The sequence below is a fragment of the Oratosquilla oratoria genome, chromosome 7 (genome assembly GCF_046742065.1).
Source record: "Oratosquilla oratoria isolate Oo_2021 chromosome 7, ASM4674206v1, whole genome shotgun sequence".
Classification (NCBI taxonomy): domain Eukaryota; kingdom Metazoa; phylum Arthropoda; class Malacostraca; order Stomatopoda; family Squillidae; genus Oratosquilla; species Oratosquilla oratoria.
This window is the reverse complement of record NC_134783.1, coordinates 82,383,479-82,514,777: the sequence shown is the minus strand read 5'-3', so window position 1 is coordinate 82,514,777 and position 131,299 is coordinate 82,383,479. Positions and strand designations below refer to the sequence as shown.

Here is a 131,299-nt window from a genome sequence, read left to right as displayed (position 1 = left end):
CAGCATTAAGGAGTGTTGCTATACTGTTTGCTGTGCCAGTGCCCTTGCAGTAAGCATGGATATGCTCATGCATTGGGCCCAGTTTCCACAGCAGCCTGTTTAGCACCATCCTCTCCGCTGTCTTCCCCATGCAGCTTGTCAGGCTGATGGGACGATAAGCACTAGGTTCCTTTGGCTTTGGAATTGACGTTATGATTGCCGTCTTCCAGGCTGTTGGTAGCTTGCCAGTCCTCCAAGACGCGTTTATCACCCTTAGAAGTGCCTCGTCACCCGCTGGCACAAGGTGGGTCAGCATGGAATAGGTGATGAGGTCCTCTCCAGGTGCCGTGTCTGAGCTGGTCCTGTGCGTGACCCGTAGCCCCCGAAGCGTAAAGCTAGCGTCAGTATCATCCGATCGACTCATCATGTCCCCAACACTATGACACCTCACTCCTTGGAGGTCCTGCAGTGTGCCTTGAACACACTGCGGGAGTGAGGTACTGCTGGAGCGAGAGACAAACTCCTGCACCAGCCGCTGCGCCTCAGCATCAGGGGCATGATGAGTGCGTCGCGGTTGAGTCCTGCCAGTAGCTTTACGGAGCTTAGACCACAGCTCTGCTAGGGAGGTGTGAGCGTTAAAGCCCTCACACCATTAAAGAAATTTAGCTCTTCTGGCATCTGCATCTATGACGTGAGCGTCATGAACTGCAGCGCGCAAGTTGGCCAAATTGGTCTGAGTTCGGCGCCGTCAGAAAACACGCCTGAGAATGTTCACCCGATGGTTGGCTTCTCTCACCTCGGGGGTGTAATACCAGCTGTTCTTATGTTCTCTGGGGGACTGGCGAGTCTTTGGGATGGCTCTGTTGGCAGCCACCTGAAGGGCTGCAGAAAAGTCAGCTTCTAACGTTTCCACGTCCTGTGGTGGAACGTAGGACGCTGCCCATTCTTCAACAGACCTCTCAAATACTGGCCAGTTTACCAAAGCTGTCTTCCACCTGGGAACAGGTAATACAGCTGGTATGGGTGGTGCATCCCGTATGTGCACAGAGACACCGAAGTGATCGCTAATGACAATAGGATGTACCTCCCAGGTTACCCTAGGGAGGAGAGTGGCCGTCGCCAAGGCCAGATCAAGTCGTCCACCTTGCATGTGCGTAGGATTTCCATCATTCAACAACGCAATGTCAGGGCATTCATCTAATACGTAATTTAAGTGGCGCCCAGCGACATTGGGACCTTGGGGCGACATCAAAATATCATGATGGGCGTTGAAGTCCCCTCTTATGATGAGGAGCCTGTCCGCAGCAAGAGCACACACTTCTCCAAGGTCCAGTTCCGCTCTCTGGCCCCTGTATATGTTATAGATGGTGTACGTTTCATGGGCTCGGTGGAGTCGAACCGCAAGAACTTCCACTCCATCCCCACATGATACAGGGTCCGTGATCTCATTGCAGGGGATGGATAATTTGACTAAGATCATGCACCCACTAGCAGTGAGTGAGCGAGGGAGGGAGAAGATGCGATATCCCGGAAATCACACCTCGTCGCTCACCAATGTTTCCTGGAGAAGCATGATATCGCAATCATGCTCTTGCGCAAGCGCAAGGAGATACGAGCTTTTGCTGCGGAACCCGTTTATGTTCCACTGTAGCAACCTTAAGTGATTATTGACCAGGGCGATCGTCTTCCCTATCAGTTTCCATTACGGTCTCATCTTGTCCTCCCCGTTCAGACGACAAGATGGGTTGCGACTTTATAACAGTGGGAGCATTTTCCTCCTCATCAGAAGAGGAGTCTTCAAGCCTGAGTGCAAATTGACGTTGGGGCCTAGCAGAAGACACTTTCCTAGTCTTTGAAGATGTGGGTGTAGCTTTCCCAATGGTAAAAGTGGGAGTGGCAGGCTTGGGGGGAGTGGAAGGGGAGGGGGAGGAGGAGGAGGAAGAGGCGGGGGAGGAGGCAGGAGAGGAGGAGGTAGAGGGGGAGGGAGTCCTCTCCTTTCGCCTAGGGTTCCTCTTCTCTTTTAGGAGTTTGAGCACGTTCTTGACGGCCCTATCCACCATGACTAGCATCTTCTCCGGGTCGCTTTCCCCTAGGGTAGTAGCGACTGCAGAAACGACACCAGTCACAATCAGGTCGATATCATCCTCCCTAAGGGGGATGACATCAGACGGATATTGAGGTGGAGGGGACCGTCGGTCCTGTGCTCGTGGGGTTGGTACAGGGGGCGTGGCTCTCGAGCTAGGCTTATATACTGGTCATAGTTGGCAAGCGTAGTCAGCAAGGACGTCCGTGCTCATGGCAAACCGGCCAATCAGAAGCTCGGAAAACTCGCCGGAGACCGGCCGGCATACGACTCGAGCTAGGCCTATGTACCCGCTATAGTTGGCAAGCATAGTTGGCAAGCGTAGTTAGCAAAGACGTCCACGCTCAAACTAAACTGGCCAATCAGGAGCTTGGAAATTTCGCCGGGTTCCTCACCAGGCTCCTTTATAAGGAGGGGAACCTAGCCGAGACGGGCAGTTCTCTCCAGACACGGTCCTGATGTCATTTGTTTGACTTCGATAGGTGATCCAGCCTCCGACTCTCTTCCCAAGATTCAAGGCTTCAACACTTGGAGTCGGGGTCTTGCTTTGCACTCGGGCGTCTGTATTTTAGCCAGGAAGTCCCTTCAGGCAACTATACTTGATAAATTTCACTATGAGCAGATGCTCGCGATCAAGTTGAGCACCATTCGCGGTTCCATCCTCCTTTGTACCCTCTATCGCCCTCCCCGTATCCCCTTCCTCCCCTTTGTTGACATTGCCAAGGTGATGTCATACAAAGTCCCAATCTTCTTCATTGGCGACTTCAACTGCAGGCATGCTGCTTGGAGCCCTGGGACGCACAACAGCAGCTCAGTGAGTCGGCAACTGCACTCTCTTACTACACTTCACCGGCTGAAGTTCCTAGGTCCGGGCTTTCCCACATTCATAGGTCATGAATTGCAGGGTAAGCCCGACCTGGTGTTCTCCAACAGCCGAACTTTCTTCCTCAACTCTACTATCTCACCCGGTGCCCCCACCCTCTCAGACCACATACCCTTAATCCTTCGCATCTCCACCTCACCCATCCTTATCCCCAGTGAGCCTCGATTACGTTACAGTCAACACCAACACAAACGTGAACAACGCTCCACATGCAGCGATAGAGCAGGAATGGCGCTCACTTACAAAGTTTGTCAAAAACGCTGTAAAAAAACACATTCCTAGTACAAAGCACCGAAAGGTTGCCACGTTCACCGCCTCTATGCGCACTAACAGACTACGCATTGCACTACAGAACTATTACAAGCACCCCTAGAGGCCCGTGTCGCCATCCTACGAGACATGCACTGGCTACAGAGTAGCCTGAGGAAGTCCCTCTACATCGATTCACATCGTGAGGAGGAGCAACTGATGGCCTCGCTCTCCGGCGCCTGTGAGACGGACCCTTCCAAGTTCTGGAGGACCCTCAAACGTCAGCTGGAGGAGTGCTCTGTGCCTCCACCCAAGGTCATCAACCATCTTAACCACTCTGCACACTCCCCCCAACACCAAGCTGACCTTCTGGCGTCAGCATGGAGTGAGGTCTTTAAACCCCATCCTGTGCAAGGACCACATTGCTTTAGCACCTTGCACAGTGTTAACTCTTTCTTGAACAGATGTAGTGACCTCATTCCCGACGAGACTGTTGATCTCTCTCAGTTAGATGAAGATGATCCCCTTATCTGCCCCATCGTTTTGGAGGAGGTAAAGGGGGTTATCTCGGCTTTAAAACTAAAATCTCCTGGCCCCTCAGGCATCGATGCACACATACTCAAACGTATGCTAGACAACATAATCTCACACATGACGACACTATACAATAGCTCACTAGCCTCTGGGTATTTCCCACAACTATTCAAGGCCTCCCACACCATCTTCATTCCTAAACCCCAGAAACCCGCCTCCGGCCCCCTTTCATACCGGCCGATCTCCCTTCAGGAGTACTTTGATAAGGTGTTTGAGCACGTCCTGACCGTGTACCTAGAGACGGAGAATGTGCTGAGGGATTGCCAATTTGTTTTACGGCTGGGGCGCGGTGCAGACGACGTAATATCCATGATCACTCAATGGGTTCAAAGACCGCCAGACGGTCGCCCTGGTAAGGCCATTTTGGTCTGTAAGGATGTGGAGAAGGCATTCGATACTGTCTGGCATAAAGGCCTTAAGTACAAATTGTACCACAATTTCGACTTTGCCCTGCCGTTCATAAGGTTGCCCTGCAACTACCTGGACGACAGGACAATAAGAATAAAGTGGCGGGGCTGTCTGTCTCAACCTTTTGTGCCGAAGGCTGGAGTACCGCAAGGGTCAGTCCTTGCCCCCACTCTGTACAATCTATATACGAATGACCTGCCAGAGCCAGCTTATCCACGCAACCAGGCTCTAACTCTTTCGTATGCGGACGACACTAACCAAATCAGCAGACACAACACGCTGCAGGGAGCGTTACACGTAATGCAAAACATCCTAGACGGGGCACACGCGTGGGAGCAACAGTGGCGCATTAAGACCAACGCGTCGAAATGCAATGCTGTATATTTCTGCTGCATTCGAACCAACAGAACAATCACAAACACTCCTCTTAAAATAAACAACACAAACATCCTGGTGAAGGACCATACCTGTGTGCTGGGTAGCACACTTGATAGTGGCCTTACCTGGACCCCACACTTCCGCACACAGGGAGCGAAGGCTAGGGCTGTGCTGGGAAAGCTAAAACGCTTCAAACCTGCAACACTGACCACCAAACGTCGATTGTACCTAGCCCTCGTCAGACCAATTCTGTGCCAGTCCCCGGGACTAAGCCAGCTGACATGTCCCACTAATAACTAAGAGCATCAGAAGGTTCAGAATGCCGCTGTCAAGTTCATTACGGGTTCGCGATGGAGCGACTTCAGAACTACTGAGTCTCTACACCGAATTTCCAACATCCGTCCACTCAACCAACACAAACACAAACTTCACTCAAGACACCTAGAAAAACTGCACGAGACACAAACACCTGATACAACACATTACACCTAGACCACACCGTGCAGACTATCTGTCAGCTGCGCCCGTCCCACGTGCGGCGTACACGATAAGACGTGTATAACCGTACCTATTAACAATACACCCCTTCACCAGATTTGACTGGTGATAGCAATAATAATGAAATAATAATAATACGAAATGAACATCGCTGAGAAATCCAAAGAGAATCCCAAAGAATTCTATAGTTACATTAGAGATAAAAAGGTTGTTAGGAATCACATTGGTCCACTATTATCTGCTGACGGTCAACTTGAATATTCAAATGAAGGAATGTGTAATCTCTTAAACAATTATTTTAGCTCGGTATTCGTAAACGAAACACCTCAAAGTGAATTCCAAACTGAAACCTGTGAAAAGTCTGGGGTAAACTTACTCACTACGGTAAATATAACAAAAGAAACAATTAAAAGGTGTATAGACAAACTCAAAGTTAATAAAACACCAGGGCCTGACGGTTGGCATCCAAGAATCTTAAAGGAAATGAAAAATGAGATTGTTGTTCCATTAGAAATTATTTTCAAGAAATCCATCATATCCGGAGATGTCCCAAGAGAATGGAAGCTAGCTAACGTTACTCCCATATTCAAAAAAGGTGACAAAAAGAAACCAAATAACTATAGGCCTATTAGTTTGACTTCGATCGTAGGAAAAATAATGGAAACTATCATCAGAGATGCTATCGAATATCATTTAGAAAGTAACCGTTTGATAAATGATAGCCAACATGGTTTCAGACGGAAACGTTCTTGCGTGACTAACTTACTCGAATTCTACAACACAGTTGTCTCGAATTATGACAAAAGAAACAATATAGATTTAATATATCTAGACTTTGCAAAAGCTTTTGATACCGTCCCACACGAAAGACTACTTACTAAATTAGCTTTGCATGGAATAAGTGGTAGCCTATTAGGTTGGACTAGTAATTGGTTGAAAGGTCGAAAACAGAGAGTTGTTTTAAATGGAAAAACTTCTGGATGGAAAAGTGTTGCAAGTGGAGTTCCTCAGGGTTCCGTTCTTGGGCCACTTCTATTCATAGTATATATAAATGATATAGACCATGGACTAAAATCTACTGTTTCCAAATTTGCTGATGATACAAAACTGTGCGGAGTGGCAAATGATCACTCAAACCAATTAGATATTCAAGAAGATTTAGACAAATTACAGCAATGGTCTGAAAAGTGGCTAATGAAATTTAACACAAGTAAATGCAAGGTAATGCACATAGGTAAAAATAACAGCAAGTACGATTACAAGTTATTTGGAAATTCGTTAACAAAAGTGGATAGTGAAAAAGATCTCGGCGTAATTATCAGTAACGACCTCAAATCATCCAAGCAGTGTATTTCAGCCTCTGAGAAAGCAAATAAGATTCTGGGATTGATTGCGCGATCTTTTGATTTCAAAAGTCCATCACTCATTAACAAGCTATATAAATCGTTAGTTCGTCCACATTTGGAATATGCTGTTTCCGTATGGTCACCGAATCTCATTAAAGACATTGACAGACTGGAAAAAGTACAACGGCGAGCCACAAAACTGATTCCAAATATCAAAAATAAATCAAATCGACTAAAGCACATTTTTGTTTTGTTATAAGTATTTATTATCATTTACTATTTACCTGTTTGTTTGTTATTCAACTATACCAATGCATTTATTTATGTATTTTAATTGTTACTTACATTGTTATAGTTTTAATTTATTATTAATATGATTTTTTTTTTTTTTTTTTTTTTTTTTTTTTGCAACCGACCTAGATATGGATCAAAAGGTCTCCTGTCGGCATGCTTTGCCTTTGTAATCCATTGTAATAATAATATTGCATGTAGCCCATTAATTGACAGGCTACAAGCATACACAAACAACTCAAACCCAACCTGGGGAAAAGCAGGAACAGCTCAGGCCTTACCTGGGGCTAATCAGGAACGCGCTCTACACGCGGGAAGTGAACTCTACTCACTTCCCGTAAGATACATACACACACCTCTCACGAACATAGCCACGACCCACGCACAAACATCTGCACTTTTTCTTTGACTAAAATTCGCTTCCTTTCGAACTTTCTCTTATACTACATCTTCTCATTTCAGTTTACCTCCCACTAAAGATTTTTCCGTTTTTCCACCTTTCTCTACTACTACGCCTCCTACCATTTTCTGAACTTTTGGTGATTGTAATCTGCTTTTAATCCCGGCGTCGGCGCCGCCGTCCAAGCTCCCAGTCCATTTCTCCCGTGCCACGACCACCAACAGCCCCTAATCGCTCGCTAAATCGCCCGGTGGCAATAGCCCTCTTTTATACACTACTATCTTTTCATTTTCTTACAGACATTCTTCCCCTCCCACAAAAACCGATCCCGCGCAAGCGGGTGGTCTTTCCTAGGAATTCAGAATGCAGTTCTCTCCAGGACACGACATCTTCAAGCAGCTCTCCTTTCCAAGCAGTACTCCTCTTCAAGCACCTCTCTTCTCCAAGCAGTACTCCTCATCAAGCAGCTCTCCCCTCCAAGCAGTGCTCCGCTTCAAGCAGCACTCCTCTCCAAGCAACAGTCCTCTACAGGCTTCAAGTTCCCCTTCGCTCTTAAGTTTTTTCTTACGAGTTTAGAGTTCATTAAAGGTCCGACTGCGTAGTGTTATTGTGAGTTTCATTTCCCTGTCCTGTCCGAACCATATCACAATAGAAGCATGGCATGTGCCCACCCTTCATCCATTTGTTTCCCTTTTATCTTAGTTCCTTGTAGACAGTGTTTGAAAAGATGTCCCGAAATCCCTGGACAGTGGAAGAAGGAAAGAGGTTGACTAGTATGAGAATTTCTCACATATTGGGAAATTAGGGAAGGGGGTTAGCTGCAGTAGGGAGCCAAGATCCAGGAACTTTGGAAACAAGCCGTGACCGCGTTTGCCCTTTCCCCTGCAAGCGCGTAGTTTCGAATGACCAGAGAAGGAATACGTCTCAGAGAAAAGGAGGGGGGATAAAGAAACTCACGAAGTAAAACACAGCCCTAATCTATTATTTGGACCTTAAACGAGTAAAACTCGCGTTACAAATATTTGCGAATTCTTGTTTCACTGAAAGAAGGTCCACAACAAACATTTAAATTGGTTTCAATCATTTATTGCAATTGCAGTGTCTCCACAAAATGATTTATTGGCGCAACATAATCAATTGGGAATTTTTCCACAAACATATGTGTTTCAATAAATTGGTAATAAATTATAAATTCACAATGGTGTACACATGCATGGTTGGACTCATCCTCAACTGACCCTGCGCCCTCTAGTCCCTACAGCTAAATTAGAAAGGGCACCTCACTTTTCTATCCATCCTGATAATGTACTGCTGACTTGGTATAACCTCAATGGAGAAGGAAGAGACGGATGCTCCCGGATTGGGTTGATCCCTTTGTCCGGAATGGAGGAACCTAAGCGACGCCCCTCGTGGCCCCGGATTTCACGCGGGAGAAATTTCACATATATTAAACACGATTCGCAAATTTCCAGTCCGTCCACACAATATGTGTATTTTAAGAGTCCCTTAACATGTACACACAGGTATGATCTCTTGATGGTGATGGTGTGACGGATAATCACAGATTTGATTGACCCCATTGTACGGAATGGAGGGACCCAAGCTACGCCCCTCGTGGCCCCGGATTTCACGCTGGGGGAATTTCACATATATCATACACGATTCTCAATTTTCTAGTCTGCCCACACATTATGTGTACTTTAGAAGTTCCTTAACTTGCACACACAGGTATGATCTCTTGATGGTGAAGGATGTGACGAATAATCACGGACTTGGTTGATCCCATTGTACGGAATGGAGGGACCCAAGCGACGCCCCTAGTGGTCCCGGATTTCACGCGGGAACATTTTCACATATATTAAACACGATTCACAATTTTCCAGTCCGCCCATACATTATATATACTTTTAGGAATCCCTTAACATGGACACGTGTTCCACGACACAAATTCACTGAGCCACGTCTTGTGACGACCGGCAGTTTGAACACTCCATCCGTGGTACTGTTTGCAAGCGGCTCGGGAGCCTACTGCAGAAGCCAAGCTCGGCACAGTATCAACAGAGTGGGATGCATTTTTTTTTTTTTTTTTTTTGCGCACGAATTGTCCCATTGTTAATTTGCTTGAGGAATGTAGTACGACATCGGGACAGGACTTGGGACAATTTTAGGAGTCTTGTGAGGTAGTTACTAGTCATAGGAAAGGGACACATGGTCCTAAATAACCTAACTTAAACTAACTAAAAATAAGAAGTGGCAAGCGCGCAGAGGTATGGTATGTAACGGACTCCAATAAAACAATAAAGATTAAAATTTGGTGATACATAAGCAAAAAGTTATCAACATTAACACAAGTATACAAGGACACAAAAACGTAATATGGTGAATTAACTAAAGTTAATTAATAAGTTGAGACATTTCTAGTTTTAACATTATAGCACTTTTGACTGGTGACTTCGAGCATGGCTTACGAAGACATCTTGGGGTGGCGTGGCGAGAAGAATCCTGACTAAATCAAGGATACTTAGATTCAATGAGGCACTGTCAACCAATTAGTGCTAAACTCTCATAACAAAATGCGTTGGAGAAGAAAGACTCGTAAAACTTTAACTCGCTTGAAAAGGGAGCAAAAATACAAAGAAGTAATCACTGGATATTTTAAAACTTCCAACGCTTTCACAGAGTGAAGGAAATCATAATAGCCAAAGGGTAAAAAAAGAAACAAAAATTTTGAAAACACTAAGTAGTGTACCACAACGCCAAAGTTGTGACAGAGTATGGTGGGTTACGAGATTGGGATGGACTTGAGGGGAAAACCGAGAATGTGATGGATGGAGTGAAGGTGGCCTTGGAATGAAGGAAAATGTCTCCTGAACAGGGGAGTAAAGGACAGGTGTCCAAAGTGATGGTGGACTCTAGACACCACCATACGCACAATTCGATGGCAGTTCATGCAGACATCGCTAGACATGAACAAAGCTGAGGATGATCTAGCTTACTGTCCCATAGCATGGGCAAGAGGGCAAGAAATTTCACGGAAGCAGCATTCACACAAACGACAACCATCATGAACCAGAGATTTGCCCAAACAACTTGTATAGGTTGCACGCTTTCTGGCGATGGAAAGTTATGTTCTAACAAGGCCCGCCTGAGAATGTTTCATATATTCTTGAAGGAGGGAGGGAAAAAATCCTAATAGAAAGAATATTAAATGCGTCCTCATGTTAGTTACAAAATTATTAACGTTTACATTTTTCACCAATAACATTGTGGAGTTCTTTAAATAAGATTAATAGACAGCAAAGAAACCAAAAAACAGCGCATCATTTCCTATCTACACTACCTCAGGCGTCACGTCGGGCAGTACCCACCCTGCCGGCAAAAGAAACATCCTCAGAGGATGTACTCGTTGAGACTATATGAACACGACAATTGTTCAAAAATTGAATCGAAGATCCAACTATCGACTATTACGAATAATTTTGATGAGTTGGTGTGACGAAGTTTGTGTTTGGAACGATTTGGACATCGACGCAGTGTTAATTCTGTGAATGAAAAAGTATGAAACTACGAGGATCCAGCCGCTGATCATTGCCAGCTACGCGTGGATGAATCAACGTGGTCGGCCCACACGCAATCCTGGGCAAAGGATTGTCTATCATCGTGTATCTTCAACATCCCATACGTCTGAGTGTGTTTCCCTATCAAATGATATTACAAACTTAGTGCAGCACTGCTGAGATGAACGGAAATGTGTACGATAAGTATTGATGTTATTTTAGCTTTAGGTATTAGAGTGCGCCATCTCCAACCCTGTGTATGTACATTATCTTGGATTCACAATTGATTATATTGTTTCTATGTTTGAATTGTGGAGACTCCTTAAAATACAATAAATGTCAAGTGATAGATTAGGCCTGTGGTTTACACCCCCTTTTATGAGAAACACATTCCTCTAGTCTTACAGTGGGAATGCGAACGGACCCAAGAATATGCAAGGGAGAATCTTATACAGAATGCAAATTATTACAAAAATAAATAAATAAATAAATAAATAAATAAATAAATAAATAAATAAGTAAATAAGTAAAATAAAGGGATATTATACAAATCCCGGAGAGCATAAGATTTCTACTTATTAGACTACATTCTGCACCAGTATCTACAGTGACCGAAATAGGTGTATTTTCTGTAAGAATTTGGAGGGTGAGTAACTGAGAAGACTCAGTAGCCACCAAGGGGATAATCTGGGACCGAACATTACTGGTCAAACCTTTGGGTTGTGAAACGGGCGCTGGTGAAAATGGGACGGAGATTGTCAAGGCTGGTGAGAAGTCTCAGCTCAAAGTTTCAAAACCTTGAAACACTGATCAGTCGAGTGTTAATAATGACCATGGGTATGATAGTAGCTACACTTATCCTGCGACTCTACTCTAGAGGTCATGCGTCACATTAGAAGAAACATCCGATAAATTCTTGTGGACAGGGGACGGCCTTGACTTGTAAACATGACGCTTACGGCGAAAACAAAAAACACTCGAATGACCTGACTTGTTACAATAGGTGCATGTGAGTACAGGAGGGGTAAATGTAGACAAAGGGGAGCTGTGAGTAGGAAGTGAAGACTGAGGGGGTGGAGAAGGAGAAGTAGGAACATTGGCATGTTGCTGAGTATTGCTAATACACAAGGAACCAGAAGGCACTTCCCTAAGTTTACATGAAAGCCTTGTTGCAAAAGAAAAGAGGGTCTCATCTGTCTTATAGCTGAGAAAAGAAGCAGCTCTTCTCTCAAAAGGCGTTAAGCAAATGATGTATAAAAGAAACTCCAAAATAAGGTGGAACCTATCTAAAGTGATAGTGCCCTTATCTACCTACTCTGAAGGGGAGAGTGAATCTAAGGCTTCAACCACAATTTTGCTGGCCTGGGCCTGAGCACGTCTATAGTCAAGAGTGCCCAATCTGGATGTAAGAACATCAGCCAGCTTAAAACACCATTGGAATGAATTGTCTACAGGAGTAACAGAAAATAGTTAAATTAGACCAAAATATATCATAATTGTAATCCAAAGACTTGGAGTCGAGACAGGAAGCAGATAACATCTCAGAAGCCAATGAATTAGTCACAAACTGTGACCTCACGAAAGAGCATTTCCCAGACTACGTTGAAACATTAGTATTTACAATAAAATCTTCGCAATGGTGAATAAAATCACTAACTTTATAAGGGGGATCATCACCAGAAAATTTAAGAACAGAAGTATCCTCATGTAAAAATGTGAAAATATGTGCCTTTGTGGTAGATGGATTTGGGGAATGAAAAAAGTACAGCACCTTCTGTTTAGACATATTAAAAGAGGGATAAAACAACAACAACCCACTTCGTAATAATATCAAAATCAAAACAAAGAAAATGCATACAGTTAATAATGTCGAATCAGAAGAATTACCTGAAAAACGTAAACAATAATATTCGCTCTGATACACAAAGCAAGAACGTTATTAATACAAACTATCCACAATCAAGACACGTAAATACGCTCCTCTTTGAATCACAATTCCAATATATACAATGATAGAATTATAGGAAAACATACTTTTAGTAACCAAACAAAGAAAACGTGACCGTAAATGAAATGACGTCACACGGAAACAAACACGACCGCCAAGACAATACGCCAGGCCAGAAAAGTAATTATATACTAATTAATTCATTACAACCAGAAAAACAATATGGCATTGCATACATAAAAAACACAAGCCTGAGTACAATGAAAAACACTATAAAGGGCCGGTCACTGGAGAAGGCAGTGAACGCAATTCAATGTTCGATAGGATTACGTAGATATAATATTGTTCAGAAATCCTGTTTATCCGGGCTCCAGATTTACAGTCGACGTACTCAGGAACAAGAGGCGATCTAGTGACGAACGGAGATGGCTATGGTAGAAAAGTTCATACAGCCGATGCTAATGCTTAAGTAAAAATCGCATGGTAATATTAGAATAATCACTTAGCTCGTCCAAAGAAAACTATTCCTGCGCTTAAGTACGCGAAATTTTGTTTCAGGTCACAGGTATGAATTGTTCCAGTGGCACTGAATAAAATCACCTGCCTGATAAAAGGAAGAAAAGGGGGAGAGAAAACACAAACATACGATACCATGAACTGGCTAGCCAGTGATCTCAAATGTTCACAGTTCAAAGTAGCTTTCCGAAATAAGAATGCACAAAAGAAACGTTCACAATATTGTTTAATACGCCGCCACCATATTTACGCGGGTGTCTAATAAAAGAATATTACAGGGGAAAACAGCGTATTAATTTACACAATTTAAAGCACTACAACAAAAACGTACATGCACATTGAAGGCGTAATAGACACTGACGCCACTTGGGTTGGCGGCAGGGTTGCCGCGTTTTCTACACTGCCGTGTAGAATGGGAGAGTGTTGCCATACCGGAGCATACATTTTCTTCGGGTGTGTGCCGACTTTCATAGCAATATATATATTTGAAAAAGCATACCTCCGAAACTAGTCAGGGATAAACTTAGACTAAGACTCCTGTGTTTCCTACTCCACTTATGACAACCAGCATACCTCCGAAACTAGTCAGGGATAAACTCAGACTAAGACTCCTGTGTCTCACACTCCACTTATGACAACCAGCACGGCTTCAGAAAAGGAAGATCCTGCTTATCAAAGCTCCTAACTCATCATGATTGGGTCCTACACAACCTAGCTGAGGGGAAGAACGTAAATGTAGTGTTCCTTGATTTTGGAAAGGCCTTTGATAAAGTGGACCATGGAATTCTGTTACACAAACTCGGGGACCTCGGCATCACAGGGAAACTGGGCGTGTGGATCCATGCATTTCTCGCAGGACGCCTACAGACAGTCTCGGTAGGAGGGTCCCGATCACAAAAAGCACAGGTAATCAGCGGCGTACCCCAAAGCTCTGTATTGGGCCCACTCCTATTCCTGATCTACATGGGAGACATAAATGAGGGAGTGAATGGCTCTAGCCTCTCCTCATTTGCCGACGACACCACCTACCAATCACCAGTACTGAAGATGTACCTAACCTCCAGAGAAATCTAGATACTGTATATGCCTGGGCCTCAAGAAATAACATGGTCTTCAATGAAGAAAATACTGCGACATGGCCAACATCAAGAAATAAAAACTGAAACAATCCTACTTACAGAAGGGTCCATGAAATTAGCGCACTTCAGACCGCTAAATGCCTGGGGGAACATCTGAGAGAAGACTGCACCTTTCACCACCACATAGCCGAAACTGTGAGAAGAGCGAGAGGGATGGCAGGCTAGGTACTCAGAACCTTCTATACCAGATAACCCAAAATAATGTTGACCTTTTGGAACACCATGATACAGCCACTCTTAGACTACTGTAGCCAGCTGTGGTCCCCCCACAGAAAAAGGGAAATTCAGCAATTAGAGGCTGTCCAACGCTCTTATACCAGGCAAATCAGAGGAATGAGGGATCTAAGCTACTGAGGACGTCTCAAAAAGTTGGGGCTCTACTCTCAACAACGAAGAAGAGAACGGTATCGTGCAATCTATGTATGGAAAATAATTGAAGGAAAGGTACCTAACCCAGCACCCCATTCACTGCAGCCTTACAACACTGAACGCGCAGGGAGGAAAATAATAAGAAAAACAATACCAACCAGTGCTCCGGAAATGATCAAGACCCTACTAGTGAATAGCCTGAGCCATGAGGGTCCAAAGATCTCTAATGCCCTCCCGAGAGATATAAGAGATATCACCGGCTGTACAGTGGACAGACTGAAGGCTGGACTGGATAAATTCCTATCATCAGTACCAGACGAACCACCTGTACCAGGCTACACTGCTGGATGCCGGTCGACAAACACCATACCATACCAGGTGACCTTAAAGAAGTTGGACACCAGGAATGGTAACAGTGGCGGATCACCGTGGCTGTGAAGAGGTCTTCTAGACATATCCAAGTAAATCCAAGTAAGTATATATATAGATATATATATATATATATATATATATATATATATATATATATATATATATATATATATATATATATATACATATTACTCTGTTGGTGTTCAGGCCGCTTGCAGACCCCTCACCACCGATACTATATGCCTCCACTGTCGTATTCTTCATCCCAGCACTTCTTATGTCTTGTTTGATGTTATCTATCCATCTGTGGCGACGCGCCACAAGTCTAAACCAGACTGGTCGTGACGCATTCCGATCTATAGTGGGCAAGCATAGCCAGCAAGGACGTCCAAACGCAAGGCAGCTCACCAATCAGAAGCCCGGAAAACTCGCCGGAGACCGGTCGACAGACACTCGACTTAGGCCTACGTACCCCGCTTGTCATAGTTGGCAAGCGTAGTGAACAAGAGCGTCCACACCAATATCAAACGGGCCAATCAGGAGCCAGCACAAGTTGCCTGGGTCCACACCAGCCTCCTTTATAAGGAGGGGGACCAAGCCGAGAGATCAGTTCACTGAGAATCAACTCAGCGCTCCTAGAGGTCGGACGTCTCTCCACTCCAGCTCACTCAACAAGCGCCCAACAATCTTCGCCGGCCGGTGATGGTGAGGAGATATATCTCCTTTGCTGCTGCCGGTCTGCCACAGGCCGACCTCTTCATTGACGTCGGCAGGCGGGTTTACACCAAAGACATATACACACATTTCCCAAGTCACGTAATTCTCTGTTTTCAGAGTAGTGCTTGGAAGAAAAGAGGCACACGCACACTTGCTCGCTGGCTTAGCAGAGGCCCAACCCAACTCTTAATCAGAACCCTTATGTAATCGCCGGCTGGTCGACGGAGAGGAATTGGGGAGCCTCTCTGTCCAACCGGCCCGCACCAACGCGCTGGCCTCTTCGCTGACGCTGGCGAGTGGGTTTACACTTCTGACATTTACACACAATTCCCAATCACTTAATTCTCTGCTTTCAGAGTTGTGATTGGAAGGAGAAAGATAATACAACACCCGCCCGCCTGCCCCCCTTCGGACCGCCACTGCATCACCTCTACAGACTCTCAAACCCAACCTGGGGAAAAGCAGGAATAGCTCAGGCCTTACCTGGGGCTAATCAGGAACGCGCTCTACACGCGGGAAGTGAACTCTACTCACTTCCCGTAAGATACATACACACACTTCTCACGAACATAGCCAAGACCCACGCACAAACATCTACACTTACTTTTTCTTTGACTAAAATTCGCTTCCTTTCGAACTTTCTCTTATACTACATCTTCTCATTTCAGTTTACCTCCCACTAAAGATTTTTCCGTTTTTCCACCTTTCTCTACTACTACGCCTCCTACCATTTTCTGAACTTTTGGTGATTGTAATCCCGGCGTCGGCGCCGCCGTCCGAGTTCCCAGTCCATTTCTCCTGAGCCACGACCACCAACAGCCCCTAATCGCTCGCTTAATCGCCCGGTGGCAATAGCCCTCTTTTATACACTACTATCTTTTCATTTTCTTACAGACATTCTTCCCCTCCCACAAAAACCGATCCCGCGCAAGCGGGTGGTCTTACCTTGCAAGTCGCAAGTTCACTCCAGGACACGACATATTCAAGCAGTACCCTTCTCCAAGCAACAGTTGTCTCCAAGCAACAGTCATCTCCAAGCAACAGTCATCTCCAAGCAACAGTCATCTCCACACGTCAAGTTTTCCCTTTACGCGTTTAGAGTTAAGTAAAGCCGAGTACATAGAGTTATTGTAAGTTTCATTCCCCTGGCGTGTCTGAACCTAACTACAACACATCTTCTTCTGGGTCTTCTTACTGATCTTCCTCCACCGATAATTATTTCTGTCATGACCTTTCTTGGAATTCTGTCTATTTCCATTCGGGCGACATGACCAGCCTATTGCATTCGTCTTGCCTTTATTGTACTTACGATGCTTCCTTGATTTGCCAACTCTCTCAGTTCATAGTTGTGTCGCCGTCTCTATGCTTGTTCATAGCTACATCATACACTGGGCCAAATATCTTCCTAAGGACTTTATTTTCAAAGACAGATAAAGAGTGTTCTATTCTCTTTGTGAGATTCCATGTTTCACATCCATACCATACAGCAAAACTGGTTAAATAATGGTGTTGTAGATATTCAATTTTGTCTTTATAGATATGTTCGCTCATATATAAATATTGTCTTTAGTTGAGATGTTGTAGGAACTCTGTTACCAGCGACATTTCACGGTGATCGCAAGAACTTACCAAAAGTTGTCAATTAGTATTTTCTATATTAACTTAACCAGCCTTCCAGTCTACCATAAATCATAAAATTTCGTGAATTGTAAGCCTGTATAAAAATGTTATTTCTGTATTTACACGAATAATGTTTCGTATAACAACAAATGAAAGCTTGCCAAGAAGCGATAAGGTGGCGACGTATTGTAACTAAAGATTTGTTTGAGTAAATAACAGGTAATGGAGTGACAATGTTACAATAGGTTAGTGTCATTTAGATATATAATTCATTCGTATTAATGGTATACAATCAATGTATGTTACACAAATTGGTGTCTTTCATATGTAGACCAATCGCACAATATGTTAAACGCAGCAGTGGATTACCAGCTTTAGCTTAGGTATGAGCACAACAAATCCAAGTTTGGTTTAACCCTTAATATTCTTGTTGCATATGAAAGACCATTTCATTAGATTAGAAAGTTAGAAATAAAATACTTTTAATTTTTCTTTAAATAGCTTGAAAAATAAGGGAGATGAATTTGTTTAATTTTTTAAATAGCTTGAATAATAACTAATAAGCCTAAGGGAGATGAATTTGTTGTCTTTTCTATTCCGAATTTTGTGTATAATTAACTTAAAACAAAAGTGAGAATTAAGTAAACAAACACAGGTAACTAAAATAAAGATTTTGGGAAAGAAATACACATAAAACTAAACCACTGGTCCAATTTTAATGAAATTTGGAATTCCTGGGTTTTATGGGTCAACAAATCACCTGGGCATGTCAAAAACAATGTGGGACATCTGCATCATACCAAATTTGCATTTCCATGGCAATGAATAAGTTGTCAATATACTCCATAAAATCCAAACCGCTGGTCCAATTTAAGGTAGAATTTTAGTTGTGCACACATGCGCGATATAGCAATAGAAAATTAATGATTAATTTTGTAAATTATAAGATCAATGTAATATGCGATTTTCTTGGCAGAAATAGCTAGGTCAAACACCACCAGAGGCGCCACTGTCGATGACGACTACAATAGCGCGTCATATTAAGCGCACGCCATTCAAACGGCCAAATTTACATACTGAGGGAAATTTAATGAATAGAAATGTTGTGAGTGTATTTTAGGGTGGCACTGAAAAAATTATTTTCGATTTTTCTTGCTGGCTTTAACCAAGTTGTTTGTATAGTTGAAAAAATATTTCTTGCAAAATTTGAGTGAAATCGGTTAATATTTAGAACTGCCGCATCGATGTTGAAGTTTCAAGAATTGGTTATAAGGAAAGAAAAAGAGAAAACATCGGATAGAAAATTTGAACTAACTGAAACGGTCAATTTCTCTTCAAAAACAGAACAAATACAGAACAAAAAACAGAAGAAAGTCTCATCATTGATCAATCAGCACTTCACTTGGAGGGATTTTCCTTCCGATGTTGCTCAACTACTTGAAGGATGAACTGATGCTGAGACTCATCTCTGGTCAACTGCAAATTGAAATCCTGCATCAAAGCGACACCTCACTCGGCACGATCATTGATGACTCCAAGAGCTTTGGCACGTCGTTGACCAAGAAGGTATTGCGTATCATTTTTCCAGTCTTCCACCGGGAGTTCCAGGAACTTTCGACCACATCCAAGTCGATCGAGAAGAAGGGAACTCGCAGGCATTGCAAAGTCTGAGAGCCTCTTGGACGTTGCTCCAGAAGGGTTCAACTTGATTCGTTTAGGGGGTTGCTTTCCTCCTTCCCCACCAACTTCCTTCATGGCTTTCGCAAGTTCTTCAAGAACCGTCTCTGGCGTTTCAAAATCAAAGAGAGCCAGGCCCACAAGGTGCTCGCTGAGGTACCAAAGGTGCCTTCCAAAGGTTCCAACAACGGCTTTTGAAAGCCCTTTGTCAACATCCTCATACTTCACGAGAGACTGGTAAAATCGAAGGTCTCTTGCTGGAGCTGCCGTAGCCTCTACAGCCGAGTACCATGCTGGCACATACAGAAACAGCACGAAGTTGATGAATCTTTTTAGTCCTTTTCTTTCTGAACTAGTGAGCTGGAACTGGTCCCTCAGAACCCAAATCTTCATTCCGTAGATCAGCGTCGCCATCCATCTGGCTCGGTGTAACGCTCCAGGGTGACGAAGATGTACCCCTCAAGGAGGCAAGCCTCCCAAAGTGATGATAGAGAGTTCCAGCAGTTCCTTGTAGTCATCACGCGGTTGACTTTTGGTGAGATGTCGACCAAAGAGCTCCAGAAATTCCTTTCGCTTTTCGAGAAGAGGGGCAACAATCTCCTCGTCGAGAAGAGGGCGAACGTCTTCTGATGTCGTTGCCAGGAACATCCATTGGTTCTTGAATCTTGAGAATAGAACTATCTCAGGTCCCGTCGACGGTCCCATACATTCTGTGAAGGCTTTCATTGCAACGAGTTCATGCATGTGATGTCGGCACGCAAGATTGAGAAGCTGTCGTCCAAGCGCTTGCTCTAGAAGGATGCACGTTCCTCCAATGATCCCCGTGTTCGAAGCCGTGGTATCGAAGCCGAGCCCAATTACACGGTCTTCAAGGCCCCAGTCCTGTAAAGCTTCCATCACAGCGTCAGCCTGGGCTTTTCCGGTTCCAGACGGGAGCATAGGTACACCAAGAAGCTTGTCCACTCCATCTCCCGAGACCAAGATGGCTAAGCGATCCACAACTCCGCCAGTGACATGTGGAACGATTTTTCCGTCCCAGTGGACAATCAATGGAGTGTCTGGAGAGAAGTTCTTTTTTATCTCTTCTGCCAACAAAGCTCGATGAGACCTTCGGGATCGACGGATAGACTCTCGATTCAGTGCGAGTGTTGCTTTATCATGTCCCAGACTGGAGACAGTTGCTTCTACCAGATGAACAGCACCCCGATTGCTTGTTTTCGTCCGGTCGAGGGTTGCCACCAGTTCTGGGCTCATATACGAAGTTGAAGGACGAGGACCTGTTCGCCGTTGTTTTGGAGTAGACATTCCACCTTTGCTGTCTTCGTCGGGGCTTGTCGACGTCGAGGAAGAGGATGATGCTAGTTCGACCGTTGCATCCCGTTTCTCTGCTTGGTGTTTTTCCACTTCCTGCCTTTGGAGATCCTCCTTTTGTCGCGTCGCCTTTCTCTTCTCTGCATTCGCGAGGTTCTTGTCGACACCAAGCATGGATCCTTGTCTTCCTGGCTCTCGTTGGGCGATGAGGAACTCCTTGTCCTCGGTTAAATAAAACTAGTGTTAACATAGATAAATCTGCTGAACGGACGTCGAACATCTTGCAAAAACGTGACCTCAGAAACTGACCTCAAGCGCATCCGCAGAAGCAATGTCGAACAAGTTGTTCAGTTTCTCCGAGAACTCTTGCTCCTTCTTCTCCTGCGGTGGTCCCTTTCTCTTTGCTGACTTCTGAATTACCCTCCATTCCTCTTTGAGTGCGAGAACTTTCCTCGTAGCACTCTTAGCTGTAATCGTGGGAATCCTGGCACGATTCCAGAATTCTTGTACACGAAAAATCACAGCTTGTGCCGAACTAAGGTCTGCTTTCTTCAGCGTCTTGTGGTGGTACATAAAATGACGCAGAATATCGCCATTTGATGGAAGTTTGGAGCCGAGAATTTCTTCTATCGGACTGCCAATCAGAGGCAACACACTTTCGCTTCGTTTTTTAGCCATGTCAACCTGTGAAAAAACGATAGAGATGGATGGATTAGTACAGTTGATTACTGAATGTAAATAACATTTATTAAGGCATGGCCTTTTGGTGGTACCGGTATTAAAATCCCGAAAGCAGAAATAAAGGATGAAAGGAGGGAAGAGACTCAAACGGAACATTAGTCGTGCAAACATGACCGATGTGGCAGTTCTTAATATGCACCGATTAAGCTGAAAATTTACGTAACTTATTTTCGTATGAATACCTATGATCCCACAAAGGGCCGTATGAAAATTCCAACTTTTAAAAATTACCCCCATGTTCAGTGCCACCCTAGTGTATTTATTACGATCATAGTAAATTTCAACCAGTCACATCATCAGTAATATGTTGGTACATAAAAACATAAGATAAACATGGCAGCCTACATTCAGCAACAAATAAAAAAAATGTATGTTTCAGCATGAAAAATTTGTTAAAAAATCCACTAAATTGGCCTCACCAAAATAAATGAAAACTACTAGTCTCACGGATTATTCTAATACCAAAACAAAGGCAGGGTGTTATGGAAGAGCAGCTGAGAAATCGGCAGTACTAATTAGTTTTTTTTTTCTATCGGGTCGAATTATCGGATAACAACGTCAAACGCATTGCGACATTTCAACCACCGATGCAGACGTGTATTGGTACTCTAACCTAGTGTAAGGTAGTATAATCCAGTTATATCTTACATTCTTACGTAGTTGGTGTTTCTCGGCCATATTCCGCCGCTTACACGGCGCTCATTACAGCCGTCCTCATACAAACTAACACTTGTATTCTTGTTTCATAGTCATATCATCCAGATCATAATACTCAGTAAACAAGTATGTCTTCAGTCTTTTCTTGAATATTTCAACATTTTCGGCCATCTTGAGGTTCAAAGGTAATTTGTTATAGAGTCTTGGAGCACAATTTTCAAAGGCTCTAAATCCAATTTCCAAATTATACCGTGGCTCATGTAATCTATGTGGCATCACACTGTGTCTTAACAACATATCTGAGTCTATATGAAAGTCCTCAAGGAGATCACGTATATATTTGGGTCTACCAGAATTTAATGCCTGATAGGCCATCACACATTTTTTATACTCAAGTCTGGCCTTAATTGGTAACCAATGCAGGTCAATTAAAGTTGGTGTTATTCTCTCACGTGAAGATAACCCTTTAATTAACCTTGCGGCTCTATTCATGACAAGTTGCAGCTTTCTCAGTAGATACTTAGGGAGGCTTATATGTCATTCCTGGGGCCGTATAGTGAGAAGTTTGGCATAAAGGATGCAAACTTCCTGAAAGATTGCAATCAGCCCACCATCTTATCTATGATCACTGGTGGTATGGATCAAACTTCACTATTAAGTTTCTTACTATTATGTAATTAGTGTAATAGACTTATAGTTGAATTATTTGAACTATTTTCTTTAAAATGTGTGATTTTCATGTAATTTGATCAAAGAGAAGTTACGTTTTTATCCTCTGTAAAATTACGGACCACAGCTATGATTTGTCCAGCCCGCCATCTATGATCACTTTTGGTATGGATCAAACTACACTATTAAGTTTTACTATTGTGTTATTAGTGTAATAGATTGCATATAATTGAATTATTTCAACTATTTTCTTGAAAATGTGTGATTTTCATGTAATTTGACGGTATTTGTAGCTGTGGTCGGTAATTTTGCAGAGGATAAAAACGTAACTTCTCTTTGATCAAATTACATGAAAATCACACATTTTAAAGAAAATAGTTCAAATAATGCAACCATATGCTAATTTGTTATGGTATTCATAGCTGTGGTCGGTCATTTTGCAGAGGCTAAAACATAACTTCTCTTTGATCAAATTACATGAAAATCACACATTTAAAAGAAAATACTTAAAATAATTGAACTATATGCAATCTATTACACTAATAACACAATAGTAAGAAACTTAATAGAGTGAAGTTTGATCTATACCACCAGTGATCATAGATGGCGGGGTGGATGAATTGTAGCTGTGGTCCAAAATTTTGTAGAGGATAAAAACGTAACATCTCTTTGATCAAATTACATGAAAATCACACATTTTAAAGAAAATAGGTAGAATAATGCAACCATATGCTAATTTTTTATATAAAATTGTGCATTTCAGCAAAAACCGTCCTTGTTTGGGTTTGGTCGGCGTTGGTCGGCTATTAGTGAGTCGGACGGTATTCATAGCTGTGGTCGGTAATTTTGCAGAGGATAAAAACGTAACTTCTCTTTGATCAAATTATATGGAAATCACAAATTTTAAAGAAAATAGGTCAAATAATACAACCATATGCTAATTTTTGATATAAAATCGTGCATTTCAGCAAAAACCGTTCTTGTTCGGGTTTGGTCGGCTATTAGTGATTCGGACAGTATTTGTAGCTGTGGTCGGTAATTTTGCAGAGGATAAAAACATAACTTCTCTTTGATCGAATTACATAGAAATCACACATTTTAAAGAAAATAGGTCAAATAATGCAACCATATGCTAAATGTTTATATAAAATTGTGCATTTGAGTAAAAACTGTCATTGTTTGGATTTGGTCGGTGATTAGTGAGACAGCACGTTTTGGCCCGATTTCCGGGAACATAATAGGCCTGATTTAATACCCTTTAAAAATGCAATATCTCGGGAACTAGGACAGCTAGATGGATAATTCAAATTGCATTGTACTCGTAGCGACTTTCTGCACCCCATGAGAACTACTTCAGTTCAAATATCTGGAATTCCATTTTCATGTTGACCTAGCTAGCAGAAATAAATAATAAAAAAGTCGCTGAAATGTATTTTCCAATGAAAGAAGTTGCAGTGGTTGAATGATACACCATGTTTGCTTTGATAGGTGCCGATGTCTAAGAAATGAAAGGATGATAAATTAATCTATTTTAACCTAACCTACCTATAGGTATGGACACAAAATTTTCAAAAATGTTTTATCACTTAAATTCTTGTTGCATATGAAAGACAATTGCATTAGAAACAAAATACTTTTAATTTTTTTGAAATAGCTTAAAAAATAAGGGAGATATGATTTTTTTTTTTTTTTTTTTTTTTTTTATACTAGACTTTGCCATAACAAATGGTTAGAATCAAGGGTGGCAATTTGTAAAGATTTTGGTGAAGAAATACACATAAGCTCTAAACCACTGGTCCAATTTTATTGAAATTTGGAATACTTGGGCTTCATGTAACAGCTCTTATTAACATCACCTGGAGTTGGAGAACACTCAGTCCACAATGTTAAAGCCGTTGTCTGATAGTGCTTCTGACACAAAGCAGTGGGTGACATGCAGGGATGACCTGTCATCCAGGAGCCAAGAAAAGAGGGAGAGAGGGGTGGTGAATGGGAGTGGAGTATGTGGGGATGAAATGGGTGGAAGTGGATTTATGTCTTAACTTTGGCTACCTCCCTTGTAAGGGGGAAAAAGCAACTTGATATATGTATGTATGTGTGTATCTAGGTTAGACTTCTTGTCTTACTTGTTGGAAGTTTTGGTAGAATCACCACAGCCAACTTGATAGCCCCACTGCCTCCACACATTTTTTGCATCTTCATATACTGCAGCTCGTCAGTTGTGCTGTTTGATGCTGCAGTCCTTGGGCTTAGGCTGTGTGGAATAGGAAGTTCAACTGGTATATTTTCCAGAAAATGGTTGAGTCTCCATTTGAATACTTCTGTGCTGCATTATGTTGTGTCTCTTATTTCTTTTGGCAGACACTTAAACAGCCTAGGACCAAAATTGTTGAAGTGTTCTGCCTCTTTTTTTTTTTTTTTTTTTTTTTTTTTTTCATTGTGAGACAGAAGTGAGTTTTTGTTTTGCAAGTTCTGCCAAACCTGGGATGGGTTTGGCTCTTGATGACATCTTCATGTAGAGATGGAAAGGGTATCACCCCTAAGATCTTCTAGGTGTATATTATGCAGTAGTGCTTTCATCTTCTTTGTAAGGAGTACAGTCTCAGTTTTTTCAGCTGGTCCTAGTAACTCAGAGATTTGCATACCTTTCTGGTGAACACCCTCTGTACCTGTTCCAGCTCCTGGATGTCCTCTACTCTGTGAGAACACCACAGCTGGCCCACTTCCATTTTTGAGACAACCAGAGACTTCAACAGATGATCTGGATCTGTGGATAGAAAGGTGCAAAGAATCCATCCTACCATCTGCTTGGCTGTTTTGTGATTTTCTCCACATGCTCACTGAAAGAGCACTCTTTGTTCATCCATACTCCCAGATCTTTGAGGCAGTCCTTTTCTTCAATGATATCCTCACCTTCAGTATATTTTCCTGCAGGATTGTGTCCTTTCCATACCAGATGAGTTCAAATTTATCACTGTTAAATGTCATATTATTAGCTGATACCCAAGTACATATCTTTTCTAAATCACTTTGTAGATTCTTCACAACTTCTGTTCAAATGACATTTGCAGATATTGTCTGCAAATGATGTGACCCTGGAATATGTAACCTCTTTGTTTATGTCCCCTATCATAACCAGGAACAAGAGATATCCAAGTACCAATCCCTGGGGCACAATATATATATATATTTCTAAACAGAAATGTAGTAGCACATTTGTAAATGACACACAGGTACTTTCCTGAAGAGGGCTACAGTTGATAGCCGAAATATAGGATTCTTCTTTATTTGAAGTTTATTCTTTCTCCGACTGTGGGTTCCTGTGTGTCATATATATATATATATATGTATATATGTATATATATATATAAACACACACACCATGGATCCAGGTTCCAATCTTCCCTCTGATGCCAGTTTTCTTCTTTAATTTATTAAGTAGAACTCCATGATCAACCTTGTCAAATGCCTTTGCAAAATCCAAGTAGATCACATCAACATTTATCCCATTTTTCACCTCCAAAGCATTTGTACAGTGATCCAGGAGCTGAGAGAGACAGGACCTCCCCCTCTTGAATCCATGCTGTCCAGAGTTTAGGTGGTTCTTCTCCTCGAGGTGGTATAGCAACCTTTTACTTAGGATTAGTTTAGACTAGGTTAGGTTAAGCTAGAGAAGAGCTAAGCCTTATGAGGCAGTTTACTGCAAAAGGAGAGGAAGGCATTTTTTAACTTTTCCCCCATTTTGGATACTATGAATTTTTGGTGTGAAAGTTAATTTTTCACAAATGGTTTAAATTTTCTGTCTTGATCTAGTTGTAACAGTTTATAGTCTGCTTTATCTTTTATTCTTTGTATGATCTATGCTTTGTCTGCACTATCTCAATCCAAACATCTTATCCTTATGCCTCCACTCAGTAACATTTAATCTAGTTTTGTTATTTTGATGCAAAAAAAAACAAAAAAAAAGGTGAGCCAAAAATGGCAGTTGTTACATTTGAGAGATGTGTATGCATATATGATGGGACTTGAACATTTGGGGTTTGTGCATGCCTCGGTTAGTTGCTGGCTGTCAAATGAAAGAGGGCAGGTACCTCTGTGACTCACCTAGTATTCTTCTTAACAAGAAAAAATTATGGTAGAAAATAGAAGGAAGAAGGTAAGCAGCAGGAACCACTGGATTGGCCCATAAGTCATTCAAATAAAGAATATTATCTTGTCAGGGTATGGCTAGGTGGGACAGTGTAAGTTGAGGTGCCTGGTGAGGATGGCTTTTTTTTCCAATATCTTCTCTAGGTATTCTCTTGTTTTCTGGAGTTGTGGGTTTGAAACTTGTTTTACAGAAGCATTTTTAAGGGTACTGCACTGCTGTTTTAGTGATGGAATTTTTCTTTAGTTGCTCTAACTGCTTTATATTGGGTTCATATTTGAGTTTTTATTTATATTTATTTATTTATTTTTTTAAGTTTTCACATTTTTTGTTATTTGTTTTTCCATATGATTTGGTCAAGGACTGAAAATGTTTACTGATCTGCTGAATACAGCTTTATTAGGGTAGTATTTTTTCACAAAACTTTAAATTCCCTTGGCTAAATTTGGGTTGGTCAGTAACAAATATTTTCGTCAGCTACCACAGCAAAAAATTCTAATTTTTTTTGTAGAGAACTGATTTGCTTGACTTGAGACATTCGAGAATCAATGTTCTACTGCTTTATTTGTGTTTTTTCTAGTTTTATTTTTTTCTTGTTAAATAAAACTAACAGAATAATCAAAGATATCCACAAAATTATAAATTACAACAAAATGTAGAAAATAAATTTAAAAATAATTGACAGATATAACTCAGTATCCATTCATAGATAAATCTACAAAAAATTATAACCATCCTATTAAAATTGAGTAAGAAGCACAACCCAAGAGGCTCCATAAAGAACCCAGCAAACTAAATTTCATACCTGGAACAACATACAAGAAGCTGAGAAATCATAGAGGGGAAGACCAGAAAGAATGAACCTGATTGCTGTCTTCAGAACTGAAAGGAGTGGACAAAGTTGACAGGGGAGATCTCTTAGCTTGGGATAGAAAAATAGCAAAAGGAAAAAAATGGGAAAATTTTAAGGTGTTTGAAAGCTATGATGATATAGTTTTCCATACATATGAATTGGTTTGTGAAATGCCTTGGTTAAAGAAATGTTACAGTCAGACATGATCAAGTTTGATCATTGAGACAGGCAGGACTCCACAAGTGTAGCTCTTCTCTTGTACATTACAATTAGGTAACTATAACAGACAGCCATCCAAACTTTTTCCCAAAAGGTGCTTGGGAGGTCACAAGGCCCACTTGTAGTTACTGTAATGCTGTAGGTTTTCTAGATAAACATGTGGAAACTTTTTCATCAATAAACATGAGGAAACTTCATCAGTGATGATAAATATACACTTATTATTGTTTGAATTCAATTGATTTTATGTCATGAATATAAGAATAACTGATGGAACCAGCACAAATAAGAAAGCCATTATCTTTGTTCAGATACATAGATGTTCATCTATCTATCTATATACCAAAGGCTTTTTCCTCCTTATCAGGGAGATAGCCAAAGCAAAAGGCACATACTCCCAACCATTCCATTCCCATCCACCACCCTTTCCTCCCTCTCATGTCAGCTCCTCGTGGATGATAGGTCATCCAAGTATCCCGCCCACTGCCCTATCAATTAAGATAGTTCATGGTTAGATATATGTGTGAAGTAGACATTGTACTAAAGGAAAACTTATTTGCAGAAAGAAGTAGGATGAAGTCCTCATTTACAACCATTGATGTAATTGCTGTTGTAGCTGAATTAAAAAACAAGTAAGTATTTCTTTCTCTTGTTTAGATTGTAACTGGAACCAACAAAAGATACATGCATGTGTAGTATTGTGAGGTAGCCATTGTAAAGAATTTTCATTCTGGATATTGGACATTTCTGAATTCCAATGGAGAAAATTATCTGATATGTTAGAGACCATAGTTTACTATTTTTCTTTCTTTTTTAGTGTATCTAACAAATAATGTATTCACAGGATTGTTGGGCTACGTGTTGTCCAGGTATATGACATTGATCATAAGACATATTTAGTGAAGCTGCAAAAACCAGAACAAAAATGTGTATTACTCCTTGAATCAGCCGCCAGAATACACACCACTGATTATGAATGGCCCAAAAACCCAGCACCCTCAAGTTTTGCAATGAAGGTAAGTAAAAAAAGAAGCTTTTGTATATTTCTGATGTGTATCTGAAGTAGATTTTCTTATCTGTATTGCCAGATTTATGATGCTGTGCTCTAATATTTCTTTCTTTGATAGTTGCGGAAGCATGTACGGAACAAACGAATTGAGAATATAGAGCAACTTGGAATTGATCGTGTAGTGGACATCACATTTGGTTCTGGAGAAATTGCAAACCACATCATTATTGAGCTGTATGATAGAGGGAACATTGTGTTAACTGATCACAACTACGTAATACTTAATGTCCTTAGACCACGAAAGGAGGGAGAGGATGTTCGGTAAGGATTTTCCTTATTGTGTTACAATTAATTTAATTTAAAATTAATATTATCTATACTTGGGGTCTAATCAAAAAGTGTCTTTTTTATATACATAGAGGAAGGTTGTGAGAACTTGAATATAATCTCTCTCCTTATCTCTCTCTCTGTTTTCATCTCTGTCTTTGTCTTTCTCTGTGTCTTTATCTCTCCTCTCACTGTCTTTGTCTCTTCTCTCTATTTTTCTCTCTTCCCCCTGTCTTTGTCTTTGTTCTCTCTGTCTTTGTCTTTCATCTCTCTATGTCTCTCCTCTCTGTGTTAGTCTCTCCTGTCTTTGTCTCTCCTCTCTGTATTTGTCTCTCCTCCGTCTGTCTTTGTCTCTCCTCTGTCTCTCTTTGTCTCTACTCTGTCTCTCTTTGTCTCTACTCTCTCTGTCATTGTCTCTACTCTCTCTGTCATTGTCTCTCCTCTCTCTGTCATTGTCTCTCCTCTCTCTGTCAGTCTCTCTTCTCTCTGTCAGTCTCTCTTCTCTCTGTCAGTCTCTCCTCTCTCTGTCAGTCTCTCCTCTCTCTCTCAGTCTCTCCTCTCTCTCTCAGTCTCTCCTCTCTCTCTCAGTCTCTCCTCTCTCTCTCTCTCTCTCTCTCTCTCTCTCTCTCTCTCTCTCTCTCTCTCTCTCTCTCTCTCTCTCTCTCTCTCTCTCTCTCTCTCTCTCTCTCTCTCTCTCTCTCTCTCTCTCTCTCCCTCTCCTCTCTCTCCCTCTCTCTCTCTCCCCCTCTCCTCTCTCTCCCATTCCCTCTCTCCCATTCCCTCTCTCTCTCTCTCTCTCTCTCTCTCTCTCTCTCTCTCTTCTCTCTTTCCTCTCTCTCTCTCTCTCTCTCTCTCTCTCTCTCTCTCTCTCTCTCTCTCCTCTTTCCCCCTCTCTCTCTCTCTCTCTCTCTCTCTCTCTCTCTCTCTCTCTCTCTCTCTCTCTCTCTCTCTCTCTCTCTCTCTCTCTCTCTCTCTCTCCTCTTTCCCTCTCTCCCTCTCTCCCTCCTCTCTCTCTCCCCTCTCTCTCTCTCTCCTCTCTCTCTCTTTCTTTCTCTCTTTATCCCCCTCCTCCCTCTCTCTCCCCCTCCTCTCTCTCTCTCTCTCCCTCTCTCTCTTTCCCTCTCCCTCTCTCTCCCTCCCTCCCCTCCTCTTCTCTCTCTGTCTCCCTTCATCTCTCTCTCTTCCCCCCGCTCCCCGCCTTTCCCTCATCTCCCTACCTATCTCTCTCTCCCTCTCCCCTCTCTCTCCCTCTCCCCTCTCTCTCTTCCCTCTCTTTCTCTCTTCCCTCTCTTTCTCTCTTCCCTCTCTTTCTCTCTTCCCTCTCTTTCTCTCTCCTCTCTCTATCTCTCTCTTTCTTGCTCTTTCCTTGTGTCTCTGTTTCTTACATCTCAGTATCCCTTCTTTTGGAATTTTTTTGTTAGTATTTTGGTTGCAGGGCAGACATGGGTACTGAAAATGGGGTTTATTTAAATTGAAGTTAGGCACCAATAGTAATATGACTTGCTCTGGGTGTGAGGAAGAGGGAAGACAGCGAGAGAGGTGACAACTATGTTTCAAGTTGTGTCCCAAGGCGGTCTGCTAGCAAGGGATGGGGGGAGGAGGAGATGGCAACAGAGGCAGCGAGCTAGGCTCACATGGTGATGCTCCGAGGCAATCTTAGTCTTCTGTGATTCTGTCCAGCTTATATTACTGGGTCAGGTCATGACTTGGGCTCTTAATTAGCATGAGGGCAAAGTGTGGATGCCTGGGAAACTAGACACAATATGTTCTCAGGCCGCTGATCCAACCAGGACGGAATGTAAGGTTGGTACTACGCATGTGTTCCTAAAAGAACTGATGTCCATCTTGATGCAGCTGGCTGAGGTGTAGCTGTTCCCTTGGGACATTGTAGAACCTGACAGGGTACATTCTCAGCCTGGTGAACTAGTGAGAACAGAATGTAGATGGAGCCAGGTACTGCATGTGCATTTCCTCAAAGAACTATTTGTGCAACTCACTTGGCCACCTGGGACATCATGCAGGTCAAGGGGTCATGAGAAGAGATGAGGACAACTTTTTTATCGCCTTTCTTTATATTTACAACTTGGGAATGAACACAAAATGTGCCAAGGATTCATGGAATGGAGAAGCAGAAACAATACTGGTTTGATAAAAGGTGTTAGCTAAATCGCCAGGGACATGGCTTGGGGGAAAATGTAGAAATCGAATGGGTCTCTAGATTGGTTCAAGTTACAGGTTTGTAGAAAGTAAAGAACAAATAGAGCAAAGGAGGCATAGTATCATTGACCAGTACAATAGTAGACTGTGATTAGAGTTTCCTTCTGCTGATCCAAACCCTTGCTTGCTACTGATCTTAGTATGTTTGTTTTCTTGTTGGTTTTCACTGTTAGGAGTTAGGTTCTTAATGTGTGCCACATACTAACAATCACCAGACAACAATACAATATCCCTATTCTAAGTGACTTATGGTCCTGCCCAAAAGATGTTGGTTTCCTGAACCCTATGGGTCTTCTAAAGAGTCCTGGGGCAACAGATTGACACCTCCTTGCTTATCAGTTCTGTTTTTTGCCCAGTGGTTATAAACCATGTCCCACTATGCTTGTTAATAGCGGTCCTTTCAGATTTGTCTCTGCTATGCCCATGATGTCAGGTTTTTATGTTTCTAGATAGTCATTTAGTTCGTTGATTCCAGAGATCATACCATCAATGTTTGTGTATGCCACTTTTATTTTCATATTTTCTTTTCTTTTTTGGTTTAGGTTTCCATTTTTTTGATATACCATTTTTTAGTCTCAAATCCAGCACTCTCCAAAAAAACTCATTTTTTCCCGTCTCTGTTCTCTTTTCATTCCTATCACTTGGTTCAATTCTGAGTGCTCTGTCTTTCTCTTTTTCCTCATCATTCATTTCCTTTTGTATTCTTATATTTTTTAATTTCTCGCTATTTACCTCCCTTGCAAGGAGGAAAAAGCCTTGGTATGTGTATGTATATGTATGCTATTTGCCAGTTTGATCGCTTTTGATAATACTTCCCCTGCCATCATTTCTGTTCTTAGTTTTATTTTTAGAGGTCTGTGGTGTTTTTCTTTTGAGGTGCATACACTTGATATATAAAGTATCTTTTACCTTTGATGTTCAGTACACAGTACACAAGTCTCATTTATCAAATTTACATTTTGAACATGTGGTGAGAGTGGTGGTCCTATTATAATTGCTACTCCATGTTTTCTTCTTCCTGTTTCAACTGCACTATACATCAAAACAAATCCACCACTTAAATCTTTTCCTCTTTCATTTCCAAATTGTCTTGTCTCTGCCATACCAAATAAGTCTTTTTTTTTTTTTTTTTTTTTTTTCTCTGTATCATTTCAATGACTTCTTCTTCTTTGTCCTTTTATGTGTTAATGTTTTAAGTTGCACATCCTATTTTTGGCATAGTTCAAGCTATGGTCCATAAACGTTTCCTATTTCATCTTTGATTGATCCGTCCTGGTTCTGAGGCTGTCCCTTGAGTTTCTTGAGCAAATAGGTCTTTTTACGTCACTGGCTTGCTAGGCCTGTCATGACAACCCTCCTCTTTTATCCAGGCTTGGGACCGGCATAGGATTAAAATGTCATTCCCCATGGCAGAGTTTATATATATATATACCTGAGATACAGGTAAAATTTTAGAATTAATTAATAGGTGACCCTAGCTGCAATGTAGCATTCACTATAACAACATGTTGATACAGCTGTAGAGTAATGTAGTATATCATTAATGATACTACTCTGATATGGGACTCACTCATACTGTTTTTGTTACCATTTAACATTATTTTGTTGTTCCTTTGCTTATGCAATGTTCCTTATTGTGATGGTGCTCAATTTTTGGTCTCAATATCCTATGTGTTACGAACATTTTAGTAATATTAGCAAAACTATAACCATGTTTATTTATCATATGTGTACTGACTGGTATTACTCATGATTGTCTCTGGTCCCCTTAACCCCCTATGTATATTGTCTGTGTAACTTAGTGTAGAATAACAATCTAATGAGGACCACAATGGAAATAAGCGTACATGCTTTTTTGTGTTATCCTCGGCAATTTGCAATTATTATTTCGAACTATGTGTTCTTGTCATTATCTGCACTTTATGTATATTGATTCTTTGCCAAATAAATTTATTATTATTATTATTATATGTATATATACATTTGTATAATATATATATATATATATATATATATATATATATATATATATATATATATATATATATATATATATATATATATAGGTATATATATATATTTTTTTCTTTCTTTTTTCATTCTTTTTTCCCTTCCGACCTCAGGAGAAGGATCCATGGTGCCTGTACTCAATCAATAAAAAAAAGTCTGCGCTAACTTTTTTAATGTATATCCAGTGTTTCTGTCATATTTTATGTTGTCAGTAAATGCTTGTCTTATGTATATATAAATATATATATATATAAATATATATATATATATATATATACTTATATATATATATATGTATATTCATGTATTGGTGTAGCCAGGTAGGATATTCTCTTGAAGACAAACGAGGTTGAAGGCTAAAGAGGATTCACTGTTGATTATTTTATTATGTGTAGCTTCGATAAAAAGTACAATCTTTTTTTATTCAAAATTGTAGAAAAAAAAAATGTACGTTGTATCGAAGCTACACGTAATAAAATAATCAACAGTGAATCCTCTTTAGCCCTCGACTTCGTTTGTTTACAAGAGAATATATATATATATATATATATATATATATACATATATATGTATATATATATATATATATATAGATATATATATATATATATACATATATATCCAATTCAAACAAATATATCCGACCAAAAGATTCTTTTGTTTTTACAGATTTGCTTCTAGTGTATATCCAGTGTGTCTGTCATATTTTATGTTGTCAGTAAATGCTTGTCTTATATATATATATATATATTATATATATATATATATTTTCTTTCTTTCTTTCTTTCTTCCAATTCAAACAAATATATCTGACCAAAAGATTCTTTTGTTTTTACAGACTTGCTTCTAGTGAAAAGTACCCACTGGAGAAGGTGCGTAAAGCTAAAGATGCACCTAGCAGAGATTTAATCAAAGAAACAATAGAGGCAGCAAAACCAAATGCACCTCTAAAAAAGATATTGAATCCCTTATTAGGTGAGTTGATAATATTAATTTCTTTTTCTATTGTAAGTTGTTGTTGTTGTTGTTGTTGTCGTTCCCTAGACTGTCTGTCCGAGCAGTCCCGTCTCCCCAAGGAATGCCATAGCCGAAACTGGGTTTTCCCACAAATCCTTTATAGAGCGTATGTTGTGTTGTTTGCGTGCATGATTGTGTATAATGCATTCTTCCATTATGTGTTGTATGGTATGGGGTGAAGTGTTGCATCCTGGGCAGCTGTTCACAATGCGGTCATCCAGCCTCTTCTGGTAGCTTAGAAGTGCTGGGTGGTGACCGCACCGCAGTCTGGCCAAGTGGACTCTGTCCTTTCGTGGGAGAGAGGATTCAGAAGGGTGGATATCAGGGGGTCTGGCATGCAGCAGTGTGTTGTCTTTCAGTGTGTTAATGGATCGGTGAGTGATATGATTATGAATATGTTTCCGGAGGCTGGTATTTGGTGGTTGTGGAGGAAGAGAAGAGAGTATCTGTGCATGATAAAGGTCTTTGGGTGTTGTTTTAATGTTTCTTGGTGTGTGTGGGTGTTCTGCTATGTAGTGTAGTGGGTGTAATGTGTTTGTGGTGGCTGCGGCAAGTGTTTGTGTGCCTCTCATGTCGAGGTGGTCCTTGACTTTGAGGACTTTTGTTTCATGGTGTAAATGGTCTGTAGGTGTTGTATTTGTGCAGCCTGTAATTGTTTTTAGGGCTTTGTTTTGTATGATTTGAAGGGTGTTGTGGTGTGTCTCACTGAGATTAGGAGCCCATGCAGGACTCGCATAATTCAACACTGAGCGTATGCATTGTTTGTATATTGTTATATTGGTTTCTTTGTTTTGTCCAAATGTTGTTCCAGTGATTGACTTAAGTGCGTTAAGTCTAGGTGTGCATTTGTTTTTTATGTTTGTGATGTGTTGTTTGAAAGACATGGATGTATCGTATGTTACACCAAGAATTTTTGGTGTGTTTGTGTGTGGTATTAGTGTTGTTGATGTAGAGATGAGGTATGTATTTGTGTTCTTTTGTCCAGTTGGTGAGAAGTGTTAATGTAGATTTGGTTGGAGCTATTTTGAATCTCAGGCCGCATTACATATCTTTACATATGAGCATCATTTAGCAGTGAAATGGTTTAAATAATTTGTATTAAAAAAAAACAAAAAAAAAAAACAAAAAAGTATGCTATCTATACCAAGGACTTTTCCCCTCTTATAAGGGAGGTAGCCAAGTCAACAAGCATGTACCTAATCCCATCTGGCTGATTCATAAAAACACTAGCTGGATACTACTCTAACATCTACAACCTCCAACCTACACTAAAAAAAGTTGTCCTCATCTCTTCTCATGACCCCTTGACCTGCATGATGTCCCAGGTGGCCAAGTGAGTTGCACAAATGGTTCTTTGAGGAAATGTTTATTAGTGCTATAGTTGAGTCTGATTTCACAGCATCCAAGGTCAGGACTAAGCCCTAGTCCACACCACCCAAGTTAAAGTCTTGAGTCCAGGTCTGAATCTGAGTTTGAGTTGAACTTTAGGATTTATTGTCTGAAATTGTCTTCAGTTGATACCTTATGTACAAAGTTTAGGATCTATATCAGTCACTTAATCAGTCCATTGCCCCAGGTCTGTCTTGCATGACCCACAGCTCCCAAGTAATCAATAACAGCCATTGAGTATGGCTAGGGTAGGGCAGTATAATGTAAATTGTTCTGTGACTTTTATGTGATGGTTGTATTTGGGGCAGTTTGTTTCTGTGGGCAGGCCTGTTCTGTGTTGGTATCGTGTTAGTGCTGGATAGTGACCTGATCATAGTTGTGCAACTGTGATTATTACTTCTCTTGGGAGAGATTTTTCTGTGGGACTAAAGTCTGAAGAGGTTCATTGGAAGAGGGAGTTAGGTGCTCAGTCTTGGAGTGCTTGTTTTACATAAGTCTGTTTTTGTATGGATTTCTTGTATAGTGTAGGTTGGAGGTTGTAGATGTTAGAGTAGTATCCAGCTAGTGTTTTTATGAATCAGCCAGATGGGATTAGGTACATGCTTGTTGACTTGGCTACCTCCCTTATAAGGGGGGAAAAGTCCTTGGTATAGATAGCATACTTTTTTTTTATTTTTTTTTATACAAATTATTTAAACCATTTCACTGCTAAATGATGCTCATATGTAAAGATATGTAATGCATATGTAGTAGTCATGATGATAATGACAACTTCTGTTTTCAGATTGTGGTGGCGGAATGATTGACCATGAGCTACAATGTGCTGGTTTTATTCCTGGTAGCAAGCTAGTCAAAGATCCAGGACCAGAGTATATAGATGCAGTACATAATATTGCATGCAAAGCTCAGGCTACAGTCACCAATGCACTTGCTACGTTTTCTCAGGTACACTTCATCGTGGATTGCATTGCTCCATAACAGCAGCTTTAGGACACAACTTCACAATTATCTGCTAGGTGGATCTAGACCAAATTTATTGGAAAATAATTACATATATATACCAAGGTTTTTTCCCCCTTACAAGGGAGGTAGCCAAAAAGAAAAAGGCATAAAATCATTCCCAACCATACCATCCCTAAATACACTCCACTCCCCTCCACCCTCCCTCTTATCTTAGCACCTCCTGGATGACTGGTCATCCCTGCACCCTGTCCACAGCCCTGGGTCAGAGGCAGTGTCGCAAGTCACAGCACATCCACAGCAAGGCCGCTTCATTAAATCAGCGACCCCCCCTCTCCATCCCCCCATGCAGAAAAGGAGAAAACAGGGAGAAATCCCTTCGGGCTGCATCAAATTTTGCTCACACATACTACTTCACCCCCCATCCCCCCACCCATTCCACCTCATACATCACAATATCATCCATGTACAACCATTCTCCATTCACCCCTGTCTTCTGTCCTCTCCTGTCCTTCCTCAACAGACATAATTAAAGAGGATAAAGGATTTAAGAAGTTATACAAGTGGAGAGTTGAAAGTGGAGATGTGTCTACAGAGTTGATGGTAGCAAACACAGTGTTTATGAAAAAAGTCAAACATATGTACAAATGGGAGAGGGGGTTGGATGGTAGAGTGGTACATAGGGCTTTAATGGACTATATAGTGGTAACCAGGAGAAGAGTAGGAAGAGTTTTGGGTGTACATGTTCTTAGGGGAGAGAGTTGGGCAATATCAGATAATGTTTTGGTGGAAGGTAAGTTGAGAGGGGAAGATAGATGGAGAAAGAGGAAAAGGACACAAATTAGGGAGGTGCTCAGAGCAAATTGCTTAAATGAGAAAGGTGTACAAAAAGCTGAGAAAAGAGTGGGAGAAAGTGAAGGATAGAGTAGAACTAGGGATGGAAGAGGAATGAAAATGTTTCAAGGAGGGCATCACAAGGTGTGCAAAGATGGTGTGTGGAACAAGGATGGGAGGAGATAGAAGGAGGGGTGGTGAGTGGTGGGATAAGGAAGCAAAGAAGGTTGTAGAAGAGAAGAAATGAGCATTTACATATTAGTTGCAAAATAGGATGAGAGAATCATATGAGAGGTACAAATAAAAAAGAAATAAAGCATAAGATAAAGGAGGCAAAAAGGTAGGACATGTGTTAAATGGGGGACTAGTATGACAGAATTTTTGAAAGTAATAAAAAGAGAAGAGAAGTAAAGCATAAGGTAAAGGAGGCAATGAGTAGAGCATATGTAAAATGGGGTAAGAGTATGACAGAAAATTTTGAAAGTAATAAAAAGATGTTTTGGAAAGATATTAGAGAGGAAGAGGAGGCAAATCAAAAAAGAGAAGAAAAGGTAAAAGGTGCAAATGGAGAGATGATAATGGAAGAGAAGGCAGTTAGAGGAAGATGTGCAGAGTATTTTAGGGAGTTACTAAATGTGATGGAGGATAGGGAGGGAAAGGTAGTTGCAGTGGGAAGCGCTAAGAAAATGACTGTGATGAATGAAGAAAATGGAGGAGAAATAAGGAGAGATGAGGTGAAAGCAGTTATTAAAATGATGAGAGCAGGTAAGGCACCTGGGTTAGGTGGCTGTCATGTGGAATGTCTAAAAAAGGGAAGTACAGTGATGGTGGACTGGCTGGTGAGGTTGATTAATATTTGTCTAAAAAGAGGGTAAAGTGCTGGAGGACTGCAGGAGTGCCTGTATAGTTCTGCTTTACAAGGGAAAAGGGGACAAGTATGAGTGTAGTAGTTTCAGAGAGATCAGTTTAAGTGTAATTGGGAAGGTTTATGGGAGGGTTTTAATTGAGAGGATTACAAGAGGAACATAGGGAGTCGTTGATGAGGAACATTGTGGGTTTAAGAAAGGTAGGAGTTGCATGGATCAGATTTTTGTGGGAAAGCAGATATGGGAAAGAGCTTGGATTTTTTTTTTTTTTTTTAATGGATTTGGAAAAGCCTTATGACAGGGTAGACAGGAATGCATTATGGAAGGTATTGCAGATATATATAGGATAGGAGGAAAGCTGGTAAGAGCAGTCAGTTTTTACAAGAGTAGTAAAGCCTGTGTTAGAATTAGAAATGGAGAGAGTGAGTAGTTTGAAGAAAATGTATGACTTTGCCAGGGATGTGTCATGTTGCCATGGCTGTTCAATGTACAGTGGCCACGAAAAGTTTGGGCGCGTAACAAATGTAAACACTTGCGACATTTAAATAATCATTTAAAGACCTATAAATGGCTTATTACATACCTTATTTACCAAGCGATTTTCCTTTAAGCTTTATGACCTTCTCCAAACGTGCCGGGATGCATCTTGCCAGGTTTTGTACGTGTTGAGGAATAATATTATCCCAAATATCCTGTATTTCTGTTTTTAGCTTAGCTGTTTTTTAATTATATGCCATACGTGCTCAATGGGATTTAGGTCTGGAGAATTTCCAGGCCATTTTTTGAAGTAATCAACACCACAGTCTTCTAACCATTGGGTAACAGACCGAGCTGTGTGAGCAGGAGCTCCGTCCTGCATAAACCAACTAGCATTGCACTTTTCAAAACTTTCAGGCAGGTTATCACACAATAACTCGAAATAAGTGTGCTGATTTACACTCTCATTTTGTGCAAGAAACACTAAATTGCCAACTCCACCAAATGCAAAGCATCCTCACATCATAACACTTGCAGCATGTTTCACCACTTTAGCTGTATAGCGAGGGTCATTAGGGTCAGACCCCCTGGGGTGCCTCACACGCTTCGACCTGCAGCCCGACGACACCACAAACGTTGACTCATCACTCCACAATACTCGTTCCCAGTCTTCTAAGGACCAGTCCTTATATTTCTTGCAAAATGCTATGCGATCACGTATGTTTTTTGCATTTAGGAGGGGAAGAACTTTAGCACAGCAACTACGGTATTGTAAATCTTTGGCTAAATGATCAGAAATACATCTTACAGACACATCATGCAGCAGTGCAGGGTTATTTTCTTTCAGTTTTCGAGCTGTGAGCGTTGGATCTTTATCTAACTGCCTCCTAATAACCGTAGAAGTACGATTTGATATCTTCCTTGGCCGACCAGAGCGATGCTTTGGAGTAGGAATGATGTTACTTCCTCCGTCTCGAAATTTCTTGGTCTACTTTTGCACTTGACGCACTCCAATTCCCACACGAGTAGCAATATCTTTACACTTATAACCCTCCTTATAGAGGGTTATGATTGTAACAACTGTGTCTCTTCCCAGCTCTTTACCACTTCCCATTACGGAGATATCAAGGCACAAAAACAGAGACCACCGCAAAAAAAAGACTACTCCCCGTGAGAGATGTTTAGAAACTGACTCCACGTGACATCGAGTGCGCCTAAACAGAGTTGCTAAGTAGTGCGTATTGTCTCGGCTAAATACGGGTACAAACGCTAGCATTGAAAAATAACGAAAAGTTTGGGCGGAAAGTTGTATTTTTCGCATGTTTTGAGTTTAGCTGAAAGTTGGGGAGCCTATAATTTTGCGCCCAAACTTTTTGCGGCCACTGTATATATGTGGTGGTGCAAGAGGTAAATACAAGGGTAATAGGCATAGGATTGGAGATGGTTAAAGAAAATGGAAAAAAAATGGAAGATAAACCTGTTGTTGTTTGCTGATGACACTGCACCTTTAGCAGGATTAGAGAAATAATTAACCCCTACCATATGGTGGCGCCTACGTAGGCGTCATGAGGAGCAAGTGGGTACACAAGGATGCCGACGTCAGCGTCTTGATTATATTAATTGTAGTCGTACCTGCGTGACCCACATACTCTGTAAACTGGCTTCATAATATTTTCTATGGTTATCAAAATTCACGGTGAAAGAGAACGAGCGATAGAACAGTGACTATTTTTTATAATGCGAGTATTATGACGCAACATCGCAGGTCTGGCAGCTAATGCTGCCAGATGTGTGATGTGGCCTGTATTGAAGGGGTTAAGGATGTTAGTGACGGAGTTTGGGAAGGTGTGTGAAAGAAAGAAGTTGAAGATTAATGTACATACATACATACATATACCAAGGCTTCCTCCCCCCTACAAGGGGGGTAGCCAAAAAGAAAAAGGCATAAAATCTTTCCCACCCATTCTATCCCTGAATACACTCCACACACCCCCACCCTCCCTCTTATCTTAACACCTACTGAATGACGGGTCATCCCTGCACCTTGTCCACTGCCCTGGGTCAGAGGCAGTGTCGCAAGACACAGCACATCCACAGCAAGGCCGCTTCATTAAATCGGCGACCCCCCCCTCTCCGTCCCCCCATTGCATAAAATGAGAGGACGGGGAGAAATCCCTTCGGGCTGCGTCAAATTTTGCTCACCCCCCATCCACCCACCCATTCCACCTCATGCTATCACAACATCATCCATATACAACCATTCTCCATTCACCCCTGTCTTCTGTCCTCTCCCGTCCTTCCTCAACAGACATTCCCCTCTTCCCCAAAGCCCCCTTCACCCCATCCATCCACCTCATCCTAGGATGCCCCCTCATGTTCACTCCCTCCACATCTGCCTTCCACACCTCTTTTACTAGTCTTTCTTCACTCATTCTTTCCATGTGTCCAAACCATCCTAATATTCTTTCATCAACCCTATCTCCCAGCTCCCTTTCCACCCCCGTTCTCATCCTCACCTCCTCATTTCTCACTCTATCTAGCCTAGTAACCCCCATCATACTTCTCAGACACCTCATCTCAAACACATTCAAACTCCTTCTCTCTTCCTCTCTTATGTTCCATGTTTCTGCCCCATACAGTGCTGTTGGCACAATCACTCGTTCATACAGTCTCCTCTTAGCATCCATTCCCAAATGTCTATTCCTCATTACACTCTTTAATCCACCAAGGCATTTACTCGCTTCTCTCAATCTACATTCTACCTCCACTTTCACTCCACCTTTCCCTGCCACATTTGCACCCAAGTATCTAAAACTATCCACTTCCTCCAGTCGCTCTCCCTTAATGCTCACTTCCAGTCTACTGCCACTTTCACCCCTTGTACATCTCATTACCTTACTTTTACCCACATTTATCTTTAGCTTTCTTCTATCACATACTCTCCCAAACTCTGTCACCAACTTCCTCAATCCCTCCTCCGATCCTGCCACAAGCGCAGTGTCGTCCGCAAACAACAGCTGGCTCACCTCCCACTTTTCTCCATTTTCTTTAACCATCTCCAATCCCTTGCCCACTACCCTTGCATTTACCTCTCGCAGCACCCCATCCATGTATAAGTTGAACAGCCAGGGTGACATAACGCATCCTTGACAAAGTCCCACCTTTACCTCGAACCACTCACTCTCTCCATTTCCAATCCTGACACAAGCTCTACTATTCTCATAAAAACTCTTGACAGCTCCCAGAAGCTTTCCTCCTATCCCATATATCTTAAATACCCTCCCACAGTTCCTTTCTGTCTACCCTATCATAAGCCTTTTCCAGATCCATAAAAGCCCAAAAAACATCCTTCCCCTTTCCTATAGCTTTCTCACATATCTGTCTTACCACAAAGATCTGATCTACACAACCTCTACCTGTCCTAAATCCACACTGTTCCTCACCAATTACTCCTTCTGTTCCTCTCCTAATCCTCTCAACCAAGATCCTCCCATAAGCCTTCCCAACTACAATCAACAAGCTAATCCCTCTGAAACTACTACATTCACACTTGTCCCCTTTTCCCTTGTAAAGAGGAACTATACAGGCACTCCTCCAGTCCTCCGGCACTCTACCCTCTCTCCAACAAACATTAAATAACCTCACCAACCAGTCCACCATCACTGTACCTCCCTTTTTCAGACATTCCGCATGGCATCCATCCAGACCAGGTGCCTTACCTGCTTTCATCATCTTAACAACTGCCTTCACCTCATCCTTCCTTATTTCTCCTCCATTCTCCTCATTCATCACTCTCATTTTCTTCGCACTTCCCACTGCAGCAATCTTTCCTTCCCTATCCTCCTTCACATTAAGCAACTCCCTAAAATATTCTGCCCATCTTCCCCTTACTGCCTTCTCTTCCATTATCATCTCTCCATCTGCACCGTTTACCTTTTCTTCTCTACTTGATTCGCCTCCTCTTCCTCTCTTAATTTCTTTCCAAAACATCTTTTTATTACTTTCAAAATTTTCTGTCATACTCTTACCCCATTTCACATCTGCTCTCCTCTTTGCAACCTTTACCTTTTGCTTTACTTCTCTTTTCTTTTCTTTGTACCTCTCATATGACTCCCTCGTCATGAAAGTGTGAAAGCTCGCTTCTTCTCTTCTACAACCTTTTTTGTTTCCTCATCCCACCATTCACTACCCTTTCTTCTATTTCCCCCTGTCCTTCTTGTTCCACACACCATCCTTGCACACTTTATGACTCCCTCCTTGAACCATCCCCATTCCTCCTCCACACCCAGCTCTAAATGTGGGTAAAAGTAAGGTGATGAGATGTACAAGGAGAGAGGATAGCAACAAATTGGAAGTGAGTATTAAGGGAAAGAGACTGAAGGAAGTGGATAGCTTTAGATACTTGGGTGCAAATGCTGCAGGAAAGGGAGGAGTGGAGGTGATGGTAGAATGTAGATTGAGAGAAGCAAGTAAATGTCTTTGGGGGTTTAGAAAGTGTAATGAGAAATAGACATTTGGGAATGAATGTTAAGAGGATATTGAATGAAAGAGTGATTGTGCTGACAACACTGTATGAGGTAGAAACATGGTACATGTGTTTGAGATGAAATACCTGAGAAGTATGTTAAGGGTTATTAAGCTGAATAGAGTGATGAGGAGGTGAGGAGGAGAGCATGTGTGGAAAGAGAGTTGGGAGACAGGGTTGATGAAGTAGTATTGGGATGGTTTGGACACATGGGAAGAATGAATGGGGAAAATAAAAGAAGTGTGGAAGGCAGAGGTGGAGGGAGTGAACATGAGGGGCAACTAAGGATGAGATGGATGGATGGGGTAAATGGGGCATTGGGAAAGATGGGAATGTCTGTTGAGGAAGGAAGGGAAAAGACAAAAGGTAAGGGTGAGTGAAGAATGGTTGCGTATGGATGATGCTGTGATGCATGGAAAGGTGAGGGATAGGGGATTAATTTTTTTTTTTTTTTTTGGGGGTGGGGGGGAGTGAAATGTCACTCCCACAGGCTTTGTTTGAGCCTTTGTGGTGGGTGTTTATGGAAGACACCTTGCAGAGATAAAATGGGATGGTTTAGCTTGTCAGAGAAACATGAGGGGGGGTGCAGTGGAAAAGAGAAGCTACAGCTATTAGTGGCGGCAGCCACTCTAGTAGCTGACGGAGCTAATAGGGGCTTTGAAGGTGGCAGAGGCAGCTCACAGGACCTTCAGGGGCCACCAGTGGTCCCTATCTGAGGAAAGAGGTGGCAGGGCAGTCACTTAGGTGTGCAGGAGGTTGGCATTTTCAGCATGGCAGTGGATGCATCAGCAGTCTTTTGTGGTGCACTTGGGATTCAGTTGTCAGAAGCAATGGTCCTTGAGACGCAGCCTGAAGAGCAGCTTTTCTACTTGTCTGGGAGTAGAGCAGGGGAGTACTAGGGTTTTATATACTGTCACACTATTGTACCACCTCACCCATTGGGAAACCTCTGCCTCCAGACTGTTGGAGGTGCCACAGCATGCATGCTAATGCCCTGGTTCAGAGTTTGAGCTGGCTCATGCTGGAGGGTCCTGGATGTCGACCTTGGGGCATTGGCAAGCAGCCATGGCTGCCGCATCAGCAAGGTTGTTGCCATGGATACTGACGTGACTTGGCACCCATTTGATAATGACATTCCGTCCTTTGCAGTGTAATTTGTGCAGGAGCGCAAGGATATTGGTGAGTAGGTGGACAATGTCTCTGGGCTCTGCATGTTGCAAGCAGCTCATCAGGTTCAGAGAGTTGGTGTGGATAACCAGGGAATTGAAGTGGGATATGAGGGTGTGTTCTAGGGCCCCCTGCATTGCTACGACCTCGGCTTGGAGAGAGGATGCAGAGTTGCTGACTCTCCTGCCAAAGATACATCCATCAGTTACAAAGGCAGCTTGGGCTGTGTGTGGGGTGTTGGTTTCCACTGAACCATTGGTGTAATAGACTGTGTCCAGGTCGTGTCAGCACTCGGATGCTGTCATCTGCTGACACACGTGCACTGTATGGATGGCATGCACCCTTCTTCCCCAGGAGTGATGTAATTTTGAAGGTCACGGAAGCTGGTGCCCACGGCAGCGGCGTGTATTTGTAGTCCGGGTAGAATGTCGATGTGCCCTTCTCGAGGAGAGGTTGACATAGTTGAAAGGAGTCCAGTAGCTTGGTCGCTTGAGAGAGCCAAATATTGGGACAAAGTGGTTTATCTACATGCTTTAGGGAGGTGTAGATGGCCCGACTTAGACCTGTCTCGCTGAGGGAGTGGAATGCGCATACAACAAAGTCTGCTCCAGTCATTCTGATCCTGAGTTGGAGAGGTGGAAGTGAGGCTTCATGCTGGAGGTTGAGAACTTTTTACCACTGTTGTGCTCCCAGGATAACTCTAGCCACATCATTCTGGCATGGTTCAAGCTGCTGGAGTCTTTCTGTGGCCACAGTAAAGAGAGCTGGGGCAGCGTAGTTGACAATGGAGCGCACAGCTTGTATGTAGTATGTGTGCAGGACTTGATGTGTGGCACCAAGTGCCCTTCTGCACACGGCCCTCATCATTGGTTCTGGCTGTCATTCTGTCCCTGAGGTGGGATATTTCCCTGTTGAAGGTGAGTCCCTTGTCGATCCATATGTCCAGGTACTGGAATTGGGAGACCCAGTCCAGCACAAATCCCCGAGTGACGAGGGTTCCTTTCCCCACTCGAGGCCGAATCCCATGGCTTTGGACTTCCGGAGCCCGATCCTGATGTATTCTGCTGCAATGGTGTCAAGGCAGTGCTGTGCCCTGTTGTAGCATCACTGCTTCCCAGCAATGATGAGTGCCAGGTCATCTGCATAGGAGATGATTTGGCACCTGTGGTGGAGGGTGAGCTCCAGTACATTGGAGATCAGCACATTGAAGAGAGTTGGGCTGAGGACCCCTCCCTGTGTTGTACCATTCTCCAATGCCCTGGGCTCAGACATGTGTCTTGAATAGTCAGAGGACTGGCTAACTCAAAGGCCTTTTCCATATCGATGAATATCATGATGGAGGGCTCACTGCTCACTGCAGCGAGAAGGGTGGCAATGCTGTGGGCAGTACCAGTGCCTTTGTGATAAGCATAGACATGCTCATGCAACAGACCTAGTTTCTCTAGCAACCTGTTGAGTATCATTATCTCTGCTGTTTTCCCCATGCAACTGACCAAGCTGATGGGGCGGTAGGCACCGGGGTCCTTAGGTTTGGGAATTGGCACTATTGTGGCCGTCTTCCAGGCTGTGGGCAGTCTGCCAGTCCTCCAGGATGCATTGACTATGCAGAGAAAGGTCTTGTCTCCTGCTGGTCCAAGGTGTGCCAGCATGGAGTAGGTGATGTGGTCCTCACTGGGAGCAGTGTCCTTGTCAGGTCTGTGGTTGGCTGTGAGCTCTTTGAGAGTGAATTCTGTGTCAGTCTCGTCTGGTTGGACCATCATGTCCCTGACATCTTCCCTCCCACAGCTGCTGCTACATCTCCTGGATGCACTGCAGTGCAGCAGGAAAGCACTGTTGGTTTGAGAGGTGAATTCATCTACCAACCACTGCACCTTCTCGACTGGGGTGTGATGGGTTAGACGTTGGTAAGACCTGTTAGTGGCTACATGTAGTTTTCTCCAGAGCTCTGAGAGGGAGGTGTGGGTGTTGAAGCCCTCACACCACGCATGAAATTTGTTGAGCCTGATGTGTAGCCGTGGCATGCTCCTCACGAACTGCCACTCGGAGGTTGGCAAGAGTGACCTGTGTTCTGTTTTGTCAGAAGGTGGGCAGAACATGTACACTCTATGGTTAGTCTCTCTCATTTCCTTGTTGTAGTACCAATGGTTCTTATGTCTTTGGGTGGGCTGTCCCTGCAGCGGAATTGTCCCATCCACAGCAGTGTGGAGGGCAGCTAAGAAGTCTGCCTCCAAGCTGTCAACGTCCCCATGATGAAGGGTTGTACCCAGTTGCCCAAGACACCAGGGCATTGGTGAAGAGAGACCAGTTGGCCTTTGATGTGTTCCACCATGGAATGTGTGGCACCACTGGTAATGGAGCCACATCCCATATGTATGTGCATACAGCAAAGTGATCACTGGTAACAATGGGGTGGATCTCCCATCACATGTGGGAGGAGAGAGTGGCAGTCACAAGTGTTAGTTGAGCCTGCCTCCCCATATGTGGGTTGGAGATCCGTCGTTCAGCAGGGCGATGCCGGAGGAGGAGTTCAATGTGGAGTGCAGATGATTCCCAGCAGCATTTGGGCCCTGTGTGGATGACAGATGGGTGATGAGCATTGAAATCCCCTCCGAGGATGAGGAGTCTGTCCCCAGTGAGGGTGCTCACTTCCCCAAGGTCCAGGACCATGTGATGGCCCCTGTACAAATTGTAGATGGTGAAGGTTTCATGGGCTCATTGTATGAGGACCATATGAGCCTCCACGCCATCACCACAGTGTATGGGGTTGGTGTCTTTGCTGCAGTGTCCATGACAAGGGCTATGCAGCCTCTAGTGTCACTTTGCAGTAAGGAGAAAGTATGATAACCCAGGAATTGCACCTCCTCCCTTAGGAGGTAGAGGGTGTAGGTGATTGGCGGGCATCATCAACTGTAGTAGGGTTCATGGCTGGGTGTTAGGCTGCAGTCACTGGCTGCCTGTATTTACCTAGTTGTATTATATGGGAAGGGGAGCTATGCTCGTGGTGACTCATTTTTGTATCTCGCAAGATAAAGTTTGTTTTTAGATTCTTGTATTGTGTTTGCACACACTATTTCTTCATCCAATTTGTTCCATATATCCATCACTTTGTGTGGGAAGCTGTTCTTTTTCAGGTCTCTTCTGTAGTTATCCTTTTTGAGTTTCATTGCATGTCCTCTTGTTTTTCCTCTGTCCGACTTTAATATGTCCTCTCTATCAAGGCATTCTTTTCCTTTCATAATTCTGTAGATGGTCAGTAGATCCCCTCGTTTTCTTCTTTGTTCCAGGGTTGGCAATTTCAGTTCGACCAGTCTTTATTCATATGTCAGGTTTGCAAGTGTTGGAACCAACTTTGTTGTTGCTCTTTGTATTCTTTCTAATTTTCTTATATTCTTTTTTGTACTGCATATTCCAGTTTTGGCCTTATCAGTGTTTGTAATATTTTCTTGATCATTTCCTTATCCAGGTATTTAAAGGCCACCTTTATTGATCTCAACAAATTGTATGTTTCTCCGACTATTTTATTTATATGTTTATCTGGTGACATGTCTTTGGTGATGATTACTCCTAGGTCCCTTTCAGAATTTACTTTCTTTACTTCTTTTCCATCAATTTTATACTGTCCTGATATTCTCGTCTTGCATTCGAGGTGGTGTTGACAGCAGGGTGCAGGTAGGTCAGGGAAGGTTTCTTTGTCACCAGTGTCGGGCGCAGAAGCAGGGGTTGTTTGTCCTGGGGCGGCAGGGGCTGGTGTTTCTTGCTCCCCAATACGAAAGTTCCTAGTGGGGCCAGAATGAAATCCTCCCATTCCACAGCTCTCTGATAGCACTGCATAGCCTCAGTCCTCTTCACCGAGCACCAAACATTCCATGCATGGTGTTTTTTGGTGCAGTTGGGGCATCTGGCTTGGAGGTCAGTGTCCCCTTTTTTGAATTTGACAAGGCACATATCTGTCAAGTGGAGGCCACTGCAGATGCTGCATCTGGGAGGGTGTGCTCAATATTTGTTTCGATGGTGGCCATATTTTTGGCACTTAAAAACACCTGAGGGGATTGAGAATGTATGTGCCAATGTTAAAGCCTCCATCCTCAGTCTAAAGTGGGGATGGGATCTCCCTTGACATCAATAATCACATAGGGGGTTTCCTGTTTGTTCCAGTCAAGTAATTGCTTAATGTTGGTAATCTTGTGCTGACTCGTGAATTGCTCCAATTTAAGTGGATGTGTAAAGTTGTATACTACCATCTTCATCACATGATCCTCTGGGAGGAGCTTCGTGATATTCACACGGTGTACTCGAAGCTCCTTAACAGAGTTGAGGGTATTGTGTGTGAATAATATTTTGATGCAGCCTGAAGGAATTTCTTTTACTACATGAGAGGATGGAGAGGGGGGTCACCATTTAAATGAAGCGGCCTTGCTGTGGATGTGCTATGTCTTGCTGCAATGCTTGTGACCCAGGGCAGTGGGTGAGATGTAGGGATGACCCATCATCCAGGAAGAGCCAAGAAACGAGGGAGGGAGGGGTGGTGAATGGGAATGGAGTATGAGGGGATATGCCTTTTGACTTTGACTACTTCCCTTGTAAGGGGGAAAAAGCCCTTTGTATATGTATGTACTTACATGTGAGAAAGAGAGGAGACAGAAGATAGGGGTGAATGGAGAATAATTGCATGTGGATGATGCTGTGATGCATGGGACTGGGTGGGGGGTGGGGGAGTTGGGGAGTGCTTATGTGTGAATGATATTTTGACACAGCCCGAAGGGATTTCTCCCCATCTTCTTTTTGTCTGCATGAGAGGACAGAGAGGGGGGAGTTGCCCATTAAATGAAACAGCCTTGCTGTGGATGTATTGTGTCTTGCTGCAATGCTTCTGACCCAGGGCAATGGGCGAGATGCAGGAATGGCCCATCATCTGGGAGGAGCCAAGAAAGGAGGGAAGGAGGGGTGGTGAATGGAAATGGAGTGGGTGGGGATGAAATGTGTAGGGGTGGGTATATGCCTTTTGACTTTGGTTACCTCCCTTGTAAGGGGGAAAAAGCCCTTTATATCTATATAAACAATTGATTTGGTTGAATCATATCACATCTTTCTCTTCGATCTTTCAAAGTTGACAGACCTAACACTTTTAGTCTTTCCATATATGGTTTATCTGCTGGGCTGGGAACCAGTTGGGTTGTTGCCCTTTGTATTCTCTCAGTTTTGTTTATATCATTCACTCCGTGTGGGGACCATACCAGTGACATATTTAGTCTTGGCTGGATCAGGGTTTCTATGAATTCACATTCAGATCACAGAGCAGACACTTCTTAAGAGACCTCCAAATTCTGTACTTCACCAAACTTCTCTAGAAATCAACCAAACAAAGGAATAATTCCATAAACAAGCAAGAATTGAGCAGGCATGTTTATGTTCAGGTCATCACTTCACACTACAAAACTACCAACACAAAATTGTCCTGACAATAGATATAGCCCTAGATACATCTGCCAAACAGAAGGAATAGAGGACAAACTATGCTGTCCCACACTTGCCTCTCCAGGCAGAAACACAAGAGCTCTTCCTTCCTTGAATGACTTTCAGGATGAACTGGTATCCAATCCTGGCTGTCTTGGGGCTGTGGGTCCTACAAGAGAGAACCAGGATAGTGGCTTGATTGATTGATTATAAAATATGTGTGTAGGTATGACTTGTATTCATCTATATTTCACATAAGTAAGAAGTGTAAGCAAAAAATTAAAACAAAAAATATGTGCTTCATCTGCACCAGGGTTACATCATCTACAAGTCTGAGAACCGCACAACTGTTGATGGCTCCAGTGAACAAGTGCAAATCTACCAAGAGTACCTACCACTTCTGTACAGTCAACACAGTCAACTTCCCCATACAGTTTTCGACACCTTCAATCAAGGTAAAACAAAGCTATACTTGTTTTATGGTCTGAAGTAAGCTGTGCTTTATATACTTTAAGAAATGTAACATTTTGAAACTTATAACTATGAGGTACTACCTATAGGTACTGTCCTCATGGGGGCACACCTCCCTATGAATTGGGGATATTTTGCCAATTTGGGAGCAGGTGTAATTCTTGGATGATCGCTGGTATTCAACTTGGTCCAGGCACATCTTTCTACATTCTTGCTCACTGGGTTGACAATGGGCATGGCCAGCTCTCCAATTTTTTTTTTTTTTTTTTTTTTTTTTTTTTTTTTGGGGGGGGGGGGTTAGTGCTTTGCTACTTATGATGGAGGTTGAGGTGACGGTGGTTTGAATCCTGCCACTGACAAGTTGAACTAAGGCCATGGTAAATTATATTCCATGCTACAAAGTCCTGTGTAAAGGACACCATCCTCTCGTCTTGATAAGGGGGGTTTTTGTAATGCTGAACCAAATCAATCAATTAGTCATTTATTCATCTGTTTATTTCTCCTCATTTTCTCTATTTTCATATAAGGAGATGAGGAGGGAGGGTCATCATGTAAATGAAGTGGCTGGTCTTGCTGTGGATGTGTTCTGTCTTGCTGCATTACTTCTGACCTGGGCAGTGGGCATGGATAACTTTTTATCCACAAGGAGCTAAGATGAAAGGGAAATGGTTGATGGATGGAGTACTTTGATAATGTAATTGTTGCCTCAAGTGTCACTGGAATCCTGCAGCCTTGCAATGGCTGATAATAGTAGTCAGGCCCTCCCAGAGATCTATCTGAGAAGAAATGATAGACTGTTGTCTGCATTGTAGTTAGTAGTGTGGGACTGTTTCTATTTCACTGGCTTGTAGTAGGAGGAGGGGAGTAATCACTAGTCCATTCTCCTTGTGTGAAAAGTCAAAGGAAATATCAGGACTACCACATGTAGATGTCTCTTGTTTATCCCAGGAAGAGAGATAGAGACAAGATGAAGAGAAGTTGTTTTTGTTGGTTTGCTTAAAGTGTCAATGAACTATAATAATAGAATTATAGAGAAATCTCACTACCCTCTCAGGTTATGTTTTGGTAGTGTCTGTGTATTGTCAGAGTTGAACAGGTGTACATGGTGTTCAGGATAAATTTTCAGAAAGGAAAGGAAAATGCATATTTTGGCCAAAAATTAATGTATTCTCCAAATTCAAAGTGCATCTCTTAGAGGATCTTTTGCCAAATACACCTCACTCAAAGAAGCTGCCCTGAGCCTCCACCGCAGCCTCCAGGCAGGACCTGAACCTGCAGCATGCGGCCTTCACAGTGTCCTTCAAGAGATGCCTGAACACCAGTTTGATTCTGGCAGTCAGCTTGTCCTTGGTGTTGCAGGTGGTATGATTGGTGTCTTTTTCAACTGTGCCCCACACATAATAGTCCATGGGGTTGCAATCAGGCGAGTTGAGCAGCCAGATGTTGGGACTGGTGAAATCATAGAAGTTCTCAGACAGCCACTTCTGGAAGTGTGACATGAAGCAGAGTCCTGCTGCCACACATGTGGTCTTCCCGCAGCCACCCTCTCCACCCAGCCCTTGACAATAGTGGACAATAACTCAATATAGCCATTTGAAGTGAGTATGAGTTCCTCTTCAAAGATGTGGGGTGGCATAATGTGGCCCTCACTGGAAATATACCCAAAGACCATCACAGTTTGAGGGAACTTGGTCTTCATGAAGCACATGACTTTGTGCAGACTGTAGGCTAGCCACCTGTTGTTCTGGATATTGTGCAACTGGTCCTGGCAGAAGTTTTTCTCATCTGAGAAGAACCAGAGCATCCCCAGCTTGACTGGATATTTGACTTTGTTGATCAGTTTCTTGGCTTTCGTAAGGTAGTTCTCTTGGGTCCTTGGAAGTGCACCTCTTGTATGAGGAGTAGCGAAAATCCTCATTCAGCACTTTCTTCCTTTATAGTTGCCAGTCCGACACCCAACGCTCTCGCCAAGGTGCATTGCCTTGTCTGGATCTTGCTACACTTTTTTTTTTTTTTTTTTTTTTTTTTTCCCTCTCTCTACCTTCTCAATGAATTTTGTTGTGTGGACAGAGTCAGAATGCCTGTTATGATCCTTCCTGCTAGCCACTGCTTCCACATCTCCATCGCAATTCTCCAGCTCATATCTCACAGTCTTAGTGGTATTCAAGGAGCACTGAGCTGCAGCTAAGATTTCTGAAATTTTGAATCCAGCACAAATGATGATGCTGGTCATTCTCTTCCAATATTCTAGTGTTTTCCAGTCGTCCATGCTCTCTAGCTTTCACACCCACCAATAGTACACAGAATCAGCAATCCATTGCACTTTACCACTATTAAATCCTTCAAATGGTTCTGAAATGACAGAAGATAAAAAAATTATCAAATTTATCCCAAACACCCTGTATATATGCAGTAGGTAAAGAAGAGTTTGGAGACTCAGTGAGAAGTGAGATGATTATGTAGAAAGATGGATGAAATGTTATTCATATTTTTTAATAAATTTCTTAAGACTTTCATGGTGTGGTATTGAAGAAGAGAATGTCTTTAGATATGGTACAGATTAATAAGAAGATAGTCCATTACATTACTTTTCCATTATTTGAAACATATATACCAATGGCCTTATCCCCCATACAGGGGAGGTAGCCAAAGTCAAAGACAAATCCATTCCCACCCATTTCATCCCCACATACTCTACTCCCATTCACCATCCCTCCCTTCCTCTTTTCTTGACTCCTTCTGGATGATGGGTCATCCTTGCATCTTGCCCACCACCGTGGGTCAGAAGCAATGTAACAAGACAGAACATGTCCACAGCAAGGCCACCTCATTTAATTGGTGACCCGCCCTCTCCGTCACCTCATGCAAAAAAAGAGAAGATAGGGAGAAATCCCTTCTTACTGTGTCAAAATATCATTCACTCATACTCCCTAACCCCCCATCCCCCATCCACGCCTTTACATGCATCACAACATCATTCATACACAACCACTCTCCACTTACCCCAATATTCTGTCTTTTCCCTTCCTTCCTCAACAGACATTCCCCTCTTTCCTATTGCCCCTTTTACCCCATCCATCCATCTCATCCTTGGTCACCCCCTCATGTTCACTTCCTTCACCTCTTTTACCAATCTTTCTTCATTCATTCTTTCCATGTGTCCGAACCATCCGAATACTCTTTCATCACCCCTAACTCCCAACTCCCTTTCCACCCCCACACTCCTCCTCACCTCCTCATTTCTCACTTTATCCAGCCTAGGGACCCCTACCATACTTCTCAAATTGGATACTGAAAGAATGCATGGAAGAATTAACAGACAAAATATACAATATAATTAAATTCTCACTTAAAGAAGGAAAAGTGCCACAGGACTGGAAGAAGGCAAATATTGTACCAGTTTATAAGGTAGGAAACCAGGAAGACCCATCAAATTACAGACCAGTCTCCCTGACAAGCACAGTAGCAAAAATTTGCGAAAAGGTCGTCAAAAATAGATGGGTTAAACATTTGGAAGAAAAAACTATACTGAATCCAAATCAATTTGGATTCAGACAAGGAAGATCATGTACAACAAACTTGATCTGCTTCTACTCAAGATTAATAGACATAATACAAAAGAGAGATGGTTGGGCAGACTGTGCCTTTCTGGACCTACAAAAGGCATTTGATAAGGTACCACACAATAAACTAATAAGGAAGATAGAATCAATAGGTGGCATCAGAGGAAAATTATTGGAATGGATGAAAGACTTCCTGACTGGGAGAAAAATGAGAGTAGTAATTAGAGACAAATTCTCAAATTGGGAAGAAATGATAAGTGGTGTCCTGCAGGGATCAGTACTGGCCTGATCATGTTTGCTATATACATAAATGACATGGACGAAAGAGTAGAGTGTTATATGAATTTCTTTGCAGACAATGCAAAAATACTAAAGAAAGTAAAAACGGAGGAGAATTGCAACTCATTACAACAAGACTTGGACAAGATCTGGAAATGGACTCAAAAGTGGGAATTGAAATTCAATATTAAGAAATGTAGTATAATGGAATTTGGAGAAAGTAAAAACAGAATATCGACAGATTATAAAATTGGTGAAGAAGAGGTCAAAAAAGTAAACTTAGAAAAAGACCTTGGAGTGATGATCAGCAAAGACATGACACCAAATAAGCATATTAATAAAATAGTCAGAGAAACCTATAATTTACTGAGGTCAATAAAAGTGGCATTTGCCTATTTGGATGAGGAAATGATAAAAAAATATTCACCTACACTAATAAAACCAAAATTCGAGTATAGCAACACTATGGACACCCAGTACCAAAAAGAATATAAAGAAGTTAGAAAGAATACAAAGAGCAACAACAAAACTGGCGCCAACTCTTTCCAAAATGACATATGAACAAAGACTGTCCAAATTAGAATTGCCAACTCTGGAACAAAGAAGGAGACTTACTATCTATAGAATTATGAAGGGAATGGAAATCTTAGATAAGAATGACTTATTGAAATGGGACAATGGAAAAACAAGAGGACACAAAAAAAAAACTAAAAAAAGATAATTACAGAAGAGATCTGAAAAAAAAAATAGCTTCCCACACAGAGTGATAGATACTTGGAACAAATTTGACAAAGAAACAGTGTGTGCAAACACTATTCAAGATTTAAAAAAAAAACTTGATGCTGAGAGATACAAAGACGGGTCACCATGAGCATAGCTCCCTTCCCGTATAATACAACTAGGTAAATACATGAGCTTCTTTGCAGATGATGCAAAATTGTTAAAGAAAGTGAATACTGAAACAGACTGTGACTCACTACAGAGAGATCTGAAGAGGATTTGGGAATGGAGTCAGGAGTGGGAAGTTGAATTCAACATTAAAAAATGTAGCAAAATGGAATTTGGAAAAAGTAAAAGAAGGATATCAGGACAATACAAAATTGGTGAAAAAGAAGTAAAGAAAGAGGGATCTGAAAAAGACCTGGGAGTGATCATCACAAAAGATATGTCCCCTGACAAACATATAAACAAAATTGTCAGCAAAACCTATAACTTGCTAAGATCAATAAAAGTGGCTTTTACCTACTTGGATGAAGAAATGGTAAAGAAAATACTAGTCACATTGATAAGGCCTAAATTGGAGTACACAGCAACACTATGGTCACCCAGTACAAAAAAGAATATAAAGAAGATTGAGAGAATCCAGAGAGCAGCTACAAAGATGGCCCCAGAACTATCAAAACTCTCATATGAAGAAAGATTGTTAAAATTGGAGTTACCAACTCTGGAACAAAGAAGAGAAAGAGGTGACTTGTTGACCACATACAGAATTATGAAAGGCATGGAAATCCTTAATAGAGAAGACTTGATAAATTGGGATTAGAGAAACATAAGACAACATGGAAAGAAGCTCAAAAAGGGCAATTATAGAAGAGACCTGAAAAAGAACAGCTTTCCCCATAGAATGGAACATATTAGATGAAAGAACAGTTTGTGCAAAAACAATACAAGAATTTAAGAGCAAACTAGATATGGAGAGACACAAAGACAGGACACCACAAGCATAGCTCCCTTTCCCATGAGATACATCTAGTAAATACATTTAAACTCTTCCTCTCTTATGTTCCATGTTTCTGCCCAGTACAGTGCTGTCGGGACAAACAGTCCTTCATGCAATCTCCTCTAAGCATCTATTCCCAGATGTCTATTTCTCATTACACTTTTTAATCCCCCAAGCCATTTACTTGTTTCTCTCAATCCACCTTCTACTTCCACCTCCACTCCTCCCTTTCCCACCACATTCGCACCCAAGTATTTAAAGCTATCCACTTTCTCCAGCAAGATAAGTAAAACATAAGGTAAAGGAGGCAAAGAGGAGAGTAGATGTGATATGGGGTTAGAATATGAGAGAAAACATTGAAATTAAGAAAAAGATGTTTTGGGAAGAAGTTAAAACAGGAAGAGGAGGCGAATCAAGTAGAGAAGAAAAGGTAAAAGGTACAGATGGAGAGATGATAATGGAAGAGATGGCAGTTAGAGGAAAATGGGCAGAGTGTTTTAGGGAGTTGCTAAATGTGAAGGAGGATAGGGAGGGAAAGGTACTTGCAGTGGGCAGCACTAAGAAAATGACAGTGATGTGTGAAGAAAATGAAAGAGATATAAGGAAAGATGAGGTGAACGTAGTTGTTAGAATGTGAGAGCAGGTAAGGCACCTGCATTAGATGGGTGTCTTGTGCAGTGTCTAAGAAAGGGAGGTATAGTGATTGTGGACTGGCTGGTGAGGTATGTGGGTAAAAGTAAGGTGATGAGATGTACAAGGGGTGAAAAGGGGTGAAAGTGGCAGTAGTCTGGAAGTGAGCATTAAGGTAGAGCGACTGGAGGAAGTGGATAGTTTTAGACACTTGGGTGCAAATGTGGCAGGAAAAGGTGGAGTGAAGGTGGAGGTAGAATGTAGATTGAGAGAAGCGAGTAAATGCCTTGGTGGATTAAAAAGTGTAATGAGGAATAGACATTTGGGAATTGATGCTAAGAGGAGACTATATGAAGGAGTGATTGTGCCAACAGCACTGTATGGGGCAGAAACATGGAACATAAGAGAGGAAGAGAGAAGGAGTTTGAATGTGTTTGAGATGAGGTGTCTGAGAAGTATGATGGGGGTTAAGGCTGGATAGAGTGAGAAATGAAGAAGTGAGGAGGAGAACAGAGGTGGAAAGGGAGTTGGGAGATAGGGTTGATGAAAGAGTATTAGGATGGTTTGGACACATGGAAAGAATGAGTGAAGAAAGACTAGTAAAAGAGGTATGGAAGGCAGATGTGGAGGGAGTGAACATGAGGGGACATCCTAGGATGAAGTGGATGGATGGGGTGAAGGGGGCTTTGAGGAAGAGGGGAATGTCTGTTGAGGAAGGACGGGAGAGGAAAGAAGATGGGTGAATGGAGAATGGTTGTATATGGATGATGTTGTGATTGCATGAGGTGGAATGGACGGGGGTATGGGGGGTGAGGTAGTATGTGTGAGCAAAATTTGATGCAGACCGAAGGGATTTCTCCCCGTCTTCTCCTTTATGCATGGGGGGACGGAGAGGGGGGGTCACCAATTTAATGAAGTGGCCTTGCTGTGGATGTGCTGTGTCTTGCGACACTGCCTCTGACCCTGGGCAGTGGACAAGGTGCAGGGATGACCTGTCATCCAGGAGGTGCTAAGATGAGAGGGAGGGTGGAGGGGTGTGGAGTGTATTCAGGGATGGAATGGGTAGGAATGATTTTATGCCTTTTCCTTTTTGGCTACCTCCCTAGTAAGGGGGAAAAAGCCTTGGTATATGTATGTATGTAAAAGAGGTTAGTGCTGGAGGATTGGAGGAGTGCCTATATAGTTTCAGTTTACAAGGGAAAAGGGGACAAGTGTGAGTGTAGTAGTTTCAGAGGGATCAGCTTGTTGATTGTAGTTGGGAAGGCTTATAGGAGGATTTTGATTGAGAGAATTAAGAGAGATACAGAGGAAGTAATTAGTGAGGAACGGTGTGGGTTTAGGACAGATAGGGGTTATGTGGATCAGATTTTTGTGGTAAGGTAGATGTGTGAGAAAACTATAGGAATAGGTAAGGATGTTTATTGTGCCTTTATGAATTTGGAAAAGGCTTATGACAGGGTAGACAGAAAGGTACTGTAGGAGGTATTGCAGATATATGGGGTAAGAGGAAAGCTGTTAAGAACAGTCAAAAGTTTTTATAAGAGTAATAGAGCCTGTGTTAGAATAAAAAATGGAGAGAGTGAGTGGTTTGAAGTAAAGGTGAGACTTCACCAGGGATATGTTATGTTGCCTTGGCTGTTCAATTTATACATGGATGGAGTGGGGCAAGAGGTAAATGTAGGGGTAACAGGTAAACGTAGGGGTAACAGGCCAGGGATTGTAGGTGGTTAAAGAAAATGGAGAAAAGTGGGAGATAGGCCAATTGTTTTTTGCTGATAGCACTGTGCTTGTAGCAGGATCAGAGGAGGGAATAAGAAAGTTAGTGACAGAGTTTGGGAAGGTGGGCAAAAGAAGTGAGTTGAAGATAGATGTGGGTAAAAGTAAGGCGATGAGATGTACAAGGGGAGAATGTGGCAGCAAATTGGAAGTGAATATCAAGGGAGAAAGACTGGAGGAAGTGGATAGTTTTAGATACTTAAGTGTGAATGTGGCAGAAAAGGGAGTGGAGGTGGAGGTAGAATGTAGATTGAGAGAAGCAAGTAAATACCTTGGAGGATTAAAAAGTAATGAGAAATAAACATTTGTGAATGGATGCTAAGAGGAGATTGTATGAAGGAGTGATTGTGCCGACAGCACTGTATGGGGCAGAAACATGGAATATAAGAGAGGAGGAGTTTGAATGTGTTTGAGATGAGGTACCTGAGAAGTATGATGGGGGTTACCAGGCTGGATAAAGTGAGGAACAAGGAGGTGAGGAGGAGAGTGGGGTAATAAAGGGAGCTGGGAGATAGGGTTGATGAAAGAGTATTGGGATGATTTGGACACATGGAAAGAATGAATGAAGAAAGATGAGTAAAAGTGATGTGGAAAGCAGATGTGGAAGGAGTGAACATGAGGGGGCAACCAAGGATGAGATGGATGGATGGGGTAAAAGGGGTTCTGGGAAAGAGGGGAATGTCAGTTGAGGAAGGGAGAAGACAGAAGATAGGGGGAATGGAGAATGGTTGTATATGGATGATGCTGTAATACATGAAAGGAAGTGAATGGGGGATGGGGTGGTTAGGGAGTATGTGTGAATGATATTTTGACACAGCCCATCTTGTCTTTTTCTATATAAGGGGATGGATATGTGGGGTCACCAATTAAATAAAACGGCCTTTCTCTGGATGTGCTATGTCTTGCTATGCTGCTTCTGACCCAGGGTAGTGGGTGAGATGCAGGGATGATCCATCATCCAGGAGTCAAAGATAAGAGTGAGGGAGGGTGGTGGCTGGAAGTGGAGTATGTGGGATGGAATGTGTGGGAGTGGATTTTTTTTTTTTTTTTTTTTTTCTCTCAGTCTCCCTTAATACTCACTTCCAATTTGCTGCCATCCTCTCCCCTTGTACATCTCATTACCTTACTTTTACTCACATTTATCATTAACTTCCTTCTTTTGCACACCTTCCTAAACTCTGTCATCAACCTCCTTAATCCCACCTCTGATCCTGCTACAAGTGTCGTCATCAAACAACAAATGCCTTATCTCCCATTTTTCTCAATTTTCTTTAACTATCTCTAATCCCTGGTGCATTACCCTTGTGTTTACCTCTTGCACCACTCCATCCATGTATAAATTGAACAACCAAGGCAACATAACATATCCCTTACCTCAAAGCACTCACTTTTTTCCATTTCTAATTCTAACATAGGCTCTACTACTCTCGTAAAAACTCTTGACTGCTCTTAACAGCTTTCCCCCTATCCCATAATCTGCAATGCCTCCCATTGTGCCTTCCTGTCTACTCTGTCATAAGGCTTTTCCAAATCCATAAAACCACAAAAAACATCCTTAACTTTTCTTAAAGATTTCTCACACATCTGCCGTACCACAAAAATCTGATCCAGACAACCCCTAACTGTCCTAAGACCACACAGTTCCTCGCCAATTACTCCCTCTGTTCCTCTCCTAATCCTCTCAATCAAAACCTTCCCATAAGCCTTCCCAACTACACTCAACAAACTGATCCCTCTGAAACTACTACACTCACACTTGTCCCTTCTTCCCTTATAAAGCTGAACTATACATACAGTCCTCTAGTACTCTACCCTTTTTTGGACAAACATTAAACAAAGAAATAAGATTGTGTTACATTTTCAAATTCTATTTTCCAGCATGTGATGAGTTTTTCTCCAAACTTGAGGCCATCAAAATTGATACAAGAGCAATGCAACAAGAAAAAGAAGCCCTTAAGAAATTAGAGAATGTTAAGAAAGACCATGAACGACGTTTGCAAGCTCTACATGAAGTGCAGGAAAATGACCGTCGTAAAGGCCAACTTATTGGTAAGTGTATTTAACTTTTAACCCTTTAGTGATGCAAACATTGTACCATGGTACTACATGATGATATAGTGAAAGTGAAAGCTGTAATGGGAGGATGGGGAGAGTATTGAATGTTGAAGATAAAGACATTTTGATTAGGAGTAGGTGATGCCAGGAATATGACTGTGATGGGAAAGGAGAATGATAAGACTGAGGAAAGAAAAGGCACAAAGAGCATTGAAAGAGATTAAAGTTGGTGATACACCTGGGTCAGACATTTGTTACTGGGAGTCTGATAAAAGTAGTTATAGTGGAAAGGCTAATGGCTGGTGAGATTGTTTAGTGTGTGCCTAAAGCAGGGAAATGTTCCAGTGAACTGAAGAAGGCATGTTTAGTTCAGCTATACAAGTGTAAAGAGGACAAAAATTAATGCAGTAGTTTTAAGAAGAATTAGTCTGTTATGTGTAGTTGGTAGGGTGAATGTGAAGGTGTTAATTCAAAGAATAAGAAGGAAAGAGAATTGAGAAGAGCAGTGTTGGTGTAGAAAATGAGGAGGGTGCCTAGATCAAATTTTTGTGGTAAAACAAATAAGATGAGAGGGGGGAAAAGGTGGTGGATGGAAGTGGAGTAGGTGGGAGTGGATATATGCCTTTTGACTTGGTTACTTCCCTGGTAAAGGGGAAAAGCTCTTAGTATTGAGATAGAAGACAGATACAGAAGTTCTTGATGAAGTGTAAAGATGTTTGTTGGATTTTCAATGATTTGGAGAACACATATGACAGGGTTGACAGAGAGGCATTATGGAGTGTATTGTTAATGTATGGGATAAAGGGAAGGCTGTTGAGGGCTGTCAAAATTTTTAACATTAATAGTAGAGCATGTTGAGTGTCAATAATAGAGTGAATGGGTTTAGGTGAAGGTGGAACTGCACCAGGGTTGTTTAATGTCACCATGACTGTTAGATGTATACATGTATAGCATGGTGAGGGAGGCAAACATGAGAATGCTCATTATGGGTTTGGGTTTTGAAAGTGAGAATAGAGAAAACTGTGAGTTGAGCTAGTTGTGTTTCTGAATGATAATGCACTTCAAGTTGAATCTGATAGATTGAACTAGTTGGTGGTAGAGTTTGTGAGGGTATATAAAAAGAGGAAGTTGAAAATAAATGTGGCCAAAAAGGTAACACAATGTACAAAGGGTTATGACCATGGTAGGTTGGAGGTGAGTTTAAAAGGTGAAAGGCTGGAAGAAGTTGAGAGCTTTGAGTATTTTGGGTCTAAGGTAGCAGTGAATCGAGGAGTAAAGGTGGAGGTGAATTATAGTGTAAAGCAGGCAACTAAATATTTTGGGTGAATTAAAAGTGTTCATGGTACTCTATGGAGTTGAGAATTTGGAATTTGAAGAAGGAAAAAAGGTAGAGCCTAAACATGTTGAGATGAAATGTTTAAGGAGTATGGTAGGTGTTACAAGGATGGATAGAGTGTGAAATGTGAAGGTGAGGTAGTGAGTTGGAGTGGAAAAGGAGGTGAAATGGCTTGGGCATATAGGAAGAATAGCAAAAAGATTATGGAAAACAGAAGTGGATGGAGTGAATGTCAGGGGAAGACTGAAAATAAGATGTATGGATTTGGGTGAAAGGGACATTGAATGTAATAGGAATGTCTGCCAAACAAAGAAGAGTGCAAAAGATAAGAGTAAAGGGGGAAGAGTTGTCAATGGATAAAGAAATTATGGTGCTAAAAGGATTCTTCTTGTCTGCTTCAGTAATTATTTCAAGTGAATGGGGGGGGGGGTAGACATGCAATGAAGCAGTAGAGTAAACCAGCTGTATCTGTCAGACCCCTGCTTCTGCTGTGGGTGCTGAGTGATATGACAGGGAACAAGGATGACCCTTTATGTGATGCAAAGATGGGAGGGGTTATGGTTTGACTTGGCCACCCCCATTATAGTGTGGAAAAGGCTTTTTGTTATGTATGCATCTATTCTTGTCAGTACAATGAAATGCCACTCATATAACCAATAATAGTTTCTGTGCCTCTCCTATTATTCTCTTTAATATGATTTTCTGGCAATGTGTCATCCTTGTTTAAACTTCATATACTTCTCTGCATTTGCATTTGTGATTATTTCATCTTCCATGGTGTAGATCCATGATATCCTCTACTTACTTTGGCCCATTTCCAAAATTTTGCATTTCTCTGCATTGAATTGTATCTTCCTCTCATGGGTCCATTTGTAGTGAGCACTGAAACTATCAGTTGTTTTAAGAAATGGTTAGACAACTCTATGGATGGTGATGACAGGTGGTAATGGACATGGAATTGTCTAGTGTAGGCCTTTTGGCCTCTTGCAATCTCCTTCATTTTTTTTTTCTTATGTAAATCAATGTAGGTCTTCATGCAGTCATTTTTAGTCTTCTTCACATTTACTCTCCTCATGCTCTTATTGTCATTAACAAATGAGTTAGAGTAGCTACCTATTCCATTCATCATGTCACTTATGTAAATCAAGAACATTACTGGTGCAGCATCATATGGTATCTCATGTCCTTCTGTCCAGTCTGACATTTTATCCCTCTCTACTGTTGGCATGTGCATATGCTTCAGGGAGTCCATCCATTCCAATGTGCTCTCTTTAGGTTCTCTAACATTTTCCAAATTCCACATTGATATTTATTTTATTATATTTATTTATCTCATCATGACACCCATCCAATCTGGGATGGATGGGTTCATGCACAGTGTCTGAAAAAGGGAGGTATAGTGATGGTGGACTGGCTGGTGAGGTTGTTTAATGTTTGTCTAAAAGAGGGTAGAGTGCCGGAGGACTGGAGGAATGCCTGTATATTTCTGCTTTACAAGGGAAAAGGGGACAAGGGTGAGTGTAGTGGTTTCTGAGGGATCAGTTTGTTGAGTGTAGTTAGGAAGGTTTATAGGAAGATTTTGATTAAGAGGATTAGGAGAGATACAGAGGAAGTAATTGGTGATGAACAGTGTCGGATTAAGACAAGTTGGGGTTGTTTGGATCAGATTTTTTGTGGTAAGGCCGATATGTGAGAAAGCTCTAGGAATAGGTAAGGATGTTTTTTGGACCTTAATGGATTTGGAAAAGGCTTATGACAGGGTGGACAGGAAGACATTGTGGGAGGTTTTGCAGATATATGGGATAGAAGGAAAGTGGTTAAGAGCAGTCAAGAGTTTTTACGAGAGTAGCAGAGCCTGTGTTAGAATTAGAAATGGAGAGAGTGAGTAGTTTGAGGTAAAGGTGCGACTTCACCAGGGATATGTTATGTTGCCTTGGCTGTTCAGTTTATATATGGATGGGGTGGTGCAAGAGGTAAATTCAAGGTAATGGGCTGGGGTTTGGAGATAGTTAAAGAAAATTGAGAAAAGTGGGAGATAAGCCAGTTGTTGTTTGTTGATGATACTGAGCTTATAGCAGGATCAGAGGAGGGATTAAGAAAATGACATAGTTTGGGAAGGTGTGCATAAGAAGGAAGTTGAAGATAAATGTGGGTAAAATTAAGGTGATGAGATGTACAAGGGGAGAGGATGGCAGCATATTGGAAGTGAGCATTAATGGAGAGAGTGTGGAGGAAGTGGATAACTTTAGATAATTGGGTGTAAATATGGTGGGAAAGGGAGGAGTGGAAGTGGAGGTAGAGTGTAGATTGAGAGAAGCAAGCAAATGCCTTGGAGGATTAAAAAGTTTAATGAGAAATAGACATTTGGGAATGGATACTAAGAGGAGATTGTATTTACCTAGTTGTATCTTATGGGAAGGGGAGCTATGCTCATTGTGTCCTGTCATTGTATCTCTCCATATCTAGTTTGCTCTTAAATTCTTGTATTGTTTTTGCACACACTGTTCTTTCATCTAATATGTTCCATACATCCACCACTCTGTGAAGAAAGCTGTTCTTTTTCAGGTCTCTTCTATAATTGTCCTTTTTGAGCTTCTTTCCATGTTGTCTTATGTTTCTCTTATCCCAATTTAGTAAGTCTTTTCTATGAAGGACTTGCATGCCTTTCATAATTCTGTAGATGGTCAACAAGTCGCCTCTTTCTCTTCTTTGTTCCAGAGTCGGTAACTCCAATTTTAATTTTTTTTCTTCATATGTGAGTTTTGGTAGTTCTGGGGCCATCTTTGTAGCTGTTCTCTGGATTTTCTCAATCTTCTTTATATTCTTTAATTGTACTGGGTGACCATAGCAATGCTGCATACTCCAATTTAGGCCTTATCAATGTGACTAGTATTTTCTTTACCATTTCTTCATCCAAGTAGCTAAAAGCAACTTTTACTGATCTTAGCAAGTTATAGGTTTTGCCAACATTTTTGTTTATATGTTTGTCATGGGACATGTCTTTTGTGATGATCACTCCCAGGTCTTTTTCAGATCCCTCTTTCTTTACTTCTTTTTCACCAATTTTATATTAGGGTAAACTGTAACAAAACAAAAGTGTTTTTACTACCTGGTAGGCATGGCTTGAGCAGCTGAGGACAGCAATTTTTTTCAGGCCTCCTTTGGTAACTGCAGGAACACTGCTCACCACCAGTGTAACAAAACAGATGTGTTTTGCTGCATGGTTGGCATAGTTTGAGCGGCTGAGGGCAATGATTTCAGTCCAAAAGTTGCCTCAAAGGGAGTGGTTGGTGGAGGGGTGGTATATAGATGTGTGTGCTGAACTTGCTTGAAGTCAGTGTTGCTTTGAGCCAAATGGAATTTAGTGGCTTGATTCCTGAGGTTTGGTAGGTGTGGCTTGAGCAGCTGAGGACAATGGTTTTTATTAGGCGTGGGAACACTGCTCGCCACCAGTGTAATAAAACAAATGTGTTTTTGCTACCTGGTAGGCGTGGCTTGAGCGGCTGAGGACGACGATTTTAATTGGGCCTCTCTTTGGATTTGGCATGTGGAACATCGCTCACCACCAGTGTAACAAAACAAATATGTTTTGCTACATGTAATGGTGGTTTAGTAGGTGAGGTAAAGTCTCTACAGGACTTTGTTGGCTTTATTCAGGTACAAAGATTTTGTACAATCAGGTCATTGATCTAACACTGCTCATGTCATGTCTTAACCTCGATACTGCCTCCTACCAGGTACATAACCTGGGGAGTCCTTCCTGCCAGATTGGTGACCTGGGCAGTCCTATCTCTCAGCGACACAGCTGTAATAAAGGGGTTTGATGGGTTGCCGTATGTGAGATGCAATAGTTATCAAATATAGGCATGGGTGTTAGTTCCATTATGTAGGGGTTAGTTGTATGGTTGTTGGGTGTGGTTAGATATGGTGTATATACATTACATTCTGGTAATGTAATTGGGGTAGGTATGAGAAAGGATTCAATGGGTCTGGTGACATTAGGCATCTTGTGTTGTGACACCATGGGGGGCAGCATTGTTTGTCTTATTTTGTGTTTAGTCAAGTGTTTGAGATGGGGAAATCTGTGAACTCTGCAAGATTAGAGGTCTTGCTGAAGACAAGTACCATGTTGCATGTGTGTGGATCATGTGCATGGTTGGTGATAGTGATGGTTACATAAACTGCATAAGAAAGAAAAGGAGTAGGATTACAAGAAGCTGAGAGAGGAGTGGGAGGGAGTGAAGGATAGAGTAGGAGTGGAGGAGGAATGGGGATGTTTCAAGGAGGGCATCACAAGGTGTGCAAAGTTGGTGTGTAGAGCAAGGACAATGGGAGGAAATAGAAGGGTAGTGAGTGGTGGGATGATGAAGCAAAGAAGGTTGTAGAGAGGTACAAAGAAAAAAAGAAGAGAAAGCATAAGATAGAGGAGGCAAAGAGGAGGTGCAGATGTGAAATGGGGTAAAAGTATGACAGAGTGGAATATGTGGGGATGGAATGGGTGGGAGTGGATTTTATGCCTTTGATTTTGGCTACCTCCCTTGTAAGGTGGAAGAGCTGTTGGTATCTGTATGTATGTATGTACTTTTAATTTATTTATATATATATATATATATATATATATATATTTTTTTTTTTTTGTGTGTGTGTGTGTGTGTGTGAGTGTACTTTGTCCTGGTGTACACAATCTTTTCAGACCTGTCTTTTATATCATCAACTTATGAATAAAAACATACAGGGTGGGAACTTCCTCTTTTGAAAATAAAAGAATAAATAGATATTTCAAAAATATTTTTATTTTTTGCCTGCCTGTCACACAACACAGGAAATTTAATTGTACATTTTTAAGAAGAATATAATTTAAATGCCAGCCTCCATTTTTAATACACTGATTCAGACAAATTCAGAAGTTTTGGTCCACTCTTTCAAACATGTTGACCAGTTTATTGGCAATTTCGGTTCAGATGTTATTCTGTAGGTCTTCCAGTGTCTGTGGATGATCATTATAAACCAGGGATTAGAAATAACCCCACAGAAAATAATCACAAGGAGCTAAATCAGGCGAGCACACAGGCCAGTTAACATTCCCTTTCTGGGAGATCAGTCACCCGAGGAAGGCTTCTCTCAAAAAAATCCATTGAAATCCTGGCAGTGTGGGCTGTGGCTCCATCTTGCTGAAAACATACATTGTCCAGTTCCATTTCTTTGAGAGCAGGCCAAAAAAACTCATGGATCATTGTCAAATAACGGTCTGAATACACAGTTAAAGCACAACCATTTTCTTGAAAAAAGTAAGGGCTAATGATCCCTGCTCTTGAAACTGCACACCATACTATGACACAATCTGAATGAAGGGGCCTCTCATAAAGCTCCCTGAGATTTTTCACTCAAGTACTGCATATTCTGTTTGTTGACACAGCCACTAAGGTGAAAATGTGCCTTGTCAGAGAAGAACACAAGTGTGTCATTGGGTAAGGTACCAGCTGCTCACATGTTTATCAGATTACATAATAAAGTTCCATCAGATGTTGGAACAAAATCATTTTGTATGGGTGAAGATGGAGTTCATCATGAAGAATTCAATGAAGAGAATGTCCCAACATGCCAAGGGCATCTGCATATTTATGAGCAGAATGCTTGGGAGACTGCAGGATAGACTGATGAACTCGTTCAACATTTTCAGGTGTTGTAACAGTCCTCATATGTCCTTTCTTTGGGACACATTCCCCATTTCCATGAAGCCATCCACCCACAATAAAATCAATTTATGATCAGGAATATGGCCTTGCGGGGGAATTTCAAAGTGATGACAGGCACATTGTACCATGATGACTGAGTGGAGGTTAGAAAAATATGCCTCTATGGCAAAAGCAAGCTGCACTCTCAACCACAGCATGTTTGCAACTAAAAAGGCTATGGACACAAACCTCCCATCCAGCTCCTTCCATTGAACCCCTCCTCACTCCACATGACCATCCTTAACTACGCCTCCTTTTCAAATAAGGAAGTTCCTACGCCCCACCCTGTATAAGGTTTGTTACATATATTCCTTTCTTACTGAATGCATGTATATTATCTATTAGGACTTCCTTCTTCTCCAAGTATTTCATCCAACTGCCCTTCGTAGTTCTTTCATATACATTCACTCGCTAAGGCAGTGTGTATACATTGGCAGTAATACATGATTCTTGTTTATGTGACCAGAATTGTATTAATAATTTTAACATTTTCAGAACTTAATAAGGAACTTGTCGAGAGTGCCATTAAAGTTGTTTTGAGTGCTGTTGCTAATCAGATTGATTGGAATCAAATCAAAGAATTAATCTCAGAAGCTCAAGCACAAGGGGACCAGATTGCTTCAGCAATTAGAGCAATTAAATTAGAGACCAATCAGATTACCGTATGGCTTAGGTAAGTGTGAAGATGTCTCTTTTTATTTTCATGGTAGAATACCCATCACTGATTGATTATTGCTCCTTGGGGGATTCCATTGCACAATCTTCTGAGCCTCTGTGAGATAGAAATTGGATCCCCCACTCAAAATATTAGAGAAGTTTATTTTATTCTTATTTACTTTTTCTTGTATAAACAGATAACATATCAACATTTATTAAGTATTGTTTATTAAGATGTGGGGATGAAATGGGTGGGAAATGGCTACCTCCCTTGTAAGGGGGAAAAAGCCCTTAGTATATGTATGTATGCATTAAAATCCTATGTGTCTCATCTCTTGCTACATTGCTTATGACCCAGGACAGTGGGCAGGATACAAGGATGACCTGTTATCCATGAGGAGCTAAGATGAGAGGGAGGAAGGAAGTGGAATGGGTGGGAGTAGGTACGTGCCTTTGACTTGGCTACCTCCCTTTAAGGGGGAAAAAGCTCTTGGTATACAGAATGTAGAATAGATTATTAAAATACCTAACCTAATGACAATGAATTTCATATTTTAGTCAGGGGTCCACTTTCTATAGAGGAGGTTTATTTTCTGCTATAGAAAATGGACCCCAGGTCGAAGAGGTTGGTGTATCTCGGAAGGCTGCTCAGAGGATCTAATACCTGGAAGGCTTCCCGGTATCACATCATACAACAGCATTGGATCACGGTTGCAAAATCTATCTGAAAAAATACACTTGAAAATGGTTGTGGCTAGTGGGTGGGCATTGAGCCACCCAGGGTGTTGTGGACTTGACAGTCAAGGTTGCTAGTCATTAGCTTTCCTGGAGTCGAGGTGTGGGACCTTGTGATATCTGTTGAGCATATGGGTGTGTCAAGGTGGGGACACTCACAGTCCTAGTTTGCTAAATGATCTAGTGGCGGTAGGCCATGAATATACCTGTGGTAAGAGAGAGTGTAGGCAGTCAAACTGGCAGTCAGCAGACATGGCAGGCAGCTATGGCAGTCAAGCTGGTGGGTAGTGGTGGCAGGTGATCTGGCAGACAAATGGCAGCAGATGATCTGGCAGGCAAGTGGTGGCAGATACCTGTGGTAGGCAAGAGTGTAGGCAGTTGAACCGGCAGTGGGCAGGCAAGCTGTTAGATGGCAGACTTGGTAGGCAAACTGGCAGTTGTGCTGGTAGGCAGTGGCAGCAGGCAATCTGGCAGACAAATGGTGGCAGATGATCTGGTAGATGGAGTGTTGGTTGGCAGCAGTCAAGTGCCAGACAATCTGGCAGATCAAGTGGCGGCTGTTGATCTGGTGGGAGATGAGCAGCAGAACTAGGGATCAGAGGCCCCAAATTTTGGGCAGACAATATTAGGCTGGTTGAAGTAAACTGATGGAGAGAGTCGGTTTTATTTAGAAATGAATGTTGGGTGCCAGTAATGATAGCTTGCTTTAAATGCAAGAGAAAACGGGAGGAGGGATGGTGAGAGAGGTGACAACTGTGAGTTTCAAGTCATGCCCCAACTTGGTCTGCTTGCGGGGGAGGGGGAAGGAAGTGAGAAAGCAAGGAGAAGCAAGCAAGGCTCATGTATGATGCTCTGAGGCAATCTGAGTCTTCGGCATTTGTCCAGCCTTCATATACACATGGCCCATGCTTCTTTTTGGCATGAGGTCAAGTGAGATGCATGGGAAGTCATAGGCAGAGTGTTCTTACGCTGGTGACTCCCAAAGACAGAAGGTATGTGTTCATCATCATGTGGCTGGCAGGTTAGTCATCACTGGCCAATGCTGGTACTGCACATGTGTTCCTCAAAGAGGCTTTGTCCCCCCTTGTGGGCCTCAAGGAAGCTTTGGTTTAAGTCATGCAGCTGGGTGGCTTGAGCATGTCCAATGGGACCACTTGCGGGTCAGTGAGGTTGTGGGATGGCCAGAGAAGAGGTGAGGACAGTGAGGACTACTTCCTAACAGTGACAGTGCACTCTGCCAACCAGGAGTTTTGTAAACCATTACTTATCATTATTGTGTGTGTCAGTACATACATATATCAAGTGCTTTTTCCCCCTTACCTGGGTGGTAGTCAAAGTCAAAGGCATAAATCCACTCCCACCCATTTCATCCCTATATACTCCACTCCCATTAACCACCCCTCCCTCCCTCTTTTCTTGACTCCTGAATGATGGGTCAGAAGTAATGCAGCAAGACACAGCACATCCACAGCAAGGCAGCTTCGTTTAATCAGTGACCCCCATCTCCATCCCCTCATGCAGAAAAAGAGAAGACATTATGTATGTCAGTATCTATAATAGTTTTTGACAGGATGTGTTTGGAGACCGTATCAAATGCCTTATTTATGTTTGTTGCCACCATTTCTGTTCTGTCAGGTGGCACCTCCTTGTTGAAGCCTTGTTTTACTTGTTGGGTGAGGTTTGTGAGCAGTGTGTTGGTTGAATGGCCCCTTTTTCAATACATGTTGATTCGTTTAGGTAGGTAAGTACATTTTGATTCTTTATAAGCTCAATTTTTCTATCAATTTAGATATTGTGGAGAGGTTGGGTTTTCTGGCTGTTTGAATTTAGGATAGAGATGTATGCTCTATTACAGATTGTTGGGATGCTATTGTGCAACCAGGAATGGTTGAAGATATCTGTCAGTGTATTTTTTTTTGTTGGAGAAGGGTGGGGTAGCTACCTTGTCTAGTTTTATCTTATATGGTTTCTTATTTTCCTGTTTTTAGATGTCACATATTTGAAGCCTGTTTTGGGGAAATGTGAATGATGATGTATTGTTGTTTATTTAGAACACTTCCACACAAAAAAACAAACAAATTCCTCCACATAAAACACCACATTAAAATGATAGGTACAAAATCCCTCAACCATATTAATCTACCTCATTACATCATATAATCACACAAAAAAACAAAACATGAGCAGCATATTCCTCAAAAAATTACAACCTACCACTTGTATCACAGAAGACATCCATACAAAAACACATTCGCACTTAGATCACTAAATAAGCATTCTAAGACCAACCACCAAACTCTATTCCAAGGGTGGACAACCCCTGGCACATCTGCAAAACCTGGAACACTACAGAAGATCCCTGAAACTAAGGACTAAAGGGGGGGAGGGGACTGGTCCACTAAGGCCTTTTCTCAATAGGTTCCATGTGTTGAGCATAACACATATAAATAAAGGGTTGTACCTTTAAATAAAAAGGAGAAGGAGTACAAGAAGAAGCTGAGAGAGGAGTGGGAGGGAGTGAAGGATAGAGTAGAGCTAGGAGTGGAGGAGGAATGGGGATAGTTCAAGGAGGGAGTCACAAAGTGTGCAAAGATGGTGTGAGGAACAAGAAGGACGGGAGGAAATAGAAGGAAGGGTAGTGAATGGTGGGATGAGAAAACAAAGAAGGTTGTAGAAGAGAAGAAACGAGCTTTCACAGATTGGTTACAAAATAGGACGAGGGAGTCATATGAGAGGTACAAAGAAAAGGTGAGATGCCGGAGAAGTATGATAGGTGTTACTAGGCTGGACATAGTGAGAAACAAGGAGGTGAGGAGGAGAGCATGGATGGAAAGAGAGTTGGGAGATAGTATTGATGAAAGAGTATTTGAATGGTTTAGACACATTGAAAGAATGAGTGATGAAAGATTAGTAAAAGAGGTGTGGAAGGAAGAGGTGGAGGGAGTGAACATGAGGGGCAACCAAGGATGAGATGGATGGATTGGGTAAAAGGGGCATTGGGAAAGAGGGGAATGTCTGTTGAGGAAAGAAGGGAGAAAACAGAAGATAGGGGTGAGTGTAGAATGGTTGTGTATGGATGATGCCATGATGCATGGAAAGGAGTCGGTGGGGGATGAGGGAGTATGTATGAATGATACAGCCTGAAGGAATTTCTCCCTGTCTTCTCTTTTTCTGCATAAAGGGAAAGAGAGGGAGGGGTTACCGATTAAATGAGGCAGCCTTGTTGTGGATGTGCTGTGTCTTGCAACATTGCTTCTAACCCAGGGCAGTGGGAGAGATGCAGGGATAACCTGACATCCAGTAGGAGCCAAGAAAAATGGAAGGGAGGGGTGGTGAATGGGAGTGAGAGTGTGTGGGGATAAAATGGATGGGAGTGAATATGCCTTTGGTTTTGGCTACCTCACTTGTAAGGGGGAAAAAGAGAGGCTCCTATAAACATATCTTCTTTCCTTTATGGTGTAATTAGGTAAATACATTTTGATATATAGCTTTCCAACACATTTGCATCTAGAAAATATCATGCTATCAAATTTACCACCTACACTTCACTAACTCCCACTATCTTGCTCCATAGTTCCATAATGATTTTTTTTTATATCAGCATAATATTGTCCACAAAGATAGGTACAGGTGAGCTGTCAAGAATGAAATGCAATATAATACAACTTTTGCTCTGCAATCCATCAAATGTTCTTTGGTAAATTCCTGTTGACTTGTTTGCTTTTTTTTTTTTTTTTTTTTTTTTTTTGAGAGAGAGGGGAAAATGAGAATAAGTGGATAATAGATGGGAGTTGGATGGATGAGGGTGGGTGTGTGCTTTGGCTGGCTACCTCTCTTAAAAGGGGAAAAACCTTTTTGGTATAGATAGATCAATTTTAGGTACAACTTTGATTACATTTTGCATCCTTGTAAGTAGGTTTGGAACATGAGGAATTTAATATGTAAAGGATATGATGTTCTTTTCCAGTGATCCATATGATCAAGATGAAGATGACTTCCTATTAGATTCAGATGAAGAGCGAGAAGAAGGGCACAATAGTGAAAAAATGAGACCCATGCCTGTTGATATTCAGTTAGATAAATCAGCATTAGCTAATGCTAGAAGGTAATATTAATTTTTTCTCACCATTTGAATAATTTTGCCACAAAATACATATATACACAAAATAATTTGATATAAGGATGTATTACTTATCAGTTATGTCTAAAACTGTTATGTCTAAGGCTGATGGACTGTCTTATAATGATTGTGTAGTCAAATGCTGCCGTGCTATTTTTATATTTTTGCTATATAGGTACTACGATCAGAAACGCCAAGCTGCAAAGAAAGAGCAGAAAACAATAGATGCCTCTGCCAAAGCATTTAAGTCTGCTGAGAAAAAGACACGACAGACCCTAAAAGAAGTTGCAGCTATTACTTCCATCAACAAGGCCCGCAAAGTCCATTGGTTTGAAAAGTTCCTTTGGTTTATCTCCTCTGAGAATTTTCTTGGTAAGTAAAGATAGTAAAACATTATTTAAACTTAATAACAGTAATTGTTATACAACTGTTGCTCTTACATAGGTTCACTGAGAAAATATTGAGTTAAACCAGCAATACTGGACCTACTCTTCACATGGATAAAAAGTTGAATAGCCAGCATATACTGTTTACTGCTGGGATAGCAAGATCATGTCATAATAGAACTGACTATATTGTAGAGTATTATGTGGTAGAAGAAAACTAAAGATAAATGTGGGTAAAAGTAAGGTGATGAGATGTACAAGAGGTGAAAGTGGCAGTAGACTGGAAGTGAACATTAAGGGAGAGCGACTGGAGGAAGTGGATAGTTTTAGATACTTGGGTGCAAGTGTAGCAGGAAAAGGTGGAGTGAAGGTGGAAGTAGAATGTAGATTGAGAGAAGCGAGTAAATGCCTTGGTGGTTTAAAGAGTGTAATGAGGAATAGACATTTGGGAATGGATGCGAAGAGGAGACTGTATGAAGGAGTGATTGTGCCAACAGCACTGTATGGGGCAGAAACGTGGAACATAAGAGAAGAAGAGAGAAGGAGTTTGAATGTGTTTGAGATGAGGTGTCTGAGAAGTATGGTGGGGGTTACTAGGCTAGATAGAGTGAGAACTGAGGAGGTGAGGAGGAGAACAGGGGTGAAAAAGGATTTGGGAGATAGGGTTGATGAAAGAATATTAGGATGGTTTGGACACATGGAAAGAATGAGTGAAGAAAGACTAGTAAAAGAGGTATGGAAGGCAGATGTGGAGGGAGTGAACATGAGGGGACGTCCTAGGATGAGGTGGATGGATGGGGTGAAGGGGGCTTTGGGGAAGAGGGGAATGTCTGTTGAGGAAGGAAGGGAGAGGACAGAAGACAGAGGTGAGTGGAGAATGGTTGTATATGGATGATGTTGTGACTGCATGAGGAGGAATGGGCGGGGAAGTGGGGGGGTGGGGTAGTATGTGTGAGTAAATTTTGACGCAGCCCGAAGGGATTTCTCCCCGTCCTCGCCTTATATGCAAAGGGGGACGGAGAGGGGGAGTCGCCGATTAAATGAAGCGGCCTCGCTGTGGATGTACTGTGTCTTGCGACACTGCTTCTGACCCAGGGCGGTGGGCAGGGTGCAGGGATGACCCGTCATCCAGGAGGTGCTCAGATGAGAGGAAGGGTGGGAGGGGTGTGGAGTGTATTTAGGGATGAAATGGGTGGGAGTGTTTTTATGCCTTTCCCTTTTTGGCTACCTCCCTTGGAAGGGGGAAAAAGCCTTGGTATATGTATGTATGTATTATGTGGAAGTATAGGGAAGTGAGCCAGCTGTTGTTTGCGGACAAAACTGCGCTTGTGGCAGGATCGGAGGAGGGATTGAGGAAGTTGGTGACAGAGTTTGGGAGAGTGTGTGATAGAAGAAAGCTGAAGATAAATGTGGGTAAAAGTAAGGTGATGAGATGTACAAGGGGTGAAAGTGGCAGTAATCTGGAAGTGAGCATTAACCACTTCACTCCGGACTTAAATCTCGCGGGCAGCAGCCAATGCCAGCCGTACGACGTGTCGTAATAATACTCGCATCATAAAATATAGTCACCGCTTATATCGATCGTTCTCTCTTTCACCCGCGAATTTTGAAAACCACAGAGAATGGGATTCAGGGCACATTTAGGAGAATGTAAAACCACAGGGGCAACTACAATTAATATAATCAAGACGCCGATATGGCAGCGTCGCGAATCCACTTGCTCCTCATGACGCCTACGTAGGCGGCACCGTATGGAAGGGGTTAAGGGAGAGCAACTGGAGGAAGTGGATAGTTTTAGATATTTGGGTGCAAATGTGGCAGGAAAAGGTGGAGGTAGAATGTAGATTGAGAGAAGCGAGTAAATGCCTTGGTGGATTAAAAAGTGTAATGAGGAATAGAAATTTGGGAATGGATGCTAAGAGGAGACTGTATGAAGGAGTGATTGTGCCAACAGCACTGTATGGAGCAGAAACATGGAAAATAAGAGAGGAAGAGAGAAGGAGCTTGAATGTGTTTGAGATGAAGTGTCTGAGAAGTATGATGGGGGTAACTAGGCTAGATAGAGTGAGAAATGAGGAGGTGAGGAGGAGAACATGGGTGGAAAGGGAGCTGGGAGATAGGGTTGATGAAAGAGTATTAGGATGGTTTGGACACATGGAAAGAATAAGTGAGGAAAGACTGGTGAAGGAGGTATGGAGGGCAGATGTGGAGGGAAGGAACATGAGGGGACATCCTAGGATGAGATGGATGGATGGGGTGAAGGGGGCTTTGGGGAAGAGGGGAATGTCTGTTGAGGAAGGACGGGAGAGGACAGAAGACAGGGGTGAATGGAGAATGGTTGTATATGGAAGATGTTGTGATGCATGAGGTGGAATGGGGGGTGAGGTAGTGTGTGTGAGCAAAATTTTGATGCAGCCCGAAGGGATTTCTCCCCGTCCTCTCCTTTATTATGGGGGGACGGAGAGGGGGGGTCGGCGATTTAATGAAGCGGCCTTGCTGTGGATGTGCTGTGTCTTGCGACTGCTTCTGACCCAGGGCAGTGGACAGGGTGCAGGGATGACCCATCATCTAGGAGGTGCTAAGATGGGAGGGAGGGTGGAGGGGTGTGGAGTGTTTTCAGGGATGGAATGGGTGGAATTGATTTTATGCCTTTTCCTTTTTGGCTACCTCCCTAGTAAGGGGGAAAAAGCCTTGGTATATGTATGTATGTATAGGAGATATACAAAGAGACTGGGTTTCAGAAGGGAAAGTTACACAAACCTTGAAATTTTCTTCAGGAAAATGGACTGGGACCAGCTAGAAAAAGATGAAAATAACAATAAACAAGTAAAGGGGAATATATGTATATATATTATTATTATATATATATATATATATATATATATATATATATATATATATATATATTTTTTTTTTTTTTTGGCCTACCCTGTGGTGGTGGAAGAGAATGCTACCACCAAGTCTTTCCACTTCAGTCATAAAAGGCGACAAAAAACGGGATGGGGGATGGGATTAGAAGTCCTGCTACCTGTAGCCCCAAAGGGGACATTCCTAAAAAAAAGTAAAGGCATAAGAGGGTCAGGGAGTTTGCCAACCAGTACCCTAAGGTTTGGGTCTTTTAATGTGTGTGGATGTGGTACAGATAAGAGTAAAAGGGAAGAGATAGGCAGTATGTTTGAAAGAGGAAAGATGGATGTGCTGGCCCTGAGTGAAACTAAAATGAAAGGGAAGGGTGAGTGTGAGTTTGGGAGTGTAGCTGGGAGGTACTCAGGAGTAAAGAGGGGACGAGAGAGAGAAGGGGTGGCTATACTAGTAAGTGAAGAGATAAGTAAGCGTGTAGTGGAGAGGGAGGTTTCATCAAGGTTGATGTGGGAGAAAGTGAAGCTGGGAAGGGAGATGTGAGTTTTTGTAAGTGCATATGGGCCTGGTAGTGAGAAGAGCATAGAGGAAAGGGAGGCTTTTTGGGTAGATATAAATGAGTGCATAGAGGGATTAGGGAGAAATGTCAATGTAGTTGTATTAGGAGACCTTAATGCTAAGGTAGGAAACGAACCAATAGACAGAGTGATTGGGAAGTATGGAGTTCCAGGTAAAAATCATAGTGGAGAGTTGATGGTGGAGATGTGTCTTGAAAGAGTTGATGATAGCAAATACAGTGTTTAAGAAGAAAGTCAAGCATAAGTACACATAGGAGAGAGTGGTGGATGGAAGGGTGGCAGATAGAGCATTAATGGACTATATAGTGGTGACCAGGAGTATGATAGGAAGATTTAAGGATGTACATGTACTAAGGGGAGAAAGTGGGGGAATATCAGATCATTTTCTGGTGGAAGGTAAATTGAGAGTGGAGAATAGGTGGAGAAAGAGGAAAAGGGCAGAAGGTAGGGAGGTACTTAGAGTGAATTACTTAAATGGGAAAGAAAAGGAAAATGAGTATAAAAAGAAGCTGAGAGAGTGGGAGGGAGTGAAGGATAGAGTAGAACTAGGAGTGGAGGAGGAATGGAGTTGGTTCAAGGAGGGATTCATAAGGTGGGCAAAGATGGTGTGTGGAACAAGGAGGGCGGGAGGAAATAGAAGGAAGGGTAGTGAGTGGTGGGATGAGGAAGCAAAGAAGGGTGTAGAAGAGAAGCAGGCATTCATAGATTGGCTACAAATTAGGACAAGGGAATCGTATGAGAGGTACAAAGTAAAGAGAAGGGAAGTTAAACATAAGATAAAGAAAGCAAAGAAGAGAGCAGATGTGAAATGGGTTAAGATTATGACAGAAAACTTTGAAAGGAATAAAAAGATTTTTGGAAAGAAATTAAAAGAGAAAGAGGAGGCAAATCAAGTAGAAAAGAAAACGTAAAAGGTGCAGATGGAGAGATGATAATGGAAGAGAAGGCAGTAAGAGGAAGATGGGCAGAGTATTTTAGGGAGTTGCTAAGTGTGACGGAGGATAGGGAGGGAAAGGTAATTTCAGTGGGAAGCGCTAAGAAAATGAGAGTGATGAGTGAGGAAAACAGAGGAGAAATAGGGAAGGATGAAGTGAAAGCAGCTGCTAAGATGATGAGAGCAGGTAAGGCACCTTCGTTGGATGGATGCCATGTAGAATGTCTGAAGAAAGGAGGTACATTTATGGTGGACTGGCTGGTGAGGTTATTTAATGTTTGTTTAAGAGAGGGTAGAGTGCCGGAGGACTGGAGGAGTGCCTCTATAGTTCCACTTTACAAGGAAAAGGGGGACAAGTGTGAGTGTAGTAGTTTCAGAGGGTTCAGCTTGTTGAGTGTAGTTAGGAAGTAATTGGTGAGGAACAGTGTGGGTTTAGGACAGGTAGGGGTTGTGTAGATCAGATTTTTGTGGTAAGACAGATATGTGAGAAAGCTATAGGAAAAGGTAAGGATGTTTTTTGGGCTTTTATGTATCTGGAAAAGGCTTACGACAGGGTAGACAGGAAGGCACTGTGGGAGGTACTACAGATATATGGGATAGGAGGAAAGCTGTTAAGAGCAGTCAAGAGTTTTTACAAGAGTAGTAGAGCTTGTGTTAGGATTAGAAATGGAGAGAGTGAATGGTTTGAGGTAAAGGTGGGACTTCATCAGGGATGTGTTATGTTGCCCTGGCTGTTCAATCTTTACATGGATGGGGTGGTGGGAAAGGTGAATGCAAGGGTAGTGGGTCAGGGGTTGGAGATGATTAAAGAAAATGGAGAAAAGTGGGGGGTGAGCCAGTTGTTGTTTGCTGACGACACTGCACTTGTAGCAGGATCAGAGGAGGGATTGAGGAAGTTGGTGACAGAGTTTGAGAAGGTGTGTGAAAGAAGGAAGCTAAAGATAAATGTGGGCAAAAGTAAGGTGATGAGATGTACAAGGGGAGAGAGTGACAGCAGGTTGGAAGTGAGCATTAACCCCTTCCATACGGTGCCGCACACGTAGGCGTCATGGGGAGCGAGTGTATTCGCGAGGCTGCCATATCGGCGTCTTGATTATATTTATTGTAGTCGCCCCTCCATATTGACATTCTTTCTAATTCTTTTGTAATCGCATTTTCTATGGTTATCAAAATTCACGGGTGAAGAGAGAACGATCGATATAAGCGGTGACTATATTTTATGATGCGAGTATTATTACGACACGTCATACGGCTGGCATTGGCTGCTGCCACCGAGATCTAAGTCCATGACGCCTACGTGTGCGGCACCGTATGGAAGGGGTTAAGGGTGAGAGACTGGAGGAAATGGATAGTTTCGATACTTGGGTGCGAATGTGGCAGGAAAGGGAGGAGTGGGGGTGGAGGTAGAATGTAGATTGAGAGAAGCGAGTAAATGCCTTGGTGGATTGAAAAGTGTAATGAGAAATAGACATCTGGGAATGGATGCAAAGAGGAGGTTATATGAAGGAGTGATTGTGCCAACAGCATTGTACAGGTCAGAAACATGGAACATGAGAGAGGAAGAGAGAAAGAGTTTGAATGTGTTTGAGATGAAATGTCTGAGAAGTATAATAGGGGTTACTAGGCTGGATAGAGTGAGAAATGAGGAGGAGAACGGGTGGAAAGGGAACTGGGAGATAGGGTTGATGAAAGAGTATTAGGATGGTTTGGACACATGGGAAGAATGAGTGAAGAAAGATTAGTGAAAGAAGTGTGGAAGGAGTGAATATGAGGGGGCATCCTAGGATGAGATGGATGGATTGGGTGAAAGGGGCATTACAGAAGAGAGGAATGTCTGTTGAGGAAGGATGGGAGAGGACAGAAGATAGGGGTGAATGGAGAATGGTTGTGTATAGATAATGCTGTGATGCGTGAGGGCGAGTGGGTGGGGGATGGGGGGTGAGGAAGTATGTATGAGAAAAAATTTTGACGCAGCTTGAAGGGATTTCTCCCTGTCTTCTCCTTTTTTGCATGGGGGGACGGAGAGGGGGTCGCCGAATTTATGAAGCGGCTTGCTGTGGATGTGCTGTGTCTTGTGACACTGCTTCTGGCCCAGGGCAGTGGACAGGATGCAGGGATGACCCGTTGTCCAGGAGGTGCCAAGATAAGAAGGAGGGTGGAGGGGAGTGGAATATATAGGAAATGGAATGGGTGGGAGTGGTTTCTATGCCTTTTTCTTTTTTGGCTACACCCTGTGTAAGGGGAAAAAGCCTTTGGTATATGTATATATGTATATGTTACAGTAAGAACACGTACCTAGAGATTATGCGTAATCCCTGAATGTTTATTCAGTGAATACGCGTAATCCCCGTTTCACTAACCTAACCGAACCTAACCTAAGGTTAGGTTCGGTTAGGTTAGGTTAGGTTAGGTTAGTGAAATGGGGATTACGCGTATTCACTGAATTCAGGGATTACACGTAATCCCTAGGTATGTGTTCTTACTGTAACATATATAGATAGAATGTATATGAATTTTTTATTTTTTATTTATTTTATTATTATTTTTTTTTTTCTTCTTTCTTTTTTAATATATATATATTTTTTTTTCTTCTTTCTTTTTTAATAGTTATTGGTGGACGAGATGCACAGCAGAATGAGATGGTAGTGAAGCGACATCTATATCCACAGGATGTATATGTTCATAGTGATATGCATGGAGCATCAAGCATAATTATAAAAAATCCAGGGAAAGGACCTGTGCCACCCAAAACTTTGCATGAAGCTGGGATAATGGCCATGTGTTACAGGTGAGTGTCATATTTTTAAAAGTTGTGTACTTGAATCAGGATAGATCTGTTTAGCAAGGAAGGGAGAAGGCAGGGGACAGAGGTGAGAAGAGAATGGTTGTGTATGGATGATATTTTGATGCAGTCCCAAGAGATTTCTCCTGATCTTCTCTATTTTCTGTATGAGGGGATGGACAGGGGTGGGGGTGCCGCATAAGTGAAGTGGCTCTGCTGTGGCTGTGCTGTGTTTTGCTGCATTGCTTTTGACCTGGGTGGTGGGCAGGAGTAAAGGATGACCTTTCATCCTTGAGGAACAAAGATAAGAAAACAAAAATGGTAGATGGGAGTGGGTGTATGCTTTTGACTTGGCTATCTTCCTTATAAGGGGAAGAAGCCCCTGGTGTATAGATAGTGTATCACAAAGCAGGCAATAAATTTACATATATTTCACGAGTACTTTGCATTACACAGCAAAATTTTAGTATGATATAAACCTTAAGTTTTCCTTTATGTCTCAAATAGTGACCAAAGGCCAAAAATTTAAGAAAATATCTGCAAAACACTGAAGAGATAGATAAAATTATTAATGATAATTGTTGCCTTGAATTTCACTAAGCAGAAAACCTGCAGCATTACAGCTGCTGGCAGCAGTCCCTAGGCCCTTCCACAGGTGTCTCTGGGAAGAAATTTTGGACTGTTGTCTATGTTGTGTTAGTGTGGAGTTGTTTCTTAGTGACCAGCTAAAAATAGTGGGAGTAGGGGAGAAGTTGCGCATTGTCAACTCACCACGTGTGAAAAGTTATAAGAAATATAATTGAAGTTGATATAGATCTTGGGCTCAGTCCAGTGACTAAATGTCAGCCCCTCAAGACTGTATTTCCTGATAGAGAATAGGAGGTAGACAGGTTTTGAAAATAGGCAGCTGTGTCCATGTTTTAGAAGAAGTACTGTATATATAAATGATATACTTGTAGGCCACGGACTAAAATCTATTGTCTCCAAATTTGCTGATGATACAAAATTGTGTGGGATGGCAAGTGATCACTTCAATCAATTAGATATTCAAGAAGATTTAGATCAATTACAGCAATGGTCTGAAAAGTGGCTAATGAAATACAAGTAAATGCAAGGTTATGCACATAGGTAAAAATAACAGTAAGTACGATTACAAATATTTTGGAATTTTGTTAACAAAATTGGGTAGTGAGAAAGATCTAGGGGTAATTATCAGTAACGATCTCAAATCATCTAAGCAGTGTATTTTGGCCTCTGAGAAAGCAAATAAGATTCTAGGACTGATTGTGCGATCTTTTGACTTCAAAAGCTCATCTCTCATTAACAAGCTATATAATCGTTAGTTCATCCACATGTGGAATATGCTGTTTCTCTATGGTCACCGAGTCTCATTAAAGATATTGACAGATTGGAAAAAGTACAAAGGAGAGCCACAAAACTGATTCCAAATATCAAAAATAAATCATATGAAAATCGACTAAAACATATGAATCTGTTTTCCCTAAAAAAGTGTAGACTCAGAGGTGATGATACAGGTATTTAAGATTCTAAAAGGAATTGACAACATCAAAAGTGACAAAATTCTTACACTGAATGAGAATCCAACAAGAAATAATGGTCTCAAACTGTCAGGAAATAGATTTAATTTGGAAGAGGGTAGAAACAACTTTGCCAACTGTGTAGTTAATGAATGGAATAAACTTCCTGCAGAGGCAGTGCAATGTAATTCAGTTCGAAGCTTTAAGATTCGTTTAAATAAACATTTAACCCCTTCCATACGGTGCCGCACACGTAGGCGTCATGGGGAGCGAGTGTATTCGCGAGGCTGCCATATCGGCGTCTTGATTATATTTATTGTAGTCGCCCCTCCATAATGACATTCTTTCTAATTCTTTTGTAATCGCATTTTCTATGGTTATCAAAATTCACGGGTGAAGAGAGAACGATCGATATAAGCGGTGACTATATTTTATGATGCGAGTATTATTACGACACGTCGTACGGCTGGCATTGGTTGCTGCCACCGAGATCTAAGTCCATGACGCCTACGTGTGCGGCACCGTATGGAAGGGGTTAAACAAGATTCTGTAATGACTGCCATTTATTTTATATTACAGCATAACCTCTACATTCGAATTTAATTTGTTCCAGGACCTACTTCGTATGTTGAAATGGTCGTATGTTAAATCAAATATTCCCATAAGAATACACTGTAATTCGTTTAATTCGTCCCACAGCCCAAAAACCTATGATAACTCCTTAATAAATACTGTACTGCGGATAATTATACATAGCAATAAAACAAATGCATTACTGTATATAAGAGAGATATAAAAAAAGATAATTTATAAGGAAATAATCAATAAAAAGGGGTTTTTATTGTCACTTTACCTTAGAGACAGGCGAACGGAGGTGTAGGCTTGGCAATGCAGGAGACGGTAGGTGTGAGTAGAGAGGTGGTGACTGAGATACGTGTCGTAACTTAGGCTACTCTAACTTAAACTAGGTGAACTTTAAACTAACTTAGCTTATATATGCGAAACTTCAACAATTTCGTATGTTGGAAATTACTTCGGGTGTAGTCAAATACTAGATCAAATTTCATATTGTATGTTGGAAAATTCGTATGTTTAGGCAATCGTAAGTAGAGGTTCTACTGTATTTGATTATGTGTTTGTTATTATTTGTCTGTTTATTTATTATTTGCTTGATTTCCATTTGTTATTATTTATTTGTCAGTTTATTATTATTTACTATTTACCTGTTTGTTTATCATTTAACTATACCTATGTATTATTTATTTTATTTATTATTATTTATATTATGATTTTTTTTTTTTTTCCCAGCATTTATATATATATATTTTTTTTCACATCCGACCTAGTTATGGACCAAAAGGTCTCCTGTTGGCATGCTCCACCTTTGTAATCCTTTGTAAGACAGGAAGCCATGGAATTTGATAAAGCCTCCCTGGAAACCAAGCAGGAAAGCCACCATTCAAGTCTCCAATGATTTCCCAATTGTACTGGTTGTATTGCAGAGCTTCCAGGAGGATTTTCACACTGTAGTAGTCATCCTTCAGGCAGATTGAATGGGCTAGGGGCAGCATTGGGAATTTGTTTCCATTGTGGAGGAGGACTTCCTTCAAACTTGTGGTAGAGCTGTCTATGAAGAGTTGCCACTCCTTGGGCACAAATAGCATCCCAATAATGTCAAACAGTTAAGTCATATCATGACAGAATCAGAGACCATCTCTAAGAGTGTAAAAACCTGAGAAAGGTTCATGCCAACTTCTCTGACTTGTCACCAGCACATACTCCTTTACCAAGATGAATAGAATAGCTCTGCATTGGACTTGGTCTGACCCATATCCTTAACCAAGTGATTTACTTCTTTTTGATTTGGAAAATGAGAAATTTTCTCTGGTACCTCTGGTACCTCAGGTAGGTAAGCCAAGTCCTCAGCATCTATCTCCACATCCTCATCAAAATACTTGTCTTGTACTTCACCTAGAGCAGGTGGCACTGGCATGGGATATTTGGAGCAATTGATGATTGGAGATCTGGGTAATGCACAGCAGCAGCATTCTTTCCTTTCTGGCACTTGCGAATATCCACCATGCAAAAACAGCAGTTTGTGTAGTGGTCTGTTGGCTCTAGCCAGACCTGTGAGTTGGAGAATTTCAGGGATCTTTTCTCATCTTGCAGCCACCCTTCCAGCTTCTTTTTACAGTGCTCACAACAGTAGTGAGGGGCCCAACTGGCATTCCGAAGTACATCTGGTAGGCTTCACAAACCTTCACTAATGTTTCCAAGGATAATTTTTTGCCTCTCCTATATATACTTGCTGCATATATAACAGGAGTCAGGGGGTGCCAGCAGCCCCTTGAAGCCATCTGAAAATATATAAATATATGCAATAAAAAAGTATGGATCTTATAGATCTGAAAGTATGAATTATAAACATGTTAAATGAACATACATGTATAAAATAAGTAGGGTTATTCAGGCTATAGTCATCAATTTTTTTTTAATTTGGTTTTTAGCACCAGATTGCACCAATTGCACTAAAAAATATGACAAATTGCTTTTTCTGTAGTTCAAAATTTTTATTAGGTTGAATGCTAGTGGCTAGTATAGAATTTTTTTTTACCTAAGCAACATTAAAAAAAAAATTATTACAAGCCAGGAACTTTTTTTTTTCTGTACTATATCCATAAGCAGAATAAGAGTTTTAACTGATAGTTATTCTGCTAATAGATTGATTAAGAAAAATTCTTTTTTCTTTACTTTCACTACAGCCGAGCTTGGGATGAGAAAGTAGTGACATCAGCATGGTGGGTATGGGGAGATCAAGTGAGCAAAACAGCACCTACAGGAGAATATTTAACCACAGGCTCATTCATGGTTAGAGGGAAGAAGAATTTTCTACCTCCTTCTCATCTCGTGTATGGCTTTGGCTTTCTGTTCAGGCTCGAAGAATCTTCAGTATTTAGGTAATGTATTTTACAACTATTGATAACTGTGTTAATCATCATATGTTATACAGTATACTTAATTTCTTTTTCTATTATTAGGCATATTGGTGAGAGGAAAGTACGCAACCAGGAAGAGGACAGCATTTCTACTGTTGGGGAATCAATTGAAGATATGACAATTACTGCAGTTGAAGATGAAGATCAAGAACTATTTGAAATAGAAGAGGATAAAGATGATGAAAGTGATAAAATTGAAGAAAAATTGAGTGACATACTAAGTGAAAATATAATGGAAAAGCAATGCAATAGTGATGAAAAATTGGCAGAGTTTGAGAAAGGGAAAAGTAATAATCTAATTTGGGATAAGGACAGTAAACATAATGAAAAAGAAGAATACAAAAATGAGGAGGGAAAGAGTAGTAAATATGAAAAAGAAGAGAGCAAGAATACAACTGGTCCAGTGGAGTTTCCTGATACCGTGATAGAAATGGCACACATAAAGGGTGACCAGTAAGTAGATTTCTTTAATGTATTTCAATAAGGAGAACTTGATTTAGTATATTTAATTTTTATTTGGAGCTAAGATGAGAGGGAAACAAGAGTGGTGGATGGGAGTGGAACGGGTGGGATTGGGTGCATGCCTTTCTTTGACTTGGCTATCTCTCTTATAATGGAGAAACCTGGTATATAGATGTATTTCATTTTACATTAATTACTTAGTTACATTTACTGGAAACCTTCATATACCATATATTCAGGCATATATAAAGCATGATTTTAGTCCAAAAATGAACCTCAGAAAGTCATTCTACATCTTATATGTTCAAGGTCAAATTTTGAGTGGGCTTGGGCAGCTGGGAAGTGATGATTTCAGTGCTACAGGAGACCTACTGGTACTTTCAATAGGGCTCCAAACACCGTCCTTACAAAAACCGATTCCCAAATTTTGTTTGAACAATTAGCAAACATAGATTATATAATATATGAATATAGATACAATTATGAATTGTATTTTACCAGTACATAATAAGCAAACCTGTGTCCAATTTGGTCACAGTACAGTTGATCCTACCCATCTATGGTTCACCATTCACAGATTCAACTATATGCTAATTTCCAAGGATAGGAGCAGCCCTTGTTATTCACTGGTTCATACTCATGTATTCATGAGTTTGTTTTTATATATATATATGGGCTTAGGACAAGTGGAGGTTGCGTAGATCAGATTTTTGTGGTAAAACAGATATGTGAGAAAGCTATAGGAAAAGGTAAGGATGTGTTTTGGGCTTTTATTGATCTGGAAAAGGCTTATGACTGGGTAGACAGGAAGGCACTGTGGGAGGTATTGCAGATATACAGGATAGGAGGAAAGCTTTTAGGAGCTGTCAAGAGTTTTTACGAGAGTAGTAGAGCGTGTGTCAGGATTAGAAATGGAGAGAGTGAGTGGTTCGAAGTAAAGGTGGGACTTCATCAGAGATGTATTATGTCACCCTGGCTGTTCAACTTATACATGGATGGGGTGATGTGAGAGGTAAATGCAAGGGTGGTGGGTCAGGAGTTGGAGATGGTTAAAGAAAATGGAGAAAAGTGGGAGGTGAGCCAGCTATTGTTTGCAGACGACACTGCGCCTGTAGCAGGATCAGAGGAAGGATTGAGGAAGTTAGTGACAGAGTTTGGGAGTGTGAAAGAAGGAAGTTGAAGATAAATGTGGGTAAAAGTAAGGTGATGAGATGTACAAGGGGTGAAAGTGGCAGCAGACTGGAAGTGAGTACTAAAGGTGAGAGTCTGGAGGAAGTGGATAGTTTTAGATACTTGGGTGAGAATGTGGCAGGAAAGCGAAGAGTGGAGATGGAGGTAGAATGTAGATTGAGAGAAGGGAGTAAATACTGCGGGGGGATTAAAGAGTGTAATGAGAAATAGACATCTGGGAATGGATGCTAAGAGAAGATTGTATGAAGGAGTGATTGTACCATCAGCACTGTATGGGGCAGAAACATGGAACATAAGAGAGGAAGAGAGAAGGAATTTGAATGTATTTGAGAGGTGAGAAGGAGAACAGGGGGTGGAAAGGGAGTTGGAAGATAGGGTGGATGAAAGAGTATTGGGATGGTTTGGGCACATGGAAAGAATGAGTGAAGAAAGACTAGTAAAAGAGGTGTGGAAGGCAGATGTGGAAGGAGTGAACATGAGGGGTCGACCTAGGATGAGATGGATGGATGGGATAAAAGGGGCTTTGGGGAAGAGGGGAATGTCTGTTGAGGAAGGATGGGAGAGGACAGAAGACAGGGGTGAATGGAGAATGGTTGTATATGGATGATGTGATGCATGAGGTGGAATGGATGGGGGATGAGGGAGTATGTGTGAGAAAAATTTGACGCAGCCCAAAGGGATTTCTCCCTGTCTTCTCCTTTTCTGCATGAGGGGATGGAGAGGGGGGTTCACTGATTTAATGAAGCGGCCTTGCTGTGGATGTGCTGTGTCTTGCAACACTGCTTCTGACCCAGGGCAGTGGACAAGATGCAGGGATGACCCGTCATCCAGGAGGTGCTAAGATAAGAGGGAGGGAAGAGGGTGGAGGGGAGTGGAGTGTGATAGGGATGGAATGGGTGGGAGTGGTTTTTATGCCTTTGTTTTTTGGTTACCTCCCTTATAAGGGGAAAAAAATAAGCCTTTGATATATATGTATATATATGTATATGTATATATATATATATGTATATATATATGTATATATATATGTATATATATATATATATGCATACATACATATACCAAGGCTTTTTCCCCCCTACATGGGAGGTAGCCAAAAAAACAAAAGCATAGAAATCATACTCATTCCATCCCCTACATACTCCACTCCCATCCACCCTCTTCCCTCCCTCTTATCTTGGCACCTTCTGGTAACTGAAGCATACAAATATAAAAGAAAAGTTGTGCTCAACTTATATCTCTCTTAATGGCACAATCGGTTAAGTCACTATCACTTGTCACGTGCTAGTGCAGGTTAGAGTCCTTGGCTGTACCATGTTTCAATTTTTTGCATATTGACCTCAAGTTTCTCAATGTTGATGGCTTAGAATTAAAGTGAATTGTGGTTGATAAATGTAAATCTGTTCACTGGGACCCATTCAGTGTTGTACAAATACTTTCCCGCATTGTAGACTTACCAGTTGTACTATCATAATGGAGATGGGTTGAACACAAAATTTCATGTACATGTATGTAACTTGAGCATACAAATATATAAGAAAAGTTGTGCTCAACTTGTATCTCTCTTGATGGCACAATCTGTTAAGGAGGATATGGAGGGAAAGGTAGTTGTAGTGGGAAGTACTAAGAAAATGACAGTGATGAATGAAGAAAATGGAAGAGAAATAAGAAAAGATGAGGTGAAAGCAGTTATTAAAATGATGAGAGCAGGTAAGGCACCTAGGTTGGATGGGTGTCATGTGGAGTGTCTAAAAAAGGGAGGTACAATGATGGTGGACTGGCTGGTGAGGTTGTTTAATGTTTGTCTAAAAGAGGGTAGAGTGCTGGAGGACTGGAGGAGTGCCTGTATAGTTCCACTTTGCAAGGTAAAAGGGGACAATTGTGAGTGTAATACTTTCAGAGGGACCAGTTTGAGTGTAGTTGGGAAGGCTTATGGAAGGGTTTTGATTGAATGGATTAGGAGAGGAACAGAGGAAGTAATTGGTGAAGAAAATATGGGTTTAGGACAGGTAGGGGTTGTGCGGATCTGGGGAGTATGCAGCGGCGGCGCCAGGAATTTTTAGTTGGGGAGGCTAAGGGGGGGCTGAGCAAATTTTTTTGGGGGCTAATAGTAATATGATAATACACATATATTATCCTCATTTCAGAAGGGGAGGGGGTTAATGGTTGGGCTAGCACTGATGGCTGACAAATCTTTACCCCTGGCAATTAAAAATTCCACTTAATAAAATTATTTCAATGAGTGTTTTAAATTTTTAATTTGCTCATTTCAGTTGGTGGGGCTAATGGGGGGGCTGGCCACTTTTTTGGGGGGGCTAAAGCCCCCCTAGCCACCCCCTGGCGCCGCCACTGGGAGTATGGTAGGGGCTTCCACTTGTCTGTTGATAGTAAATTGTATGTCTCTTTATGATGAGTGCTTCCAGAAAGAAAAGTCTAGACTTTTCTGATTACTTAGAATGACGGTGTTGTTTTCTAAAAGTTTCCTAGTGATTTGTGTCTTTCTAGTAGGTGTAGTTTGGGGCCTCCACTTGACAAGTGGGAAGATATTCTTCTCGACAATGTCATTCTCGTTTGGCCAACGAGGCATACAGTCCTCTAGGGGGCAGGAAATTTTGTATACTACGTTGGTGCAAGTTATTTCTAATTAAAAGTGTAGTCTAGACTTTTCTTTTTGGAAGCACTCATCATAAGAGACTTACAACCTACTATCACTCTCCAATAGAACTGTATTTTCTCAATCTTTGTTCTCTTCTCATTTTTTATGTAGCTTCATTTCTTGATGTCCTAAATTTTTCCCTTTGTCATTCCTGTCTCTTTTTATCTATATATTTTTATAATGTTCACTTCTTGCCAGTTTTCCTATTATAATTTTTTTTTCTACTGCCACTTGTGACGTTAATTTAATCTTTATTGGCCGAGTTTTTACTTCTACATATTCACCCAATCTGTGCACTCTTTCCTTGTCTATTTCTTGGTCACTGTCCTGTAATTCTTTTAGAACACTTTTTGCCATTTTCTCTCTCTCTGAAACCAATTTTGGTTATGTTTTTCCTTTAAACCATAAATTACTGTACATTTTTTCTTGTCTACTATGGCTCTTACTAAATTTTTTTTTTTGTTTGATTACTTTGATAACTGCTTCTTCGGGCTTCTCCTGCATCTGTTGATGAATTATTTCTTTGAAAATTACTTTATCTTCTTCCATATCCTTTTTCCAATCATTTCTAAGCTGTCATAATTCATTTTCTCCTATGCTTTTTCCTGCTTCCATGGTCATTGTTTTAATCTTTTCATCTACCTCTTTATGGTCTCACTATTTGCTTTTTGTCTTTTTTACCTTTCAATTCTGCCAGTTCCTATTTTAGTACCCTAATTTCTTCCTTCATTTCATTGTTCAAGTTATTATTTGTTTTCCATAAATTGTTTGTTTCTCTTCTCTATGTATCATTTATATTTTTCACATCTCTATATCTAAAATTCTACCAGAGAGTCTTTCGTGTCCCGTAAATCCAGAAAATTTACTATCCTCTATCAAATAAAAATCTCTTTCCTCTTGATGATCTAAAATTGGGATTTATGTTCTGCTTCGGTTTCACACTAAAGAGCGCTTCTGCATAATTGTTTACATTCAAACGCAGTGGTTGCCCATCTTGGGAATCTTCCGACCTCTTAACATTTTCTTCCATTATCCTTCTTTTCCTCACTTTTACATTCTAAATAATCATTTCAGGTGTCCACAAGCACTCCCCTTCCCATAAATACACTTTAGGTAATATATAATTGAAGCACTGTTTTATAATTTTGTGAATATATGTATTATCACTGGAACACCAAATACTAGGTGTTATCACTGATGACTGGTGTGTGTGTTTAAGATGAAATTCCAGAGAAGTTTGGTAGGGGTTACTAGGCTGGATAGAGTGAGAAACGAGGAGGTGAGGAGGAGAGCAGGGGTGGAGAGGGAGTTGGGAGATAGGTTTGATGAAAGAGTATTGGGATGGTTTGAACACATGAAAAGAATGAGTGAAGAAAGATTAGTAAAAGAGGTGTGGAAGGCAGAGATGGAGGGAGTGAACATGAGGAGGCAACCAAGCATGAGATGGATGAATGGAGGTGAAAGGGGCATTGGGAAAGAAGGGAACATTTGTTGAGGGAAGAAGGGAGAAGACAGAAGATAGGGGTGAGTGGATAATGGTTGTGTATGGATGATGCTGTGATGCATGGAAGGGAGTGGATGGGGGATGGGGGGGTGAGGGAGTATGTGTGAATGATATTTTGACACAGCCCAAAAGAATTTCTCCCTATCTTCTCTTTTTCTACATGAGACAGAGAAGGCAGGTTGCCAATTAAATGAAGCAGCCTTGCTGTGGATGTGCTGTGTCTTGCTGCATTGTTTCTGACCCAGGGCAGTGGGTGAGATGCAGAGATGACCCTTCATCCAGGAGGAGCCAAGAAAAGAGGGAGGGAGGGGTGGTGAATGGAAGTGGAGTATGTGTAGATGAAATGGGTGGGAGTTGATTTATGCCTTTGACTTTCGCTACCTCCCTTGTAAAGGAGAAAAAGACCTTGGTATATGTATGTACATTATGATATTGTTAAATGGAAATATTTCTGAATTCTGAGAATGAAAAGTACTCTTGATTTCAGAGACAGTGAATCATTCCAACCAATCTAGAGAAAAACAAAATAGAAACTTGTTTCTTACTCTATCCATCCTTGTAACCCCCACTACTTTCCTAATACTTCTCAAACCCATTTAGATTTTTTCTTTCTGCTTCACTTACAGTCCAGTCTCTGCCACACAAAAAAACACTTTTACAGCCAGATCACAAAACAAGCTCTTCAAGATGGACCACTGAACTCAATATTTCACCAAACCCCACCCAGCATCACCCCCACAGAAAATCCCTCTCTAGAGAAGCAAGAATCATACTAGCATGCTTTCATCAAGGATATCATCCATCAAGACAGTACCAGCACAGAATAGGCCTAGCCACAGAATTATACTGCCCAAGATGCAACCATCACACACAGGACACTAAGTACCACACCTGCATTGTCTTACACTAACTGTCCCTAGACAATGACACAGTATTTCTCCCGAGTGACATATGTGCCTGTCAGGTGGCTATTTCTGGCTATCTGGGAGCTATGGATCTCCTGCAAGAGAGACCTGGGGCAACAGATTAATTGAAAGAGACAGAATATCAGTTATGTAGTTCTTTTTCCATATATTGCAGTTACATATGCACATTAATTCAACATAGTCCTCAGTTAAAAAAAAAATGAGGCAACAGTTGTTATTGATATCAGTTACTGTTAATACAGGACTCAGGTTTTTAGTTTCATTTGAAAGCTGCTCAAGGATAATTTGGTTAGTATTTTTGTGGATTAATTCATGATTCTGCTCCAAATGTGGTGTCAGTCAGACAGGCCATAGATTTTACATACATATAAATGTAAGGATTGAAATTGTACCCCATCTCTTACATTTATATTTCATGTAAACAGGTTTGCCATGAGAACTCGAACAGTATCAACAGTTTCCAGCACATCAGAGACTTCAGAGGCTATTGGTGATACAGAGTCACAGGTGGTTTATTTAGGAGATGACAAACCTGTTGTCATTAAGCCCAAAGTTCAGAAAAATAACCCTGTGAAAGGTAGGTAGCTGTTTTAAATCCAGTTGAACCCAGTGGAGAAACAGCATTAAGTAAGACTTCAAATTGACAAATAGATATAGACTGCACTAGTGTTCCTTTAGTATGGTATATTTTATGATTTCAACAAGCTAAAGAAATTGAAAACAAGAATTATTACTGATTAAGTTGTGTTGAAGTATTGAAGTATTGTTTGTCAAGGAAACCAAAAGAAGCCTGAAGGGAAACCCAAAAGTAAAAACAGCAAGATTATTATGGAGGAAGATGGTCTCAGCAAAACCAATATGGAAGTAGAGATGGGATTAATGAAGAGAGGCCAGAGAAGCAAAGTAAAGAAGATGAAGGAGAAGTATAGACACCAAGATGAAGAAGAAAGACAAATGAGAATGGAACTACTTCAGGTAAATACATCATACATATTGCAACCCACAGAAGGAAGGGCAATGAATGGTGGAGCCAGTCAATCCATTGTCCCAGGTCTGTCTTGCAGGAGATTCACAGCTCCTTGATAATTGCAAAAAATTCCAGGCAGGCCCATAAATCAGGGAAGATAGTTTTGTTTAGGGATTCTTAGTGTCGGACATTGTAGGATGAGGCGTTCAGTGTCCTCTGTGTGGTGGTTGCATTTGAGGCAGTTTGATTCTGTGGTCAGGCCTATTCTATGTTGATACTGTTGTAATGCTGGATGATGTCCTGAATGCAACCATGCTAGGTTGATTCTTCTCACAAGAGGGATTTTCTGCGAGGCTGATATCTGGGGGGTAGTTGCTGTAGTGTTGCATTGGGTGTTCTTTCTTTAAAGAGCTTGTTTTATGATCTGACTGTGAATTGTGTTTTTGTGTGGAATTGGTTGTAGGTTGTGGAACAGTGGAATGAAGAGGTAAATGTGATGGTGGGAGAAATGAGGTGCGCATATGAGGAACAGTTGCAAAGAAGAAATGAGGAAGCATATGAGAGGTACAGAGTAAAGAACACAGAAGGGAAGCAAAAGATGAGGTTGGCCAAGAGAAGAGTGGATATGAGTGGGTTTGGTGTTTGACTACAGTTATGGTTACACTAGTCAATGGGAGGGTTGGATTCCATGCCTAAGGATGGATTTCATCCAAGGTTGGGGGATTTGGGGTAGAATCAAGCCAAGGGATGCCCAACCCAATACCATTGTAGTCCATACCTAGGAAGATATCCAAGGGAGACAATTTGAAGATATACATTAACAGTACTCATATTTACAACGTATTTGAACTCCAGTCATGCTTGTCCCTCAACATTCAGGGGATACTACGGAACTCCCTGGACATCCCCCATGACACCTCTCTCTCGGCTGATGAAGTGCTCGACCAGCTGCAAGCCCACTTCCAGGATGCACAGCTCAAGGTCCTCTGCCACCGGGACCTGCTTAGATGCAGACAAGTGCAAGGCGAGTCCTTCGACAACTTCTGAGGCCGCATAAGGGATAAGGCTGAAGATGTAGACCTGTACACCGGAAACCCAGTCACTTGTCCGGAGGCCCAGTTGAAAATTGTGATACTCATGGATGTCAGGGACAAGGAACTTGTACAATGCCTCAGCTCCCTCGCTGCAAATACATCACTGTAGGAGGTAGTGACCAGCTGCCGCTCAAATGAGGCATTGATGGTGACAGCTTTGGCCATCCAGGATGAGCCAAGCCTATGCACCATATCAGCATACAAAAGGGCTCAACACCAGGCACATGCACCCTTGGTTCAGCAGCACCCTCTGCCCCTCCCCTGCGACCCAACAACCCCCGCCAATCCTGTGGCTATTGGCACAACCCAGGAAATGCTAGGCAGCTAAGAGCACCTGCCACAGCTGCAGGAACAAAGGACACTGCCCTCACACCCCCAAGTGCCCTGCCAGGGACATCTGCTGCCACGCCTACAACAAAAAGGGTCACTGGGGGAAGTAAGTCGACCAGGGATCGGGACATGGATCATCACTAGTCAAGTCCTGGTACCACGGCCCCTCCCACCAAGAAAGCTGGCATCTGCTGCCATCTGTAACATACATGATTAATGAATCCCAAATACCCCCTGCAGTGGAACTCCTCCAGGCCACCTTGACACTCGGCCACAGGGAATGCGCCACCAACATACAGGTTCACAAGGGGGCCCAAACCCTCCTCCTCTCCTTCAGCCACTGTAGGGAGTTGGCCATAGTCCCGCCTGACTTTCCAAAGCCTATCCTTGCGATGACATAGGTGAACAGGTGCGCCAAGCTAATACTACCTGTTGACAACTTACCAGCTACAGCTTGCGACTACTTCCTACAGGAATTTAGCAACATGCTGATCTCCAAGGATGACCTACGTACCACCCCTCTAGGAAAGAGAATCCACCTGAAAGCTCTTTGTCATCCACATGCCCAGGCTGGTACTATTCACATTTCAGGATCAAGTGAAGGAAAAATTTGACTTAAGGTATCATCATGCCTGTCGGTGAAGAACCTTTTGAGTGGTCCTCATGGCCAAGAATAAGGGTATACGCATCACTATGGACGTGACTAAACTCAACTTTCAGGTGTCATGCCCCACCCATCTCTCACCCACATCATTTGAGGTGGTCCACAGCATCACCCTCTCCTTGAGGTTCTTTACGACGGTGGATGTCCTTCACATTCATTGGCAGGTGGACCTCGCTGAAGAGGTCCAGCACCTCACGGCATTTATCAACCCTTATGGGCAGTATAAGCACTGCCAGGAACAGATGGGCCTTGCGGCCACCAGCGATGCCTGCTGCCTCTGTGGGAATGTGGCTCTGCAAGACATTGCCAACTGCATTGTTGTTGTTGTTCCCTAGACTGTCTTTCCAAGCAGTCCTGTTTCCCCAAGGAATGCCACAGTCGAAATGGGGTTTTCCCACAAATCCTTTATGGAGTGTATGTTGTAATGTTTGCATGCATGATTGTGTATAATGCAGTCTTCCATGACGTGTTGAATAGTATGGGGTGAAGTGTTACATCCTGGGTATTTGTCCACAATGCAGTCATCCAGTCTCTTCTGGAAGCTTAGAAGGGCTGGGTGGTGTCCGCATCGCAGTCTGGCCAGGTGGACGCTGTCCTTTCGTGGGAGAGAGGATTCAGACGGATGGATATCAGAGGGTCTGGCATGCAGCAATGTGTTGTCTTTTAGTGTGTTGATGGAGCAGTGAGTGATGTGATTATGAATATGTTTCCGGAGCTGGTATTTGGTGGTTTTGGAGGAAGAGAAGAGAGTATTTGTGTGTGATATAGATATTTGGGTGTTTTTTTTTTTTATATATATTTCTTAGTGTGTGTGGATGTTCTACTATGTAGTGTAGTGGGTGTGTTGTGTTTGTGGAGGCTACAGCAAGTGTTTGTGTGCCTCTCATGTCAAGGTGATCTTTGACTTTGAGGACTTTTGTTTCATAGTGTAGGTGGTCTATGGGTGTTGTATATGTGCAGCCTGTAATTGTTTTTAATGCTTTGTTTTGTATGGTCTGAAGGGTGTTGAGGTGTGTCTCACTGAGATTAGGTGCCCATGCTGGACTCGCATAATTTATCAGTGAGCATGTGCATTGTTTGTATATTGTAGTACTAGTTTCTTTGTTTTGTCCAAATGTTTTTTCAGTGATTGATTTAAGTGTGTTGAGTCTAGGTGTACATTTATTTTTTGTTTGTGTTGTTTAAATGACATGGATGTATTGTATGTTACACCAAGAATTTTCAGGGTGTATGTGGTATTAGTGTTGTTGATATAGAGTTGAGGAATGTATTTGTGTTCTTTTGTCCAGTTGGTGAGAAGTGTTGCTGTAGATTTGGCTGGGGCTATTTTGAGTCTGTTTGTAATAAACCATGTGTTGAGTGTATCAAGGTATGGCTGTATTATTTCTGTGGCTTTGTCTGTGTTACGATGTGTACATGTGATTGTTATGTCGTCTGCATAGGAAGAGATTTGTATTTCTGAGGTGTCTGGTGTGGGTATATCATGCATGTATAGATTAAAGAGTGTGGGGGATAGAGCAGAGCCCTGTGGTACTCCATTCTTAATGTTTCTAATGTATAATGATTGCCCATTATATAACACATAAGCATTTCTGCCTGCCAGATAATTGGCCAGCCATATTTTGGTGTTATTGTGCATGTCTGTGTTATATATTTTGTTTGTTAGTTTGTGGCAGGGGGATAGCATCAAAAGCTTTACTAATATCTAATGTTAGAAGTGTTCTGTGGTGGGGCCTATCTGAGTTGATGCCATGTAATATTCTTTGTGTGAGGTTTATTAGAAGAGTGTCTGTGGAGTGTAGTGGCCTAAAACCGTGTTGTGATTCAGCAAAGGGAATATGTGGTGTGATGAGTTGAAGTATGAGGCATTCGAAAATCCATGTGAACAAATTGCATAAACACGGCAAAGGAAACATGGACTGGAAGTGAAGCGTTTATTCCTGACATTTCGTCTATTGACTTTCTCAAAGGAATGAGCATACTGGATATGTGCAAAGCATGTATATAAACTCTGCACGTATCCAGTATGCTTATTCCTTTGAGAAAGTCAATAGACGAAACGTCAGGAATAAATGCTTCACTCCCAGTCCACATTTCCTTTGCTATGAGGCGTTCACTGACTTTGGAGGGGGTGCAGAGAAGTGTGATTGGGCAGTGTGATATTGGAATTGTTGGGTCTTTATTGGGTTTTAGGATTGTGATTATTTTCCCATGCTTCCAGATGTCATGTATAGTGTTGTGTGAATAGCTGTAGTTTGCAATGTTTGTGAGTGCATGTATACCTTGTGGTCCAATGCGTTTTAGGTGGATGTTACTTATGTTGTCAGGGCCACAGGCAGATGAGTGCTTGAGGTTATGTATTATGTGTTTTGTCTGATTGTCTATGAAGGGTGTGTAGTCTGAGTATGTGGGAAAGTCTTACGTCAAATGGTGCATCGGTCGTCAGGATGAGAAGTGAGATGGCTTGTCTGTGCACAATGATTTGCGAGTGTGTTTGCTTGTGTTTTTTGTTCATGTATTTTATTGGTAATCTCTGTGTTAAGTGTTTGTCTGCTATGTTTTAAGGGGTAGATGTGGGGGTATTGTGTTTAAGTTTATCTCGTTGTCTGATGAGGCTTTGTATTTCTGGTGTGAAATTGGGGTTGTGTGATTTTCTGTTGCCTCTAGGGATATATATCTCTTGTCTGCATTTTGTATGATTGTAATTGATGACGTCCTACTGTTTGACGAGTGACTCCCCTCCCATTTCCGGAGGATCTACCATATGCTCAATAGTTGCCGCAACCACAGCATTACCCTTAACAAGCAGAAAATCATGGTTCCTGCCCCCCCAGTATCAGCTTCTGTGGCTACTGTCTCTCTGCCGACGAGGACGAGGTCAGGGTCATACAGGACTTCCCCACGCCTGCCAACTTGACTGATCTATGTTCCTTTATGGGCCTGGTGGACCAACTGGTGGACTTCACCCCAATCATAGCAGCAACAGATCAACCCTTACAGCCTCTAATGAGCCCTAAGGGCTTGTTCACCTGGACTCCGGGTCACGACAATGCTTTTGCTGCCATCAAGCAAGCTCTGTCATCACCGCCCATACTGACACCCTTCGACCCAGCCCTGCCAGTGGTACTGTAGATAGATATGTCATGCCTCTATGGCATTGGGTATGCTCTGCTCCAATACCATGGTCAGGAGTGCTTGTACCTTGTTCAGTGTGGCTCACGGTTCCTGATGAATGCCGAAACCTATGCCACCATTGAACTGGAGATGCTCGCTGTCACCTGGGCCACTTCCAAGTACAAACTACACCTGTTTGGTTTGCCCCACTTCACATTGATGATAGACCATCATCCACTCATCCCCATCCTTGACTCCTGCACCCTGGACAATGTCGAGAACCCCTGCCTCTAGCAGCTTAAGAAGAGGCTCTTGCCCTTCATCTTCACAGTGAAGTGGTGCACTGGGAAGCAGCCCTGCACCCCCAGACTCCCTCTCATGAGCCCCAATCTCCCACCCCATGCCAGAGGACAGAACCGACTGTGACAAGGACACCGCACAAGTCAGGAGCATCGTCACCAGCAATGCGGCACTTGCGAGGACCATCCATTGCTAGATGCCGACAGGACACTCCATGAACTCCGGGCCACAGCACGGATGGACCCTTCCTACAGCCACCTGCTTACCTGGGTGTCCTCTGGGTTCCCATCCAACTGCTTCACCCTACCCAGCTCTGTCCTCCAATATTGGAAGTTCCAGGACACCCTCTCCACTGACGGAAAACTGGTGCTGCATAGCCAGCGCATTGTCCCTGCTGCCCTGTGAAAGTGCACACTGGCCAGCCTCCATGACAGCCACCAAGCGATGGGCTAGACAAACCGTTTTCTGGCCTGGCATCAACTCTGACATCAAGAGCATGGTGGAAGCCTGCAAGCCCTGCCAAGTGCTGCCCTAGTCAGCAGCAGGAGCCCCTCCTGTGCGATGCCCAGCCCTTCAAGTCTGTGTCTGCCGACTTCTTTCACGTTGCAGGAAAGTCATTCCTGGTTATAGGAGACAGGCTCTCAGGCTGGCTCGTCATCATGCCCTGCAGCCAGGACACGACATCTACAAGAGTCACCCGGAATTTCTGCTCCTACTTCCAGGAGGTAGGTGTCCCTCTCTGCTTTCACACTGACCGTGGCCCCTCTTTTACCAATGCTGAATTCAACCGTTTCATGGAGCATTGAGATGTCCACCATATTGTCACCTCACTGGACTATCCCCACTCCGATGGGCATGCCAAAGCCACAGTCAAGACAGCTAAGCACCTCATTCTGTTAGTGCCCACTGGCAACATCAACTGCAAGGAGTTCGACTGAAGTCTTCTAGAATTACGCAACACCTCGCTCCCTGCTGGCTGCTCTCCCACCTAGATCCTGTATGGCTGCCCTCTCCACACGTGCATCCCGGCCTACCCAGACTCTTTTCCGGAGGAATGGCAAGCTTGGAGGAGGAGTGCGATCGCCATGCTACTGCTTAAGCTGCCCAGGTGCACCGCCAATACAACGAGCATGCCCTACCCCTCCCCGAATTGAGTGTCAACCAACATGTGCAGATTCAGGACCGGATGTCCCTCCATTGGGACAAGGTCAGGGTGGTTGTGGGTTGTGGCAGGTCCAGGGACTACAAAATTGCCTCCAGAGCGGGAAACTCTGGTGGCTCAACCGGCAGCCCCTCCACCCAGTAGCTCCGTGCCCTCCCGAAGACGCTGCCCCCGTCGCATCTCATCCCTCAATGGAGGACCTGGGTTCCTTGTGCGCGGATCCCCCCACGGCTCCCCGTCACTCGTCCTGGCTCACGAATAGACATACTCCTCTTGATGGTTCTACAAGCACTGGGGGTGGGGGGGTGGATAGTGTACTGTGGCATGGTGTGCTGTATGATAGTGTTGTGACATGACATGGTAATGCCCTAACCAGCAGTGACGTTTTTCGTACAAGGGCCGCTTTTCACATGGCCAGATACACAAGAGGGTCAAGCAGGGCCATGCATACCAGGTGTGACCATGGTGCCACATAGACATGAATGACTACTCAAACAGGCACCTATTAGGAGTAACATGGAACTCAGGTAGGAGTGCAGACATTCAGAAGCAAGCTGATGTCACACACACTTAATCTCCCCTAGAGCATAGGGCTGCTAGGAAAAGTTGCGAACATTCCCATATTAAACGTGGCAGTGTCTTCGCCCTGTGGAGCAAAGAATGCGCCCCTTCAGAGCCCACACCAACAGATACCTGTTAACCTTCTTGTGCACACCACGCATCCTCCTGTACGCCTAACTCACCAATTAATAATAGTATAAATTGTCCTACTTGCATTTCACTGTCATACCCTTGGAGCATAGCTTGCAACATAAAGATTGCCAAATATGGATCTTTAGAGAAATCGCAAATCATTCAAATTTACTTGAAGTAAAATGTTGAGAAACAGGCATGGCGTTGGTTCTACTCACGGGTGACTATAATTGCAAAGAAATATGCTGGGAAGAGATGACAGTGAAAGGTGGAGATGATCAATCGGGAAATGTATTGATTGACATGACCCTGGAACATACAATGACACATTGGGTAAAGGAATGCACTAGATTTAGAAATAATGACGAACTATCAAGACTAGATTTAATATTTGCGTCAGAACCTGAAATAGTAGACAAAATTGATTACAAGACACCAATTGCGAAGGGTGACCATATACTACTCAAATTAGAATTAGAGGAAATATATCTAAAGAGAAAGGAAAAACAGAAAAGGTAGACTGATATACAGTATAGCAAAGCAGACTTTGAGACACCAATTGCGAAGGGTGACCATATACTACTCAAGTTAGAATTAGAGGAAATATATATAAAGAGAAGGGAGAAACACAGAAAGGGTAGACTGATATACAGCAAAGCAGACTTTGAGAAACTTAAGGAAATCTTAAAGCAAATTGGGAAAAATTCTACAAAGAGGAAACACAAGTCGAAGAAAAATGGATGATTCTGATGAAGATTTATAAAGGTGTGGAGAAATATGTACCAAAGCAAAATCAGGAAAGGGTGTACATAAAGTACTGGTTTAATAGAAGGTGCAGTGAAGTGAAAGAAGAGACAAAGCTTGGAAGAGATGGATAAAAAACAGGAAACCTAGAAAGTGGCAATTATATGTTAACCAAAGGAACGAATATGTAAAAATACATAGGGGAGAAAAAAGTAACTATGAGAAAGACATAATAGATAAATGTAAAGATCAGCTAAAACTATTCTATAGATATGTAAATGGGAAATGAAAAACAAGCAGGAAATAGTGAAACTACACTAAGGGAACACTGAATACACATGAAGGAAATCATAATAACATGGAAGGAAATAGTAGATCATATAACGAACCTCAATGTCAGAAAATCACACAGCCTGGAAGGAATAGCAAATTGGATATTAGAAGAATGTAAAGAACTAGTAGACAAAATATACAACATCATATGTTGCTCACTTAAATAAGGAAAAATGCCAGAAGACTGGAAAAATTTTGATATTGTGCCAATTTAAAAAGGAGGAAATAAAGAAGACCCAACAAATTACAGACCAGTTTCCCTTACAAGCACAGTAGCTAAAATCTCAAAAAAATGTTATAAAAAATAGATGGATAAAACATCTGGAGGAGAATAATATACTGAATCCGAGACAATTCGGATTTAGACAGGGAAGATCAGGCACCACAAACTGAATCTGCTTTTACTCAATATTACTAATTATAATACAGGACACTGCTTCTGACCCAGGGCAGTGGACAGGGTGCAGGGATGGTGCTAAGATGGGAGGGAGGGTGGAGGGGTGTGGAGTGTTTTCAGGGATGGAATGGGTGGGAATGATTTTATGCCTTGTCCTTTTTGGCTACCTCCCTTGTAAGGGGGAAAAAGTCTTGGTATATGTATGTATGTAATACAGGAAAGGGACAGATGGGCCAATTGCACTTTCCTAGATCTACAAAAAGTTTTTGATAAAGTTCCTCACAAAAGTTGGAAACCAAAGGAGGGATACAAGGTAAACTACTGAAGTGGATGGAGGACTTTTTGCATGGAAGAAAAATGAGAGTGGTGCTCAGAGATAAGATTTCTACTTGGGAAGAGGTAATTAGTGGAGTCCCACAAGTATCAGTGCTGGCTCCAATAATGTTTGCCACTTATGTGAATGACATGGATGAAGAAGTGGAATGTTAAATGAGCTTCTTTGCAGATGATGCAAAACTGTTAGAAAAAAAAGTGAGTACTGAAACGGACTGTGAATCATTACAGAGAGATCTAAACAGGGTTTGGGAATGGAGTCAAAAGTGGGAAGTGGAATTCAACTCTATAAGATGTAGCATAATGGTTGGGAAAAGTAGAAAAAGGATATCAGGAAGATATAAAATTGGTGAAAAAGAAGTAAATAAAGAGGGATCTGAAAAAGATCTGGGAGTGATCATCACAAAAGATATGTCCCTTGACAAACATGTAAACAAAAATGTCAGCAAAACCTATAACTTACTAAGAGCAATAAGAATGGCTTTTACCTACTTGGATGAAGAAATGGTAAAGAGAATGCTAGTCACAATGATAAGGCCTAAATTGGAGTATGCAGCGACACTGTGGTCACCCAGTACAATAAAGAATATAAAGAAGATTGAGAGAATCCAGAGAGCAGTTATGAGGATGGTGCCAGAACTATCAAAAAACTCATATGAAGAAAGATTGTTAAAATTGGAGTTGCCAACTGTGAAGCAGAGGAGAGAGTTGACTTGTTGCCCATCTACAGAATTATGAAAGACATGGAAGTCCTTGACAGAGAAGACTTAATAAATTGGAATAAGAGAAACACAAGAGGACATGGAAAGAAGCTTAAAAAGGACAATTATAGAAGGAACCTGAAAAAGAACATCTTTCCCCACAGAGTGGTAGATATATGGAACACATTGGATGTAAAAACAGTGTGTGCAAAAATAATACAAGAATTTAAGAGCAAACTGGATATTGAGAGATGGGACAACATGAGCTTAGCTCCCCCTTCCCATAAGATACAACTAGGTAAATACCTATGAGAGTCTCTTATTGTTGTAGCTCCTTTTACATAATTAGTGGGAACATCTCTATATGGTAAGGCTAAACTTTGTCTAACCACTTGTTATAGGATGGACAAATGCATAGGTTGCACTTTAAGTATTCTGTTCACTAGTGTAACCCCACCTTTAGACTTTTGAAAATAAAAAAAAATAAAAAAAATTGGAAAGAAGTGAAAAAATAATGTGCACAGAGGGAAGTCAGGTGAAGAGAAGGTAAGGGAAATGGATGGGCTTTTGTTAGTGGAAGAGAAGACTTAGTATAATCAGCAAATCTGGAGACAATAAATTTAAGACCACATCCAATGCTGTTCTTGTGTTGGTACTGTATCAATGCAGGGATGAGTTTGTTGAGCATAGTTGGGAAGGCTGATGGAAGGGTTTTAATTGAGAGGATTAGGAGAGAAACAGGGAGTAATTAGTGAGGAACCGTGTGGGTTTAGGAAAGGTAGAGTTTGTATAGATCAGATTTTTGTGGTAAGGCAGATATGTGAGAAAGCTTTAGGATTGATTTTTTTTTTTTTTTTGGGGGGGGAGGGGCTTTATGGATTTGGAAAAGGTTTATGACAGGTAGATAGGAAGGCACTGGGAGAGGTTTTGCAGATATTAGGGGTTGGGGGAGGAAGCTGTTAAGGATAGTCAATAGTTTACAAAAGTAATAGAATATAAGAATGAAGGAGACTCCAAGAGACCATGAGGCCTACACTAGGCAGTTCCATGTCCATCACCACCTGTTATCCCCATCCATAAAGTTGTCTAACCGTTTCTTAAAACAACCGATAGTTTCATCACTCACTACGTGGTTACTAAGTCTATTCTATCTGTTAACCACTCTGTTGGCAAACCAGTTCTTGCCTATTTCCTTCTTAAATTTATCTCATTTAAATCCATTAGTGCGAGTCCTGCCCTGTTGTCTTAATATGATGACCTTGTTTGCATCATCCTTTATCACCTCCATTAGATCACCTTGCATTCTGTGTCTTTCCGAAGAGTGTAAGTTAAGGTGCCTAAGCCTCTTCTCATAAGGTAAATTTCTGAGCCCATGTATCATTTTGGTCATTCCTCTCTGTACTGATTCTAGTGAATTGATGTTTAATGTGTACATGGATGGGCTGGTGCAGGAGTTAAAGGAAAGGGTAATAGGCAGGGACTGGAGATTGTTAAAGAAAATGGAGAGTAGAGGTGAGCCAGTTGTTGTTTCTTGACGGATTAATGTGAGTTAGTGATGGAGTTTGGAAAGGTATGCAATAGAAAGTTGAAGGTAAATGTGGGTAAAAGCAAGGTGATGAGATATACAAGGGTAGAGGATGGCAGTGAGTTGAAAGTAAGTCTTACAGGAGAGAGGCTGGAGGAAGTGGATAGCTTTAGGTATTTGGGGTCACATGTGGCAGGAAAGGGAGGAATGGAGGTAGAGGTAAATTGTAGATTGAGAGAAGCAAGTAAATGCCTTGGGGGATTAAAAAGTGTTATGAGAAATAGGCAACTGGGAATGGATGCAAAGAGGAGATTGTATGAAGGGGTGATTGTGCCGACAGCAATGTATGGGGCAGAGAGGAAAAGTTTAAATGTGTTTGAGATGAAATGTTTGAGAAGTATGGTAAAGATTACTAGATTGGATAGAGTGAGAAATGAGTTGAGATGGAGAGCAGGAGTGGAAAAGGAGATGGCAGATAGGGCTGATGAAAGATTATTGGGATGGTTTGGACACATGGAAAGAATGAGTGATGAAAGATTAGTAAAAGAGGTGTGGAAGGCAGAGGTGGAGGGAGTGAACTTGAGGGGATGACTGAGGATGAGATGGATGGATGGGGTGAAGGGGGTGTTGAACAAGAGGGGAATTTCTGTTAATCAAGAAAGGGAGAAGGCAAGAGATAGGGATGAGTTGAGAATGAATGTGTATGGGTGATACTGTTATGCAAGGATGGGGAGTAGGGGGTGCTTGCGTGTGAATATTTTGACTCAGCCCAAAGAGATTTTTCCCCATCGTCTCTTTTTCTGCATGAGGGGATGGAGAGGGTGAGTCACTAATTTAATGAAGTGGCCTTGCTGTGGATGTACTCTGTCTTGCTGCATTGCATTTGACCCAGTTGGTGGTTGCAGGGATGACCTGTCATCCTTGAGGAGCTGAGATGGGATGGTTGGAAAGAGTGGTGGAGGGGAGTGAAATGGATGGGAATAGGTGCATGCCTGTGACTTAGCTACCATCCTTAAAAGGGGGTGAAACTCTCAGTATATAGATAGATAAGATATCATTCTAGGAGTGCTTGTTTTATTATTTGAGTGGATGTGTTTGGAGGTACAAGTGACACATTATTGTAGATGTGTGAAGAGTATGTTTCTTTTTTTATTAATGATTGGTGTTTGTGTGAAATAGTGTGAGGGATAGCTGGGTTTGAGGGATTGTGCTAAGAGCTGTGTGCATATCATTATCATGTGGTGCTCTATGGAAAGGATTCAGGCTTATGAGTGTAGATGTTCTATAAGGGTTGTTTTAGTGCAGCCAAATATTGTTTTTAATGTTTATTTCATGTTAATAAAATTAGTTTAATTTACATACTCAAAATTTGTGGCTTAATTTATAAACTTATAATGCAGTCTGCAGGAAACAATAAAGGGAACAAGAAAAGCAAAGATGTAAAGAGAGAAAAGGGAAACATAGGATCAAAAGGGAACAAGACTGGAGGAGACCATCAAGTCAATAAAGATGTCCAGGATAAACCTATAGAAAAAGCAAGGGCACAGAAAATAGATGATGATGATGAAGATGAAGTTGGACAGGTAAGAAAAGATATATACCCATGTGTACTATTTTTGGCTTTATAATATTTCATTGAACAGTTTTATACATTAAATCTGTAGAATCTTCATTTCAGTGATATTTAGTTTTAAATTTCACAATCCCCTCAGTGCTGCAGCCATTAGCAATGTATTACTCAAACATTAAAAGCATGTCCATATAAAAATGCATACACACACAGACTGGATACCTCCCTCATAAGGGGGAAGAAGCCCTTGGTATATAGATAGATTACATAGTCCATTAATGCCCTTGGGACACCCTTCTATCCACCACCCTGGCCCATATATATTTTGCTTGTCTCCCTTTGTAAACACTGTTTAATATCATTTCCCTTTCAGTACACATCTCTCCACTGCAGTTCCTTCCTACCACCTTATATCTCTGTTGCTCTATCTATTGGCTCATATTCTAGTATTGAGATTCCCTACACCACTACATTTACATTCCTCATAGAACTCTCCATACAGTCATTTAAATCCAAAATGGTTCCCTCTCCTTTTCACTTGTACTAATTTGCAGTCCTCATCCTTCATTTCTCATATGATCTTCTATATTTTTCTTCTAACAGGTAATCATTTAGTTCATTCAGTCCTGAAAGTAATCCATCAATGTTAGTATAGGCCACTTTTAATTTTTCCTTTCTCCATCTTTTTTTCTGTTTTTACTTTGCCCATTTTGAATTACCATTTTCACAATCTCATGTTGATTACCCTCCAATAGAAGTCCATGCTTTCAGTCTCCATTCTCATTGCATTTTTTTCCTTAGCTTCATCTGTTAGTGTCTTCTCTTTTTCTAATTCCTCAACACTCATTTCTCTTTTTATCCATATCTTATTGTAATGTTCACTCCTTGCCAACTTGCTTTTTCTAATATGTCCATTACTGCCATTTGTGATCTTAGTTTTATCTTTAGGGGTAGATCTCTTTCCGTAAAATAATGTTCCATCCAATACACATTGTCTATATCTTTCTCAACTTCCCAATCACCATCCTTTATGTCTTTTAAGATTGCTATTGCTATTTCTTTTTCTTCTTTTTCTCTCATGTACCTTGCCAGACCATGTTTTTCCCTTAGTCTATATACCACAATACATTTTTTTCAGTCCACAGCATCTCTAACCCAATTTGCCTTTTCTTTAATTACTTGAATGATTGTAACTTTTCCATTTTCCTGCATCTGTTGTTGGACTATTTCTTTAAAGGCAATTTCTTCATTTTCTCTGTTTTCCTTCCATTTCTTAATCTTTTGCATACTTTCCTTACCAAAGTTTTCTTCAATTCTTTCAGTCATTTTTTGTATTTTGTTATTTACCTCATTTCTTTTTTTTAGGTTTTCACTATTGGTAGTATTAATTTTCCTCTTTTTATTTTCACACTTAACCTCTATTATATAATTTTTCATTACCTTAAGTTCGGTTCTTAGTTCTGAGTTTTTCTCAGGTTGGAAATCTCAGTGTTAGCTTGGGCTAAGCAATCCATTAATTCCCAAATTTCTTTCCATAGTTCCATGACTTTGTTCTCCCACCATTTTCTAATTTTACTCATTGCCCTTTCTATGTCTAAGATTCAACTTAAATTCCATCTTTTGTACTTACCAAAACCTGAAAACAATTCATCATATATTCGTCTTACCACTGGTGTTTCATAATGCCTGTTTATATCATACTTCGGCATGGCGCCCCTAGATGTCTTTGCTGTCGAGTCATCTTTTGATTCAAACTTATCGTTGTTTTCCTTCATTTTCTCTTATTACGTCTAACTAGCACTGCAGAGACTTCATTGTGGCCATCCACAATTGCTCCCCTCCCATTCAGTACAAACCAGGGTTACTTCTTTTGTTGTATAACCAAGAATTTTCCTCTTCTGCAGAGCACAAAAGAAGAGATGTTTACAGTTCTGTAGCTCGAGTGTATTTACCTAGTTGTATTATACGGGAAGGGAGCTATGCTTGTGGTGAACTATCTTTGTATCTTTCAGCCTCAAGTTTTTTCTTAAAATCTTGAATAGTGTTTGCACACACTGTTTCTTCATCTAGATTATTCAAGATATCCAGCATTCTGTGTGGGAAGCTTCTTTTTTTTTTTTTTTTTTCCCAGATCTCTTCTATAGTTATCCTTTTTGAATTTCTTTACATATCCTCTTATTTTTCCATTGTCACTTTTTAGTAAATCATTCCTTTCAAGGATTTCCATTCCTTTCATGATTCTATAGATAGTCAATAGATCACCTCTCTTCTCTGCTCCAGTGTTGTTAGTTCCAATTTGGATAATCTCTGTTCGTATGTTAATTTGGAAAGAGCTGGTGCCAACTTTGTCATTGCTCTCAGCAGTTTGCCCTGTATTCCTCCTGCAGTTTCTAATTTCTTTAGCAATTTCTTATGTGGTACATACATATACCAAGGCTTTTTCCCCTTTACAAGGGAGGTAGGCAAAAAGAAAAAGGCATAAAATCATTCCCACCCATTCCATCCCTAAATACACTCCACTCCTCTCCACCCTCCCTCCCATCTTAGCACCTCCTGGATGATGGGTCATCCCTGCACCTTGTCCACCACTTCCATCATAATCACCTCTACTCTATTCTTTCCATATGTGATATTCCTCACATTTATATCCTTCTTAGTGAGGAACATAACTCCACCCCATTGTTTTACCTCTCTGTTTCTAATCCAATAATTATATGCACCATGTCCTACACTGTTGGGTGGTAATGGACCTTTCAATTTTGTCTCTACAATTCCTATTATGTCTGGTTCTTTTTCCTTAAGGTAATCATTCAGTTCATTCAAGCCTGTTATTAGGCCATCTATATTTGTGTAAGACACTTTAATTTTCTGCTACCTCCATCGTGTTTTCAGTTTCCCTTCCTTTTTTCTCTGCTATGAACCATTTTCTCACTTTCATATCCACTATCCAATAGAATTTCTCTTTGTCTCTGTTCTGTTTTCATTTTTTTTTTTTTTTTAGCTTATATTCTTTTTGTTTTCTCATCCTCTCTTTCCTCTTTATTCATCTCTCATTTAATCCATACCTGTTTATATTGATCACTGCTAGTTTCCTGTTTTTGCTAAGATATTCTCTGCTGTCATTTGTGACCTGAATTTAACCTAAATTGGTCGTGTCTTATCAGTATTGTATTTCCCTAGTATATATATTCTTCAATTTCTTTCCCTGTTTCTGGTTCATCTTCTTGAACTACTTCTAATATCTTATTTACTTTTTCCTTCTTTACTCTTGTAGTCCTATTTGGATTATGCTTCTCTTGTAGTCCTATTTGGATTATGCTTCTCTTCCATCCCTAATATAATTATACATTTCTTTTTATCCACTAAGTCTCTTACTATATTCTCCTTCTCCCTCATCACTTTAATAACTGTGTCCTTAGTTTGTTCTTTTATCTGTTGTTTCACTATATCTCTAAATTCAATTTTATTGTTCTCTTGTACTTTTTTCCAACCACTTACCTCTTTTGCTATGGACTCTTTATACTCTCTATTATTCCTCTTTTATTCCTCATACTCATCCTTTACTTCTTTTAACTGTCTTTTTAATTCTTTAGTTAGCTTTTGATTCTCCTATAGTTCTTCCAGTAACTAGTGTTAATTGGTTAACCTCTTCACTCCGGGGCACATCGCACGTCTGGCAGCATTAGCTGCCCGACGTGCGATGTTGTGTCATAATAATCGCATTATAAAAAATAAAGTCAGTGCTCAATTGTTTGTTCTCTTTCACCCGTGTATTTTGATAACCATAGAAAATTGATGAAGCCAGTTTAGAGAGAATGGAAATTATGTAGGTACAACTCCAAGAAATATAATCAAGATGGCGACGTCGGCATCATCAAGTACCCACTTGCTCCTCATGCCGCCTACGTAAGCGTCACCGTATGGAAGTGGTTAAACCTAACCTCTCATGCTTCATTCATTTTTTTCTTTTTTAGTTTCCCCTCTAGATTTACTAGTTGGGGGAGGTTGTCATCTCCTCCCTCATTAAATCCATAAAAGCATTTATCTTCTCATTCCATTGAGCTGCTATTATCTATATTTCTGCTTTTGATACCTCTGCTCCCCTGTTCCACCTCATCTGTGTGTTCTGCACACCTTTTGTTGACACCCCTTCTGATGTCCAGGGCCCATTTGCCCCCTTCCTCATTTCCTTCCATTTTCCTCAATAATGTCTCCCCTTTTCCTTTTCACCTGCCCACTACACCCCAAGCTTTCCCCTTCCCTACTAATGCAATACAGGTACTCTCTCGTCGCTGTAATCCACAAAAATTGTGTTTCTTTCCAGAATTCCAATCTTCACTGTTAGTCCGACGTGTGTGTATTTACCTAGTTGTATTTTACGGGAAGGGGAGCTATGCTCGTGGTGTCCCGTCTTCATATCTCGTTTTATCTAGACTGTTTTTAAAAGCATGTATTGTTTTTGCACACACCACTTTCTCATCTAACTTGTTCCAAACGTCTATTACCCTGTGGGGAAAGCTGTTCTTTTTCAGGTCTCTTCTATAAATGTCTTTCTTGATTTTCTTTCCATGTCCTCTTGTATTTCTACTATCCCAATTTATTAGATCCTCTCTATCAATAGTTTCTATAGCTTTCATGATTCTATAAATAGTTATCAAGTCCCCTCTCTCCTTTGCTCTAATGTCTGTGGCTCAAGTTTTGCTAGTCTCTCTTCATATGATAGTTCTGAGAGTGTTGGTGCCAATTTTGTAATTGCTCTTTGTATTCTTTCAAGTTTTGTTATACATTTTTTTGTACTTGGTGACCACGTCATCGCTGCATACTCCAATCTTGGTCTTATCAAAGTGACTAGTATTTTCTTCACCATTTCTTCATCCAGGTATGTAAATACCACTTTGATTGTTCGTATTAGATTATAAGTTTCTCCATAAATTTTGTATATATGTTTCTCAGGGGACATATTTTTCATAATAATGACTCCCAGGTCATTCTCATTTTCTACTTTTTTTATTTCTCCCAATTTATATGATCCCACTATTCTTTTTTTGCTTCTTCCAAATTCCATTATAATACACCTCTTAATATTGAATTCTGTCTCCCACTTCCTACTCCATTCCCATATTTTATTGAGATCATTCTGTAGCAACTCAGTCTTCTTCAGTGTTCACTTTTTTCAACAATTTTGCATCATCCGCAAAGAAGCTCATATAACTTTCAATTCCTTTATCCATATCATTAATATACATAGCAAACATTATTGGGGCCAGAACTGTTCCTTGTGGAACTCCACTTATCACCTCATCCCAATTATAGTGTTTGTCTCTTATCACCACTCTCATTTTTTTTCCTGCAAGAAGTCTTCCATCCACTTCAGCAGTTTGCACTGTATTCCTCCTGCAGTTTCTAATTTCTTTAGCAACTTCTTATGTGGTACCTTATCAAAAGCTTTTTTCAGGTCTAGAAATGAACAATCAACCTATCCATCTCATTCTCGTATTACATCTGTTAACCTTGAATAGAAACACATTAAGTTTGTGACACATTATCATCCTTGTCTAAATCCAAATCGCCTCACTTAGTATGTTTTTTTTTTTCCCCAAATGCCTTACCCATCTAATTTCGATAATTCTTTCACAAATTTTAGCTATCATACTTGTAAGAGGGATGGTAAGAGGTATTCAGGGATGGAATGGGTGGGAATGATTTTATGCCTTTTTCTTTTTGGCTACCCCCCTTGTAAGGGGGAAAAAGCCTTGGTATATGTATGTATGTACTTGTAAGAGAGACCAGTCTATAGTTAGTAGGGTCTTCCTTGTTTCCCCCTTTATATATTGGTATTATATTTGCTCTTTTCCAGTCTTTGGAACTTTTCCTCCTTTCAATAAACTGCTTAACCACTTCCATACGGTGACGCCTATGTAGGCGTCATGAGGAGCAGGTGGGTACGCAGTGATGCCAACGTCGGTGTCTTGATTATATTTATTGCAGTCATACCTATGTAACCTCCATTCTCTCTAAACTGGCTTCATCATATTTTCTATGGTTATCAAAATTCACGGGTGAAAGAGAACAAACGATTGAGCACTGACTTTATTTTTTATAATGCAATTATTATGATGCAACATCGCACGTCGGGCAGCTAATGCTGCCAGACGTGCGATGTGCCCCGGAGTGAAGTGGTTAATTAATAGACGATGTATTTTGTTCATTCCTGCATTCTCTCAAAATCCAGTTTGCCATTTCATCTGGTCCATGCAATTTTCTGACATCGAGATTACTCAAGTGATTCATCACTTCATTCCTTGTATAGTATTAGATTACCAGTAACTTCTTGTTAACTTTTTGAGATGATAAAAGTTGCCATTTATATACATACATATACCAGAGGCTTTATTCTCCTTATAAGGGAGGTAGCCAAAAAACAAAGGCATAAAAACTATTCCCACCCATTCCATTCCTAATCCACTCCACTCCACCCTCTACCCTCCCTCTCATCTTGGCACCTCCTGGATGATGGGTCATCCTTGCATCTTGTCCACTGCCCTGGGTCAGAAGCAGTGTTGCAAGACACAGCACATCCACAGCAAGGCAGCTTCATTAAATCGGCAAACCCCCCCCTCTCCGTCCCCTCATGCAGAAAAGGAGAAGATGGGGAGAAATCCCTTCGGGCTGCATCAAATTTTTCTCACACATACTACCTCACCCCCCATCCCCCCACTCATTCTGCCTCATGCATCACATCATCATCCATATACAACCATTCTCCATTCACCCCTATCTTGTGTCCTCTCCTGTCCTTCCTTAACAGACATTCACCTCTTCATCAAAGCCCCTTTCTCCCCATCCATCCATCTCATCCTAGGTCGTCCCCTCATGTTCACTCTCTCCACATCTGCCTTCCATACCTCTTTTACTAGTCTTTCTTCACTCATTCTTTCCATGTGTCCAAACCATCCCAATACTCTTTCATCCACCCTATCTCCCAACTCCCTTACCACCCCTGTTCTCCTCCTCACCTCCTCATTTCTCACTCTATCCAACCTAGTAACCTCCATCATACTTCTCAGACACCTCATCTCAAACACATTCAAACTCCTCTCTTCCTCACTTATGTTCCATGTTTCTGCCCCATACAGTGCTGTTGGCACAATCACTCCTTCATACAATCTCTTCTTAGCATCCATTCCCAAATGTCTATATCTCATTACACTTTTTAATCCAACAAAGCATTTACTCACTTCTCTCTATCTACATTCTACATCCACCCTTTTCTGCCACATTCGCCCCAAGTATCTAAAACTATCCACTTCCTCCAGTTGCTCTCCCTTAATGCTCACTTCCAGTCTACTGCCACCTTCACCCCTTGTACATCTCATCACCTTACTTTTACCCACATTTATCTTAAACTTTCTTCTTTCACACACTCTCCCAAACTCTGTCACCAACTTCCTCAATCCCTCTTCCATTTTTATATAAGTTACTAGATCTTGACATTCAAATTAATAATTTTTCATGTTCAGTAAGAGCAACCATCTCTTAACAAAATGTGGATAATGTGACATCATGTAGAATTTTGAAATAGATTTATTTTTCTTCTTGTAAGGTACTTGATGACCTAAGTATCCTGGATACTTTAACTGCTAATCCTGTTACTGAGGATGAATTACTTTATGCCATTCCTGTTTGTGCTCCATATCCCACCATGACCAATTACAAGTAAGTTTATAAATAATGATGATTTATGAGTAGTGTTATTGTAAATTTTCTGAATAAAGTGTTTGGCATGAAATGTTAAAGAAGTATGGTAGTGTATATATGTGTGTGTGTGTATATATATATATATATATATATATATATATATATATATGTGTGTGTGTGTGTGTATATGTACATGTACTGTATATATATATATATATATATATATATATATATATATATATATATATATGTATTTTACCTAGTTGTACCTAGTTGTACCTAGTTGTATTTTACGGGAAGGGGAGCTATGCTCGTGGGGGTCCCGTCTTCATATCTCATTTTATCTAAACTATTTTTAAATTCATGTATTGTTTTTGCACACACCACTTTCTCATCTAACTTGTTCCAACTGTCTATTGCTCTGTGAGGAAAGCTGTTCTTTTTAAAATCTCTTCTATAGCTGTCTTTTTTTATTTTCTTTCCGTGTCCTCTTGTATTTCTGTCATCCCATTTTATCAGATTCTCTCTATCAGTAATTTCTATGCCTTTCATGATTCTGTAAATAGCTATCAAATCTCCTCTCTCTCTTCTTTGCTCTAGTGTCTGTAGTTTAAGTTTTTGTAGTCTCTCTTCATATGATTTTTTTTGAGAGTGTTGGTGCCAGTTTTGTAATTGCTCTTTGTATTCTTTCAAGTTTTTTTTATACATTTTTTTGTACTTGGTGACCATATCGTTGCTGCATATTCCAATCTTGGTCTTATCAGGGTGATTAGGATTTTCCTCACCATTTCTTCATCCAGGTATGTAAATGCCACTTTGATTGTTCTTATTAAATTATAAGTTTCTCCAAAAAATCTTATTTATAAGTTTCTCAGGTGACATATTATTCATAACAATGACTCCCCGGTCCTTCTCTTTTTCTACTTTTTTTTATTCCTTCTTTTCCCAAATTATATGATCCTGTTATTCTGTTTTTGCTTTTTCCAAATTCATTATACTACACTTTTTTGTATTGAACTCCATCTCCCACTTCCTACTCCATTCTTGTACTTTATTTAGATCTCTCTGTAGTGATTCACAATCTTCTTCAGTTTTCACTCTTTTCAGTAATTTTGCTTCAATCTGCAAAGAAGCTCATATAGCTTTCAATTCCTTCATCCATATCATGAATATATATCGCAATCATTATTGGGGCCGGAACTGTTCCCTGCGGGACACGCTTATTACTTCATTCCATTTTTGAGTGCTGATCTCTTATCACTACCTCTCATTTTTTCTTTCTTGCAAAAAAGTCTTCCATCCAATTTAGCAATTTACCTTGTATTCCTCCTTCATATTCTAATTTCTTAAGCAACTTCTTATGTGGTACTTTGTCAAAAGCTTTTTTTTAGGTCTAGAAATGCACAATCAGCCCATCCATCTCTTTCTTGTATTATATCTATTAGCCTTGAATAGAAACATATTAAATTGGTGACGCATGATCGTCCTTGTCTGAATCCAAATTGCCTTGGATTTAGTACGTTGTTTTTTTCCAAGTATTTTACCCATCTACTTTTGATAATTCTTTCACATATTTTTGCTATTGTACTTGTTAGAGAGACTGGTCTATAGTTGGTAGGTTCTTCTTTATTTCCTCCTTTATATATAGGTACTATATTTGCTTTTTTCCAATCTTCTGGAACTTTTCCTTCTTTTAAGGAACTGCTTATTATGCTATGTATTTTGTCTGCCAGTTCATTCCTGCATTCTTTCAGAATCCAGTTTGCTATTTCATCTGGCCCATGCGATTTTCTGACATCAAAATTACCCAAGTGTGGTCAATATTTTCATTCTTTTTTACTTCTATTTCTTCCATAGGGGGGACTTTTTCTTTCCACTCAATCTCTTCAGGTTGTATATTTTCCCTTGTAAACACTGATTTAAAATGTTTGTTCATAATTTCTGCCATTTCCATTTCCTCAGTGTATTCAAACTCCTCCTTGTCTTAATTTCTCCAAGTCTTGTTTGTTTTTTCAGTTTATTGTTTACAAATCTGTAGAATAGTTTTGGTTGATCTTTACACTTTTCTATAAACATCTTTTTCATTATTTTCTTTTTTCCTCTCTGCACTTTTGTACATATTCATTTCTATAACCAGTATATATTTTTCCATTTTTCAGGTCTTCTGTCTTTTTTCCATCTGTTCCAGGTTTTGTCTCTTTTGTCCTTTAACTCCCTACAACTTTTGTTGTACCAGCATTTTACATATTCTTTTTCTTGTTTTTGTCTTGGGACATACTTTTCCACTCCTTTTTTGTAAATTTTTGTCAAAATATTCCATTTCTCTTCCACTGTTGTTTCTTCTTTGTATATTTCTTCCCAGTTTTCTTGTTGGAAGAATTCTCTTATTTTATCAAAGTTTGTTTTTTCATACATCATTCTTCCTTTTCTATATTGTTCATTTCTTTTCATATATTTTTCTTCATTAAGTTCCAGTTCAATCAATATGTGGTCACTTTTACCTATTGGTGTTTTATATTCAATCTTGTCCACTATTCTAGGTTCAGATGTAATTATTAAGTCTAGCCTCGATGGTTCTTCTTCATTTCTATACCTAGTGTTCTCTTGTATCCATTGTGTCATTGAATGGTCAGTAATCATCTCAAGTAGAGCATTTCCCCATGAGTCATCACCACTCTTTACTGTCATTTCTTCCCAGCAGATTTCTTTGCAATTAAAGTCGCCCATCATAACTATTCTTCCTCCGTCTTCCATTATTTTAGTTAATGCTATCTTTGTGTCTTCTAACATATTTTATGTTCACTCTCCTCCCATGAGGCTGTTTTCGGAGGCACATAATTGATCACAAATTTTCTGCTCTTCTTATCTCGGTCTTCCACTTCTATCATAATCATCTCTACTGTATTCTTTCCATATATGACACCTTTCACGTTTATATCCTTCTGAGTCAGGAACATAACTCCACCCCCTTGTTTTTTCTCTCTGTTTTCTAATCCAATAATTGTATGTATCATGTCCTACACTGTTGGGTGGTAGTGGGCCTTTTAATTTTGTTTCTACAATTCCATTATGTCCGGTTCTTTTTCTTTCAAATAATCATTCAGTTCATTCAATCCTGTTATCAATCCATCTATATTTGTGTAAGACACTCTTAGTTTTCTGCCACTTCCATTGTATTCTCTGTTTCCCTTATGTTTTTCTTTAGTATGTCGAACTGCTTTATTTTCATGTTCACTACTCTCCAATAGAATCTCTCTTTCTCTGACTCCGTTCTTTCCTCGTTTTTTGCCTTAGCTTCAATTCTTTTCTGCTTTTCTGCCTCTCTTTCCTCCTTATTCATTTCTCTTTTTATCCATACCTTTTTATATTGATCATTTGTTGCTAGTTTCCCTGTCTTGGATAGAATTTTCTCTGCTGTTGTTTGTGACCTGAATTTAATCTTAATTGGTCTGGTCTTATCTGTACTATATTTTCCTAGTCTAAATTTTTCCTCAATTTCCTTTATAATTTCTGGTTCATCTTCCTGGACTAATTTTAATAAACTGCTTACTCTTTCATTTTCCTCCTTGATTCTTGCGGTTCTATCTGGGTTATGTTTCTCTTCCATTCCTAATATAATTATACATTTCTTTTTGTCAGCTAATTCTCTTACTATATTCTTCTGTCTCATCACTTTAATAACTGAGTCTTCATTATGTTCTTTCAATTGCTGTTTGACTATGTCAGTGAATGAAACCTTATTCCCTTCTTGAGTTATTCTCCAATTTTTAGCTTCTGTAGCTATTTTCTCTCTGTTTTCATTACTATTCTTCTTCAATTTCTCATTCTCCTCCTTTACATTTCCTAACTGTCTTTTTAGGTCCTCTATTTCTTCAGTTAAGTTTCTGTTAGCCTTCTCTAGTTGTTCCAACCTTTCAATTCTTTGGAAAATGGAGTCTACGTTACCTAACTTACGCTCCAAGTCCTCGATCACCTTATCAACTCTCTCCTCTAGTCTTATCAGTCGGGTGGGGGGGGGGGGGGGGGGGGGGGGGCGGTTGTGTCCCCCCCACCCTCTTTAAATCCCTGGAACATATTCTCGTCACTTTCTTCTGTATTGCTCCTCTCTATACTTCTAATCTTTACATTTTTATTAGACATTTGATCCTCGCTAAGTCTTTTGTTTACCTTCCGCTTGTCTGGCTGGGCAAAGTCTACTCCCTCCTCATTTCCTTCCATTTCCCTCAGTAATCCCTCCCCTTTTCCTCTTTCCCTACGTTCCCACTACTCCACGAGCAATTTCCCCCCCACCCTGCAAAAACACTAGGCACTTCTCTTTGCGTTGGGATCCACAGACTTCACTTTTCTTCAGAACGTCTTCTAAGCCGTCCATTCGTTGAAGTGTGTGTGTGTGTGTATGTATATATATATGTGTGTGTGTGTGTGTGTGTATATGTATATGTGTATATATATATATGCTAATAAGAACACGGGTACGTGTGTTCACTTATGCAAAGTAGACCACTTGGAAAAAGAAACTAACGAAGCAGAGCGCTTTCGTATATTACATCTTTCAGTGCAATAAGTACATAGTGATAGGAATACATAGACAATATATACATGATACAAAGGAACAAGGACAGTTTGAATAAGCGTAGCGACCAATTACCCCCTGGAGAACGGAAGGTCCTTGTCAATTATCTTACGATGGTGGGGCGACATCAGGTCACAGTCGCCAAGGGTCACTGTTTCTACTAATGATATAGGGCGACATTAGGTCAATTCGTTGGGTTACATTTTACCTGATATTATCTTACTAATTTCTTGACATGAAATTATCAATTTTGTACAAGCCTTTATGTAGGTTGGTATTTTAATTACTGGTGGTATGAATCAAACTGCACTCTATTAAATTTCTTGCTATTATGTTGTTGGTATAATAGATTGCCTGGGCATTACCCCAATCAACTGGATGATTATTTAATTCAATATGCTTGAATATACCACTAGAATGATTGCCATCCCTAACATTTTTCTTGTGTTGTTCAATTCTAATGTTTAAGGGTTTGGCAGTTTGACCTATGTAAAATTGATTACACATTTTGCAAGGAATTTTATAAATGCATCCTTTTTTTAATTTCAATACTATTGTTGATGAGTTTATGTTTTACTGTACTATCATGTTTAAAAACTACCTTTACGTTAAATCTTTTTAATAATTATGTGATACTTAACAAATTTTCTTGAAATGGTAAAATTAAAACATTATGATAATTGAAAGGTGATTTAGGCTGAGGAGTTAAAAATGATTTCCTTGCAAAATTGTAAGCAATATCAAGGAATTGCTTAGGGTATTTTAATTCTAGCCCAATGTTAAAAACATTTCTGATTTCTTCATCAATAAATTCAGGACTACAAATACGAAAAGCTCTTAAATACATTGAGGCAAATACTGTACATTTAATATTATTTGGATGAGAATAATAATAATGAATATATGAACTTACATTGGTTGGTTTACGATATACTTTAAATTTAAGGCTATTGTCATGACGTAGGATAGTGCAATCTAAGAAAGGTAAGGTACAATTTTTCTCAATTTCTAAAGTAAATTTAATAGAATCAACAAGGGTATTCAACTTAGTTAAAAAATTATGGACATTTTTTTCTTCTGGCCAAAGACATAAAATGTCATCAATATACCTAAGCCAAGGGATGTTAGGGGGGAAGATTGTGTGTAATATTTTAGTTTAAAAAAATTCCATGTATAAATTACTTACTCATGCCGAATTTTTGGGAATAGAAATTACCATTGAATTGAAAGATTGTAAGTTTCAATTCAATGGTAATTTCTATTCCCAAAAATTCGGCATGAGTATGGGAAACCCTTTATCCCCAGTTTTAAGTAATTTATACATGGAATTTTTTTAAACTAAAATATTACGCACAATCTTCCCCCCTAACATCCCTTGGCTTAGGTATATTGATGACATTTTATGGCTTTGGCCAGAAGAAAAAAAATGTCCATAATTTTTTAACTAAGTTGAATACCCTTGTTGATTCTATTAAATTTACTTTAGAAATTGAGAAAAATTGTACCTTACCTTTCTTAGATTGCACTATCCTACGTCATGACAATAGCCTTAAATTTAAAGTATATTGTAAACCAACCAATGTAAGTTCATGTATTCATTATTATTCTTCTCATCCAAATAATATTAAACGTACAGTATTTGCCTCAATGTATTTAAGAGCTTTTCGTATTTGTAGTCCTGAATTTATTGATGAAGAAATCAGAAATGTTTTTAACATTGGGCTAGAATTAAAATACCCTAAGCAATTCCTTGATATTGCTTACAATTTTGCAAGGAAATCATTTTTAACTCCTCAGCCTAAATCACCTTTCAATTATCATAATGTTTTAATTTTACCATTTCAAGAAAAATTTTTAAGTATCACAGAATTATTAAAAAGATTTAACGTAAAGGTAGTTTTTAAACATGATAGTACAGTAAAACATAAACTCATCAACAATAGTATTGAAATTAAAAAAGGATGCATTTATAAAATTCCTTGCAAAATGTGTAATCAATTTTACATAGGTCAAACTGCCAAACCCTTAAACATTAGAATTGAACAACACAAGAAAAATGTTAGGGATGGCAATCATTCTAGTGGTATATTCAAGCATATTGAATTAAATAATCATCCAGTTGATTGGGGTAATGCCCAGGCAATCTATTATACCAACAACATAATAGCAAGAAATTTAATAGAGTGCAGTTTGATTCATACCACCAGTAATCAAAATACCAACCTACATAAAGGCTTGTACAAACTTGATAATTTCATTTGTCAAGAAATTAGTAAGATAATATCAGGTAAAATGTAACCCAATGAATTGACCTAATGTCGCCCTATATCATTAGTAGAAACAGTGACCCTTGGCGACTGTGACCTGATGTCACCCCACCATCGTAAGATAATTGACAATGACCTTCCGCTCTCCAGGGGGTAATTGGTCGCTACGCTTATTCAAACTGTCCTTGTTCCTTTGTATCATGTATATATTGTCTATGTATTCCTATCACTATGTACTTGTTGCACTGAAGATGTAATATACGAAAGCGCTCTGCTTCGTTAGTTTCTTTTTCCAAGTGGTCTACTTTGCATATATATATATATATATATATATATATATATATATATATATATATATATATATATATATATACATATATACAGGTATATATATATATATATATATATATACATATATACATATATATATATATATATGTGTGTGTGTGTGTGTGTTCTCTCTCCTCTCTTCCAGTGGTGGTAGGCCCAATGCTTTCACTCTCTTTTCATATGTTTAATCTGTAAGGCTAGGAACTAACTTGATCAGTCAGTCTGTTGCTCAAGGTCTCTTGCAGGAGACCTATAGTTCCCAGGTAACTGTTAATGGCCACTGGTCAGGCTTCTAAGTCACTTGGGGAAGAAATTTTGTGTTTTTGTGTTATTGTCAAGGGAGTGTGCAACATTGTAGGGTGAGATGATATGCCTTCTGTGTGGTGGCTGTATCATGAGCAGTTTGAATCTGTGGTCGGGCCTATTCTGTGTTGGTACTGTTGTAGTGCTGGATGGTGTCCTTAATGCAAATGTGCCAGTGTGGTTTTTACTTCTCTTGAGAGAATTTTTTCTGTGGAAATGATGTCTGAGTGGTATGGTAGAGTAATATTGAATTTGGTGGTCTGTCTTGGAGTGATTGTTTATTGGTCCGAGTGTAAATGTGTTTTTGTGTGGATGTATTGTGTGGTACTGGTGGAAGGCTCCTATACATGTTTGAGTAGTGTTTTTTATGTTCAGCTGGGTGGATTATGTTATGTGATGTTCTATAGGGAGGATTTTAGTTTGAGAGTGCAGGCAACCAACTGGAGTGGTTTTGGTGCATCCTGTTATTACTCTCAGTGCTTTTTCTGCCTTGTTGATAGCTTGGAGAACCAATTTGGTCACTGCCTTTTGTATTTACTATTTTGTTTATATCCCTCATTTTATGTATAGACCACACCACTGCATCCAGTGCAGGATGGATCAGGCATTCTGCATGCATTTTTTTTATTATCTTGCTCATGTAGTAGAAAGCCACTTTACAAAGGATTACAAAAGCAGAACATGCTGACAGGAGACCTTTTGGTCCATAACTAGGTCAGATGCAAAAAATATATAATATGCTACACCCACATTTTGCTGATATTTTTGCCACATAACACATGACCAGCATTCCCAAATCTTTCTTTTTTGTTTTTGCAATACAATCCCCTGACAACAACACAATATTTCTTCCCTGAGTGACTTACAGGGCTCCCTAGTGGCTGTTGGCAGTTACCTAGGAGCCAAGGGTTTCCTGCAAAAGAGACCTGGAGTAACAGATTGACAGACTGCTTTTGTAATTGATTCTTTTTGCATTAAGTAATTCATTGAAGGTCTTTTTGAGCTTCTACCTATTTACAATACTCTGTATTTTTATATTCCATTATTGGTTGTGTGCATATATGTTGTCAAGATTTTGTAACATTTTGCTGTCTTATTTAGTTTTTATTCTTGTGATCTTAGCCTCATCTATATGCATGATAGTGTTGCTTGTAATGCCCTCCATCGTGTGATTTACATCAAAGACATTACAGGGCCCAGGGCCAACCCTTGTGGAATTCTGCTGGTCACTGATCTATCCAGACATTTCATCCTTCACAAGATTTTAATTTATAAATTTTCACTTATATCCTTCAACAGACTACTCTGTTTTTGTTAATTGAATATATTTAAGATTCATGTGTGTGTGTGTGTGTATATATATATATATATTTTTTTTTTTTCTTTTTCTTTTCTTTTTTTTTTTCTTTCTTTCCAGATTTAAAGTAAAAATGACTCCAGGAACTGGGAAGAAGGGAAAAGCTTGCAAAACAGCCATGGCCCACTTTTTAACAGATAAATCCTGTTCAGGTAGAGAAAAGGATCTTTTTAAGTCCGTAAAGGACCAAGATTTGGCTCGAAACCTTCCAGGAAAAGTTAAAGTGGCTGTGTCTCAGAGCTCCAAGTCAAAAAAGTAAGTTATAGATTGACGAGATTAGCTAATATTGACAGTTTGAATTAAGACAATGGCCATTACACTTACAGAACAACTTGTATGATAATTTTCCATAATTTCATCAAAATAGTAGCAAGATTACCTTGACATATTTAATTATAGATTATATGATGTTGAAATAAGCAAAGATTAAACTGTTTTGATATATTATACTAAGGATTAAAATAGCATTTTTATTGCATAGTACATATCATGTTAAAAAAGTTAAAGAAAAAATTTGTACTACAAAATTTGTTGAACTGACTTTGGTGTCTTGTCATATGGTTAAATATATTGTTGAATATTGTTTAGTTTTGTTTCTCTCAAGCCTTGTTAAGAGGCATTTTAATAAAGACAGTAAAGAATTTTTTTCTATTTCTGTCAGCCATTATGTTTTGAAAATATATGGATGAAAATCTTGTTTCATTTCTCCATATCCCCTGGAAGAGTCAGTCCTTTGTGTAACATAAGTAAAAGCCTTTTCATAATGTATACTGTATACCAAACAGTATGATTTGATCATTCTAGTTGCATAGCTCATTGGTTTTTCTTATTCTTTTTCAAATACATGGAGCAGGGGGATGACTTGAAAGTGGTACAAAAATTTCAGGGTTGGAAGTGGAAAAGGAAAATGGTTTGAAGTGAATGTTCGGCTGTGTCAGGGTTGTGTGATATTGCCATGGTTGTTAAATTTGTTTATAGATGGGGTGATAAGGGAGGTGAGTACAAAAGTGTTTGGCAGATGTTTGGAATTGGAGGGTGAGAATGGAAGGAAATGGGATGTGAATCTCTTGTTATTTGTTGATAATACCACTTCTGGCTGATTAAGGGGTTCACATGTAACCATGAATGGAACAGTGGATACTTATAGGATAAAAGAGGTGAATGAATGCCCAAGTGGAACGGAAAGTGTTATTAGAAATAAGAATAAGACAACAATCAATCAATCTGTTTACCCCTGGTTTCTTGTACAGGTGACCCACTGCTCCCAGGTAACTGGCTACAACCACCAGGCTGGCCCAGAAGTTACTTACGGAAGAGATATTGTGTTCTTGTCTCTATTGTTAGTGCGGAACATTGTAGGATGAGGTGCTCAGTGTTCTTTTGTGGTGGTTGCATCTACTGCAGTTTGATTCTGTGGCCAGACCTATTCTGTGTTGATACTTTTTCAGTACTGGATGGTGTCCTGAACACAAGCATGCCAGTTTTTACTTCTCTTGCGAGGGACTTTTCTGTGGGGCTGATTTCTGGGTGAATATGGGAATAAATGCAAAAAAAAAGTTGTATGAAGAAGTGATTGTACATATGGTGGTGTATGGAGCAAAGACTGAATATGAAGGAGGCAGAAAGGAAAAGAATAAATGGTATTGAAATGAAATGTATGAGAAATATGATAGGTGATATAAGAATGGATAGAATGAAAAATGTGCAGAGAATGGGAGAGGGGATTTTTTGAATAGGGAACAACATAATGCTAATGTGGCATGGTCATGTGGAAAGACTGAAGAAAGGCTTGTAAGAGTGTGGAAAACAAACCTGGATAGAGTGAGCTTCAGAGAAAAATCAAGAATGAGATGGATTGGGTAAAAGCAGCATTGGATGCTTATGGAATGTCTATCAATCAGGAAAGAGTGCAAAAGATGGGAGTGAATTCAGGGAGATTGGGAATGGATAAAAGAATAATATGCTATGAAGAGATGTTCTCATCTGCTTCATAGTTTATTTTGACTGGCTGGAAAATAAAGGGGGTGAGTCACCATATGGTGAAGTACATACATACATATACCAAGGCTTTTTCCCCCTTACAAGGGAGGTAGCTAAAAGGAAAAGGCATAAAATCATTCCCACCCATTCCATCCCTGAATACACTCCACACCCCTCCACCCCCCTCTTATCTTAGCACCTCCTGGATGACAGGTCATCCCTGCACCTTGTCCACTGCTGTGGGTCAGAAGCAGTGTCGCAAGACACAGCACATCCACAGCAAGGCCGCTTCATTAAATTGGCGACCCCCCCTCTCTGTCCCCCCATGCATAAAAGGAGAAGACGGGGAGAAATCCCTTCAGGCTGTGTCAAATTTTGCTCACACATACTACCTCACCCCCATCCCTCCACCCATTCCACCTCATGCATCACAACATCATCCATATACAACCATTCTCCATTCACCCCTGTCATGTGTCCTCTCCTGTTCTTCCTCAACAGACATTCCCCTACTTCCCCAAAGCCCCCTTCACCCCATCCATCCACCTCATCCTAGGACGTCCCCTCATGTTCACTCCCTCCACATCTGCCTTCCATACCTCTTTTACTAGTCTTTCTTCACTCATTCTTTCCATGTGCCCAAACCATCCTAATACTCTTTCATCAACCCTATCTCCCAGCTCCCTTTCTACCCCTGTTCTCCTCCTCACCTCCTCATTTCTCACTCTATCTAGCCTAGTAACCCCCATCATACTTCTCAGACACCTCATCTCAAACACATTCAAACTCCTCTCTTCCTCTCTTATGTTCCATGTTTCTGCCCCATACAGTGCTGTTGGCACAATCACTCCTTCATACAGTCTCCTCTTCGCATCCATTCCCAAATGTCTATTCCTCATTACACTCTTTAATCCACCAAGGCATTTACTCGCTTCTCTCAATCTACATTCTACCTCCACCTTCACTCCACCTTTTCCTGCCACATTTGCACCCAAGTGTCTAAAACTATCCACTTCCTCTAGTCACTTTCCCTTAATGCTCACTTCCAGTCTACTGCCACTTTCACCCCTTGTACATCTCATCACCTTACTTTTACCCACATTATCTTTAGCTTTCTTCTATCACATACTCTCCCAAACTCTGTCACCAACTTCCTCAATCCCTCCTCTGATCCTGCTACAAGCGCAGTGTCGTCCGCAAACAACAGCTGGCTCACCCCCCTTTTTTCTCCATTTTCTTTAACCATCTCCAATCCCTGACCCACTACCCTTGCATTCACCTCTCGCACTACCCCATCCATGTATAAGTTGAACAGCCAGGACGACATAACACATCCTTGACGAAGTCCCACCTTTACCACGAAACACTCTCTCTCTCCATTTCTAATCCTGACACAAGCTCTACTACTCTCATAAAAACTCTTGACAGCTCCTAGAAGCTTTCCTCCTATCCCATATATCTGCATAACATCCCACAGTGCCTTTCTGTCTACCCTATCATAAGCCTTTTCCAGATCCATAAAAGCCCAAAAATCATCCTTCCCCTTACCTATAGCTTTCTCACATATCTGTCTTACCACAAAAATCTGATCTACACAACCTCTACCTGTCCTACATCCACACTGTTCCTCACCAATTACTCCCTCTGTTCCTCTCCTAATCCTCTCAATCAAGATCCTCCCATAAGCCTTCCCAACTACACTTAACAAGCTAATCCCTCTGAAACTACTACATTCACACTTGTCCCCTTTTCCCTTATAGAGTGGAACTATACAGGCACTCCTCCAGTCCTCCGGCACTCTACCCTCTCTCCAGCAAACATTAAATAACCTCACCAACCAGTCCACCATCATCCTTTTTTTTAGACATTCTGCATGGCATCCATCCAGACCAGGTGCCTTACCTGCTTTCATCATCTTAACAACTGCCTTCACTTCATCCTTCCTTATTTCTCCTCCATTTTCCTCACTCATTACAAAGGATTACAAAGGCGGAGCATGCCGACAGGAGACCTTTTGATCCATATCTAGGTCGGATGCAAAAAAAAAAAAAAAAAAAAAATCATATTAATAATAAAATAATAAATAAAAAACTATAATAATGTAAATAACAAATAAAATACATAAATAAATGCATAGGTATAGTTAAAATAATAAACAAACAGGTAAATAGTAAATAATAAATTAACATATAACTAATAATAAATGAAAATCAGACAGACAAATGATAACAAAACAAAAACAAATAATATAAGATAAATTATAATCATTACAGCATCTTACTTAAGTATTTATCTAAATGATTCTTAAAGCTTCGAACTGAACTACATTGCACTACCTGTGCAGGAAGTTTATTCCATTCATTAACTGCACGGTTGGCAAAGTTGTTTCTACCTACTTCCAAATTGAATCTATTTCCGGACAGTTTGAGACCATTGTTTCTTGTCTGATTCTCATTCAATGTGAAAATTTTGTCACTTTTGATGTTGTCAATTCCCTTTAAAATCTTAAAGACCTGTATCAAGTCACCTCTGAGTCTACGCTTTTTTAGGGAAAACAGATTCATGTGCTTTAGTCGATTTTCGTATGATTTATTTTTGATATTTGGAATCAGTTTTGTGGCTCGCCGTTGTACTTTTTTCAGTCTGTCAATGTCTTTAATGAGATTCGGTGACCATACGGAAACAGCATATTCCAAATGTGGTCATTTTCTTAGCATTTCCCACTGCAGCTATCTTTCCCTCCATATCCTCCTTCACATTTAGCAACTCCCTAAAATATTCTGCCCATCTTCCCCTTACTGCCTTCTCTTCCATTATCATCTCTCCATCTGTACCTTTTACCTTTTCTTCTCTACTTGATTCGCCTCCTCTTCCTCTCTTGATTTCTTTCCAAAACATCTTTTTATTACTTTCAAAATTTTCTGTCATACTCTTACCCCATTTCACATCTCTCCTCTTTGCCTCCTTTACCTTGTGCTTTACTTCTCTTTTCTTTTCTTTGTACCTCTCATATGACTCCCTCGTCCTATTTTGTAACCAATCTGTGAAAGCTCGCTTCTTCTCTTCTACAGCCTTCTTTGTTTCCTCATCCCACCATTCACTACCCTTCCTTCTATTTCCTCCTGTCCTTGTTCCATACACCATCCTTGCACACTTTGTGACTCCCTCCTTGAACCATCCCCATTCCTCCTCCACACCTAGCTCTACTCTATCCTTCACTCCCTCCCACTCCTCCTTCAGCTTCTTGTACTCCTTCTCCTTTTCCTTTAAAGAGTTCACTCTAAGCACCTCCCTTTTTGTCCCTTTCCTCTTTCTCCATCTATCCTCCACTCTCAACTTACCTTCCACCAAAAAATGATCTGATATTCCCCCACCCTCTCCCCATAGCACATGTACATCCTTAACTCTTCCTATCATAATCCTATTTACCACTACATAATCCATTAACGCTCTATCTACCACCCTTCCCTCCACCACCCTCTCCCATGTGTACTTATGCTTGACTTTCTTCCGAAACACTGTATTTGCTATCATCAACTCTCTTTCTATACACATTTCCACCATCAACTCTCCACTGCTGGGGGAAAACCAACTCTGGCTCTTGGGGCTTGCCGTTGAAGAGCTGCAGTTAGATGCATCACTTTTGACCAAGGCAGTGTGGTAGGGGACAGTGTGACCCTTTTCCTACAAGGTGCTGACATGGAAGGGATAGCTAAATGAATTTTATTTGTTTATGGTGTGGGTATGTACTTTGACTTTGGCATGCCTACATAAGGAAGAAAGGCCCTTTGATTGTACTGAAGAGACAGAATCATAGGGGTGGTATATGATATACAAGTTGAAAGTAATAATTTTTCTGTAGGAATGTCTCCAATCATAAAGAAATGCTTCCTGTTTGGTTTGTGGGGTTGTTGCTAATTTGTTTAACATATTGGTAATAGGATTCATCATGAAAGACACTTAAGTGCAAACATTTGAACTTGAAATTCAGGTTCAGTTTTGTTTAAAAAATATTTGGGTAATGGCAGTGGTTGGAACAGCATCTTGGCACATGCCCAGGTAAGGAGAATGTTAAAGGTTGTATTTCATGTTATTATGACATGTAATAATAGTAAGTGTGAAAACAAATGTAAGAAAATCAAGCTGAAAATAGAATACTCTTAAATCCTGAATACAACTAAATATATGAAAATAAACATGATGCCATCATAAAGGGTGTCCCAAAAATGTACTCTGAATTTTTTTCATTGAAGAATCCATTGGTTCACGATGTTACCTATGTGTGGGATTTTTTTTTTTTCCTCCGAGAATGCAGAAAATTAGTTTTTTTTCTAAACCACCCACTCCATTTTAGAAATGGTTCTATAAACTATCCCAGTCAATTCCACCATCATGATAGTCATATTTTGATTAAAATAGGTTTTTATAAGAGCAGATTTCCGAATATTTTTGAAGATCCCTGAGACGCACAGCCATTCATGACATATCAGCAGAACATCACAAGATTCAAACATTGTATCTAAACAATAGTGCCTTAGAATTGATTATTGCATATATACTCATGGTTTCTATTGAAAAATGTTGCAGAATTTAATTAAATCTTAAGAAAAGGAGTCAGTGGAGTTTGTTCATTATCTGTCCAGCCATATATGTTTGAGCCCATAGTACAATGCCAAATGTCAAAAGATGATCAGGAAATGACTGAACATGCCAAAGTTTATCATATTGATGATGATGAAAATTGGACAACCATAGTATTGAAGGAAATGGGGAGGAACAGGATCAGGAAGATGAAAACCAGGGATACAGGGCAAAAAGAATAATACTGACTGGTATGTCAAGGGATAGGCTAGGCATAAGGCAAAACTAGATCATCTATTTCTTAGTGTTAATGTAATCAATGAATTGGTACTGTGGCCATAGGACTAACCATGACTTTACTCACCCACCCCCCAACCCCGTGGCTGGGCCAGGAAGGTGAGTTGGTAGAGTTCTGGGGGATAGCCATAGGCCTAGTGCCAGTCAAGACAGTCTCAGTGTCATGTTACATTGACATAGGCCATTAACACAGGCCATAACTTGGAAGTGTTGGGACAGTCATATTCAGTTCCATTGTCTTGCCTAGGCCTAGGCATGTGGCATGTCATATGTGTAGGCTGTCATACCCATTTTGTGATTCTGCACAGATTATGAATATTTGTTAAAATGTGCATACATACATATACCAAGGCTTTTTCCCCCTTACAAGGGAGGTAGCCAAGAAGGAAAAGGCATAAAATCATTCCCACCCATTCCATCCCTGAATACACTCCACACCCCTCCACCCTCCCTCTCATCTTAGCACCTCCTGGATGACAGGTCATCCCTGCACCTTGTCCACTGCCCTGGGTCAGAAGCAGTGTCGCAAGACACAGCACATCCACATCAAGGCCGCTTCATTAAATCGGCAACCCCCCTCTCTATCCCCCCATGCATAAAGGAGAAGACGGGGAGAAATCCCTTCGGGCTGGATCAAAATTTGCTCACACCCCCCATACCCCCGTCCATTCCATCACATGCATCACAACATCATCCATACACAACCATTCTCCATTCACCCCTGTCTTCTGTCCTCTCCCGTCCTTCCTCAACAGACATTCCCCTCTTCCCCAAAGCCCCCTTCACCCCATCCATCCATCTCATCCTAGGACGTCCCCTCATGTTCACTCCCCCCACATCTACCTTCCATACCTCTTTTACTAGTCTTTCTTCACTCATTCTTTCCATGTGTCCAAACCATCCTAATACTCTTTCATCAACCCTATCTCCCAGCTCCCTTTCCACCCCTGTTCTCCTCCTCACCTCCTCATTTCTCACTCTATCCAGCCTAGTAACCCCCATCATACTTCTCACACACTTCATCTCAAACACATTCAAACTCCTCTCTTCCTCTCTTATGTTCCATGTTAAAATGTGCAGTACCAATAAATTCAAGGAGTGATTGTGCCAACAGCACTGTATGGGGCAGAAACGTGGAACATAAGAGAAGAAGGGGGGTCGCCGATTAAATGAAGCGGCCTTGCTGTGGATGTACTGTGTCTTGCGACACTGCTTCTGACCCAGGGCGGTGGGCAGGGTTCAGGGATGATGTATGTACCAATAAATTCATAATGAATCCATTAGACACACAAACATTATGAACCTAACTTAACCTTTATACTAATCTTCATACGTGAATGTCAAGTGGATTTGTTGTATGTGCATCCAATTATGAATTAATTATTGGTGCTGCACATTTTGTGAATATTCATAATCAGTGCAGATTATCAAAATGTGTGTTACATAGGCCACCAAGGCCTATAATCTATTGAAGGGTGGGGGTGATCTCATGTGCATGGAACACCCCCTAAGTAACTTCAGAATTGTGAACTAAACCATGAGAGATGACCAAAAAAAAAAAGTAAACTTTTACTACCCTGGCAACTACTGATAAAATTACACTTTTTTAAGTAGCTTTCTTATATCTAAAAAAAAAGACATAACTGGCATGAACTTATGTAGCTAAAATTGACATACAGTCTTGCTTAAGGGAAAAATAAACTAAATTTGTAATTTTGAGATATAGAAATAATGAGAAAGACATTGTATCATAAATGGGTCAAGTTGGACCATTAAATGATGTACATACCGTACATATTACCAAAGATTTTTTTTTCCCCTTACATGGGAGGTAGCCAAAAAGAAAAATGCATTGGAACTACTTCCACCCATTCCATCCCCTACATACTCCACTCCCCTCTACCCTCTTCCCTCCCCCTTATTTTGGCACCTCCTGGATGACAGGTCATCTCTGCATCCTGTCCACTGCCCTGGGTCAGAAGCAGTGTCACAAGACACAGCAAGGCTGCTTCATTTATTTGGCGACTCCCCCTCTCCATCCCCTAATGCAGAAAAGGAGAAGAGAGGGAAAAATCCCTTCGGGCTGCATCAATTTATTTCTCACTCATACTCCCTCACCCTCCCATCCCCCACCCACTCCTCCTCATGCATCACAGCATCATCCATACACAACCCTTTTCCATTCATCCCTGTCTTCTTACCTCTCCCATCCTTCCTCAACAAA

General features: G+C 40.9%; 1 protein-coding gene across 4 annotated transcripts; it reads left to right on the top strand.

Annotated features, from left to right (window-relative positions):
* The first annotated feature begins 17,428 nt into the window (after positions 1–17,428).
* On the top strand, positions 17,429–122,859 carry Clbn (Nuclear export mediator factor NEMF homolog Clbn). Of its 4 annotated transcripts, none has more exons than XM_076188456.1 (19): positions 17,429–17,566; positions 28,184–28,253; positions 28,466–28,637; positions 28,749–28,951; positions 34,023–34,159; positions 36,375–36,535; positions 50,187–50,328; positions 60,191–60,361; positions 67,934–68,111; positions 72,798–72,935; positions 73,126–73,322; positions 80,315–80,495; positions 84,790–84,984; positions 85,066–85,476; positions 92,188–92,339; positions 92,538–92,737; positions 105,520–105,702; positions 113,293–113,405; positions 122,278–122,859. In XM_076188456.1, exons 2-19 carry the CDS (start codon positions 28,195–28,197, stop codon positions 122,474–122,476), a joined length of 3,192 nt encoding a protein of 1,063 aa, XP_076044571.1. In that variant the 5' UTR covers positions 17,429–17,566; positions 28,184–28,194; the 3' UTR covers positions 122,477–122,859. The 4 variants fall into 4 exon arrangements, with proteins under 4 accessions (XP_076044571.1, XP_076044574.1, XP_076044575.1 ...); XM_076188459.1 differs by having other exon boundaries at positions 17,454–17,592; XM_076188460.1 differs by having other exon boundaries at positions 17,512–17,566; positions 28,188–28,253.
* Positions 122,860–131,299: the final 8,440 nt, after the last annotated feature.

Bases quoted from the DNA above. Each gene is read 5' to 3' on its own strand.
- Clbn (XM_076188456.1), top strand. From the start codon at position 28,195: ATGAAGTCCTCATTTACAACCATTGATGTAATTGCTGTTGTAGCTGAA. The intron at 68,112-72,797 runs GTAAGTGTGAAG...GTTCTTTTCCAG, and splicing joins CAGATTACCGTATGGCTTAG to TGATCCATATGATCAAGATG. The intron at 92,340-92,537 runs GTAGGTAGCTGT...TTGTTTGTCAAG, and splicing joins GAAAAATAACCCTGTGAAAG to GAAACCAAAAGAAGCCTGAA.